This window comes from Notamacropus eugenii, chromosome 2, assembly GCF_028372415.1.
Source record: "Notamacropus eugenii isolate mMacEug1 chromosome 2, mMacEug1.pri_v2, whole genome shotgun sequence".
Classification (NCBI taxonomy): Eukaryota; Metazoa; Chordata; class Mammalia; order Diprotodontia; family Macropodidae; genus Notamacropus; species Notamacropus eugenii.
Window position 1 is genome coordinate 180,890,064 of NC_092873.1, and position 144,179 is coordinate 181,034,242.

Here is a 144,179-nt window from a genome sequence, read left to right on the forward strand (position 1 = left end):
AGTGCTTTACACTTCTCAAAACCATTTGTCATTCATTATCTCACTTGATGATTTAAAGTCCTGCTTTTGATATTTGCCATCTATGATCTTAGGCAAGTTATTCAATCTTATTGGGCCTTGGTTTTCTGATGAGTAATATGAGGAATTTAAACTAAATGACATCTGAAGTCCACATCAGCACTAATTCTAAGGTTTTTATTTCAGAAAAGCAAATTATCCAGTTTACTACAATCTGCAGTAATATGTTAATTTTAAGACAGTTGAAATGAAAATATATTGCATGTTGAATCAAATATATTTTAAAGATCATAGACACAAGGTACATTGATATAAAATGTCCCATTCTATTGTAAGTTGACTTTTAATGAAAGAGCTACACCCCAAGATAAATTTATTGACATAATCATAGGAGATGTAGGAAACTGAAATGAAGCAAGCAAAGAGTAATGCAAAAGTCATTTGGAGAGATATGCTAAAATTAGATCTAGAAGTGCAATGATGTTTAGCAATAGGTCAAGACAATTACAAACTGAGGAAATAACAAGAGCACACCAGAATGACCCCTGGTAGTGAATACAAACATACACTGGTCAGAGGCCAGATTGTAGCTTGCTACAAAAGAGTAGGGTTAAATACACTCAGTGTTCTGTGAGAAAGACTAGAGAATGATTTAAGTATGATGACAGTAGGCAACAGAAAAATGAGATTTTATTCATTGAACAAGCTATTTTAACTACTTCCATCTCATGATTTCTGTCTTTAAAAGTAGGTTAATAATAAACTATAAAGCAATAGTCACTGATCAGCCCTACCACTATGTGCTGAGGCTTAATTACATTTCTGAGGATAATTCAAGTGGTACTCCAAACAGAAAAGAGGTCTTTATTTTAAGGGTAACAAGTTATTAACCTCGGTCACTAAACTGGGTTCTCCTACTCCTCTGTTCAAATTCTAATTCTGACATGCAGTTTCCACAAATAATTTTTTTCAGATTTCATTTTTCTGAGGATTCTTTTGTGACAGAAGCAATTTAGAGCTCTGATCTATGATTTTATGATAAAAATGCTTAAACTTCCATTTCCAAGATGAAGGAAACAAAGTGAGAAGAACCCCTTTGTGCTAAGAACATTACTTCCAAAGACAGATAAATTATTCCTATTCTGTCTAATCTCAGAAGTCTACTTCAAGTGATCAAATAAGCTTATGATCCCAGAAAATTCTAACTACTCTTTTTAATATCCTGGTGTAAAGAATTAGCATTTATTTTCCTTTATCAGTAAAGATTGGATGGTTAAACAAATTTATCTAGAAACATGACTATGGCTGACTCAGAGGAAAAATAGTTCTATATCGAGTTTACTTGTGTGAGATTTAGTCCTAAAAGCGAAATTATAAATAAACATATGTATGTGCATGTATATATATATATGTACATATATATGTACATACACATATACACACAAAAAGCATCATTATTTGGATAAACATGCAGTTGAATGAAAATGAATTAAATTGTTGAGGCCACAACAATGAAAATTTCTATGATGTGAAATAAAATTAGTCAGAATTCTATGACCCTTACTCTTCATCCCTTGAAAAACCGTAATGGTAAGAGGAGTTAAATTGCAAAGCTGATTTCATAATTATCTATAGCCTATAGGGGAGAATACAGAGATCATTTGACAAAACTAAATCCTCATTTTGTTATAAAGAATTTGATGCACAGTGAGTTTAAGGGACTCATCCAAGGTTTCTCATGTATTGACAGTGTGATTTGAATCCAGGTCTCTTGCTCCTTGGGCCACTGACATTTTTTTTTCATTATACCACACTACTTTCTAGATCTTCTAAACTAAATCATGTCTTTACTTTTATTTCAACATAATAACTACAAAAATGAGTTCAATGGAAATTGCAAAGAAGATAGAATCAAATCAGAGTTCACATTTATTTAAAAACTAGAACATAGTCAATGCTAAACTATAAAACTATATTATGCTGTTAACTTTTTTCCAGGAAGAAAAGGAATGACCAGTAATGAAGATATGGTTCTTACATCTGAAGAGAGAAAAAAATGTTTAAATTCATTCTCCAAGGTGGATATGTCTTATTCCTTGATTAATATTTGAAGAATTTCCTGTTGTGATTTTTCATGAATGACATTCTGATGTTGGTTAAAATCTCAGGGTGGTCAGTCAGGTGCTACAGTTATTCGGGTATTGTCCACATTCAAGCTATATTGCTCATAAAGACATTTTAGGATATTATTGAAAGAGTTTTGGGTACTACTTGCTTATAATGGCCATGAGTCTTGGGAGTCTGCATGTCATCTCTTCTATCTACATGTCGAGGTGAACAAAGTGATGTTAAAATAAGTGCACCATTTTAGCAGATCTGAGCTGCATTTTATGACTCATTCTAAGGATGCAAATATACAAGTGAAAATATTTGAGTAAGTCATCATATCATCCCATGCAATGAAATGCTATGCCCATGTACCTAAACCAAGAAGGAATGTCATTCAATTGAATGGAGTTAGTCATACAAAATCTGAGTGAAAAAGTCATATTGATTTAAATCTCTCTGATGAGCTATTAATTAAAGTGGAACTGACAGTGTACAAGAAGAACATTGAAATGAAGAATCATTTTGTATGTAAGTGTTGTTTATAAAATATCATGCCAGCTTAAGAAAAATGAGACTGTGAACTGAGCAAGGATCTTAGAGTGGAAAGAAAACCACTCTCCCTAGCATCTTCAACTTTGGCAAGAAATGGTCTTGCAATTTCAGAGGTCCATATGATTTCTTATTCTATCATCATATTTCTAAGAGTAATGCTAAGATCAGATGGAAACAGTTATTTTCTTTGAGATTAAAGGAAATATTTGAGTGGATTTATTAACAAGAACCCATGAGAAAACTATGTCATACCTAACTGATATGTCTACCTTCCTATTAAGACACACACAAATTCTCTCTGCCCTTTTCCTAAGATTGAAAAGGCAAGACAGAAAACTCATTAAAGTATGAAATCATACCAAACATGTCTTCATTAGTTTCATAAAACAAAAAGAAAGGGAGAAAAAAGAGGAAATATGCTTAAATTTTCACTCAGACTCAGTTTTTTTTTTTTTAACTGAAGGTCGATACCTTTTTTTTTTTTTAACACTTTTTGTCTTTTTTATGGATTTTTTTGATGGTATACAAAAATGTTCATGATTTCTTTTAGTTTAAATTATATTCTTCAACTTTCCTAAAATTATTGTGTTTTAATTTTATAGTTGATTCTCTAAGTAAATGATATTATCTGCAAAAAATATAACTTTGTTTCCTTATTAACTATGCCTATTCAAATGTCCTTTCATTTCTATTGCAAACATTTGCAGTACAATACTGAACAAAAATGGTGGGAATGCTTCACCCATAATCTAATTACAGTCTAGATGATCTTCATCAGAAATAGTGTTTGAACTTGGTTGAAGTTACATTCAAATTATAGTTTTAAGGTTAATACAGTTCATTCCTGTTTTTTCTTTTACTACTAAACTGGAATGAGTGTTATGTTTTATCAGTAACCTTTTCTGAATCTATTGGAATATTAATTTTTGTTGTTCTTATAGTTGATTTTTAAAATAATTTTCCTAATATTGTACCAGCAGTGTATTTCTCCTATAAATGTAACCTGGCATAGTGCCAATATTTATGTAAAATAATTAAAGCAGTGCTCATTAAGGAAGCAGGATTGTAGATTTCTTTTTCTATTTTAAGTCTTCCAGCTTTAATTTTCAAAATCATATTTGTGACATGGAATGAATTTAGTAGTATTTCCTTTACCTCTTTACAAAATAAAATGTACAGTTGGAATTATTTTTTCTTTAAATATTTGTAAGAACTTATTTGTTGAAATATTTATAGTTGTTCTTTTTGTCACAGCAAAGAATTGACAATTGAGTGGATGCCCATCAATTGGGGAATGACTGAATAAGTTGTGGTATAGAAAGGTAATAGAACAACATTTTCCCAAAAAAAACATGATAAATGGGTGGACTTCAGAATATATTGGAAAGACTCAAGTGAATGATGCTGAGTGAAGTGAGCAGAACCAAAAGAACCCTGCACACAGTAGCAGCAATATTGTACAATGATCATCTTTGATAGACTTGGCTATTTTTAGCAATACAAGGATCAAAAGCAGCTCCAAAAGACTCATGATAGAAAAAACTATCAACATCCAAAGAAAGAAGTAGGTAGTCTGAATGTACATTGAAGCATGTTATTTTCAAATCTTTTTTGTTCTTATTTTTCCTTTCTCATCCACCTCTTTGGTTCTTATGCTGCTATGACAATATGACTAATGTGGGAATATGTTTAATATTATTATATACATATAACCTATATCAGATTGCTTGCTTTCTTGGGGAGAGGGAGGGAAAAGGGAATGGAAGAGGGAGGGAGAAAAAAGTTTGAAACTCAAAATCTTATAAAATGAACGTTGAAAACTTTCTTTACATGTAATTGTAAAAAATACTATTAAAAAAAGAATTCACTTGTGTATCCAGCTGGTACTGATTTTTTTCCTTAGGGAAATGATTTAAGGCTTTCTCAATTTCTTTTTCTAAGATAGAGTTATTTAAGTAATCTACTTCCCTTCTGTTAATTTGGAAAATTTCATATTATTAAAATGTTCATCTATTTTATTTAGATCATCACTTTTGCTGTCATAGTTCCTAATAATTTCCCTTTTAATCTGGTTGTTGATTAACCATTTACATAATTGATATTTGTAATCGGGTTTTCTTTCTCTTCTAAAGGAAATTAATTAGTTTTATCTATTTTATTCGTTAAAAAGAACTTCTAGTTTTATTTATTACTTCATTTAAAAATCAATTTTAATTACTGCTTTGGTTTCCAGTTTATATTTTAAGGTTTAATAAAGATTTTTATTTTTTTTTCTGTTTGCTTTTTAGCTGCATGCTTAATGTGTTGGTCTGCTCTTTCTTTTAATGATATAAGTGTTGAGAGATAAAAAAAAAATCCTGAAGTTCTACATTGGCTTCATACCACACGTATTTTTTCTATGGCATCTCTTAACAAATTTTATTTTCCCTATATTTGTCTTTCAATTAGATATATTTTTACTTTTGCTTTGTCTGAGAACAATAGTGCCTATGTATACTTTTTAAAAAACTTTGCCTGAATCATAATAGATTCTACTCTACTATCTTGTGTTAAGTCTATGTGATATTTTCTGTTTCAAGAGTGTTTCTGTGGGTCAGAGCCAAGACAGTGAAGAGGACAGACACGCCTTAGTTCTACCACTAATTCCTTCAGATACTTCTATAAAGAGAATATAAATAATTTTTAGAGTGGCAGAATCCACTAGAAGACAGAGTATGGCAGATTTCCAGCCCAGGACAACCCAGAAAGTTGACTGGAAGGATCTGTTAGACTGGGCTGCGGGTGTACCGACAGCATAGGCTGTACCAGCGGAGAATGCACCATAGTGGATTCGAGCAGGTTTTACCAAGGAAGACTGAAGCAGAAACAGCAGTGTGGATTCTCATACATATCAGTCCAGGATGGAAGTCCAGGGGAATTGAGTGAGAAAGAAGCATAGGACCCTAGGAAAAGCAACAGCCACTCCTGAGACTATCATCCTACATATTAAATACTTGAAAGTCACGTACTTGAACTTCGTGGAGATGAGATGGTGGAGAAAAGAGTAAGTGATGTCACTCTCCCCTTGTTGACCTTGAAAAACCCAGAGAGTATTGTCCCAGTAAAAATCCTGGAATAATGGGATCAGCCAAAGGAGCAAACAGTCTCTCAGCTCCAGAGGCTAGGAAAAATCATCAAGGAGAGTCAGGTTTTTTCAGTGACTGGAGGAGGCCAGTACAGGACCAGAGGTGGCCCAGAGAGCCCTGTCAGTGAATCAAGAGGAGATCCTGAGTCTCAGTGGGGTGGAGTTCATAATCTGGTGTGCCTCAGCACTGCCAGGGAAATTGGGCAGACACTAGGGCAGACAGGGGTTCACCACTCATTGAGTCTGCCTGTAATTTAGCTCAGGGTAGGAGGAGACCACCTGTGGCCAGACACACCTTCAGTCACACCTAACAAAGTGAGCTTCAAAGTAACTCCAGGGAAACTCAAAAAGCTTTCACTTGGCCTTAGCCTTGGCACATACCAGTCAACTCAGCACCAGGTAAGCTACAGCACTCCAGATTCTAAGTGAAAGAACCAGAGACCACAAAACACAAAGCCTGAAGTTCCACTACAAGAAACACAGAAAAGAGCCCCCATTTTCCTAGAAGCAGAGATCCATTTTAAAAGCCAGGAAAAGGATAGTCATCATGAGCAAGAAATAATCCAGAAAAGCAAAGAGCATAGAATCTTACTATGGGGACAATGAAAAAAGTATGAATTCAGAAATGTACAGCATTCAGACTATACTCACATCTGAAACGTCATAAAGGAATATGAACTTGTCTCAAGTTCAAAGAGCATTTTTGAAGAGCTCCAGAAGGATTTTAAAAGCCAAATTAGAGAAATAGAAGAAAAAATGTCCAAATATTTTAAAACTATGAAAAAATAATTCACAGAAGAATTTAAAAGGAAAATTGGACCAATGGAAAAGGAGATGTAAAAGTTAATTGAAAGGAAAAATCATTAAAAATAAGAATAGGCAAGTAGAAGTCAATGACTCCAGGAGACATAAAGAGTCATTCAAACAGAATCTAAAAAAAGAAAAGATGTAGAAGAAATTTTAAAATATATCACTGGAAAAACTACTGATCTGGAAAATAGAGCCAGGAGAGAAGATGGAAGAATTATTGCTGTACTGGAAAGACATGATGAGAAAAAAGAACCTGGACAATATCTTCCAAGAAATTATCAAGGAAAACTGCCCAGAACTGCTAGATACAGAGGGCAAAATAGACGACAAAAAATCCACTGATGACGCCTTAAAGAGATCCCAAACTGAAGACATCAAAGGATATTGTGGCCAAGGAGAAAATGCTGCAAACAGCCAGAAAGAAACAATTCAAACATGGAGGAACTATAGGCAGGATCACACAGGATATTGCAGCTTCTACATTAAAAGATAAGAGCGATTGAAACATGATATTCTGTAAGGCAAAGGGGCTTGGTTTACAACAAAAGATCAATTACCCAGCAAAGTTAAGCATAACATTTCTGGCAAAGAGATAGACATTCAATGAAATCAGGAATATTTGGACCTTCATGATGAAAAGACCAGATCTCACTTGAAAATTTGATCTTCAAATAGAAGTCTCAAGAGAGGCATAAAAAGGTAAACAAGGGAACAAAACCTTTTTATTTAATATAGACAAACTGTTTACATCCCTATAAGGGGGGATGATATTTATTAATCTTGAGAATTGTTCATTTTATGATATTTAAAAGGAATATACATAGATAGAGGCTTTGGATATGAAATAACTGATGTGATGAAAAAATGTGATTTAATGGTATAAAGGGATTGTAACAGGAGAGGAGAAAAGGAAGAGGCATAGAAAGGCAAATTAGAGTAGAGGAAGAGACAAAAAACGTATTATAGTAGAGGGAAAGAGGGGAGGGAGATGAGTATCCTTTGAGGTTAACTCTCATCTGATTTGTTTCAAAGAGGGAAGAATATGCTTCTTAAGTTAGGAATAGTAATCTAACTTGCCCTACAGGCAGTAGAAGGGGAAAGAGAAAAAAAGGGAGGGGAGGTTAAAAGGGAGGGAAGAGGAAGTAATGGAAAAAGGGAATACAAGAAAAGGGTGTTGACAGAAGGGAAGGAAGATGAAGGGAGGCAGTCATCAAACATAAAACTATTTGTTGAAGGGAAGAGAAAATGGATACCTAAAATAATAAATGGGGGAAATAGAAAGAAGAAAAAGACACAAATAGTAATCATAACTATGATGTGAATGGGATGAGCTCTCTCATGAAATGGAGGCAGACAGCAGAATGGATCAAAAACTATAATTCAAAAATATATATTTTTTACAAGCTACATGTTTGAAGTAGGGGGATACACACAGGATAAAGGTAAAAGTTTGGAGTAGAATGTGTTGTGTTTCAGCCAGTGTATAAAAATAAAAAAGCAAGGGTAGCAATCCTAATCTCAGACAAAGCAAAAGAACAAATAAATCTAATCAAAAGAGATAAGGAAGGAAAACATATCCTGGCAAAAGGCACTAAAGACAATGAAGCAATATCGTTCCTAAACATATATGCTCCAAGTGGAACACCACCCAAATTTTTGGAGAAGAACTTATGGGAGTTACAGGAAGAAACAGAAAGCAAAACTATACCAGAAGAAGATCTCAACTTGCCCTTCCCTGAACTTGATAAACTGAAAATCAACAAGACAGGAAATAATGAGGTGAATAGAACTCTGTCTAAGGTAGATATGCTAGAACCCTAGAGAAAACTGAATGGGGATAGAAAGGAATATACCTTTTTCTCAGTGGTACAGGGCACATATACAAAACTTGACCTTGTACTAGGGCATAAAAACTTTACAATCCAGTGAAGAAAGACAGAGATAGTCAATGTATCCTTTGCATATCATAATGTAATAAAAATTAAATGTAATAAAAGGGTAGGGAAAGATAGACCAAAAATTAATTGGAAACTAAATAATTTAATTCTAAAGAATGAGTGGGTTAAAACATAAATCATAGGAACAATCAATAACTTCATTCAAGAGAATGACAATAATGAGACAAGCTGCCAACATTTATGGGACACTGTAAAAGCAGTTTTTAGAGGAAGCTTTTATCTTTGAATGCCTACATGAATAAAATAGAGAAAGAGGAGATCAATGGGCACGCAGGTGATAAAGCTAGAAGAACAAATTGAAAATCCCCAAGTAAATACCAAATTAGAACTATGGAAAAATCAAAGGAGAGATTAATAGCACAGAAATTAAGAAAACTGTTGAACTGATAAATAAAACTAAGAGTTGGTTTTATGAAAAAAAACAATAAAATTTATAAACCTTTGGTCAAATTCATTTTAAAAAAAGAAGAAAACCAAATTATCAATATCAAAAATGAATAGGGTGAACTCACATCCAACGAGGAGGAAATTAAAACAGTAATTAGAAAATACTTTGCCAACTGTATGCCCAAGAATTCGACAATCTAAAAGAGATGGATGATTATTTTAAAAATATATAAATTGCACAGATTAACAGAAGAGAAAGTCGAATACTTAAATAACCCCATCTCAAAAAAAGAAACTGAAAAAGCCATCAATGAACTCTCTAGGAAAAAATCTACAGGGCCAGATGGATTTACAAGTGAATTCTATCAAGCATTTAAAGAACAGTTAATTCCAATAATTTATAGACTGTTTGGCAAAATTGGGGAAGAAATAGTCCTTTCCAATTCTTTTTATGATACAAATATGGTTTTGATACCTACAACAGGAAAAACCAAAATAGAGAAAGAAAATTATAGACCAATTTCTCTGATGAACATAGATGCAAAAATTTTAAATAAGGTTTAGTGAAAAGAATACAGCAACTTATCATGAGAATAGTACATTATGATCAAGTAGGATTTATACCAGGAACAGAGGTCTGGTTGAAGAGTAGGCAATTCAACTGGGTCAGTGTCAAGATGGCAGAGTAGAAAGATGCATATATTCCCCCACAGCCCATAAAATATCTGTAAAAAATGACTCTCAATAAATTCTAGAGCAGCAGAAGATACAAAACGACAGATTGAAAGAGATTTCCAGCCAAAGGTAACCTGGAAGGCCTACAGGAAAAGTCTATCCCACTGGATGCTGAGCAGAGTGGAGCCTAGGCCTGGCCACGTCGCACTGAAAGGAACAGGACAGGAACAGGCCTCCAGGGCAGAATCCCCAGGAGAAAAGGTTTCATATCCCTCAACACACAAGTGCCAAAGAAAGCTTCAAAGGTCAGTGAGAGGGCTTTCCTAATCAAGAAGAGAGCAAGGTCCCCCTAAATACTGACCCCATGAGAGGGCAGTAGCAGCAGCAAGCAGCAGGGGTTGCAGTAGCTGTGGCTGGCAAGCTGCAGCCAGGGCCTCTTGTTCCATTGTTGGAATGTTCAGCATAAAGCCTCTGGGGGAATTGAGCAGCTGATCTGAACGTTAGCCCTGTGCATGGTCCTGAGGTGAGAGGAACACTCGAATTTCCTCTTCACAAAGGATTCAGAAGTCAAGTAACTGGCTGAGAAAATGCCCAGAAAAGGTGAAAAAATAAGACCATAGAAAGTTACGTTCTTGGTGAACAGGTATCTCCTTCTGTCCTTTTGGATGAGGAAGAACAATGTAAACTTTAAGAGGAAATCAAGTCTTCTGCCTCCAGTACCTCCAAAATTAATATGAAATGGTGTCAGGCCATGGAAGAACTTGAAAACGAATCAGCAGCTTGCCAAAGGAGACCCAAAAAATGCTGAGGAAAATAACATCTTTAAAAATAGACTAACTCAATTGGCAAAAGAGGCCCAAAAAGCCAATGAGGAGAAGAAGGCTTTAAAAAGTAGAATTAGCCAAATGGAAAAGGAGGTTCAAAAGCTCACTGAAGAAAGTATTCTTTAAACATGAAAGTGGAGTTTTGGGAAGCTAATGACCTTATAATAAACCAAGAAGTTACAAAACAAAGCCAAAGGAATGAAAAAATAGTAGATAATGTGAAATATCTCATTGAAAAAACAAGGGACCAGGAAAATAGATCTAGAAGAGGCAATTTAAAAATTATGGGGCTGTTTGAAAGCCATAATCAGAAATAGAGCCTAGACATTTATCTTTCATGAAATTATCAGGAAAAACTGCCTTGATATTCTAGAACCAGAGGACAAAATAAATATTGAAAGAAGCCACCAATCACCTCTTGAAAGAGACCCAAAAAGAGAAACTCCTAGGAATATTGTGGACAAATTTAAGAGTTCCCAGGTCAAGGATAAAATATTTCAAGCAGCTAGAAAGAAATGATTCGAAATACAATCATGATAACAGAGGATCCAGCAGCTTCTATGTTAAGGAATCAAAGGGCTTGGAATAGGATATCCCAGAAGTCAAAGGAGGTAAGATTAAAATTAAGAATCACATATCCAACAAAACTGAGTATAATACTTTAAGGAAAAAAAAATGATCATTCAGTGACATAGAGGACTTTCAAGCATTCATGATGAAAAAATTAGAAATAAATAGAAAATCTGACTTTCAAACACAAGAATCAAGGGAAGAGTGAAAAGGTAAACAGGATGGAGTAATCATAAAGGACTTTTTTTAGATGAGAATTTTATTTTTTTTACCTTTTTTTGAAATTTTTTTATCTTTATTTTTTTTATTTTTAATGTCCTACAATCACTCTCATAAAACTTAGATTTTTTCCCTTCCTACCCCCCACCACGCCTCTCCCTTCCCAACACAGTACACAATTCTATATAGGATCTACACATACATTCCTATTGAATACATTGTCACTATAGTCATGCTGCGTAGAAGAACTAAAATAAATGGGAGAAATCATATATCAAACAAAAACATAATAGACACACACACACACACACACACACACACACAAATCATGTGCTACATGCTGTGATTGAATTCCAAAGATTTTTCTGTGAATGTGGAAGGCATTTTGCTTTAGAAGACCATTGAGGTTTTTTTTTAAATGTCCTTTCATTGCTATGAAGATCCAAGCATACCACAAATAACTCTCACACACTATGGTCATTGCTGTGCACAACGTTCTCCTGGTTCTGCTCCTTTCACTTAGCATCAGATCATATAAGTCTTTCCAGGCCTCTCTGAAGTCTTCTTGCTCATTATTTCTTATGGCACAATCGTATTCCATTACATTCATATACCATAATTTATTCAGCCATTTCCCAATTGATAGGCATTACCTTGATTTCCAATTTTTGACAACTACAAGTATCTGCTGTAAATATTTTTGTACATGTAGGATCCTTTCCCATTTATTTTTATCTCTTGGGGATACAGTTCTAGAATCGATATTGCTGGGAAAAAGAGTATGCATATTTTTGTAGCCCTTTGGGCATAGTTCCAAATCGCTCTCCAGAATGGTTGGATGAGCTCACAGCTCCACTAACAATGAATTAGTGTTTCAACTCTCCCACATCCTCTCCAACATTTATCATTTTCCTCTTCTGTCATGTTTGCCAATGTAATAGGTGTGATGTGGTACCTCAGAGTTGTTTTGATTTGCATCTCTCTAATCAAAAGTGATTTAGAGCATTTTTTCATATGGTTACCGATATCTTTAATTTCTTCCTCTGAAAATTGCCTATTCATATCATTTGACCATTTGTCAATTGGGGAATGACTTGTATTGTTGTACATTTGACTCAGTTCTCTATATATACCAGAAATGAGGCCTTTATTATGGAGGTCAGCTGTAAAAATTCTTTCCCAATTTACTACACCCCTCTGAATTTTGGTTGTATTGGGTGTGGTTGTGTAAAAGCTTTTCGGTTTAATATAATCAAAATTATCCATCTTGCACTACATGATGCTTTCTATCTCTTCTTTAGCCAAAAATTCTTCCCTTCTCCATAAATCTGAAAAATACACCATTCCTTGCTCCTCCAGCTTGCCCATGGTATCAGTCTTTATACCTAGATTATGTAATGATTTGGACTTTATTCTTGTGTACAGTATTAGGCATGGGTCTATGCCTAGTTTCCACCACACTGTTATCCAGTTTTCCTACCAATTTTTGTCAAACAGTGAATTCTTACTCCAGAAGCTGGGATCCTTGGGTTTGTGAAACAGGAGGTTGCTATATTCCTTGCCTACTGAGTCTTGAGTACTAGCTTATTCCACTTGTCTATCCTTCTGTTTCTTAGCTACTTCCAAGTGGCTTTGATAATTGCTTCTTTATAATACAATCTGATATGTGGTAGAGCTAGGCCACCTTCCCTAGCATTTCTTTTCATTAGTCCCTTTGATATTCTGGACCTTTTGTTCCTCCAGATGAATTTTGATATTATTTTATCCAGCTCTACAAAGTAATTATCTGATAATTTAATTGGTATGGCACTAAATAAGTAAGTTAAGCAGAATTGTCATTTTTATTACATTTAGTTGGCCTACCAATGAGCAACTGATGTTTTTCCACTTACTTAGATCTGACTTTATTTGCGCAAAAAGTGTCCTGTAATCGTGTTCATATAGTCCCTGGGTTTGTTTTGGCAAGCAAACTCCCAAGCATTTTATACTGTCTACCTTAGCTTTAAAAGTGATTTCTCTTTCTGTCTCTTGCTGTTGGATTTTGTTACTAATACATAAGAATGCAGAAGATTTGTGTGGGTTTATTTTGTAACTTGCAACTTTGTCAAAGTTGTTTATTATTTCAAGTAGGTTTTTACTTGAAAATCTGGGATTCTCTAAGAATATCATCATTTCATCTGCAAAGAGTGATAACTCAGTTCCTTATTTGACTATTCTTATTCCTTCAATTTATTTATCTTGTCTAATTGCTACACCTAACATTACTAGTACCATATTGAAAAAGTGGTGATAGTGGACATCATTGTTTCATCCCTTATCTTATTGGAAATTCACCTAGCTTATCTCCATTCCATACAATGTTTGCTGAAGGTTTTAGGTAGATACTGCTTATTATTTTATGGAAAGTTCCCTTTATTCTTATATTCACCAGAGTTTTTAAAAGGAATGAGTTTGTATTTTGTCAAAAGCTTTTTCTGTATATATTGAGGTAATCATGGGGTTTCTATTAGTTTTGTTGTTCATATGATCGATAACACTAATAATTTTCCTCATGTTGAACCAGCCCTGCATTCCTAGTATGAATCATAATGTATTATTCTCGTGATAAGATGCTGTATTCATTTTGCTGAAATCATATTTAATTTTTTTGTGTCTATATTCATTAGAGAAATTAGTCTATTATTTTCTTTCTCTGTCTCTTCCTAGTTTAAGTATCAAAACCATATTTGTATGATAAAAAGAATTTGGGAGGATTCCTTCTTCTCTAGTTTTCAAAAATACTCTATATAGTATTGGACTTACCTGTTCTTTAAATGATTGATAGAATTCACTTGTAAATCCATCTGGTCCTGGAGAGTTTTTCCTAGGGAGTTCATTGATGGATTGTTCAATTTCTATTTCTGAGATGGGGTAGTTTAAGTATTCATCTTCCTCTTCTGTTAATATGGGCAATTTGTATTTTTTAAAATACTCATCCATCTCATTTAGATTGTCGAATTTATGGGCATAAAAGTGGGCAAAGTAGTTTCTAATTATTGTTTTAACTTCCTCCCCATTGGAGGTGATTTCACCCCTTAGTAATCTGATTTTATGCTTTCTTTTATTTAATTAAATTGACCAAATGTTTATCAGTTTTATTAGTTTTTTCATAAAAGTAACTATTGGTTTTATTTATTAGTTCAATAGTTTTCTTAATTTCAATTTTATTAATCTCTCCTTTGGTTTTCAGTATTTCTAATTTGGTATTTACTTGGGGATTTTCAATTTGTTCTTTTCTAGCTTTTTCATCTACATGCCCAAGTCATTGATTTCCTTTTTCTCTATTTTATTTATGTAGGCATTCAAAGATATAAAATTTCACTTACGAATTGCTTTTGAATTATCCCATAAGATTTGATAAGTTCTCATTATTGTCATTCTCTTGAATGAAGTTATCGATTGTCTCTGTGATTTGTTGTTTAACCCACTCCTTCTTTAGGATTAGATTATTTAGTTTCCAATTGATCTTTGGTTTATCTTTCCATGGCCTTTTATTATGCATAATTTTATTGCATTATGATCTGAGAGGGATTCATTGATTACCTCTGCCTTTCTACACTAGATTGTGACGTTTTTATGTCCTAGTACGTTGTCAATTTTTGTTCATGTGCCATGTACTGCTGAGAAAAATGTATATTCCTTTCTATTCCCATTCACTTTTCTCCAGAGATCTATCATATCTATTGAATCCACAGTTTTATTTACCCCCCTAACCTCATTCTTGTTTGTTTTGAGGTTAGATTTATCAAGTTCAGAGAGGGGGAGTTTGAGGTCCCCAAGTAGTATAATTTTGTTGTCAATTTCTTCCTTCAACTCCCCCAACCTCTCCTCTAAGAATCTGGATGCTGTACCACTTAGAGCATAATATCATTAGTAATGATATTGCTTCATTGTCTGTGGTGCCTTTTAGCAGGATATGGTTTCCTTCATTATCTCTTTTGATTAGATCTATTTCTGCATTTGCTTTGTCTGAGATTAGGATGGGTACTCCTGCTTTTCTTACATTAGCTGAAGCACAATATATTCTGCTCCAACCTTTGACCTTCACCCTGTGTGTATCCCCCCGTTTCAAATGTGTTTCTTGTGAACAACATATTGTTGGATTATAGCTTTTAATCCATTCTGCTATCCATCTGCGTTTCATGGGAGAATTCATCCCATTCAGATTCACGGTTATGACTGCAATCTGTGTATTTCCCTCCATCCTCTTTCCCACCATTTCCACTTTTAACTCTCCTGTCTCCCTTCCCCTCCTCAATGGTATTCACTTTTCACCACCTCCTCCTGCAGCCTTCCCTTCCTTTTTTAGCCTCCCTCCTTTTTACTCCCCTTTGCCCTTATTGCTTCTGACCTCCCCTTTAGCTTCCCTCCCCTTTCTTCCACCTTCCCCTCCTACTGCCTATAGAGCTAGTTAGGATTATCTCCCTAAGTTTATTCTTCCCTCCTTGAAAGAAATCAGACGAGGGAACCTCTCAAACAATGCTCATCTCCCTCCCCTCTTTCCCTCTACTGTAATTTTGTACTTCTTCCTGTGGTGTAATTTACCATTTTCTGCTACCTCCTTTTCACACCTCCTGTTACAATCCCTTCACATGCTTAAATCATGTTTTTAACATGACATCATTTTCTTTATACCCTTTCCCTCTATGTTGATCCTTTTTATATTTCCTAATAGATGTAAAATTCTCAAGAATAACAGGCATCATCTTCCCTTATGGGAAGGTAAGCAGTTTGCCCAAATGGAGCAACAAGTTGTTTTCTTTTCCACCTGTTTACCTTTTTATGTCTCTCTTGAGAATTGCATTTGAAGATCTACTTTTCCATTACATTATGGCATTTTTGTCAGCAAGGTCTGGAAATCCCTTACTTCAATGAATGACCATCTCTTTGCCTGAAATGTTATGCTGAACTTTGCTGAGTAGTTGATCCTTGTTTGTAGTCCCAGATCCTTTCCCTTACAGAATATCAGATTCCATTTCCTTGTATCTTTTAATGTAGAACCTGCAAGGTCCTGTGTGATCCTGACTGTAGCTCCTCACTATTTGAATGGTTTCTTTCTGGCTGCCTGTAGCATTTTCTCCTTCACTTGATAGTTCTGGAATTTGACAACAATATTTCTTGGGGTTTTAAGATTGGGATCCCTTTCTGGAGATGAACGGTGGATTCTTTCGATGACTACTTTGTCCTGTGGATCTAGTACTTTTGGGCAGTTTTCCTTGATGATTTCCTGGAAGATATTGTCCAGACTCTTTTTATCATCGTGACTTTCTAGCAGGCCAATAATTCTTAAATTTTCTCTCCTGGATCTATTTTCCAGTTCAGTCATTTTTCCAATTAGATATTTTACATTTTCTTCTATCTTTTCATTCTTTAGATTTTGTTTGACTGATTCTTGCTGTCTCATAGAGTCATTAATTTCTACTTGCCCAATTCTAATTTGTATCAAATTGTTTTTTTCAGTTAATTTTTGCATCTCCTTTTCCATCGGCCCACTTGTTCCTTTTAAGGAGTGATTTTCTCCAGTTAATTTTTGTACTTCCTTTTCCATTTGTCCAATTTTCCCAGTTAGGTTTTGTGTTTACTTTTCCATTTGTTCAATTTTCCTTTCCAAAGAGGTGTTCTCATCAGTGAATTCTTTTTTTATACATTTGAAATCATTGGCCAGTTTTTCTGTTTCCTTCTTCAGCTGTTCCATGAGAGCTGACTGTGCGTGCAAGCAGTTTATAGTCCCTTCTGAAGTTTCAGATGGAAGTGCAGTCTCACTACTGACCTCTTTGGTATTTGTGTTTTTGTCTTTGTCCCTATAGAAAGATTCTATGATTTTTTCAATCTTGTTTTGCTTTTTCTTGTTCATGGTGGTGATTGTGTGTCGTGGCTTCTGGTTCTTTCAATTAGAAGCTGCAGAACTTGGTGGTGAGCTGACTGATGTGAAAAAGCTTAAAGCAGGTCTCTTTTTATCTTTTATTTTGTCTTTCCCCTATCAGCCCTGGAGTTGGCTTGTTAAGTGTGAGGGAAGGGTGGTTTGGTCATGGGAGATCTCCTCAGCTGAACTGAGGCAAAAGCAAGCTCCAGGGATGGTGTTCCCAGCTGCCCTATGGTCTTCCCATTTGCCCTGAAATGCTGAGGCACTCCTAGATCCTATTGTGAGTTTCCACCCATCCTGTGTCTTACCTGAGCTGTAGTGTGAGTTTCTACCACCCTGGTGTCCCTTTCTTTCCAGTTTGCCTCTGCCACAGTAGGAGGCATCCCCTTTAGCTATTTTCCTGTCCTCAGGTGCTATGAGACTATTTGCCCCCTCTGCTCTTCCCACTGATCCAGGATTTTTCTGGGGAAATATTTCACTGTTCTTTTGCGGTCATCAAGGGGGAAGGAGAGAGCATTTACTGATCAATGTGCCATCCTAGTTCTCAGAAGTTCAAATAGATGACATACAGACATTCAATCTGCTGGCTGAAAGTGTCAGGAGGTGCTGTGGCTGATATCTGAGGCTCAGAAGCCATCACACGCTTGGCTCTGTTGATCTCTCACCCTGGGCTGCCACTCTGCAGTTTCTACCTGCTTCTGTTTCAGGTTTACCTGGGGCTCTCCTGCTGTGCTGCCCTGGACGTGCTGGGCTGTATGCTGTGTGTTCACTCCTGTGGAACAGATCCTTCCATGGACCTTCCAGTATGTCCTGGGCTGTGAATCTGCCACAGTCTGTCTCCCATTGTATTCTCCACCTCCAGAATTTAGTCAGATTCTCTTTTTAAAGCTATCTGAAGGAGTTTGTCTAAGAGCTTAGGTGAGTGGTTGCTCTTACTCTGCAATCTTGGCTCCACCCAACATCACAATAAAGGGCTTTCTAAAGTTGAACTGTTTACATTCCTATATGGAAAATTAATATTTGTAACTCTTGTGAAATTTTTCAGTATTTGTGTAAGTGGAGGGATTATACACACACACACACACACACATACATATAGACAGAGAGTACAGGTTGGGTTGAATCAGAAGGGATGATATATATATATAAAAATTAAAATTAGGGGAAAGAGAGAAAAATATTGGGAGGAGAAAAAGAAAAATGGAATGGGGCAGACTATCACTCATAAACGAGATAAAAATTTTTTCAATAGAGGAGAAAAGGGAGGAGGTGAGAGAGAAAAAGTAAAACTTACTCTCTTCACATATGGCTTAAGGAGGGAATGACATGCTCACTAAATTTGGTATGAAAATCTGTCTCACATTACAGGAAATTAGGGGAGAAGGGGACAACTGGAGTGAGCAGGATGATAGAAGGAAGGGCAAATGAGAGAAGGAAGTAACTAGAAGTAAACACTTTTTTAAAGAGAGAAGGTCAAATGAGAGAATTGAATAATGGAGGGAAATATAGTTAGTCTTATACAACATGACTATTATGGAAGTCTTTTGCAAAATGACACATATATAGCCTGTACTGAATTGCTTGCCTTCTCAGTGGGAAAGAATGGGAAGTGAGGAAGGGAAAGAAGTTGGAATTCAAAATATTAGAAAGGAATATTGTGAATTGCTATTTCATATACATGGGAAATAAGAAATACAGGTAATGGAGTATAGAAGTTTGTCTGTCCCTACAAGAAAAGAGAGAAGATGAGGATAAGGGAAAGTGGGATGTGATGGAAGGGAGGGCATATTGAGAGAAGGGGAAACAGAATGCAAGATATTATGGGGTGAGGAGAAGGGAGAGATGGGAAAAAAATGGAACTCAAAATTTTGTGGAAATGAATGTTGAAATATAAAAATAAATACAAAAGGCTACATAAAAAGTTTTTATTATAAAAAACACTTTAAAATCTCAAGAACAAATAAATAAATAATTAAACTATTTTAGATTAAGCTCTGATAATTGGTAAAAAAAAAAATTGAACCAAAAAGAAGAAAATAATTAACAGTATTGATCATATGAACAAGAAAACTAACAGAAAATTCATGATTAACTCTATAGAAGCAGAGGAAGCTTTTGACAAAACACATCACCCATTCCTATTGAAAACACTGGAGACCATAGGAATAAATGCACTTTCCATAAAATAAAAAGCAGTGTCCACCTAAAACCTTCACTAAGCATTATATGCAATGGAGATAAGCTACATGCATTCCCAATAAGATCAGGGATGAAAAAAGTATGTCCATTATCACCACTATTATCCAATATGGTACTAGAAATGTTAGCTGTAACAATACCAGGAGAAATAGAAATTGAGGGAATTAGAAAAGGCAAAGAAGAAGCTAAGTTATCACTCTTTGCAGATGATATGGTGATATATTTAGGGAATCCCAGAGATTCAAGTATAAAACTACTCAAAATAATAAACCACTTTGCAAAGTTGCTGGTTACAAATAAACTCTCATAAATCTTCTGCATTTCTATATATTAGCAACAAAGCCCAACAGCAAGAGATAGAAAGAAAAATTCCATTTAAAGCTAGGGTAGACTCTATAAAATATTTGGGAGTGTACCTTCCAAAACAAATCCAGGGAATATATGAACACAATTACAAAACACTTTTCACACAAATAAAGTCATATATCTGTAAGTGGAAAAATATCAGTTGCTCATTGGGAGAGTTAGACAATATAATAGAAATGACAATTCTACCTAAATGAATATATTTATTCAATGCAATACCAATCAGTCCATCAGATAATTATTTTCTAGTCTTAGAAAAAATAATATAAAATTCATTTGAAGCACAAAAGTTCCAGAATATCAAGGGAACTAATGAAAAAAAAAGCTAGGGAAGGTGGTCTATCTCTACCAGGTCTGAAATTATATCATAAAGCAGCAATTATCAAAATCACTTGGTACTGGCTAAGAAACAGAAGGGCAGATCAGTGAAATATGTTAGGTACTAAAGGCACTTTAGTCAATGAACATAGCAATCTACTCTTTGATAAACACAAGGACTGCAACTTCCAGGATAAGAACTTACTGTTACACAAAAATTGCTGGGAAACCTGAATAACTTTGTTGTGGAAACTAGGCATAGACCAATGTCTGACTCTGTGGATAAGAATAAAGTCCAAATGGGTACATAATATAGGTATAAAGATTGATACTATAAACAAATTAGTGGAGCAAGAAATAGTGTATTTATCAGATTTAAAGAGAAGGGAAGAATTTTTGATGAAGAAAGAGATAGAAAGCATCAGGGAGTGCAAAATGATTAATTTTGATTACATTAAACTAAAAAGTTTTTGCAAAACCAGAGCCAATGCAACTAAGATTAGGAGGGAAGCAGAAAATTGGGAAAGAATTTTTGCATCTAGTATTCATGTTAAAGGCCTTATTTCTAAAATATATAGAGAACTGAGTCAAATGTACAAGAATACAAATCATTCCCCAATGGAGAAATGGTCAAAATATATGAATAGGCAGCTTTCAGAGGAAAAAATTAAAGATATCTATAGTCATACAAAAAAAATGCCCTAAATCACTATTCATTAGAGAGATGAAAATCAAACCAACTCTGATATACCATATCACACCTATCAGATTGTCTAACATGACAAAACACGAAGATGATAAATGCTGGAGAAGATGTGGGAGAGTTGGAACACTATTTCATTGTTGTTGGAACTGTGAGCTGATCCAACCATTCTGGAGAGCAATTAGGAACTATCCAAAAGGGGATACAAAAATGTGCCCACCTTTTAATCCAGAAATACCACTTCTAGGAATGTATCCCGAAGAGATAAAAAAAAATGGATATGGGTCCTCCAACACCTACAATAATATTTGTAGCAGTTCTCTTTGTGGTGGCCAAAAACTGGAAATCAAGGGGATGCCCATCAATTGAGAAATGACTGAATAAATTGTAATATCTGAATGTAGTGGAAGATTATTGTGCTATCAGAAAGGATGCACAGGAAGACTTCAGAGAGACCTTAAAAGATTTACATGAACTGATGCTGAGTGAAAGGAGCAGAACCAGGAGAGCTTTGTACACAGCACCAACCACAGTGTGTGAGGAATTTATCTGGTAGACTTAGTACTTCATTGCAATGCAAGGACTTAAAAAATTTTCAGTGGGCTTGAGTCAAAATGCCTTCTACATCCAGAGAAAGAACTGTGCAATTGGATAGCAGATAGAAGCAGACCATTTTGTTTTGTATTATGTTTTACTTTGTTTAGTTTTATGGTTTCTCCCATTCATTTTAATTCTTCTATGCAAAATGTATTTAATAGTAATGTGCATGTAGACCCTATATAACATTGTATGCCATCTCAGGGAGCAAGTGGGGAGTGGGGAGGGAATGAGAGGAGGAGGGGAAAAAATCTGAGATATTTGCAAGTGATTGTCAAAAGCTCAAACCAAATGAAATAATTTATTTAAAAAACAGACATTACACATACAAATCATTTCAGTAAAGAATAATATATATACATTGCAAAGTATTACATGAGATCTATAGTATAAAATAAACTAATTAGTCTAAGATAGTTTAGGATTTTCTTTTGCTTTCCCTGTATCATTTACTGTCATCCTTCAAGTGTGAATAGTTGAAACTGACAGTGACTGAATACCCAGTAGTAACTGGTTTTAAAAACCTTAAGAAGTTAAGATGGCAGAAAGACAGACTGTTTTGACTTTTTAAAAGATACAGATAACCTCTCAGATGAAAAACTAAATTGTCTATTTAAATCTAACCCTGCAGCTAATTGTTTCTACTATAGAGTTACACTATATGATTGAGAGAAGTGAAAATTATTTCCATTTCCTAAGATATCTCTAGGGAATTTAGTTTCTTGTTTCAAGTAGCTTGGTGATGCAAATGTTGTTTGTGAATAGAATTATGAGATAATTTTCAACTTGAAAGTGAAATCTAATCTTTTTCTGTGGTCCAGTCACAATATGACATCTACCTCTCTCATATCCTTTTTTGGAGGTATGGGGTAGGGAGGTGGATAACTTTTTTTAATCCTTAAAGCAATATATAGTTTTCTATTATTTTTAATGATGAAATTTCAAAATTTCTAAATATTCTGTTTCATTTCAAAAAGAAATTATAAAATACCTCTCTGTGTATAAACTCACATTAAGTCTACATAGACAAGAAGATGGATAATAATAACAATAAAACTACCATTTATGTGATATTTCAATATTTATAAAATGTTTAACACGCATATATTGTTCAATTATCACTCTAACCCTGTGAAATATATAACCCCATTGTTCAGATGAGGAAACTGAGCCTGAAATAGATTTCATAATTTCTACAGGATAATAAACAAAGCAAATGTCTGAGGATCTGAACTCATGTCTTCTTGAATCTAAATGTGGCACTTTATCAATGGAAACACCAAAGAAAAGTGATAGCTACATAGTGAAATAAGAAATTATAGGCAGAAAAATAGATAGGAAATGTTAGATAATATAGAATAGATAATACATATGAGTTAAACTGTTGGTAGAAAAAATAGATGATAGACATGATAGACATGGACAGACAGACAGACAGATAGATAGATGAATAGATGGTAGAAAAACATATAGCTTGGGCAGGCATTGCATGTTGACAATGCATTGGATTCAGAATTAAGTAGTAAGAGTAAAGCTGCTTGGATTACAACTGTGAAACTGCATTTATATTAATGATGTCTTCCTAAAGTTCCATTATTTTTATCAAAAATAATCTACTTCCAATATGATGCAGAAATGTTCAATAAAAGTCTTCATTCTCTGAATAACTGAAATTTTGATCATTCAAGGAGTATTGGGAAGGCACACTTTGGCATAAGCTGATTCTAACTCATGAATGATGAAGGAGGAGTGATGTTGTTACAGATATCATCAAAGGAAAAAAAATAAGAACCTCAAGTATGAGCACAGTAAAAATGTGCTAGTGGTGGAAATGGATGGAGAATTTTCATTCTCCATTGGTACCATGTATGTATGGATGTATGTGTATATATGCAATGAACATTCTCCTCCTACCTCACCCATCCCTGATCCCTGGAGGTCATTTGGTGAATTCCAAGTAACAGTCTTCTGTTAAGAAAGTGTAAGAACTGCTCAGGATGGGCATATATATATATATATATATATATATATATATATATATATATATATATATATATATATATATATATATATTTATGTACATATATACATATGTAGACACACACACATTTGCGTGTGAGAGAGTACATTCTTAAAAAATAGAAGCTATAAAAGTACCCAAGAAATCATACACTATCAAATATTTAGAAATGCCTAGAATCTTCCCATTAAATTAACATCTTGGGTCATTTTTGAACATAAGAGATTCTTTAATTGAACAATTACTGATTTGTTTTGATGATAGTAAGTAGTTGTTTGTAATAGACAATTTTTTTCATGCTTGTTTGGTTTGTTGTGCATTCTAGAAGAGGACTAACATGACATCACTATATCAGAGTCAAGTTGCAGTGTTACTCATTGAGGATGATCAGATTCAAATAAGGCTCAAATTGCTCTACTACAGGTCAGGTACAAATGGTTCACGTGGACATTTGGTGTGGATTATTTATATTTATGCATCCCGCATTTCTTTTGAACTACTTTAATTCTACTTTGCTTACACAACACAGCACCTTCTTTTATGAGGGTATGCCATGCTGGTCAGTCTTGTGCCAGTGTCTTCCATGTCATGCAAACAATTCCAACATTCCTCAGAGAGATCTTGAGAATATCCTTGTATTGTTGTTTCTGACCACCATGTAAGTGCTTGTCTTGTGTGAGTTCTCCATAAAATACTCTTAAAAAACAAGACAGCAAGCGCAGAACCTTGTTTCACAGTAGTGATGGGGAAATTTGAGATCATCATGTGTTATCCAGAACCCATAATGTTTCAGATTACTAAACAATGCCACATAAATCATTAACATTTCTCTATGACAACTACAGAGCATAGCAGGAAAAGATAAAACAAAAAATTCACATTTAAAGGGACTGAAGAAAATATATAATATTTGGTAGTCTTCCTGTCAAAATAAGGCAGGGACTATGAGAAAACAATTACAAAATTACTTTGCACATCAATGAAGATGAATCTAAGCAATTGTAGAAGTATTAATTAGTCTTGTTAAGCCAAAAGTGATAAAATAAAAATTACAATACTGCTGGTTAATTTAGTTATTAAATAACATTACAAGCACACAGTAATTTCACAGAACTAGAAAAAAATTACAAAATGTATTTTGAAGAGCAAAATGTCATGAATGTCCTTGGAATCAATGAAAAAATGTGACAGAAAGAGGCCTAGATTTACCATATTTCAAAATTTATTATAAAGTTGCAATCATCAAAATAATCTGGTACTGGCTAAGAAATAGAGTGGCATATCAGTAAAACAGTTAATGTACAATAGATAATACAGTACAATAAATAATACACAGTAATGTATTACCACAGTGATCTCATATTTGATAAACAGAAAAATCCAAGCTCTTGGAATCAGATCTCACTATCTAATAAAATTATTGTGAAAACTAGAAATCAGGTTGGGAGAAACTATGTATGAACCAACATCTCATACTTATATATTAAGATAAGTTCAAAATGGATAAATCATTTATGCATAAAGGGTAATACCATAAGCAAATTAGGGAAGAATGGAAAATTGTACCTGGTAGATCTATGTATAAGGGGAAAGTTCAAAGAAAAATAAGATAGCAAGAATCAGCAAAAGTAAAATGAATAATTTTGATTGAATTAAAATTTTTTATGAATTTTTTTTTTCAGAAAATAGTGTAGTCAGAATTATGAGGAATACAGAAAACTGGGAAAAATAATTACAAGAATTTCTGATAAAGGCCTCATTTCTCAAATATATAGAGAACAGAGACAAATTTACAAGGTAAGATTCATTTTCCAGCTGATAAATGATCAAAGCACATGAAGAGGCAATTTTCAGAAGAAATAAAAGCTATCAAAAGTCACATAAAATGTTTAACCTACAATTCATTAGAAAATGCAAATTAACATAAATCTCAAGTACCACTTCACACCTACAATTCTGGTTAGCATTACAGAAAAAGAAAATCACAAAAGAGGTATTATAGTAACTACCAAACTGAATGTCTGCCGAGCTAGTATGCTGACTTTATTGTTGTATCCCTGTGAAACATGGATAGCATACTAGTGCTATTCCAGGAAATTGAATCACTTCTATCTGAAGTGTGGAAAAAATATTCTGGGGCAGGGAAAGCAAAGATGGTGGAGTAACAGCAAGCACTTTCTAGACCACTGTCCTCAAGCTCAGTCAAATATCTGTAAAAAATGGCTCCAAATAAATTCTACAGTTGTAGAACCCAATAAATAATAGAATGAAGCAAATCTCCAGCTGAAAACAGCCTGGAAGGTCACTGGCAAGTGTGTATCATGCCATGCTCCTCTGCTCCCAGTGTGGGTTAGGCCAGCACAGACAGGACCTGAGTAAGCGTTGAGGAGACAGAATCTCTCACACCTATGGCAGTTTCCAGACTTCATGACCCAAAAACATCGAGGATAAATTAGAAAGTCAGTGGAAAAAACCTGTGGGCCAGTGCAGGAGAGTGGAGTGATCTGGACACAGACCCAGGACAGCTGAGGGGGGAGGGGGCAAATGACAGCAGGAGCAGCTGCAGCTACTGTTTCTGGAGCTATAGGCCCACAGATTGTGGGAGAAGCAAGCTGCTGACAATATAGTCCCCCACACTCCCAATGGAAGCAGAGAACCACCTTGACAAAGAGCGCAGAAGTCAAATAAATGGTTGGGGAACTGAGTAAAAATACAAAAAAGAATCAAACTATGCAATCTTACTCTGGTCACACAGAAGACAAAAGCATGCAAACAGAAGAAAACAAAGTCAAAGCTCCTACACTCAAAGCCTTCAAGAAAAATATGAATTGGTCTCAGGGCATGGAAGAGCTCAGAAAGGATTCTGAAAATCAAGTAAGAGAAGCAGAATGAAAATTGGGAAGAGAAATGAAAGTGATGCAAGAAAATTTTGAAAAAATGAATCAACTGCTTGCTAAAGGAGACCCCAAAAGAAGTGCTGAAGAAAATAGCACATCAAAAATAGACTAATCCAAATGGCAAAAGATATCCAAATGCCAATAAGAAGAATGCCCTAAAAAGTAGAATGAGCCAGACAGAAAAGGAGATCTAAACACTCACTGAAGAAAATAACTCCTTAAAGATTAGAATGGAACAGATGGAAACTAATGACTTTATGAAAAAATCACAAAATTATAAAACAAAACGAAAGGAGTGAAAAAGTAGCAGACAATGTGAAATATCTCATTAGAAAAACAACTGACCTGGAAAATAGATCCAGGAGAGACAATTTGAAAAATTATTGGACTACCTGAAAGCCATGATGAAAATAGGACCCTAGACATCACCTTTCATGAAATTATCAAGGAAAACTGCACTGATAATCTAGAATCAGAGGGTAAAATAAATATTGAAAGAACCCACCAATCTCCTTCTGAAAGTGATCCAAAAAGTGAAACTCCTAGGAATATTGCAGCCAAATTCCAGAGTTCCCAGGTCAAGAAGATAATATGACAAGCAGCTAGAAAGAAACAATTCAAGTACTGTGGAAATACATTCGGAATAACACAAGATCTAACAGCTTCCACATTAAGGAATCACAGGACTTGACATATGATATTCCAGAAGTCAAAGCAACTAGGATTAAAACCAGGAATCACCAACCCAGCAAAACTGAGTGTAGTACTTAAGGGTAAAAAAGTTATCCAATGAAATAGAGGACTTTTAAGGATTCTTGATCAGAGCTCAATAGAGAATTTGACTTTCAAACACAAAAATCCAGAGAATCATGAAAAAGTAATCAGGAAAGAGAAATCATAAGGGACTTACTAAAGTTGAACTGTTTACATTCCTAGGGATTATACACATATAGAAAGAGGGCAGAGGGTGAGTTGAATTGGAAGGGATGATGTCTCAAAAAATAAAATTAGAGGATGAGAGAGGAATATATTGGGAGGAGAAAGGGAATGGAGCAAATTATCTCTCATAAAAAAGGCAAGAAAAACCTTTTTCAATGAAGGGCAAAAGAGATGAGGTGAGAGGGAAAAAGTGAAACTTACTCTCATCACATTTGGCTTAAGGAGCACATTCAATTTGATATAAAAATCTGTCTTGCACTACAGGAAAGTAGGGGAGAAGGGGAGAAGTGGGGTGTGTGTGAGATCATAGAAGGGAAGGATAATGGGATGAGGGACCATTTAGAAGTAAATAGTTTTGGGGGCGGGACAAGGTCAAAAGAGAGAATAGAATAAATGGGGGACAGGAAAAGATGAAGGGAAATATAGTTAGTCTTTCACAACATGACTTTTATGGAAGTCTTTTGCCTAACTACATATCTATAACCTCTATTGAATTGCTTGCCTTCTCGATGGGAATAGGTGGAGAGGGAGAAAAAGAGAGAAGTTGGAACTGATAGTTTTAAAAATGAATGTTAAAAATTGTTTTTACATGCAACTGGGAAATAATAAGTACAGGTAATGGGGTATAAAATCTATCTTGCCCTACATGAATATAGAGGAAGTGGGGATAACGGGAGGGAGGGGTCAGATAGAAAGGAAGGCAGATTGGGGGAAGGGGTATTCAGAATGCATAGTGTCTTTGGCTGCGGTGAGGGGAGAGTTGGGAGAAAATTTGGAACTCAAAATCTTGTGGAAATGAATGCTGAAAATTAAAAATAAATAAATTACTTAAAAAAAAGAAGAGCAGGGAGAAGAACCAACATGTACAAAAATAGTTATAGCAGTTATTTTTGTGAGAATGAGGGAATGTTGAGGGAATATTTTGAGGGAATGCCCATCAGTTGGGGAGTGACTGAATGAGTTGTGGTACATGAATATAATGGAATGTTATTGTGCTATAAAAATGATAAGCAGACACACTTGAGAAAAACCTAGAATGACTTATTTGAACTGATATTGAGTGAAGTAAGCAGAAGAAGGAGAAAATTGTACAAAGTATCTGCCACAGTGTTCAGTGACTGACTTTGATAAATTTAGCTCTTCTCAGCAAAGTGAGGACCTAAAGGAATTCCAAAAGACTCATGATGAAAAGTGCCATCCACATCCAGAGAAAGAAATATGGAATCTGAATGCAAATTGAAGTCTGCTATTTGCTCTCTCTCTCTCTTTTTTTTTTTTTTTGTGATTCCTTCCCATTACTTCTAATTCTATACAACATGACTAACATGAAAATATGTTTAAGAATGTGTATGTAGAGCCTTTATTATATTGTATTCTGTTTTAGGGAGGGGGAAGGGGAGGGAGGGACAAGTTAAAACTTATGGATGTGATTGATGAAACCTATAATTAAATTAATTAATTTATTAAAACAAAAAGGAATATTCTGAAGATCACCTGGCAGGATAAGGTACTCGATGTGGGAATGTGGAAATATTGAACACTAATGCACTGTTGGTAGAATAGTGAATTACTCATCTGTGAGTGAAAAAAAATCCTGTGCCAACTATCCCTTGACCTTAGTCGTGCCTTGTAGCCTTTTCAAGTCAAATATTTTGTCATCAGTGTGGTATATGAACAGTATAATTTCAGAAAAACCTTGGAAGACTTACATGAAGTCATACAAAGCAAAGTGAATAGAACCACGAAAAAATTATTAAAAGTCAGAAATATTGTAACGATGGCAAAGTGTGAAAGACCTAGATACTCAGATCGATTCAAGGCATGAAGATAATTTCAAAAGATGCATCAGGAAAAATGTTTTCCACCTCCAGAGAAACAGAATTATGAACTAAGTGAATTTTTTAGTAAATTTCTTTTAACTCTTCTTATTTTTATCTTTTTTTGCAACATGGCCAATATGGAAATGTTTGACATGACTTTATGTATATAATTATTATCAATTACTTTTGCCTTCATAAAAAAGTGGTGAGGGACATGTGTGAGAGAATTTGGAACTGATTTTTTAAATGTTAAAATTTTACATGTATTTGGGAAATATTTAATGAAATAAAAGTATATTAAAAAGAAAAAAATAAGTCGTATTTTATTTGTTAGATTAAATAATATTTGAAGCAATTGAAAATATGTAGTGAGTTAAAAATTAAATGGCATGTCCACATACAATTTACCACCCAAATTGCTATTAATATTGATTATGCACAAGAACTTTTTAGAAATGTGAAAATATATGTCAATGAAATATTTTAGAATCTCAGTGCAGAGCAGATTTAGCAGTCGCATTGGCCCAAGGAAAAAAGCCATGCTTTTGGAAAAGAGTCTTATTTTATTTCACAGAATATTGAAATGTGCTGTATGAGAAATATACTGCCTTTAGGGACTCTTCAAACTTTGAAAAGTGAAAATTCCTCACTTTTCACACCAAAATATGCTTTTACCCAGAAAAGTTGAAGAAGGAATTTCCATTTGCATAGTGAGACTTCATATGGGGCCTGATTTACATCTGATTTGGCCGCTTGTCTTCAAATGCCACAATAAATACAAATTGTCCTTTTGGATTTTCTCAGAGATAAAAGCTATTATTAATATATTCTTCTGTGTCTTTCTGTATGGCCCTGAAGAGTTTGTATGAAAACAACACTGTAATAACTGAGAGCAGAATGTAATGAATGATTGTCAATCACCACAGAGTAGTTTAAGCTATATATACTTGTTTGTATTTAAATAAAAATTGTTGATATGCTGAATTTTAAATGAAAATATTTGATAAATGCTATGTAACCTATGCACATGAATAAAGTAATGCTTGTACTGTTTCCACTGCAACAGCATTCAATAAATTAAAGTTAAAATCATCTGTTTCCTTGATATTAAAGTAATGCTTTTTTCAAATGTGCTATTTGAAATTTTTCAATACCAACCAAAATTGTTGTAGTGTCCACTAGCACAGATAATTTTAAATAGTCCCTTTATTGACTACACAGATTATGATACATGAAGATTTTGATTAAGTTTATTATCTAGAAATAAAACTAAATACACCATTATGATATAAAATTAAGGAAAAATCTGACAAACTTTAGGAATTGATTACATAAGGCAAAAGGGTGTCATGCCTCAATGGACAAATGGACATTTGTATGGTTTATTGAATCTTGTACTTTTATGCTATTCCACTGTGGAGAAATTCACCAGCAATGCTATTCTTAGAAATGTCCTAATGGTCAAACATGATGAGAATTTGAGGAGCTTATTTTGTCAACATATTTGAACTGTGATAAAAGCTGTTTAAAAGGGCACAGTGGTTGTTAATAAATGTTTTAAAAGTCAACATGTGATAATTCTAACAAATCATTAGCTAAGTTATGTTAAAATATGCACCCATGACATCTCTGTCAAAGTGTATACAAGAAAAAATTATCTTGTTAATAGCTTTTAAATAATCTTTAATAATTTTCATGTTTCATAGTTATATAACACATGAAGTTTTAGCCTCTTCTAAAGCCCTATTGTGTTTCCTCACATAATGATGACAATCATGGTTATCTATAAAAGCAGAGTACAAGAACTAGGTTGCAACAAAAACTTCAGATCTCTTTCAATATGGATCCTTTCACTGACCATAAGTCTGTAATCAGAATATTAGCTAGAATATTCTGGGTAATGTATTTGGACAAGTACATTACCACTTTGATTCTGACTCTCATGAAATTTTAGCTGTATTCAGTTTGTTTGAACAAAATCTTCTTTAACTTTTATTTACTCAAAATTTTCTATTTTGTCAGTTTTGAATCTCTTCCTATCTTGTTTGGTGATCATGCTTGATTGTATTTTCTCATGCATAGTAACCTGCGTAACTTCACTTATTTCTGTTTACCATGTACTTAGATCAATGTGTTAATGAATTATTCACAGAATTTAGATTTATAACTTCATGCATGTGTTAATAGAATTTGTTATAAAGCAGTCACATTGCTTATTAAAATTTAAGGGTCCCTTCTGCATCCCCCATATCTTTTAAGGGATAGTAGCCAGCACAGTGGGCAGATTTTATTTTCACCTAAAATATCATAAGCCTATTCCAGAAATATTTAAGGGGATATATATATATATAAGTATTTTACACTTATACTAAGTAATTAAGGGCGCCTAGATGGCATAATAGATAGAGTGCTGAACCTGGAGTCAGGAAAACTCAACTTCCTGAGTTCAAACCTAGTCTCATACACTTGTTAGCTATTTGACTCTGGCAAAGTCGTTCAAAAATGCTTCAGTTTCTTCATCTGTAAAATGAGCTGGAGAAGTAAATGGCAAACCACTCCAGTATCTTTACCAAGAAAACCTCAAATGGAATCACAGAGTCAAACAATCAAAACAACCAAACCATAAATTTGTCTGCGTTCCTCTCAGAGGAGTAAAGAAATTCTAGCCTTGTGCCATCATTATTTTAATGTAAACATTTCAATAAATACTATTTCACTCTAATTTAGCAAAATTATATTGAAGAAAATGTTTCACATAATTATTACTTTCATTTGTTAATTAGAAGAAATAAAAAAGTCATGATACTTATTATTTTAAGGATCATATTTACTTCTGATTTAGAAAAAAACACAGAAAATTTGAAATATCAATCCATTGTGCACCAAACCTTTTATTCTTATATTTGAAATTAAATTTTATTTTATTTTTAATTCTGAGTTCTCCTATGATCTTTCTCCCCATTTTTAATCTTTTGAGAAAGAAAAAAATATACATTATCCCAGTCAAAAAAAAAAAAAGCAAAAGGAAGTGAAAAAAATGTGTTTCTATCTATGCTCTGGATTTGTCAGTTAAATATATGAGATAGATTCTATATTTTGTCATGTATCCTTTGGAATTATGTATGGTTGGTTATTATGTTAATCAGAGTAAGCAAATCTTTTAAACTTGATTATCTTTATAATATGACTTTTTTTTCATTTCATTATCCTGTTTCTACTCACTTAACTTTGCCTCAGTGCATGCCCTGCCCCCCAAAAAAGTAATATCAGCTTCCCCCACCTGGAAACCATCTCCTTCACTATTTCTTAGAGCACAATATAGTGAACTGTTCAGTCATTTTGATAGACAACTGATTTGTTTCAGCTCTTTGCCACAACAAAATGTAGGTATGAATATTTTTATATTTAAGTATGCGTGTGTGTGTGTGTGTGTGATTTTCATTTTTCTTTGATTGCTTTGGCATATAAACCTAGTAATGGTATTACACAGTCAAACAGTATCCCCTGATTTGTGCATAGTTCAATATTGCATTCCAGAATAGCTGTATTAATTCAAATTTCCACAAATATTTCATTTATATACCTATTTTATCACAAGACATTCAGCATTTCTACTTTTATATTTATTTATATTTATTATTATTACTTATATTTATTTTTTATATTTCATATTTATAACATATATTCTATATTTATATATTTTATTTGATATTAATATTTGAACATTATAGTAAGTATTCTCAGCATGAAGTGGTACCTCAAGTATGTCTAATTATTAGTGATTCAAAGCATTTTTAATGTGGCAATTGATAGATTGTATTTCTTTCTCTCAAGCTGTATATTGATATTCTTTTTCCACTAATCAAATTGGGACATCAGTCTTATTTTTGCAAATTTGATTAAGTACTTTGTAATCATAGAGACAAAACCTTTATGTAATAAATGTTTTGCAATTTTCATCCCACTTTCTACTCTTCTTCTAATTTGAGATGCATTATTTTTATTTATACAATTAAAATTATTTAATCTATTTTTTTAGTTCTTGTGAACTTCTGTCTCGTTTAGTTATAAAACTACCTTCTATTCATACATCTGATGAATGATTTCATCCATTCCAATGTTCATTATAAATGAACAACCTCCTTTTAAGAATCATACACTTATTTATTTTATAAAACAGAACTATAGAAAACAAGATGGATGGTATCAAAAATAAAGTAATTCACAATTGCAAAGAGAAATGGAGAGGTCCAAGCAATGTAAACCTAAAATGACTCAAAAATCTTCCTTCAACCTCATTCCTACAAATCAATTAATTCTGCTTAAAATGTCATACCCTTACTCTGAAGTTTCTCACATTTCTATGTTCTCATTTTCTTACTTTACTGTTTATAGATGGAGGTATTAATAGGAAGTTAAAAGAACAAAAAGCAGGAGTTAAAAAGAAATAAAAGAGGTAGTTAATATCCAAACTCAATTGTTAATCTTTAAATATTCAAGAGATAACTGTCTCTGGTATCTTGTGGCTTTCTAAAACCTGTGCATATAATTAAAAAAATGCGACCCTGTGAGTATAGCCCTGGAGTAAGGAGGACCAAAGTTCAAATCTGGCCTAAGACACTTGACACTTATTAGCTGTGTGACCTTGGACAAGTTACTTAGCCATGATTGCCTCACTTCTCCAATCAAGAAAATTGAACATGCAGGATTTGAAAAGCTGTAAATAATGCATATTAAGGACCCAAACAAGGTTTTTATTAACCAGAACATGATTGTTTCAGCTTCACCAAAATTAAAAGATGTTAGAGCAGGTCACACAATTTTTTAGGTTTTTTTCTTTTTCTTTTCATCCCTTAATTGCGTAACAAAGTTGATTTTAGCACTTATTTTCAGCCATCACTAAGAATTATTCAACAATTTCTTTCTAACATTGTTCTCTTTTATTATATATTTAGTATCTTATTACTTTCTTCTATTTTTTGTTTAAATCACCAAACTATAGAGAGGCATATCACTGTTCACATTGCAACAAATCTAATTGAAATAATTTAGTCACAGACTTTACCATGCTATATACACATGACGAAGCTGATCAATATTTTCATTTTTCAAGAGCCCTGTGCATGATTGAATGGTGTTCTCTACATTGTGCTTGTGGAGAAGCTGTTTAATTTGATCCTTTAGCCAATATTGTCCAAGCCTGTGTCTAGCTGCCATGACCTTTTCATCTTCAAGTCAATCTTTCTACTAGATAGAACTTTAACAATAGATTTTTCCATTCTTATTTTTTACCCTCTTCATCAATGATCAATTATTATAAGATAACATATTACTATCTAAGATTTTATTAATCCAGGTCTCTTAATTTTGTATTCAGCATAGTTTTGATATATGTATAAAATAGATGAGGTTTTGGAGAATTTTAATAAAGAAATATATAAATATAATTTGAAAAAAAAATTATTTGCTGGGACAATCAGCCAAAAAGTTTTAGTAGCCAAAATGTATTTATGATGTTATTACTTGCTCATAGTCTTTTGAAATAATGAACAATTGAAACCACAACTTATCTATGAATCTTATCTCCTAAACAACTGAAGAAATTATGCTTAATTTGTGCCTGATATTCTAAATAAAGTGTTGGGTAAAATGTGAGTCTAGAAGGAAGATTTGGTTGTAGCTGTCACATAGATTGTTCAATTCATATTTTTTAATGTATTTAAGAAACATCTTAAATACTTCTCCATTATTCCATAGCTGTATTCATTGCAAAATTTGTACCAAGAAAACTGCACCAACATTCCTTACAAATTCAATAAATTCCCTCTTGTTCAGTTTCCCATAGTGATTTTTCTGATTCTGATTCATCTGTGGTTGTCAAAAAAAAAAAATGTAGTAACTCTTTAGTCAGAAGATCTGTGTTCAAATGCCGCACACCACTTATGTGATCTTTGGCAATTCTCTTCAGTTTCAACTTTCAACTATCAATACACTTCCCTAATCAGAAAAATTCAGTACAAATCTCAGGACCTTTGTTTTGGCACAGAAAGGAGACATTTTAGTTAGCAAATAATAACAAGGTAACCTCTAAAAGTTTTAATTGGACTCTTATTTAAATGTGAATTATGCCATTTCTTGTACTTGAGGTTAATATCAGTTATACTCAATCCTTGTATCTCATATTGGAAACTTTCCATTCTTCATGTTCACTACATTAGACCAATTAAAAAAAAATTCACACTGCATTCAAGGTTTGCTTCAATGAAATTCTAAATTATCATATAAATTATGGGTATTTTAAAAATCATTTTGAAATTGAAATGTTTACATACATTACTCTTTTAAATGTTTATTAAGCTTCCTAAAATTTTGAAATTACATGTTGAATACATATTTATCTTGGGATTTTAATAGGCAATGTAAGAAAGTGGTAGAAGTAGAAGTTTTATAATTCATTGCCCTTCAGTGGGTCATATCCGAAAAGAGACATAGTACTAAATGTCCTCTAATTTTCATTTCAGATCTAAGCATACATTTTCTCACTTCAGGGATCATGTGAATGTATAATACTAGTTAAGGTCAATAAAAATGGTACAAATGAAGAAATCTGGGAAAAGAAGAGTATGGCCCAAGTGGAATAAGAAAAAATAGACAAGAGTAAATTGCGCTTTAAGAGTTTAAAAAAAAAACCCACTACAGTCACAGATTCAAGGAAGAAAATTTGAGACAACTGATAGTATTGTCACAGCCAAAAGATCGCTTGAAGCCTTTTCTGAATTAATGCAGTTTCTTTTTTTTTAATTTTGTAATGTTTAACAATCACTGACATACAATTGCGATTTTATCCCTCCCCACCTACTCCCCGCTACCCCCCTCCCTCCCCACGACTGCATACAATTCTGTATAGATTCTACATATACTTTCCTATTGAGTATATTTTCACTATAGTCATGCTATGTAGTCAGACTAAGATAAATGAAAGAAATCGTATAACAAATCAGAACATGATACAAAAACACATACACATACACAAACATGATCTGCTACAATATGTGAGTGACTTCCATATTTCTCTCTCTGAGTGTGGCAGGCATTTTGCCTTGAGATCCTCCATTGGGATTTTTTTTTTTTTTTCGGTAAGAAGTTCTTGTGTTATTACAAAAATTTAAGTCTACCAGAAAAAACTCTCACACACTGTGGTTGTTGCTGTGCATAAAGTTCTCCTGGTTCTGCTCCTTTCACTCAGCATCAGGTCATATAAGTCCTTCCAGGCCTCTCTGAAGTCTTCTTGTTCATCATTTCTTATGGCACAATAGTACTCCATTACATTCATATACCATAATTTATTCAGCCATTCCCCAATTGATGGACATCCCTTTGACTTCCAGTTTTTGGCAACTACATAGAGAACTGCTATAAATATTTTTGTACATGTGGGACCCTTTCCCATTTTTATGATCTCTTGGGGATATAGTCCTAGTAGCGATATTGCTGGGTCAAAGGGTATGCACATTTTTGTAGCCCTTTGGGCATAGTTCCAAATTGCTCTCCAGAATGGTGGGATGCGCTCGCAGCTCCACCAACAATGAATTAGTGTTCCAACTTTCCCACATCCTCTCCAGCATTTATCATTTTCTTGTTCTGTCATGTTTGCCAATCTTATAGGTGTGATGTGGTACCTCAGAGTTGTTTTGATTTGCATCTCTCTAACCAATAGTGATTTAGAGCATTTTTTCATATGATTATAGATAGCTTTAATTTCTTCCTCTGAAAATTGCCTGTTCATATCCTTTGACTATTTACCAATTGGGGAATGACTTGTATGTTTATACATTTGGATCAGTTCTCTATATATTCTGGAAATGAGGCCTTTATCCCCGAGCTTAGCTGTAAAAATTCTTTCCCAGTTTACTACATCCCTCCGGATTTTGGTTGCATTGGGTTTGGTTGTGCAAAAACTTCTCAGTTTAATGTAATCAAAGTTATCCATTTTGCATTTCATAATGCATTTTATCTCTCCTTTAGTAAAGAATTCTTCCCTTCTCCATAGATCTGATAAATACACTATTCCTTGCTTCTCCAGTTTATTCATGGTATCAATCTTTATACCTAAATCATGTACCCATTTGGACTTTATTGTTGTGTACAGTGTCAGGTATGGGTCTATGCCTAATTTCCGCCACACTGTTAGCCAGTTTTCCCAGCAATTTTTGTCAAACAATGAGTTCTTATCCCAGAAGCTGGGGTCCTTGGGTTTATCAAACAGAAGGTTGCTATATTCCTTGCCTACTGCATCTTGAGTGCCAAGTCTATTCCACTTGTCTACCTCTCTGTTTCTTAGCCAATACCAAGTGGTTTTGATAATTGCTGCTTTATAGTACAGTTTGAGGTCTGGTAGCGCTAGGCCACCTTCCCAAGCATTTCTTTTCATTAGTCCCTTTGATATTCTGGACCTTTTGTTTTTCCAAATGAATTTTGATATTATTTTGTCCAGCTCTAGAAAGTAATTGTCTGATAGTTTAATTGATATGGCACTAAATAAGTATATTAATTTGGGTAGAATTGTCATTTTTATTATATTAGCATGGCCTACCCATGAGCAACTAATGTTATTCCACTTACTTAAATCTGACTTTATTTGTGCAAAAAGTGTCTTGTAATTGTGTTCATATAATCCCTGGGTTTGTTTTGGCAGGTAGACTCCTAAGTATTTTATACTGTCTACCCTAACTTTAAATGGGATTTCTCTTTCTATCTCTTGCTGTTGGACTTTGTTGCTAATATATAGGAATGCAGAAGATTTGTGTGGGTTTATTTTGTACCCTGCAAATTTGCCAAAGTTGTTTATTAATTCTAGTAATTTTTTACTTGAATCTCTGGGACTCTCTAGGTAAATCATCATATCATCTGCAAAGAGTGATAACTTAGTTTCTTCTTTGGCTATTTTAATTCCTTGGATATCTTTATCTTGTCTAATTGCTACAGCTAACATTTCTAGTACCATGTTAAATAATAGTGGTGATAATGGACAACCTTGTTTCACCCCTGATCTTATTGGGAATGCATCTAGCTTATCCCCATTGCATATAATGCTTGCTGAAGGTTTTAGATAGATACTGCTTATTATTTTATGGAAAGTTCCCTTTATTCCTACATTCTCCAATGTTTTTAGTAGGAATGGATGTTGTATTTTGTCAAAAGCTTTTTCTGCATCTATTGAGATAATCATGTGGTTTTTGTTAGCTTTGTTGTTGCTGTGATCGATAATGCTAATAGTTTTCCTAATATTGAACCAGCCCTGTAGTCCTGGTATTAATCCTACCTGATCATAATGTATTAATCTCGTGATAAGATGCTGTATTCGTTATGCTAGAATCTTATTTAAAATTTTTGCATCTATATTCATTAGGGAAATTGGTCTATAATTTTCTTTCTCTCTTTTGTCTCTTCCTGGTTTGGGTATCAAAACCATATTTGTATCACAGAAAGAATTTGGGAGGACTCCTTCTTCCCCAATTTTCAAGAATAGTGTATGTAGTATTGGAATTAACTGTTCTTTAAATGTTTGATAGAATTCACTTGTGAATCCATCTGGCCCTGGAGATTTTTTCCTAGGGAGTTCATTGATGGCTTGTTCAATTTGTTTTTCTGAGATGGGATTGTTTAAGTATTCAACTTCCTCTTCTGTTAATCTGGGCAATTTGTATTTTTTTAAAATATTCATCCATCTCATTTAGATTATCGAATTTGTGGGCATAAAGTTGGGCAAAGTAGTTTCTAATTATTGTTTTAATTTCCTCCTCATTGGAGGTGAGTTCACCCCTTTCATTTTTAATATTAGTAATTTGGTTTTCTTCTTTCTTTTTTTTAATCAGATTGACCAAAGGTTTATCAGTTTTGTTAGTTTTTTCATAAAACCAACTATTGGTTTTATTTATTAATTCAATAGTTTTCTTAATTTCAATTTTATTAATCTCTCCTTTGGTTTTCAGTATTTCTAATTTGGTATTTACTTGGGGATTTTCAATTTGTTCTTTTTCTAGCTTTTTCAACTGCAAGCCTAAGTCATTGATCTCCTCTTTCTCTATTTTATTTATGTAAGCATTCAGAGATATAAAACTTCCCCCAATAACTGCTTTTGCAGTATCCCATAAGTTTTGGTATGTTGTCTCACTATTGTCATTCTCTTGAATGAAATTGTTGATTATTTCTATGATTTCTTCTTTAACCCAACCCTTCTTTAGAATTAGATTATTTAGTTTCCAATTAATTTTGGTTTCTCTTTCCATGGCCTTTTATTACATGTAATTTTTAATGCATTATGATCTGAAAAGGATGCATTGATTATCTCTACCTTTCTGCACTGGATTGTGAGATTTTTATGTCCTAGTACATGGTCAATTTTTGTAAATGTTCCATGTACCGCTGAGAAAAAAGTATATTCCTTTCTATTCCCATTTAATTTTCTCCAAAGATCTATCACATCTACCTTATCCAGAGTTTTATTTACCTCCTTAACCTCTTTCTTGTTTATTTTGAGGTTGGATTTATCGAGTTCAGAGAGGGGGAGGTTGAGGTCCCCCACTAGTATAGTTTTGCTATCAATTTCTTCCTTCAACTCCCCCAAACTCTCCTCTAAGAATCTGGATGCTATACCACTTGGAGCATACATGTTTAGTAATGATATTGCTTCATTGTCTATGGTGCCTTTTAGCAGAATATAGTTTCCATCCTTATCCCTTTTGATTAGATCTATTTCTCCTTTTGCTTTGCCTGAGATTAGGATTGCTACTCCTGCCTTTCTTACATGAGCTGAAGCACAATATATTCTGCTCCATCCTTTGACCTTTATCCTATGTGTATCCCACCGTTTCAAATGTGTTTCTTGTAAGCAGCATATTGTTGGATTATGGCTTTTAACCCATTCTGCTATCCATCTCCTTTTTATGGGAGAGTTCATTCCATTCACATTCACAGTTATGATTAAAATCTGTGTATTTCCCTCCAACCTCTTTCCCACCATTTGTGCTTTTAGCTCTCCCGTCTCCCTTCCCCTCCTCAATAGCATTCACTTTTCTCCCCCTCCTCCTGCAGCCTTCCCCTCCTTCTTTTGACCCCCCCTCCCTTTTAGTCCCCTTTACTCTTATTGCTTCTTTCCTCCCTTTTAGCCCCCCTCCTCTTTCTTCCCCCTTCCCCTCCTACTACCTATAGAGCTAGTTAGGCTTATCTACTTAAGATTATTGTTCCCTCCTTTGAACAAATCAGATGAGAGTACCTCTCAAACAATGCTCATCTCCCTCCCCTTCTTCCCTCTACTATAGTTTTGTACTTCTTCCTGTGATATAATTTGCCATTTTCTGCTTCCCCCTTTCCACACCTCCTATTACATTCCCTTCTCATACTTAAATCATATTTTTGACATGACATCATTTACTTTATGCCCGTTCCCTCTACATATATCCCTTTTATCATAATAGCTGCACAGTTCTCAAGATTAACAGGTATCATCTTCCCTTATAGGGAGGTAAACAGTTTGCCCTAATTGAGTAGCAAGTTTTTGTTTTTGTTTTTTCCCCTCTGTTTACCTTTTTATGATTCTCTGGAGACCTGCATTTGAAGATCAAATTGTCTATTGAGTTCTGGTGTTTTGGTCAGGAAGCTCTGGAAATCCCTTATTTCGTTGAATGACTTTCTCCTTGCCTGAAATGTTATGCTGAACTTTGCTGGGTAGTTGATCCTTGGTTGAAGTCCCAACTCCTTTGCCTTACAGAATATTGGGTTCCAATTCTTTCAATCTTTTAATGTAGAAGCTGCAAGGTCCTGTGTGATCCTGACTGTGTGTCCTTGATATTTGAATTGTTTCTTTCTGGCTGCTTGTAGTATTTTCTCCTTCACTTGATATCTCTGGAATTTGGGAACTATATTTCTTGGGTTTTGAGTTTGGGATCCCTTTTGAGAGGGGAACGGTGGATTCTTTCGATGACTATTTTGCCCTCTGAGTCTAGTACTTCTGGACAGTTTTCCTTGATGATTTCCTGGAAGATATTGTCCAGACTCTTTTCTTCATCATGGGTTTCTGGCAGGCCAATAATTCTCAGATTTTCTCTCCTGGATCTATTTTCCAGGTCAGTTGTTTTTCCAATTAAATATTTTACATTTTCTTCTATCTTTTCATTCTTTAGATTTTGTTTGACTGATTCTTGTTGCCTCATTGAGTCATTAGTTTCTACTTGCCCAATTCTAATCTTCATCGTAGTGTTTTCTTCAGTTAGCTTTTCCATCTGACCAATTTTTCCCTTTAAGGAGCTATTTTCTCCATTTAATTTTTGTACTTCTTTTTCCATTCGACCAATTTTCCCAATTAGGTTTTGGGTTTCCTTTTCCATCTGATCAATTTTCCCAATTAGGTTTTGGGTTTCCTTTTCCATTTGATTAGCTCTTCCTTTTAGGGAATTATTCTCTCCAGTTAATTTTTGAATTTCCTTTTCCATTTCTTCAATTTTCTTTTTCAGGGTGATGTTCTCATCAGTGAATTCTTTTTTTATAGTTTTAAAATTGTTGGCCAGTTTTTCTTTTATATCCTTCTTCAGACGATCCAGGTAATCTAGTTGTGCTTGCGAGAAATTCATAGTCCCATCTGAGGTTTCAGATGGAAGTACAGTCTCAGCCCTAACCTCTTTGGTGTTTGTGTTTTGGTCCTTATCCCCATAGAAAGATTCTATGGTTTTTTCACTTTTCGTCTGCTTTTTCCGATTCATGATGTTGGCTGAGTGTTGTAGCTTTTGGTTCTTTCAGTCAGAAGGTACAGATCTTTAAGTTGAGCTGATGTGTGTCTAGGCTAAAAGCAGGCTTTTGTTTTTTGTTTCCCCGATCAACCCTGGGGTTAGCTTGTTCAGTGTGTGGGAGGGGTGATCTGTCCTCAGGATATCTCCTCAGCTGACTTGAGGCAAAGGCAAGGTCAGGGGATGGTGATCCCAGCTTCCCTATTGTCTTCCCTTTTCCCCTGGAGGGCTGGGGCACGCCTAGAAGCTAACGCGTGTTCCCGCCCCTCCTGGGGCTTGTCTCCCGGCTCTGAGGCTTGCCTGGGTCTCAGTGCGAATTTTCTCTGCCCTGGGTCGTCTGTCCCTCCAGCTGTCTCCGCCACCGTAGGAAGAATCCCCCTTTGCCACTTTTCCAGCCTCTGGTGTTATGAGACCACCCGCCCCCTTCTGCTGTTCCCGCTGATCCAGGATTAATCTGGGGAAGAATTTTATGGTTTCCTCACTGTTATCAGGGGGGAGGAGAGAGCACTTACTGATCACTCTGCCATCCCAGTTCCTGGAAGTTCAAGTAGTGACCCACCGAAGTCCGTCTTCAGGCTGAAGATTTCAAGGACTACTGCGCTGATGTCTGGCACTCAGCAGCTCTCACAGGCTCGGCCTGGCTTATCTCCTGCTCCGCTGGTCTCACCCGCCACTCTCAGGCTCCTCTGGTCCCCTCCATTAATGCAGTTTCAAAGATAACAATAAACACTACTGTGAAGATATACACTTTTCTGCCCTGAACATTCCATGGTTGAGTTCAGAGAGGCATTATAAAGAGAAGCTCATCTTTCACTCTTATACTTGTGAAATACATCTATGGTTAGCATATCACCTCCTTTAAAATAATATTGTTTATTTGGCAGGATGAAGAATCTGGGAAGCCCCTGAAGGATTACTTCACCTTTGAAAAGCCAGATGTCAGTGCTTCCCTCTCTGGTAATTACGGTTAGAGAGTGTGACTATCTGTTGATTTATGGTCAGGCAGAAGAAGTCATGTCTGTTGATCAATAATTTCTCTATATTTTCTTTGAAGTTCAGGATGTTGACTCCGTTGAACTAGGTGAATGGTGTATGTTCTTGGTTAAAGGAATAATACATGTGCTTGATTGAAATGATTGTTAACCCCTCAAAAGTTCCTTTTCCTTTTATGAGTGCAGGTCTAAAAACCTGTGGCAGGAGGTCCCTCTGTGTATGGTTGGATGTGTATTTTTACAGTTTATTAATTCCTCAAAAATTAAAATTGGGCAAACGGAAGCTAATGACTCTATGAGATATTAGCAATCAGTCAAGCAAAATCAAAAGAATGAAAAAAATTGAAGAAAATGTAACATTTCTCATTGCAAACCTATTGACCCAGAAAATACATACAAGAAAGACAATGTAAATATTGGAGTGCATGAAAACCATGATCAAACAAAAGAACTTAGACAGCAACATTCAAGAAATTATTAAGGAAAACTGCTCTGATATTCATATTGAAAGAATATACTTACTGCCTCCAGAAAGAGATTCCAAAAGCAAAATTCCTAGGAATAGTATATCCAAACGCCAGAGTTCCCAAGTTAAGGAGAAAATAATGGAAGCAAACAGAAAGAAGCAACTCAAATATTGGAAGAAAACAATCAGGATAACAGAAGATCTAGTGACTTATACATCAAGGGATTGGATGGGTTGGAGCATGATATTCCAGATGTCAAAAGAGCTGGGATTAAGATAAAAAATCTGGGGAATGGACAGACAGACCTAAGGTGGTAATGGGAAAGCTGGGACTCACCTCTACTCTTCCACAAATTCCATCAGATACATTAAAAAGTGAATCTGAAAATATTTTACAGTTGCAGAATCCAATAGGAGACTGAGTGTGGCATATTTCCAGGTCAGAATAGCCCAAAAGGTTGATGGGAAGGATCTGTTTCACTAAGCTGGGGAAGTGCAGAGCAGGGGGTTGCACCAACTCAGACTCACCTGTCATAGAGCAAGAGTGGTCCGGGACCACTGAATCACCAGTGGCAGGGTCAATTCCCAAACCTCTCTGCACAGGATGGGAGTCTGGCAGAGCAGGGTGTAAGAAAGAAGTAAAGTGACCATGGCAGCAGCAGCAGCTACTTCTGGGGCTAACAGCCCACAGACTAAATGTGTGAAAGTCACTTAATTGGACTTCCATGAGCCGGGATGACAAACTAAATTGAATATGCTCTCATCCTTACCTCAATGACCTTGAAAATCCCAGTGAACATTGTCCCAGGAAACCCCTTGAAATTCTTCAACCAGAAGAAAGCATGCAGCAGTTGTCTTAGGTCAGGAGGGTAGAGAAATTGATGGGAAGGACTCTTATTGCTGTTCCTGAATGGGACTAGTACACGACCAGAGTTATCCCAGCAAGTCCCACCTGAGGGGACCAGCAGGAGATCCTTTGCCCTAGGGTTGTGGAGCCAGTAAATGCCAACACTAGGACCCCATGTGACTTAGCACAGCCAGAGGTATTGGGCAGAGACCAGTGAAAATAGGGGTCCACTAGCCTCTGAGCCTACTCATGTTGTAACAAAACTCAAGGTAAGGAGGAGACCTTTAGTGGCCAGACCCTCACACTTCACTCTATGAACTTCAGTGTAATTCCAGGGAAACACAGAAAGACTTCATAAGTCCTCAGTCTTGGCACACATCAGTCATCTCAATATCAGACAAACTGTAGTATTATATAGCTTCTAGCTGAAAAAACAGAGGCTGCAGCACACAAAACCAATAGCCAGACCACTAGCAAACGGCACAAGAAAAGTGGGAGAGAGATAAAATACCTGTACAGAATGACTCTCAAAAAATTCTGGAGCAGCAGAAGTCACAGAATGATGGAGTACTGTACTAGTCCCATTCCAGCCCAGCATGACCTGGAAGGCCAACAGGAAAGGTCTTTTGCACCAGATGTGGTAGGGAGCCGAACTCAGCCTTGATTGTGTGGTGCAGGGAAGAGGACTGGAGCAGGCCTCAGGAGTGGAATCCCCAGCTGCAGCAGCAGCAGTTTGCAGATCCCTCAACCCACAGGCACCAAAGGTCAGTGAGGGTACTTTTTCAGCTGGCTGAGAAAGGAGCAGGAATCCCCCCATCACTCAAGTAGCAACAGAGGCCTCAGCAGGTGGTAGCAGCAGCTCCCACAGAAGGCAGCAGGCAACATCTATTGTTGGAGCAGTCTCTGTAAAGCGCCTTGGGGAACTGAGCAGCTGAACTGAACCTCAGCCCTAAGTACTGGTGTGGTGGAACTGGAGGTGAGGCTGTTGTGGAGAGGAAATTCTACTCCTCCCAGATTCTGGGCACAAAAGTTTCTGGTTGTTCCAAGATCAGTGTGCAGGCTTGATTGTGCTACCTTGGAGGAACTGAGATTTAGAGAATATACCCTACTTTTGACAAAGAACCCAAAAGTCAAGTAATTGGTTGGGAAAATGCCCAAAAAAGGGAGAAAATATAAAACTATAGAAGATTACATGCTTGGTGAAGAGGCATCTTTCCACATCCTTTCAGGTAAGAAATAACAATGATAACCACCAGGGAAAGACATAAAAGTCAAGGCTTCTGTATCCCAAACATCCAAAGTAAATATTCAATTGTCTCAGGCCATGGAAGAGCTCAAAAAGGTTTTTGAAAATCAAGTAAGAGAGATGAAGGAAAAATTGGAAAGAGAAATGAGAGAGATACAAGGAAATCATGAAAAGCAATTCAACAACTTGCTAAAGGAGATCCAAAAAACGCTGAAGAAAATAATACTTTTAAAAATAAGCTAACAAAATTGGCAAAAGAGGTTCAAAAAGTCAATAAGGAGAATGCTTTAGAAAGCAGAATTAGTGAAATGGAAAAGGAGGTTTAAAAGCTCACTGAAGAAAATAGTTCTTTAAACATTAGAACAGAACACATGGAAGCTAATGATGTTATGAGAAACCAAGAAATCACAACCCAAAACCAAAAGAATGAAAAACTTGAAGATAATGGAAAATATCTCGTTGGAAAAACAAGTGACCTGGAAAGTAGATCCAGAAGAGACCATGTAAAAATTATGGGACTACTTGAACGCTATGATAAAAAAAGAGCCTAGACATCATCTTTCATGAAATTATCAAGGAAAACTGCCCAGATATTCTCGAGCCAGAGACAAAATAAATATTGACAGAATTCACTGGTCACCTCCCAAATAAATCCAAAAAGGAAACTACTAGGAACATTGTAGCCAAATTCCAGAGTTATCAGATCAAGGAGAAAATATTGCAAGAAGCTAGAAAGAAACAATTAAAGTATATTGGAAGTTCAAACAGGGCATGGAATATATTCCAGAAGTCAAAGAAACTAGGATTATAACCAAGAATCACCTACCCAGCAAAACTGAGTATAATATTTCAGGGGGAAAAGTGGTCTTTCTGTGAAATAGAGAACCTAGAACCATTTTTGATGAAAAGAGCGGAGCTGAAAAGAAAATTTGACTTTCAAACACAAGAATCAAGAGAAGCATGAAAAGATAAACAGGAAAGAGAAATCACAAGGGACTTACTAAATCTGAACTGTTTACATCCTTAAATGGAAAGATAATATTTGTAACTCTTGGAACTTTTCTCACTATCTGGGTAGTTGGTGGGATTATGCGCACACACATACATACATACATACATACATACATACATACATACATACATACATATATATGTATATACATAAAGAGAGACAGAGAAAGAGTCAAAGAGAGAGAGCACATGGTGAGTTGAATAGGAAGGGATCATATCTAAAAAAATAAAATTAAGGAGTAAGAGAGGAATATATTGGGAAGAGAAAGGGGAAAATGTAATGGGGCAAATTATCTCTCAAAAAAGAGGCAAGAAAAAGTCTTTTCAATGGAAGGGAAAAGGGGGGAGGAGAGAAGGAAAAAGTGAAGCTCACTTTCATCATATTTGACTGAAGGAAGGAATAACATTCACCCTCAATTTGGTATGAAAACCTATCTTGCAATATAAGAAAGTAGGGAAAAGGGGGAAAAACTGGTTGGGGAACAATGGAAGGGAGGGCAAATGGGAGGAAAGAGCAATTAGAAGCAAACACTCTTGGGGAGGGATAAGGTCGAAAGAGAGAATAGAAGAAATGGAGGGCAGGATAGGATGGAGGGAAATATAATTAGTCTTTTACAACGTGATTATTATGGAAGTCATTTGCAAAACTACATATATATATATATATATATATATATATATATATATATATATATATATATATATATATATATATCTTATATTGAATTACTTGCCTTCTCAGTGGAAATGAGTGGGGACGGAGGAAGGAAGAGAAGTTGGAACTCACAGTTTTAGGAACAAATGTTGAGTATTGTTCCTGCATACAACTGAGAAATAAGAAATACAGGTAATAGGGTGTAGAAATTTATCTTGTCCTACAGGACAAAAGGGAAGATGGGGATAAGGGAAGGAAGGGATGTTAGAAGGGAAGGTAAATTGGTGGAAGAGGTAATCAGAATGCTTGGCATTTTGGGGTGGGGGTAGGGGAGACAAAAAAAGAAAGGTAGGAGAAAGACTTCTGTGCCCCACAAGCAGAGATCCAGTTTAAAAGCAAAGAAAAGGCACTCATAATGAACAATAAGGAAATTTTAAAAGCAAGGACCATAAAATCTTATTACAGGGACATGGAGCATGAAAATATTAATTCAGAAGACTACACCATTGACAGTATACCTACATCTGAAACCTGAAAAGGAAATATGAACTGGTGTCAAGCTCAAAAAGGATTCTTAGAAGAACTCAAGAAGGATTTTGAAAGCCATACTAGAGAAGTAAAAGGAAAATTAACCAACTCTTTTAAAAATAAAATTGGAAAAGAGAATTCACAAAAGAAAATAGCTCCTTAAAAAGCAAAATTGGCTTGAAGACAGAGCCAAGATGGTGCAGTAGAAACACATAAATGCTTTAGCTCTTCCCACACAGCGCATAAAATAACCTGTAAAAATGGCTCTAAACAAATTCTAGAGCAGCAGAGAAATGTTTTAAGCGTCACAAATAATACCTTTCCATAAAGGAATATAAACAATTTACTTTAATAAGTCCTTTATGATTTCCCTTTTCTGTTTACTTTTTCATGCTCATCTTGATTCTTGTGTTTGAGTCAATTTTTTATTCAACTCTTTTCTTTTCATCAAGAATACTTGAAAGTCCTCTGTTTCAGTGAATGATCATTTTTTACCCTGAAGTATTATATTCAGTTTTGCTGGGTAGGTGATTCTTGGTTTTAATCTTAGTTCCTTTGACTTCTGGAATATCATATTCCAAGCCTTTAGATCCCTTAATGTAGAAGCTGGTAGACCTTGTGTTACCCTGATTGTATTTCCTCAATACTTGAATTACTTCTTTCTGGATGCTTGCAATACTTCCTCCTTGACCTGGGGTCTCTGGAATTTGGCTACAATATTCCTAGGAGTTTTTCTTTTGGGATCTCTTTCAGGAGGTGATCTGTGGATTCTGTCAATATTTATTTTATTCCTTGGTTCTAGAATATCAGAGCAAGTTTCCTTGACAATTTCATGAAAGATGATGTCTAGGCTCTTTTTATCATCATGGCTTCCAGGTAGCTACATGATTTTTAAATCATCTCTCCTAGATCGTTTTTCCAGGTCACTTGTTTTTCCAATGAGATATTTCACCTTGTCTTCAAATTTTTCATTCTTTTGGTTTTGCTTTGTAATTTCTTGGTTTCTCATGATGTCACTACCTTCCGTTTGCACCATTCTAATTTTTAAAGAATAACTTTCTTCAGTAAGCTTTTGAACCTTCTTTTCCATCTGGCTAATTCTGCTTTTTAAAGTATTCTTCTCCTCATTGGCTTTTTGGTCTTCTTTTTCCATTTGTGTTAGTCTATTTTAAAAGGTGTTATTTTTGTCAGCATTTTTTGGGTCTCCTTTCACAAGTTGTTGACTTGCTTTTCATGATTTTCTTGCATTGCTCTCATTTCTCTTTCTAATATTTCCTCCACCTCTCTTACTTGATTTTCAAAATCCTTTTGGAGCTCTTCCATGTTCTGAGGCCACTGCATATTTATTTTGGAGGTTTTGGATGCAGAAGCCTTGACTTTTATATCTTCCTCTATTGTTAAGCATTGTTCTTTCTCATCTGAAAGGATGGAAAAAATATCTTTTCACCAAGAAATGAATGTCATTTTCTCAGCCAGTTAGTTGACTTTTGAGACCTTTTTCAAGAGGAGGGTATACTTTAGGGACTTGTAAGTTCTCAATTCCTCCAAAATGGTACAATCATGGGAGAGGAGTTTACTCCTCTGCTTGCCTGCATTCTGCTCTCAGAGCAAGCACAAGCACTCTCCTGCCCAGGATCTGGGAGTAAGCTGCCCTTTCCAGAGCCTCCACCACCTCTACCAGGCATTTTTCCTCCTTGCCCCACGACCTGCACTCAGGACTGAGACCCAGAGCAGCTGCTCAATTCCCCCGTGGTCTTTAGACTGAGGACTCTAAAATATGGATGCAGCTACTACCTTGGGCCAGGTCTAGGGCATGACCCTGCTCTCTTCTCACCCAGGGGACAGAGCTTTCTCACTCACCTTTGAAGCTGTCTTTGGTGTCTGTGATTTGAGAAATATGGGAGTTGCAGCTGTTGCCCAGGATTCTGTGCCCTCCAGCATGCTCCTGTCTTGTCCATGACCCAGCACATGACCAATCCTGTGGGCTGCACTTTGCTCTGAGAGCGATGCTATAGATCTTTCCTGTCCACCTTCCAGGCTGTGTTGGGCTGGAAATCTCGTTCATTCTCTTGCTCTGTAGCTTTTGTTGCTCTAGAATATGTTTAGAGTCATTTTTAGATATATTTTATGAGCTGTGACAGGACAGCTTCTACAGGTCCATTTTTCTGCTCTGTCATCTTAACACTGTCCCCTAAAATTTTTTTTTCTTTACATGCAACTGGAAAATAAGACATATGGGCAATGGTGTAGAGAAATCTTTTTTTGTCCTGAAAGAAATTATAGGAGGTATAAGGTGGCAGGAGAGGGCAAGACTGTGGTAAAATGGAGGGCAGTTTGGGGGGAAAGTTAATTTACATGCACACCATCTTGAGATGGGTGTAGGAGACATATGGGGTGAACATTTTGAACTCAAAATCTTGTTGAAGTGAATGTGAAATCTAAAAATAAATAAATTAATAAAACAAAAGAAACAAAAAATGCAATTAGGCAAATAAAAAAAATCCATTGAAGAAAGCAACTCCTTACAAAGCAAAATTGGCCAAGTGGAAAAAGAGATACAAGGGCTAATTGAAGAAACTGATTCCTTAAAAATTAGAATTAGGAAAGTAGAAGCTAATGACTCTGTGAAACATCAAGTCTCATTCAAGCAAACTCCAAAGAATGAAAATAAATGAAAAAAATGTAAAATTTCTCATTATAACAACAATTTCCCTGTAAATAGATCCATGAGAAATGATTTTAGAATTATTGGACTACCTGAAATTCATAATAATAAAGGGCCTAGAAAGTACCTTTCAAGAAATTGTCAAGGAAAACTTCCCTAATATCACAAAACCAGAGGGCAAAATTATCATCTCCTGAAAAGATTCCAAAATTCAAACCCCTAGGAATATTGTAGCCAAGTTCCAAAATTATTAAGTCAAGGAGAAAATACTTGAAGTAGCCACATAGAAATAATTTAGGTATCATGGAACCACAGTCAGTATTACCTTGGAATTACCAGCTTCTACATTAAAGTATTGGAAAGCTTGAAATATGATACTCTGGAAGCCAAAGTAACTTGTATTACAGCCAAAAATCAACTATTCCAGAAAATTGAGCATAATCTTTTAGGGGAGGAGATTGACATTCATTGCAATAGGGAACTATCAGTCATTCCTGATTAAAAAAAGATAGAACTGAACAGAAAATATGAACTGCAAATACAAGACTCAAGAGAAACATTAAAAGATAATAAGAAATAAAAATGTTTTATTCAATAAGGATAAAATGTTTATATTCTGACATGGGAAGATGCTATCTAGAACTCATGAGAACTGTATCATTATCACAGTGTTTATAAGGAGTATATATAAACAGAGTATGTGGGAATGAGTTGTCTTTTATATGATGATAAAAAATAATTAAGGGGTGAAAGGAGATTTTTACTGAAAAAAGAGGAAGTGGGAAGGCAGAACGGGGTAAATCACATCACAGGAAGAGGCACAAAGACAAGGGGAGGGAAAGAAGAGAGGAGAGAAAGAATTATTTGAACCTTACTCTCAGATTTGACTCAAGGAAGCAATAATCTACACATGCAGTTGTCACCAGCCTCACTTCTCCTCTACAGTCATCTGAATCCAGTGACCAGATATTCATCTGAATGACTTGAGATGATCCACCATGTACTGCGAGACCTTGGCCCCTTTAGGCCAATGTCTTTCTGGCTGTTTTCAGATGACAAAATGAAAGATATTTTTAGGCACATGAAGAAGTGATCTAAATCACTTTAGATTAGATAAATGCAAATTAAACAATTCTGAGGTACCACCTCACATCAATCAGATTGGCTAATATGACACAAAAAGAAAATAATAAGTGGAGAAGATATGGGAAAATTGGGACACTAAGGCCCAGTTGATGGAGAGGTGAATTGATAAAGCCATTCTAAACAGCAATTTGGAACTATGCCCAAAGGGCAGCCAAATTGTACCACTTCCATATCTGTATCTGAAAGAGATCATAAAAAGGCAAAAGGATGTATCTGTAAAAATATTTACAACAGCCTTTTTTGTGGTGGCAAAATATTGGAAACTGAGGGGATGCCCATCAATTGGGGAATGGCTGAACTAACTATAGAATATAAATGTAATGAAATATTTTGGCCAATAAAAAACAAACAAGAAGATTTTGGAAAAACCTGGAAATACTTGTATAAATTAATGCAAAGTGAAATGAGAAGAACCAGGAAAGCACTGTACACAGTATCAACAACATTGTGTGACGATCAGTATGATGATCAAAAACAAGTATAATGGACTTATTAAGGAAAATGTTATTCACATCCAGATAAAGAATTGATAGGCTTTGAATACAGATCAAAGCAAATTTTTCCTTCATTATTTCTCGTTTTTTTTTCTTGTGATCATGTTTTATACAATAGCAGATGTATAAACTATGTCAAATTTGTGATCATTTTCAGAAGAAGATACAGGAGGGAGAGAAGAAGGGAGGAAGGGAGAAAACAATTAAGCTAAAAAATTCTTGCAAAAATGAATATTTTCTTGATGTATAATTGGGGAAACAATAAAATGCTATTTAAACAAAAAAGCCCACCTTCCAAAGTAAATAAATAAATAAACCTAATTAAAAGATACAATCAAAGAAAATATGTTTTTCTTAAAGGTAATATAAAAGGTAAGTTTACATATATATATACATATATATATATATACATATGTGTACATTATATATATATATAATATATATTTTATTATATATTTATGAATCTGAGAGAGTTTAAACCTTAACTACACTCACACACTGACTGATGTTTCTTCTCTGTGAAGGACTTGTAGTGTGAAGGTACACTAGGAAAGGTAAGTCAGTTCAGAATGCCCTTTTTAAGATATGTGAACTGCTGAAAACAATTGTCACCCATTACCCACATTATAAGTACCTGTGTTGAATGAATCATTGGTTAGCCAGGGACATTATCATACATAGAGCTGAACACTAGAGGTATATGAGGGGATTATTGCAAAATCATTAATTACAATAGGAAAACTTTGATGAAAATTTTATTTCAAAAACACATAAATACAGATATATGATCCAATGCCAATATAATTTCAGAAAATGATACAAAATTATGTGAAATCTTGAAAAAATCTTTTTTTTTGTAAGTTAGAGTTAAATCCCAAACATTTTTATCTTGAAATAGGACATGTTCTAAAACAAAACAAAACTTCAAGGCTGTTTCTCAATTTCAAATGTATCAAAAGAAAAATTGATGTGTAATTTAATTATAAAAATTTTAAACCACTTGCCACTACTTTCTTTGGGGAATTCAGATAATCTCCACTAACCTTCCAAGTACCTATAATAGAAAAAAAAATTTTTTTAAATATGCAAAATCTTCGTTCTATCCTTTCTGAAATTCAGGGAAAATGTTGCCTTTTAAAAACTGTTTCAATTGGTCCATCACATCTATTTTAAACTTTTCTTCGTAAAAAAAATTATTAGTGCCTTTACTTCTTTGATATAGGAAAGAGTATGATGTAATTTACCAATGTGGTGATAATTCTATTATGAAATATTTAAGCTTCTGGACTATTTTTAGCTTTTGGCTTATTTAGGTAAAATCATTCTTGGTCAATACACACCTTTCATAAATTTTAAATTGCGTATTTTAGTTTAATGGAGACTTAGGCAGTAAGTAAGGTTGTCTTAGGGCAGACTGTGACTAATAAAATGTAAATTGTCTTGCAAGTTATCTCAGAGTCCTAGATTGCTGCAAGTTTTAAACAGGCTTTTTTTCCCACATTTTTGATTGAATAATCTGACTCCATATTGAGCACTTGAAGGAGATTAAAGGAAAAAAAAAAAGCTCTTGAAAGCTGAACTAACCTTTTGCTAATTAGTTTCCATGACCTGTCTGACATCCACTGAGAGAATAAAACCAGTGTCACAAGAGGTCAAATATATTTTTTTCTTTTTGCACTAGATTTATTTATTTGTTTTTTTTTAATTTCAGTTAACATATTTAATGTATCTGAAATTGTATAAAAAGCATTTACAAACTGGAAGCAATTTAAGAAATATTACCTAGTGAGATTTTTATGATCTATTCTATTTTAATAGAATGTTGAACAATTCTGAAAGAATTAAAAAAATAATGCAATACCTTGGATATAAATTCAGTTAAAAAAAACCTTGAAAGTTACATTTGAAGTAGTTTGTCTAGCATTGTGTCCAGTAGAAAAAATGATCCTGATTTGTCAGTTCTACTAATGAATCTAAACACATTCATGTTCAGAGGTCACACTTTAGCACGTTTATCCCTTTGGTCTTTTCTCTGCCTTCAATCCAAGTTTCCCAAATCTTTTTTTTTTTTGGTTTGTTTTTGACATTTATTTGACAGTGAGAAAAAGAATTCCAAGCAGAATAATGGATCATAGATTTTTGAATTAGGAAAGACCTTAGAGGCATTCATAGAAAAGCCTATGATTTTATAGATAAGTAAATTGAAAGCCAAAAAAGGTTATACACAGATTCATGACAATTAGTATCTCATGGAAGATTCAGATCAAATCTTTCCAACTCCCAATGCAGTTTTCTGAGTACTGTGCCATCTGAAAATCAGTGTATGGATGCAGAGTGGTTGTGTAACACTGTCAAAATTGGACATGTAGTGAAGATGTGGAGCTCAATGGAAAGATGAATAGAACATAAATCAGATGACCCTGATTTAAATTCTAGTGCTTTCATTTATTCATTGTGGACCTTAGCTAAGTCAATCCTTTTGATCTGCCGTTTTCTCTTATATGCAGCTGGCTTGGCCTACTTAGGATAGTGGATAGGAAAATTAAATAAGATAACATCGTACAATATAAATAATTCTGCAGTTTTAGTTAGACGACCTCGGTTTAAAATTTCATTGTCACATATCCTACTTATATGATTTTGGGCAAGTTATTGAACTTCTCTGGGACTCACCTTTTTAATCTATAAAATAAAGTAGTGAGGCTAGATTCCACCCTCATTTGTTTCACAAAGGATTGTTTATTTGAAGATACTACAACAAAGGTAATAAAGAAAAGCACCAAAGGATTGCCTGCATTACCAATGTCTAAGAATATAATTTCCCCTCTACACTTTGGTCTCTGGAGAGAGTGGGATCAGTTTTAATGAAATTTCTATGGAACATTCTTCCCACCAAATTCATTTCCAAATGAGTGGATATGTCTCTTTATTTGTAACTCGGTTTGTTCAAGGAGGTCTATGGGGACAATATTTATTAATATTTAGCTTCTGATAAATCTCGCCATTAACTCCAGTTTCTAGACTTCTAGTGACCTTTTCTTCTTATCTTTGGAAACTCGCAGGGTCATAGTCATCTCCAATATCCTTCATATAAAACAGGAAAAAAACAATCATAAGAAAGAGAGAAGTAGCAACAGATTTATCCAATCATGATTTCAAGCCACCTTCAGATCCATGAAGTCCTTTTAAGCCCTAAATCTGATAGTTTAATAATGTATTTTAGCTGCTTTATAATCTATATAACAAGTTACACTAAACCAATCTGACTCATTCATATTTGGAGTACTTATCTTCATATTACAATTATGTATTTTTTTATTATTTGAGGAGTGCTAAGTGCCATAAGGTTTCACCTCATCTTATTTGGGATGAAGTTTCCATGCTATTTTGCTGTTATCTCTAACATGATGTACTCTTTCCAATGATTCCCTTTCCCATTCTCCTTTACATGGTATCTTTTATAATTAGAATGTGTTTCTTTGCACCTCTATCTTCAATTCTTTGTACAGTTACATAAGAGGCACTCAACATATATTTATTTATGTATTTATATGTACATATAACTATCATCACTCTGTGCTTTCTGAGATATATTCAAGAAACTTTCCTACTAGCTTTTTTGATAAGAAGGATTAGGGAGATAAGCCAACTCTATTTTATGATAGAAAGTTTTCTCTCATGACTTCTGTAAATTAGGAATGTTTTTCACATTTTATGTGAGTTAGAAATATCCTCATGAACATAAAATCATTGTTTCTGACATGTGCTAACCTTCCAGAAGAATTCTTTTCAAATAGATGTCATAACATTTTTCAAAAATTAACCAAATTTTTCATTAATATAGGACTTGAGGTTGTTTGAATGTTGAAAATAGATATAGTTCTGGGTCAAGGCAAGAGAGGACCAAATAGATGAGCTCACTCATCTGTGAAGGCAGTAAAATTCATTTGGAAAAATAAATAAAAGAAACAACCAAGAAATTTATTTTAATATCCTCTTTTTAACATTTTAAGATAACCTTTATGGCATATTTTAAAAGCCTACATAAGTTTAGATGGAGTGGTGTTATATGAATGAGGAATTCAAAAAAACAAAATCTGAGATATTCTCAAATATGCAAATCTCAGCTAAAGTGGAAATACTAGCTGGTTTCTTTGTAATGTGTTCCATTAATTTAAAAAATAGAAAAAGTCAGTTTATATCATCATTATACTCTCCTGACCATTTGTCTTAGCCTTCTATGTAGAATCTAAATTAACTAAGTAGAGAAAATTGCAGATGAAGGTTTCCGTTTTAATTTCAATGAATTACCATCCTCAGAAAGCTTGTTATACCTAAATCTTTAGTGGCTATGCATCTCACAAATTTTTCATAAGGTTTTTCTATTCAATTCAATGCAATTCTCTTTAAACAATTAGCATTCATTAAGCATCATTGTACAAGGGCTTAAGTTTAGAGATTTAAAACTGTTAATGTGCACAATTTTCTTTCCAGGAGTTAACCAACAAATAGCACAATATTCACAAAAATAGGAATATTTATCATTACAATAATTACTATAATAAAACTATCCATATATTACGTTTGAATGCAAATTATTGAATGTTTATATTATATGAAACGCTCCTAACAGATGGGGATCCAAATACAACAGTAGGAATAGATTCTGCCTAAAGGAGCTCATATTTGAAAAAAAGAGGATCATATTTATAGGGTAATGGGGGCTAAAGAGGATCATTTTAATTTGGATAGAAGATTAAATTAATATGCAACTATCTAGTTCCAAGGACATTATTGTTTACAATACAGTTCTAGAACTGAAAATATGGGAGAAGGATGTTGAAAGTTGGAAGATTTGTGGAGTAAAAATGAATGAATGATTCTCTGTTTTGTTAGCTTAGCAGTACTGTTCATTCCCATCTGTAATCATTCCAACAACTTTTAAAGAACATAACAGTTTGGAGTCAAGTCCTGGAGGGAGAAAGGAGAGGAATATAAGAAAAAACATTATGTTTGCTTCATAGGCTAGAAAAGCTTCATGAGATCTCATGCAGTGTCATACATGAATATGATGGGTATTCAATTGCACAATCATATCCAATTAAAATTGAAACTCATGGACAAACAGGTTTCAGAAGATGAAAGATTATTACAAAAATGAGGGGAATTGTTTTAAATAACTAAAAAGATGATGGCAAATTAAAATTTGTCTGATCTTTCATCTCATAATTTTCAAAGTGGCACAGGTGAGAATAATAATGATGAAACAGGGTGATTGATTATAATATTTTTGTCATGTATGCTACTTTGTATGTCCATATGGCACTTATATTTCTAGCTTAAACACACAGGAATTATATATATGTATATATATATACCAAATTTTTGCTACAAATATGTGCATTTTCATGCATATATAGTACTTATACTTGCACAAATGCATAATACTCATATGCATGTGTTCATGTGAGAATGAATACACAATATACAGAATGTGTGTGTATTCCTTTGAACATGTGTACATTTACATACATACATGTCTGTATATGCCCACAGATCATTTGTTCCTTGTTTGTTCTTCATTCTTAAAGAGGACCAATAGCATCAGGAGAGTGATGACTTGACTTGTGTATGAGTTGGATTTAAGTGAGGCAGGGTTAAATAAAGTTATCAGCCTTATTCTCTCTTCCAGAGTCATTAAAGTATAGTGGCAAGAAAAAAGACAGGACAAATGAAGGTGGCCTGGATGACCATGACCTTTTAAAATTAAGTCTTTCACAGGCCTCAGTATGTCTGAGGCAGTACCCCTTCAATGACTAAGGGCTATGCATGAATTCAAACAAAAGATGTGGTAATTTACCATCACAAGGTATTGATTTCAAAGTTTCTGACCAGAGCAGAATGAAAACATCAATTTAGACTCATTCTAAGCCACCAAAAGCTAAACAATGAGCCTTAGAAACTTGGTCTGGGGGCTGTTATTGGCCTTTCAATGAAAGTCAGAGTGATTTGGATTTAAAGGCATGGTCAAGTAACAGGACATAAAACAAAGTTAGAAAAAACATGACTTTATGCATTTTGTTAATAAAGCTCAGGAGGAGAAGATGGAGACATCTCTTTCAAAATAATGACAAAATCCATAATACATCTTGGAATTAACCTATAACACCATTTTCAGAGCTCATATTTAAAAAAAGTCATAAACTCTCTTCACAGAAACAAAGACTGAGAGATTCAATTAATTGAGGAGGGATGTGTTGTCATTGTTGGGTCAAAACAAATGATAATATTGCCTGCAATATTTTACAAATTTAGAGCATTGCCAGTCAAACTACTATGTTTTTTCTACATAAAAGTAAAAAGAAATAATTAAAATTTTCATTTAGAGAAACAGAAAGTTAAAAACTTCAAGAAAAACAAATAAATGGGTAAACTTGCAAATGAATGGTGGACTTATATGACTAGTTATAATCATGATAGGGTAACAATTGAAACTACTTAGTAGTGGTTTTAAAAATTGATAAAAAGAATAGCTCAGTGCAACAGAATAAATAAATAAGACCCAGAAACAATTGGCTATGTTTTGTAAAAACCAAGAACATAAACCAGTGGGGAAGAATTTAATATTTATAAGAATGGCTGGAATAAGCAGAAACCAATTTGGCAGAATTATGACTCCCTCAACATTTTACATCCTGTTACCAAAATAAGGGCCAAATTATTATATGTTAAAATCACATATTTTAACATATATCAGCTAATACATACATGAAGAATGGAAGAAAGTACCTTTCTTATATATGGACTGCAGAAAATTCATAAAACAAATGACAAAAACATGAACAAAATCAATGTAACTAAACTAAAAGGTCAAACAGTTTTGTGAGGAAAATTGTTTTAGATAACCTGATAAAGATTTCATATACAGGATATGTAGGGAATTGATACAGATCCACTAAACTAAGACTCATATCCAATTAAAATTGAAACTCATGGACAAACAGGTTTCAGAAGATGAAAGATTATTACAAAAATGAGGGGAATTGTTTTAAACAACTAAAAAGATGATTGCAAATTAAAATTTATCTGATCTTTCATCTCATAATTTTCAAAGTGGCACAGGTGAGAAAAAGTCATTCCATCATTTAGACTTAGTTACCTACTCTACTTTCTAGCAGTTGAGCTGATGAATAACTTCTTTTTGCAGATATAAAATTCTCTTTAGTAGCACCGACACAGAACCCATTTTCCAAGCTTAGATTCATTGATATTTGTTCCATCAAAGTATCATTTTTTAAAGTAGTCAACAACTTTTGAAACTATATTCACTGCCCATTCTCAGGTAATGATATCTGATCTATCATTTTTCTGATTTTTTAAGAAAATACCTTCTGGAAGATGGCGGAGTAGAAAGACCCACATACGCTAGGTGCTAACCCACAGTCCATAAAATATCTGTAAAAAAGATTCTGGAGCAACAAATTCTGGAGCAGCAGAAGCCACAGAACAATGGAGCAGATGAGATTTCTGTTCCAGAGAGACCTGATGAAAAAGATCCATCATGCCCTGGACCAGGAACAGAGCCCAGCCCTGCCTTGGCCACGCAGCACCCAGAGGATCTGATCTGAGCAGGCTTCAGGGATGGAATCTCCAGCAGCCACTCGGATCTTTCCACCCACGGGCCCCAAAGTTGGTGAGAGGGTCTTCTAGGCTTGCCAAGAGGGGAGTGGGGTGCCCCTATAACTCAGGCCCCCTCGGGAGGCAGCAGTGGAGGCAGGAGCAGACCAGGGCTCCCCAAGAAGCAAGGAGCCTGGATCCATTGTTGAAGGTCTCCACATAAACCCCCTGAGGGAACTGAGCCCGTGAGGTGGCCCTGCCCCCACCTGAGCACCTGAACTTAATCTCACACTGAATAGCAGACCTGCCCCCACCAAAAGCCCTGAGGCTGGGAAGCAGCATTTGAATCTCAGACCCCAAGCCCTGGTTGGGCAGATCTGGAGGCCAAGTGGGTGTGAAGAGAATATTCAGAAGTCAAGTAACTGCTGGGAAAATGCCCAGAAAAGGGGGAAAAATATAAGACTATAGAAAGTTACTCTCTTGGTGAACAGGTATTTCCTCCCTTCCTTTCTGATGAGGAAGAACAATGCTTATCATCAGGGAAAGACACAGAAGTCAAGGCTGCTGCATCCCAGCCCACTCAATGGGCTCAGGCCATGGAAGAGCTCAAAAAGGATTTTGAAAATCAAGTTAGAGAAGCAGAGGAAAAACTGGGAAGAGAAATGAGAGACATGCAAGCAAAGCATGAAAAACAAGTAAACACCCTGCTAAAGGAGACCCAAAAAATGCTGAAGAAAATCAAAAAAGAGCCTAGATATCCTCTTTTATGAAATGATCAAGGAAAACTGCCTTGATGTTCTAGAACCAGGAGGCAAAATAAGTATTCAAGGAATCCACCAATCACTTCCTGAAAGAGATCCAAAAATAGAAACTCCTAGGAACATTGTGGCCAAATTCCAGTGTTCCCTGGTCAAGGAGAAAATATTGCAAGCAGCTAGAAAGAAACAATTCAAGTATTGTGGAAATACAATCAGGATAACACAAGATCTAGCAGCTTCTGCATTAAGGGATTGAAGGGCATGGAATATGATATTCCAGAAGTCAAAGGAACTAGGACTAAAACCAAAAAATCACATACCCAGCAAAACTGATTTTAATGCTTCAGGGGTAAAATGGTCTTTCAATGAAATAGAGGATTTTCAAGCATTCTTGATGAAAATACCAGAGATGAAAAGAAAATTTGACTTTCAAACACAAGAATGAAGAGAAACATGAGAAGGTAAACAGCAAAGAGAAGTCTTAAGGGACTTACTAAAGTTGAACTGTTTACATTCCTACATGAAAAGACAATATTTTCAACTCTTGAAACTTTTTTCAGTATCTGGGTAGTTGGTGAGATTTTACACACACACACATACACACACACACAGAGAGCACAAGGTGAATTGAATAGGAAGGGATCACATCTTAAAATAATGAAATTAAGCAGTGAGAGAGAAATATGTTAGGAGGAGAAGGGGAGAAATGGAATGGGGCAAATTATCTCTCATAAAAGAGGCAAGTAAAAGACTTCAGTGGAGGGAAAAAGGGTAGAGGTGAGAGAAAAAACATGAAGCTTATTCTCATCACATTTATCTAAAGGAAGGAATAAAATGCACACTTATTTTGGTATGAAAACCTATCTTACAATACAGGATAGTGGGGGAGAAGGAGATAAGCAGGGTGGGGGGAATAGTGGAAGGGAGGGCAGTGGGAGGAGGGAGAAATTTTGGAGAGGGATAGGATCAAAAGAGAGAATAGAAGAAATGGCGAGGCAGGATAGGATAGAGGGAAATATAATTAGTCTTACACAACGCGACTACTATGGAAGTCATTTGCAAAACTTCACAGATATGGCCTATACTGAATTGTTTGCCTTCCCAAAGGGAATGGATGGGGAGGGAGGGATGAAGGGAAGCTGGAAGTCAAAGTTTTAGGAACTGTTGAGTATTGTTCTTGTTACTAGGAAATAAGAAATACAGGTAATGGGGTAGAGAAAGTTATCTTGCCCTTCAAGACAAAAGAGAAGATGGGGATAAGGGAAGGGAAGGATGTTAGAAGGGAGGACAGATTACTGATAGGAGTAATTAAAATGCTTGACTTTTTGGAGTGGGGGGGGAGGGAAGAAATGGGGGAAAAATTTGGAACTCAAAATTTTGTGGAAATGAATGTTGAAAACTTAAATAAATTTCAATAAAATAAAATAAAATAAATAATTGGGAGAAATCATAAAACAAAACAAAATAAAATACAAAAGAAATTGGTCTGCTTCAATCTGGTATTCAATTTCATAGTTCCTTCTCTGAATGTGGAAGGCATTGTGCCTCAAGAGTCCAATGGGAATTTTTTTTAAGTCCTTTCATTTCAATGAAGTACTACTAAGTCTACCAGAAAAGTTCCTCACACACTGTGGTTGCTACTGTGTACAAGGCTCTCCTGGCTCTGTTCTTTTCACTCAGAATCAGTGCATATAAGTCTTTTCAGGTCTCCCTGGAGCCTTCCTGTTCATTACATCTTTTAGCACAACAGTATTCCGTTACATTCATGTACCACAACTTATTCAGTCATTCTCCAATTGATGGTCATCCCTTTGATTTTCAGTTTTTGACCGTAACAAATAGAGCTTTTATAAATATTTTGGTTCAAATGGGACCCTTTTCAATGTCTATGATCTCTTTGGGGTACAGTCCCAGAAACAATGTTGTTGAGTCAAAAGGTATACACATTTTTTTAGCCCTTTGGGCATAGTTCCAAATTGCTCATTAGAATGGTTGGATCACCTCACAGTTCAACCAACAATGAATTAAGTGTTCCAACTCTCCCACATCTTCTCCAACATTTATCATTTTCCAGTTTTGTCATGTTAGCCAGTCTGATAGGTGTGTTGTGGTACCTCAGAGTTGCTTTGATTTCCATCTCTGTAGTCAATAGTGATTTAGAGCATTTTTATATGACTATAGATAGCATTAATTTCTTCCTCTGAAAGCTCCCTGTTGATATATTTGACCATTTATTAATAGAAGAATGACATATTCTTGTACATTTGATTCAATTTTCTATATATTTTACAAATGAGATCTTCATCACAGATACTAGTTGCGAAAATTTTCCCAGTTTTCTTCTTCCCTCCTAATTTTGTTTGCATTGGGTATTTTTGTGTAAAACTTTTCAGTTTAATATAATCAAAATTGTCCATTTTGTACTTCATAATGTTCTCTATCTCATATTTGGTCAAAAATTTCTCCATTCTCCATAAATCTGACAAATATACTATTCTTTGCTTCCCTAATTTGTTTATGGTATCAATCTTTATACCTAGAACATGTTTCCATTTGGACTTTTTTCTTGTGTATAGTGTCAGGCATTGGTATATGCCCAGTTTCTGCCATTACTCTTAAATCTTCAAATAAATAACAAATTATAAATACTGAAAGCCAGAGGAGATAGTAATAAAATTGAAATTAAGAAAACTACTGAATGAATAAGTAAAGCTAAGTGTTGGCTTTATGAAAAAAGTATAAAATTGATAAATCTTTGATCAATTTGATTTAAAAAAAGAAAAAAGAAAACTAAATTATCAATATCAGAAAGGAAAATTCTAAAATTAAGCAAGGAATAGTGTATTCCTTGTATATCCCTGTATGTATGCCCCAATTTCAAATGTGTTTCTTGAAAAAAGCATATTTTTGAATGACCCATTTTAATGTGAATTAAAGGTAATTTAAGGGTGCTAAGGGACTGTAACATGGGATGTGAAAAGCAGGAGGCATAAAAAGGCAAATTACATCACAAGAAGAGGCACAAACATACATTACAATAGAGGGAAAGAGGGGAGGGAGATGAGCATTGTTTGAGATTTACTCTCATCTGATTGGATTCAAGGAGGGAAAAACAAACTCACTTAAATATAGAAATATAATTAGTAGTATAGGCAGTAGGAGGGGAAAGGGGAAATAAAAGGCAGAGGAGGCTAAAAGAAAAGGAAAACATAATAAGAAAAAAAGGGGAGCAAAAGGGAAGGGGACTGAAAGAAGAGAGGAAAGAATTGGGGAGATAGTGGTCAAAAATTAAAACTCTGTGGTGGAGGGAAAGGCAGAAGACATAAGTATAAGTGTAAATGAAAGGAAAGGGGATGGTGGAAAAGACACAGATAATAATTATAACTGTGAATATGAGTGGCATGAACTCTCCCATAAAACAGAGACAGCAGAATAGATTAAACACAGGACTTCAAGCATGCTTGATGAAAAGACCCCAACTAAGTAGAAAATTTGACTTTCAAATACAAAATTCGAGAGGAACATGAAAAGGTACACAGCAAAGGGAAATCAGAGGGGACTTACTAAAGCTGAACTGTTTAAATTCCTACATGGAAAGACAATATTTGTAAGTCTTGCAACTTTTCTCAGTATTAGGGTAGTTGGAGGGATTTTATATATATTTTATAAAAGAGGGCACAGTATGACTTGAATATGAAGGGATGGTATCAAAAAAAGGGTGACAGAAATATACTGGAAGAAGGAGAAAGAAGGAATAGAATGGGGTAAATTATCTGTCACATAAAAGTGGGAAGCAAATGATTTCTCAATTGAGGGGATGAGGGGAAAGGTGAAAAGAAAAGAGTACACCTTACACTCCTTAAATTTGGCTTAAGGAGGGAATAATATAGCCACTCAATTTGGTATGAAAACCCATGTTACACTACAGGAATGTAGAGGGAAAGGGGTTAAGTGGGGGATGGGGAGTGATAGAAGAATGGTAAAGGAAAAGAAAAGATAATCAGAAGTAAACTCTTTTGAGGAAGTACAGGGCCAAAATACAAAATAAAGTAAATGGGGCCAGTATAGGATAGAGGGAAATACAGTCAGTCTTTTACAACATGACTGTTATGCAAGTGTCTTACATAACTACACATATATAACTTATATTGAATTACTTGCCTTTTCAATGGGTGTGGATGGGGAGGGAGGGAGACAAGCTAAGATTCACAGTTTTAAAAATAAATATTAAAAAAGGTTTTTACAGGCACCTGGGAAATAAGATATGCAGACAATATGGTATAGAAATCTGTCCTTCCCTACAAGAAAATTAAGGGGATGGTGATAAGAGAAGGTAGGGATATGATACAAGGAAGGGTATATTGGAGGAAGGGGTATTCAGAACGCACACTGTCTTGGGTAAGGCAGAAGGGAGAGATAAGGAGAAAATTTGAAACTCAAAATATTGTGGAAGTGAATGTTGAAAACTAAAAATAAATTAATGAATGAAAAATAAGAAATACAAGTGAATACAATCGCAAAAGATGATTACCTTTCTCTGTTCTGAATGATCTTCCCTTGCTGTAAATACTGTTTCTTTTGCTAGCTGATAAGATGAGTAATAGATTCTCTTAATTTTTTCCAGGAATGAACATCAGCTACCACATGTACTTAGCAAAATATGGCCTATTTCACTTCAGTTCCCTTTTAATACTTGTATGACTATGAATAAAATATAATGCACACTTTGCATATGTCTTTATAGATTTTACAATATTATTATCAAATTTTGTCTGAATGTTTCTGTGTGAGAAACATGTCTTATTTGTGAATTTTTAAAAGCGAATTTATCTTTTAGAATATGTGTGTGTTTCAGAAAATGAAATCCCAGGGGGCAGAGCCAAGATGGCGGAGTAGAAAGACGCAAATAGGCTACCTCTGAACCCACTGCCCATAAAATATCTATAAAAAAAGAACCACCGGCGAATTCTGGAGCAGCAGAAGCCACAGAACAATGGAGAGGACGAGATTTCTGCTCCAGAGAGCCTAAAAACGTCTCGCAAAAGGTCCCTCGCACCCTGGACCTGGAGCAGAGCCCAACCATGCCTTGGCGGCATGGCGCTGAAAGGAGCGGATCTGAGCAGACTTCAGGGACAGAATCTTTAGCAGCCGCATGGGTCCCCCACCCACAGGTGACAAGGGTCGGTGAGAGGGTCTCTTCGGCGGGTCGAAAGGGGTGTGGGGTGTCCCCATAACTCAGGCCCCCTTGGGAGGCAGCAGTGGAGTTGGGAGCAGACTGGGGCTCTCCAAGCAGGCAGGAGCGTGGATCCATTGCTGAAGGTCTCTGCATAAACCCCCTGAGGGAACTGAGCCCGAGAGGCAGCCTTGCCCTGACCTCAGCACCTGAACTTAATCTCACACTGAACAGCAGCCCTGTCCCTGCCCAAAGCCCTGAGGCTGGGAAGGAGCATTTGAATTTCAGACCCCAAGACCTGGCTGGGCGGATCTGGAGGCGATATGGGCGTGGAGAGGACACTCAGAAGTCACGTCACAGGCTGGGAAAATGCCTAGAAAAGGGAAAAAAAATAAGATTATAGAAGGTTACTTTCTTGGTGAACAGGCATTTCCTCCCTTCCTTTCTGATGAGGAAGAACAATGCTTACCATCAGGTAAAGACACAGAAGTCACGGCTTCTGTATCCCAGCCCACTCAATGGGCTCAGGCCATGGAAGAGGTCAAAAAGGATTTTGAAAATCAAGTTAGAGAGGTGAAGGAAAAACTGGGAAGAAAAATGAGTGACATGCAAGTAAAGCATGAAAAACAAGTAAACACCCTGCTAAAGGAGACCCCAAAAAATGCTGAAGAAAATAAGACCTTGAAAAATAGGCTAACTCAATTGGCAAAAGAGGTTCAAAAAGCCTATAAGGAGAAGAATACTTTCAAAAGCAGAATTAGCCAAATTGAAAAGGAGATTCAAAAGCTCACTGAAGAAAATAGTTCTTTCAAAATTAGAATGGAACAGATGGAGGCTAATGACTTCATGAGAGACCAAGAAATCACAAAACAAAACCAAAAGAATGAAATAATGGAAGATAATGTGAAATATCTCATTGGAAAAACAACTGACCTGGAAAATAGATCCAGCAGAGACAACTAAAAAATTATGGGCCTACCTGAAAGACATGATCAAAAAAAGAGCCTAGACATCATCTATCATGAAATTATCAAGGAAATCTGCCCTAATATTCTAGAACCAGAAGGCAAAATAAATATTGAAAGAATCCACTGATCACCACCTGAAAAAGATCGAAAAATAGAAACTCCTAGGAACATTGTGGCCAAATTCCAGAGTTCCCAGGTCAAGGAGAAAACATTGCAAGCAGCTACAAAGAAACAATTCAAGTATTGTGGAAATACAATCAGGATAACACAAGATCTAGCAGCTTCTACATTAAGGGATCAAAGGGTGTGGAATAGGATATTCCAGAAGTCAAAGGAACTAGGACTAAAAGCAAGAATCACCTACCCAGCAAAACTGAGTATAATACTTCAGGGGGAAAATTGGTCTTTCAATGAAATAGAGGACTTTCAAGCATTCTTGATGAAAAGACCAGAGCTGAAAAGAAAATTTGACTTTCAAACACAAGAATGAAGAGAAGCATGTAAAAGTAAATAGCAAAGAGAAGTCATAAGGGACTTTACAAAAGTTGAACTTTTTACATTCCTACATGGAAAGACAGTATTTGTAACTCTTGAAACTATTCAGTATCTGGGTACTGGGTGGGATTACACACACACACATGCACACGCACACGCATACACACATAGAGACAGAATGCACAGAGTGAATTGAAGAGGATGGGATCATATCTTTAAAAAATGAAATCAAGCAGTGAGAGAGAAATATATTGGGAGGAGAAAGGGAGAAATGGAATGGGCCAAATTATCTCTCAGAAAAGAGGCAAGTAAAAGACTTATTAGTGGAGGGAAAAAGAGGGGAGGTGAGAGAAAAACATGAAGTTTACTCTCCTCACATTCCACTAAAGGAAGGAATAAAATGCACACTCATTTTGGTATGAAAACCTATCTTACAATACAGGAAAGTGGGGGAGAAGAGGATAAGCAGGGTGGGGGGATGATGGAAGGGAGGGCATGGGGAGGAGGGAGCAATTTGAGGTCAACACTCATGGGGAGGGTCAGGATCAAAAGAGAGAACAGAAGTAATGGGGGTCAGGATAGGATGGAGCGAAGTATAATTAGTTCTTACACAACCCTACTATTATGGAAGTCATTTGCAAAACTACACAGATTTGGCCTACATTGAATTGCTTGCCTTCCAAAGGGAAGGGGTGGGGAGGAAGGAAGGAAGAGAAGTTGGAACTCAAAGTTTTAGGAACAACTGTTGAGTACTGTTCTTGCCACTAGGAAATAAGAAATACAAGTAAAGGGGTATAGGATGGAGACAAGGGCAGAAAGGGATGATAGAAGAGAGGGCAGATTGGCAGACAGGGGCAATTAGAATGCTCGGTGTTTTGGGGTGGAGGGAGGGGACGTAAGGGGAGAAAATTTGGAACCCAAAATGTTGTGAAAATGAATGTTAAAAGTTAAATAAATAAATAAAGAAGAAGGAAAAAAAGTAGAAAAATAAATAAATAAATGCACATAGGAAAAAAAAAAAAAGAAAATGAAATCCCACCCCAGTTAAAATAATTGTCTTTGTAGACTACTTTAATTTGAGCAGAAAAATGTACCATCAAGTGTGAGAATTATAATTTACGTTGACAGCATATAAACTATTATCTGAAAGCAATCTTAAGTAAAATTTCATTTTGAATATTTTCTACTATGCTTGTAATGTCTTCAGTACTTATATTATTTTGGCTACTCATGGATTAAAATCAATATAAACTAAAAATCTATTAACAGTTTTGGTTATTCTAGATAACTGCTGATAAACCGTCAATACACTTTATTATTTAAAATAATTATTAATGTTTATTTATTTATTTCAGTTTTTGACATTCATTTCCACAAAATTTTGAATTCCAAATTTTCTCCCCATCTCTTCCCTCCATCTTATCCTTTTCCCATTTATTCTATTCTCTCCTTTGACCTTCTCCTTTCCCAAAAGTGTTTCCTTCTCATTACTCCCTCTTCTCATTTGCCCTGCCTTCTTTCATCTCCCTCATCCCACTTGTCCTGTTCTCCTCTACTTTCCTGTAGTGTGAGATAGATTTTCATACCAAATCGAGTGAGCATATTATTCCCTCCTTAAACCAAATGTGGAGAGTAAGCTTCACTTTTCCCCTCTCATCTTCTCTCTTTTCTCCTCCATCAAAAAAGTATTTTGTTGTCTCCTTTACAAGTGATAGTTTGCCCCATTCCATTTCTTCCTTTTCCTCCCGATATATTCCTCTCTCACCCTTTAATTTATTTTTTAGATATAGTCCATTCTTATTCAACTCACCTTGTGCTTTCCATCTATATGTGTGTGTATGTGTGTGTGTCTGTGTTTGTGTGTGTGTATGTGTGTGTGTAGGTGTGTGTATAATACCTCCAACTACACAAAAATTGAAAAAAGTCTCAAGAGCTACAAATCTTATCTTTCCATGTAGGAATGTAAAGAGTTCATCTTTAGAAAGTCCTTTATGATTTCTATTTCCTCTATATCTTTTTGATGCTTCTCTTCATTCTTGTGTTTGAAAGTCAGATTTTCTATTCACTTCTGGGCTTTTCATCAAGAATGTTTGAAAGTGCTCTACATTGCTGAATGACCATTTTTTACCCTGAAGTATTATACTCAATTTCGCTGAGTAGGTAATTCTTAGTTTTAATCACAGTTCCTTTGACTTCTGGAATATCATATTCCAAGTCTTTTAATCACTTAATGTAGAAGCTGCCAGATCCTGTGTTATTCTGATTGTATTTCCAAAATACTTGAATTTTTTCTTTTCGGCTGCTTGCAATATTTTCTCTTTGACCTGGGAACTCTGAATTTTCACTAGATTATTCCTAGGAGTTTCACTTTTCAGGTCTCTTTCAGGAGGTGATCAGTGGATTCTTTCAATATTTATTTTGTTCTCCGGTTGTAGAATATCAGGGCAGTTTTCCTTGATAAATTCATGAAAGATGATGTCTAGGCTTTTTTTTTCTTTTTTGATCATGGCTTTCAGGTAGTCCCATAATTTTTAAATTGTCTCTCCTTGATCAATTTTCCAGGTCTCTTGTTTTTCCAATGAGATATTTCATATATCTTCCATTACTCATTCTTTTGGTTTTGTTTTCTAATTTATTTTCCTCCATTCCTTTACTTGAATTTCAAAATCCTTTTGGAGCTCTTCCATAGCCTGAGACCATTGTATATTTTTTTAGAGGCCTCCGATGGTAAGCATTGTTCTTCCTCATCTGAAAGGATGGAAGAAAATGCCTGTTAACCAAGAAAGTCACCTTCTATAGTATCATATTTTTTGCCTTTCTGGGACATTTTTCCTCCCACTTACTTGACTTTTGAGTCCTTTGTCAACAGGGGGTATACTCTGGGACCAGCAAGTTCTCAGTTCCTCCAAGCTGGATTAATCAAGGGAGAGGAGTTTACTACTGTCCTGATGTGCGCTCTGGTCTGGTAGCTACCAAAGCTTTTCTGCCTTGAATGTGCTGCTAGAGTTCCCTTTCCAGAGCCTCTACTAACTCCATCACACCAGCCCCAGACTGCCACTCAGGGTTGCCATTCAGATCAGTGGCTCAATTCCCCCAGGGGGTGAGGGCTCCAAAAATGGATGCTATTGTTGCTACTGCAGCTGCTGTTGTGGCCTGGGGCTGGATCTAGGAGAGGACCCTGCTCCCTTATCACCCAGGATAGAAAGCTTTTTCACTGACCTTTGAAGTGTCTTTGGCATTTGTAGATAGAGGGATCTGAGAATGACTGCTACTGCTGCTGGGGATTCTGCCCTTGAGGTCCATTCTTATCCTGTTCCTGCCAGTGTGGAGTGACGACAGCTGGTCTGGGCTCTGTGGACTGCACTATGCTCTGTGCTCCAGGCAAAAGACCTTTCCTGTTGGCCTTCCAGGCTACCTTGAGCTGGAAATCTCTTTTGTTCTGTTGTTTTGTGACTTCTGCTGCTCTAGAATTTGTTTACAATCATTGTTTTACAGGTATTTTACAGGCTATGTGGGAAGAGCTAGAGTATATGCATCTTTCTACTCCACCACCTTGCCTCCACCCCCAATAATATAATTTTGTATAAATTGTCTAATTTGTATATTACTTTAATTTGTCAAGTATATATCATAATGTTAAATAATCACCTGAAGAAATCAAATCTTAGAGGTGTAACATAATCTAAATATGATTTTTTTTTGGAAAAATCATGACTTTTTTTCCTTTGGTTTCATGTATACATGCATATTATATTACTATCTAGCCTCAAATTCAGGAAAAATTTTTATTAAGTCTTATCTTAGTCACATACAAGATAGGTGACCGTAGACAAAATACTTTTCCTTCCAATGCCCTGACATCTTTGAGCAACATAGTTGTAGAACACGTGTTGATATACCCAGGAAATAAGGTTTCTAATACCAATGAAATAACAAAGCAAATTTAAAAACAAAAACATACTATACTTCACAGGGTAGTTTTTCCTTCAACATTTAGCTTCCTAGAATTTTAAGTTTCTTATTTATCTTTTAATATTCTATATTTCCACATTGCCAGAACCAAAATTCATGGATGATAATATGTTAGAGAAAGAAAAATTTGAACTCCTCAAGGCCTTTCTCCTTATTAATAGAAAAATGAATTGAGTATCAGAGTGTTGCAGAGTTCTGGCCACTAATACAGCTCCCTGTACAGATCTGAAGAGCAATATATTGCTCCCACCTCAATCTTCAACTAATAAATGCAGTGGAGTTGTAATAGAGGATCATATATACCTAGATAATACAAAGAGCAGGAGAGCTATACATCAGACAAAAACGTTCAGATATTTAAGAACCTGAAGCAAGTGAATGAGAACACAAGTCTGTGGTCAGGCAATACAGCATCCTTGTTACGATCAACACCCAAGATCATATATACTGCTGCACTAGAGATTGTGGGAACTGAATTTTGGGGATAACAGGATCTGCTGAAAAATAATAATAATTTTTATTGTTGTCATTATTAGCAGCAACTGCTACCTTTTATATAGTGTTTACAATGTACCAGGAACATTGTAATTGCTTAACAATTAATAATACAGTAAGTACAATTAATAAGAGCTTTGCAAGTGTTACCTCATTTGATTCTCACCACAATCAGAGGAAGTATTATTATTATTATTATTATTATTATTATCTTCATTTTGCTATTTAGAGAACTGAAGTAAACAAAGGTGAAGTGACTTTTCAGGGTCACATATAACGATTGTCTGAGACTAGATTTAATCTCAGGTCTTCCAGAAACCAGGTCCAATATTCTATCCATGGTTCAATCCAGCTACGAGTAGAAATTAAATCTGAGATATAATCATGTTAAGGAGAGCAAATCAAACAAATGAGAATAAATCAAACAAATGAAGAGAAGATTGACAAATGAATAAAGTTTTCTATGGGTTCAATGAACACTCTGACCTTATGTACTTTTATAAAGAAGTATATCTCACAACCAAATCCAATGCAACCAAAATTCAGAGGGATGTAGTAAATTGGGAAAGAAAGTTTACACCTAATTTCGGAGATAAAGGCCTCATTTCTAGAATACATAGAGAACTGACTCAAATGTACAACTATACAAGTCATTCCCCAATTGATAAATGGTCAAAGGATATGAACAGGCAATTTTCAGAGAAATAAATTAAAGATATCTGTAATCATATGAAAAAATACTCTAAATCACTTTTGATTAAAGAAATGCAAATCAAAACAACTCTGAGGTACCACATCACACCTATTACATTGGCAAGCATGACAGAACAGGAAAATGATAAATGTTGGAGAGGATGTGGGAGAGTTGGAACACTAATTCATTGTTGGTGGAGCTGTGAGCTCATTCAACCATTCTGTAGAGCAATTTGGAACTATACCCAAAGGGCTACAAAAATGTGCATGCCCTTTGACCCAGCAATATCACTACTAGGACTGCATCCCCAAGGGATCTTAAAAATGGGAAAGGGTCCCACATGTACCACATTTATAGCAGCACTCTTTGTAGTTGCCAAACACTGGAAATCAAGGGGATGCCCATCAATTGGGGAATGGTTGAATAAATTATGGTATATGAATGTAATGGAGTACTATTGTGCCATAAGAAATGATGAACAAGAAGACTTCAGAGAGGGCTGGAAGGACTTATATGATCTCATGCCGAGTGAAAGGAGCAGAACCAGGAGAACTTTGTGCACAGCAATGACCACAGTGTGTGAGAGTTTTTTCTGGTAGACTTAGAACTTCATAATAATGCCAGAATTAAAAAAAAAAAATTCCCAATGGTTTTCTAAGGCAAAATGCCTTCCACACTCAGAGAAAGAACTATGGAATTCATTTGCAGAAAGTAGCAGATCATGTTTATGTATGTGCATGTGTGTGTGTGTGTGTGTGTGTGTGTGTGTGTGTTGATTTGTTTGTTTTTGATTTGAGTAAGGAGAAGTTGAAATATCTGGGAATTTTGCAATATTATAGTTCTACGTGGGCATGTTCTACTTGCATTACTAGAAAGTAAACTATTTGATGTAAGACGAGTGACAAATGTCCTAATTTTTCAGTAGTAATACATTCTGTGTATAGTAGATCCTTATTAACTATTTCATGAATAAATGAAAAGCCATGAGATTAAACCCTTTTTGTATGGAATAATGAATTCTTTACCTTTTCAAGATTCTTTAGGTTTTCAGTACCTGCTACACTTCTAACAATGCCTTTGACAACCAATTATTCATGTTTAGCTAGTTGAATAATTTTGTTGCATAATCAAAAATAGAGATATCAGTAACAAACTACTATCCATTATCATTCAGAATTCTTATAATATATATTTTCCATTTCCTTGTTTAAACTTGTACATTGTCATAAAAATAATCCTTGATATCATTTGTTTGATCCCACACTCATTCATTCCTTGGAATTTGTATAACACGTTTCTACTTTTGAATTTTTGATGAGAGAATGAACCACAATTAAAACTCAGCAAATGACTTAATGAATCAACTTCCTCAAAGAAACAAAAAACTTAAAAAAAAAAACAAAACAGTGATTTTTGTTCCAAAGAAGTAAACTAATGACATGAGTGGGATGATCTTTCTTTCTTGTAGATATAGAGAAATAAAAAAGAATCCCAAGGTTGTACATTAATAGAAGAAAGTCAAAATCATGTAGAGACTTGGACAAATTTTATATCCTAATATTTCAGTTTCCTCATTGAAAAAAAATGAGAAAGTAATCTGAATTACAGCTAGGTCTTTATTAGTGAGAATAATAAATTCCCTAAAATGACATCATTATTCAAACATGCATTGTATATTTTCATTGATCTGAAACCAATTGGCATATTCTACATAATGATAACTGCAAATGGTGAGAATTTAAACACATGCAATTGCTTTAGGAGATTCACAATTTGCATTGATCTGGATCTCTGTACATTATCTTTGACTATAATTTTGTACTATTGTTTTATTCGTTTACTTATTTTAGTCTTCAACATTCATTTCCACAAGATTTTGACTTTCACATTTTCTTCCCATTGCTCCTCCCCCACAGCAAGATGGCATGATTTTTGATTGCTCCTTCCTTCAGTCTGCCCTCCCCTCTATCATCCCACCTCCTTCTAAGCCCATGCCCCTCACTTTATTGTAGGGATAGATAGATTTTTATACTCCATTGCCTCTACATCTTATTTCCCAGTTGCAAAAACAATCTTTAGCATTTGTTTTAAAACTTTGAGTTCCAAATTCTCTCCCTTCTTCCCTCACCACCTCCCCTCATTGAGAGGGCAAGCAATTCAATATAGATTATACATGTGCAGTTATGTAAAACACTTCGATAATAGCCATGCTATGAAAGACTATATTTCACTCCATTCTATTACACCCCCAATTTATTCTATTCTCTCCTTTGACCCTGTTCCTTTTCAAAAGTGTTTGTTTCCAAATACTCCCTTCCCCAAATTTCCCTCCCTTCTATAACCCCCTTCTTGTCCCCTTCCCTCTACTTTCCTGTAAGGTAAGATACCCAATTGAGTATGTATGTTATTCCCTACTTAACCCAAATCTGATGAGAGTACGTTCCATTCATTCCCTTTCACCTCTGCTCTCTTCATCTCCATTATAAACCTATTTCTTGCCTCTTTTATGAGATAATTTTCTCAATTCAATCTCTGCCTTTCTCCTCTCTCAATATATTCCAGTCCTGAGTGGTGGTTCTAAGGCAAGGAGGAGTGCTGGCATGGTATATCTTGTAGCAACTGTGGGGTGATAATCCTGATAATTCCAAGGCAGACAAGAGTACTTGAGGTCACTCACAGAAAAAAACACAGACCAGGAGAGAGTGAACACCTCTCCTTGGACCATACTACATTGGGAAAGCTGAAAATGTGCAAGTCCCTGGAAATATTTCTGAAAACAACTGTACAAAACTCCTGAAGTTTGAGACAGTACACCTATTCTCCACCACTAGCAGTAGAGAACTACCTTGGCAAAGAGCTCAAAAGTGAAGTGGTTGGCTGGGGAAATGGTCAGTGGTGTTTTCCAATAAGATATTTCATGCATTGTATTTTTTCATTCTTTTGGTTCTCTTTTATACCTCCTTGATTCCTCATAAACTCAATAGGTTCTCTCTGTTTCATTCTAATTTTGAAGGAATTATTTTCTTCAATCACCTTTTGGATCTCCTTTTCCATGTGACCAATTCTGTTTTTTAAGGCATTCTTCTCCTCACTGGGTTTTTGGAATTCTTGTCATTTGGGTTAGTCTACTTTTAAGGTGTTATTTTCTTCAGTATTTTTTGGGTCTTCTTTACCAGGCTGTTGACTTGTTTTTCATGATTTGATTGCATCACTCTCATTTCTCTCCCCAATTTTTCCTCTAAATCTCTTACTTGATTTTCTGAATCTTTTTTGAGCTCTTCCATGGCCTGTGACAAATTCCTTTTGTTTTTTGTTGAGGCTTTGGATTACGAGTTTTGACTTTGTTGTCTTCTTCCATGTGTATATTTTGGTCTTTCTTGTAACCAAAGTAAGGTTCTATAATAGGAGGGTTTTTTTGTTTATTTGTTTGTTTTTGTGCTGTTTGCTCTTTTGTCAGACAATTACTTGGCTTTAGAACTCTTCGTTTAGGTAGGAAACTGGTTGTATTGTGGAAGATATCCTGTCCCCAATGTCATGTATTTTGTGCAGCTGTTCTCAGAGCTACTTCTAGGGGCTGTTAAATTTCCAGTTCTCCTAACATGATAGGATCAAATGAAAGGTGTTTATTCCTTTCTTGTGCTTTTGTCTGTGAGTGACCACAAGCATTCTTTTCTGCCTTGGAACTGTGAGGAGGATTCCCTCTCTACTGCACCACAAGCTCCACCACATCAGAGCTCATCCTCACTCCAGAACCACCACCCAGGACTGTAACTCAGATCCAAGAAGGGCAAAGCAAGGAAATAATGCCTTGGCACCAGCAAAGAGATTTGTATAATCCCCCTCTGATCATCAGTTTGATCTCCACACTACCTGTGGGCCAGGACCACTATAAGCAGCTATCACTGCTGCTGCTGCTGCTGATGCCACAGCCACCTTCAATGCCCTGGAGTGGGGAAAGGACTATGTTCCTCTCACCCAGGTCCAGCAAGGTTTTCTCACTGAGCTTCAATGCTCTCTTTGGCATTTGTGCGTTGAAAAGTCTGGAAACTGTCACAGTTGCCAGTGATTCAGTCAGCTGAGATTTGCTCCAGAACTATCTATGTCATCATGGTCCATGCTTGACTGTATACCACTCCCAGACTTGCATGAGAGACACTTCCTGTTGACCTTCCAGGCTGTCTTGGGCTGGAAACTTGTTTCACTCTGTAATTTTGTGGGGTTTATACCTCTAGAATTTGTTTAGAGTGATTTTTATAGATATTTGTAATAGTTTTTTGGGCAAAGAGCTTAAGCAAGTCCCTGCTTTTGCTTTGTCATCTTGGCTCCCATACACCATTTTGTACAGTTTTTTTTTTTTTTTTAAGAAAATTTGATGAAAAAATCTGAGAGAAATTAAACCCACTTTTATAAGAAGTTTACTAAAGAATTCAAATCCTAAACTCATTGGGACCTGGTTTCCTCAGATATCAAATCATGGTAAGTGTATTGAAAGTAGTAATTTTGTTGGTGCCATTGCTATTCTTTTTGTTTTGTAAGTGTGGTTATTCTACATGTTTTCATTGGTATAGGAATTTTCGCTCTTAAAATTTAAGATTCTTGTGAGAAAGAATTATTTTTTTCTATCCATGCCTATCAGTCTTTCAAACATAAGGGACGAATAATAGATACTTGTTTGGTGAATTTGATTGTGTGACATGGGAGACACTGGCACAGGACCACTCAGCATGGTGTGCCCACACCAGAAAGGGTGACCACATCAGAAAGGGTACTGTACTCTAGGAGCAAAGCAGAATTGAAACAACACAAGGTAAATGCAGGATGCACAAATTTGGGATATCTACATGAAATATTTACAAGGACTATCTGTGCCCAACCTGTGGTAGAGCATTCAGAGCTCGTATTGGTCTGATCATCCATAGTCAGACACACTGAAAATTCACTTTTTGATAGTGATGTCATTTTGGTCCTTTTCGAAGATGAAGAACAACAACCAACCATCCTCATGAAAAGTGGATGTAATGTCTTTGCTAATATTTTGTTTAAAAATTGTGCATCTACATTTATTCTGGAAATTGGCTTATAATTCTCTTTCTCTGGTTTGGGTCTTCCTGTGTGAAGTATCTGTACCATATGTGTAACACAGAAAGAATTCAGTAGGACTCCTTCCTTGCCTGTTTTTGAAGTACTTTATTTACTGTTGGAATTAATCATTTTTTAAATGCTTGTTAGAATTCATTTATGAATCCATCTGACCCTGGAGATTTTTTCTTAAGGAGTTCATTGAGGGCCTGTTCAATTTCTCTTTCTGAAATATGGTTAAATAATTTACTCCCATTTCTGTTAATCTGGGTAATTTATATTTTTGTAAATATCCATCTATTTCACTTAGATTATCAGATTTATTGACATACAATTCATCAAAATAGCTTCCAATTATTGTTATAATTTCCTCTTCTTTTCTGTTGATTCACCCTTTTCATTTGTTATACTGGTAATTAAGTTTTCTTTATTCTTTTTAATCAAATTGATCAAAGTTTATCTACTTTTTCATAAAACCATCTCTCAATTTTATTTATTAGTTCAATAGTTTTCTTACTTGCAATTCTATTGATTTTTCTTTTGATTTTTCACAATTTCTAATTTGATGTTTAATTGGGGATTTTTAATTTGTTGTTTATCTAGCTTTTTTAGTTGTATGCCAAATTCAATGCCAAATTGAAACTCTTTTTTCTATTTTTTTATGTAAGCATTTAGAGGTATAAAATTTCAACAGAGAACTACTTTGACAGCATTCCATGAGGTTTTCTATGTTGTGTCATGATCAGAATTGGCTTTGATGAAGATATTGATTGTTTCTATGATTTGTTACTTGACCTATTCATTCTTCAGGATTAGTTCATTAGTTTCCAATTAATTTTTAGTCTATCTTCCCATAGTTCTTCATTACATGTAATTTTTTTTTGCATAGTGATATGAAAAGGATTCATTTAATATTGATGCTTTCTGAAATGAAATATGAGATTTTTATGCCTGAATCACCAGTGGAAACCTGAGGCCACAAGGTCACATGTGGCCCTCTAGGTCCTCAAATGTAGCCATGAGAGTAATTCCAAACTTCACAGAACAAATTCCATTAATGAAAGCATGTGTTTTGTAAAAACTTGGACTCTGTCAAAATGTTGCATCCAAGAAGCTACAAAACCACATGTGGCCTCAAAGCCACAGGTCCCCCATCTCTGTGCACAGTACATGGTCAATTTTTGTGTAAGTGCCATGTGCCACTAAGAAAAAAAAGTTATATTCCTTTCTATCACTAAACAATTTTCTCCAGAAGTCTACATAACTAACTTTTCTAAAATCCTTTTTACTTCCTTGCCTTTTTTCTTATTTATTTTGTTAGTAGATTTATATAATTCTGAGAGGGAAAAGTTGAGGTCCCATGTTAATATACTTTTGCTGTCTATTTCTTCCTGTCTATCACTTAATATCTCCTTTAAGAATTTGGATGCAATATCACTTGGCATATATTTGCTTAGTATTGATATTAATTAGTTGTCTTTGGTAAATTTAGCAAGATGTAGTTTCCTTCCATATCTCTTTTAATTACATCTTTTTTTCTTTTTCTTTGTCTGAGATTAGGATTGCTATCCCTGCTTTTTTTTTTAATTCAGCTGAAGCATAATATATTTTACTCTGTCCTTTTACTTTTACTTTGTGTGTATCTCTCTGCTTCAGATGTGTTTCTTGTACACAACATATTGTAGGATTAAGGTTATTAATTCACTCTACTATCCACTTCGATTTTATGGAAGAGTTCATCCAATTTTCATTCACAATTATGATTCACAGTGTTTTTCTCTCCATCCTATTCTTCCTATCCTTTATACTTTTCTCTCTCTTTTACCCTTTCCTTCCTCATCTGTGTTTAATTTCTGAGGACTACCTCCTATAATCTCCTCTTCTTTCTATCAGCCCAGCTCCTTTTTCTTTCTCCTTTCTCCTCCCACATCTCTAAAGAGTAAGATAGATATCTATAACCAATTGAGTTTGTATTTTATTCCCTCTTTGAGTCAAATCTGATGAAAGTAAAATTCAAACAATGTTTGCTTCTTTCCCTTCTTTCCTCTGCTCTAAAAAGTCTTTGTGTTTTCCTGTGATGCAATTTATTCTATTCTGCATCCCTCTTTCTTCTTATCTAAGTATAATACTTTGTATCCCCAAATAATTATTTTTATCTTCATATCAAATTCAACATCTACATCCTGTGTCTATGTATGCCCTTCAAAATGTTATAATAAAGATACAGCTCTTAAGCGCTATAAGCATCATCTTCCCAAGTAGGGATGTAAACAATTTAAGCTTATTGAATGATATCTTTATTCCTTTCCTATTTACCTTTTTTGATTCTCTTGAGTCTTGTATTTGAATATCAAATTTTCTGTTTAACTGTATTTCTTTTCATATAGAATGATTAACAGTCCCCTATTTCATTGAATGTTCACCTTTTCCTCCAAAAGATTATACTCAATTTTGCTGAATAGTTGATTCTTTGTTGTAATCCAAGGTACTTTGTCTACCAGAATATTGTATTCCAGACCCTGAGATGTTTTATTATAGTGAATTTTTATCCTAAGTAAAGTGATCTAGGGCACCCCTTTAGACTCCTTAGAAAAGAAAAATATTGCAGATTTTTAAAAGAGCTTCATTGCCCCAGGGGAAACTATTGGATGATTGGTGACTGCTTTGACCTTCTTGCTGGCAGTTGTCTCTCTCTCTCCCTCTCTCTCTCTCTCTCTCTCTCTCTCTCTCTCTCTCTCTCTCTCTCTCTCTCTCTCTCTCTCTTCCTCTCTCTCTCTCTTTTTGTTTCTCTCTCTCTCCATATACATATGTAGTCATATATATATATATGTATATATATACACACACACACACATAGACATACATTTTGTACTTATATATTGTTATCTATAATCTGTCTAAATAGATAGATATGTGCATAAAGATAAATGAATATAAGTAAATTTAATCTTCTTTAAATTATTTTAACAGCCTTGGGTACTTCTGGTGGGGAGAGGTAAGGCTTTACTAAAATGACCATTTGTTTTAATCTCTGTGATTTCAATGACCAATTGCACTAGAAGTGGAAAATTAATTGCTCTGAGAATGAGAATTGCAATTTATCCATGCTTTCACATCCTAGTGTTTTCATTTTCCATATCCTGTCATCAATGTTCCATTGATCATCCACTTAATATACTCAGTATCATCTTCTCAATGTCTTGATATTTTATGGATACCAGGAGAAGAAACCTATTAGTTATCTACAACTCCCTAAGAAATACAACATGACTAGTTCATCTTTTTTCAGAACATACTTATTTTTGATGACTCTTTCACAAGCTTCTGTATAATTTATTTATTATGTTGCAGCCTTATCACATTTACCAGGTACATCTTTTTTGTGCTTTGGTTAAACTGCAAATTTAAATCATCATAAGTAATTATATTCATCCATATGTTTTCACTGAAAAAAAACGCTATTATTAAAATAGAGATTTCTCTTCAGGAAGAAATTTAAGGTCATTAAAAATATCCTTAATGTAATTCAATCAACCTTCTTTTTATTCAATCCTGGGCCCAATTTATACATCATATATTTAGAGTTAGGGCAGCTTGGTGGCTCAGTATATAGAATATCTGACATGGAGTCAGGAAGATTCATCTTCCTGAGTTCAAATCTGGTCTTAGACACCATTTGTCTGATGCTCAGCAAGTAAACTAACTCTGTTTGCCTCAGTGTCTTCATTTGTAAAATAAGCTGAAGAAGAATGTGGCAAACCAGCACAGCATCTTTGCCAAGAAAATACCAAATATGATCACATAGAGTCTTTTATTCCTGGAATTATTGAATAGCAACAACAACAACATTTAGGGCTAAATGAAAATTTAAAATCCATCTAGTACACACTCTTCATGGAATATGAAGAAGCTGAGGATAAATTTGTTAAATGACACAATTACATTGTGTTCTTAAAAGAATAGACATCTCATTTGAACATATGTATCCTGCTTCTCAATTGAATATTATAGCAATATCTAGTCAAAATACATATAAATGGATCAACACAGTGGCTACTTATTTAAACAATTTCAAATTACCACTAAACATATTCTTTATTTATTTAGTTCTTCCTGTGTAGAGTTAAGTCTAGCTTTCTTCAGGGATTATGAATCTCATTTAAGGTATCAACATTCCAGAGTTAGATATAATCAGCACAATATCATATGCAAACAAGAACATCTTGAACATTCTGTATTCATTCTGTATTTTGTAAGGGTTTTCTTTTCCACTTGGACTCTGCACTGGTCTCTGCAACATTGTAAACACTTTTGTATGTGTAGTGACATTAGTCTCTCATGAGACCACTTAATTAACTCTTCTCCAAATTTTATAGCTCACTTAGCAGAGATAGCTGGCTACTATTACTCTAGCGGTTCTTGGGGTAATCTTTAAAGGTTGCTATATAAAACTGTAGTTCTTGAATCCCATTCTGGTAACAAACACGGATTTATTAAAATCAGTTTTATATATGCATATAAACACACATAATCATGTATTATATACATGTGTTATGATATACATGCATCTTATATGTGTGCTACATACATGTATATGTATTTATAATCTGTCTGCATGTGTATATGTAATATGTATTGTGTGTGTGTGAGTGTAATTTACTAACATGTCAGGGCAGGCATTTCCCTTATACGTGCAAGGCACCTGGGAGTAATGGGTTCAGACATGAAGCATAAAAAAGTCATAAATATACTCAGAGAGACAGAGAGACAGGCAGACAGACAGACAGACAGAGAGATAACATATGGATCTGAAAGGTATTTTAAGATACCTGATTCTGATACTCCCTTTCTCCTTTCATGTATACAGCTTAATTTAAATGTTTAGAACCTTTCTAGAGTCCAGAACTGACAGGTATCTTCATCATCAAGATTAATGATCTTTGAATTTATTTCAATTCTCCATTCTTTACACATACCTTTTCAGGTATTTCTTCTGTTGTCATCTTAGGGTTTCTAGTAGTAAGACTCTGATGTTGACTTCAGTTTCCAGAGAAGCATCTACTGCATCTTCGTTTTTTTGTTGTCCACAAGATTGTAAATCCTTCAATTTTATCCTTGAAAATCAATTTACTAAGATTAGAGAAGAATAGACCCAAATAAGCTGTGATACAATATGCATGTTGGCATATATGCCCTCCTCCCCGCCTCCATAAGTTAACTCTTGAAATGTTTCATGTTACCTTTCATCAGTTTGGAAAAGCCCACAAGATCGTTGTCTATCCCTTTTATATATAAATGTGCTTATAGATCTGCTTCTCCTGAGTAAAAGTCTTCATATTCCATATGGAAAACTCATGCTGCATACCTAAACATGTTGTGCAAAAAAGGCTATTTCTTCCATTATTTTTTCAAGTAACCATACATGTTTTAATAATAGTTTATTTTCCTCCAATTTCATGTAATGATGAATTTTAACATTCATTTTGAAAAAAAAAGTGTGAATTCCAAATATTATCTCTTTCTCCCTAATCCCTCCTCTCCCTGAGATAGCAAGCAATTGGATATAAGTTATACATGTTCAATCATACAAAATATATTATCATATTAGTAATGTTGTAAAAGAAGACAGACCCAATGGAAAACAACAAGAATGCAGAAAGAAAAAAAATACCCAATGTACTTCAACCACTATTCAGATTGCATCAGTTCTTTCTCTAGAAGTAGACAGCATTTTTTCATCATGAACTCTTTGGAATTGTTTTGGATAATTGCATTGGTGTGAATAGCTAAGTCATTCACAGCAGATCATGGCAAAATACTACAGTTACTGTGTACAACGTTCCCCTGATTCCATTCAGTCCACTTTGCATTGTTTCATATGAATGTTTCCTGTATTTTTTTCATTTTTTCTGAAATTTACTTGCTAATCATTTCTTATATCATAGTAATATTCTATTACAACCATGTACCACAACTTTTTAATCATTCCCAACTGATGGGAATTCCCTTAGTTTCTTATTCTTTGCCACTACACAAAAAGCAGACAGCATACATAGTTTCTTAAAAAAAAATAGGTGTTTTCCACTTTTTAATGCTCACTTTGGGATATAGACCTAGTAGTTGTATTTCTGTATCAAGGGGTAAACACAATTTGACTGCTTTTTAGTCATAGTTTTGAACTGCTCTCTAGAATGGTTAAATCATTCATAATTACACCAATAGTGCATGTACTCAATTTTCCCACATTCTCTCCAACATTTGTCATTTTTCTTTTTTCCCCATCATGTTAGCCAATCAGATGTGTTTGAAGTGGTACCTCAGGGATTATTTAATTTATGTATCTCTAACCATAAGTGATTTAGACCATTTTTTCATCTGACTATAGATAATTTTGATTTCTTCATCTGAAAACTGCCTATTTGCATCATTTAACCATTAATCAATTAGGGAATGACTTGTATCCTTATAAGCTTGACTCAATTCTCCACATATTTTAGAAAGTAGGCCTTTGTTAGAGACATTACAGTTAGAGACTATAAAACTTGTTTCCAAGCTTTCTGCTTCCCCTCTAATCTTGGCTGCATTAATTTTGTTTATGGAGAACCTTTTTAATTAATATGATCAAAATTTTACATTTTACATCTCATTATGTTTTTTATCTTGGATTTGGTAATAAATTCTTCTCTTCTCCCTATATATGGCAGGAAAACTATTGCTTGTACTCCCAATTTGCTTATGTCATCACCCTTTGTGTTTAAATCATATATTCATGCTTATCTCTTAAGATTTATTCTTTGACTTAATCATTGTTGGTGATTAGATTATCTAGATTTCAATTAATTTAAACCTTTTCAATGCCACTTTATTAAATGTGACTTTTATTGCATCATTATCTGAAAAGCATACAATAAATATTTCTACCTTTCTGCATTTGATTATAAGACTTTTATGCCTTCATACATGGTCATTTTTTGTGCAGATGTAATGTACTGCCAAGAAATTTATATTCCTAGCTCTGTGAGGTAAGATGGAAGAGTAAGCAATAAGTTGCTTTCTCCTTTACTGACCTTGAAAAACCCAGAAATACTGCCCCATGAAAAGTCCTGAACTGTGGAGCCAGTAGAAAGATGGGGTGCAGCAGTTTTTTTTTTTTTAACTTATGAAGATAGGGTGATTACAGGAATGGTCCTTCTTCCTATGTCTGTAGGGAAATATCACAGGACAGGAGTCATCTAGGGAAGCCAGCAGTAAGCCCCACCTCAGGAAACCAATAGAAGATCCTGAGCCCAGGGGTAGTGGAGCAGGCAAATACCAACACCAGGATCCCCCATTTGTCTTAGCTCAGCCAGGAGAATCAGCAGACACCCGTGCAGAGAAACAGCACTTTCACCAAGTATGGACATCTACCAGTGGCTGAATGTACACTTACTCTAGTGCAGCCCCTGGGAATGAGGAGACTTCCAGAAGTCAAATCACCCCTAACCTCACCTCACCCCATGAGCCTCAGTGTAACTCAGAGGAAATGTAGAAAAACCTTGCCTGATCTCAGCATACCACCAGCTTCAACTCAACAACAGGCAAGTTACAACATTATACAAATTTCAGCCCTCAACCCAAGGGCCCAGGATACAAAGTCAATAATCAAGCCCCTAAGCCACAGGATAAGAAGTGGGGGACAGAGGCCTGTGCGCACAGAAGTAGAGATAAACCTTAAATTCCAGGAAAAGGGCCAACACAATGAGCCAAAAGCAGTTTAGAAAAGCAACAACAATTGATTCTTACTAAGGGGACAGAAAAGATCAAAACACAAATTCAGAAAAGGACAACATGGTCATTATACTCACATCTGAAAACTCAAAGGGGAAGAGGACTGATCTCAAGCCCAAAAAGCATTCTTGCCATGTCTCAAGAAGGATTTTAAAAGTCAAATTAGAGGGGTGGAAGAAAAACTGAACAATTCCTTTAAAAATACAATTGACAAAATGGGAAAAAAAAACATCACTGAAGAAAACAATTCCTCAAAAAGTAAAACTGGCCAAATGGAAAAGAGGATAAAAACAACTGACTGAAAAAAAAGTTCATTAAAAGTTAGAATAGAGTGAGAAGAATCTAATGATTCTACAAAGCATCAAGAATCAGTCAAACAAAATCAAAGGAATAAAAAAGAAGAAATCATAAAATACCTCATTGGAGAAAAACAACTTACATGGAGAAACTGATCCAGAAGAGATAATTTAAGAATAATTGGAGGGGGCGGAGCCAAGATGGTGGAGTAGAAAGACGCACATACACATAGCTCCGAACCCACAAACCACAGAACGGCAGAGGGGACTAACCCAGGGCGAATTCTGCACCCAGAGACCACGGAATATTGGAGCGAGGGAGATTTCTGTTCCAGAGAGACCTGCAAACCTCTCCCGGGGGGACCTTCGCGCCGGGGACTGGGCGCGGGGGTGGGAAGAGGAGAGCAGCCCTGCCGCGGCAGCGACACCGTGGGAAAGAGATCCGAGAGGGCTGCGGAATGGAGACTTCAGCGGCCACACGGGTCCCCCCACCCACAGAGGGACCTGCAAACCTCTCGCAAAAGGTCCGTCGCGCTGCAGACACGGTGCCCAGCCCGGACCTGCGGTGGTGGCCGCAGCTCCGAGAGACAAAGTTCTGAGAGGGATCAGGAGGCGGGATCTTCAGCAGCTGCATGGGCCCCCCAGCAACAGGTGATTGACGGGGGTAGGTGAGAGAGTCTCTTTGGTTGGTTGAGAGGGGAGCGAGGTGCCCCCATAGCTCCGGCCCTCCCGGGAGGTGGGGGCTGAGAGGCGGCTGCGGACGGGGACTCCCCAAATGAGCGGGAGCCTGGATCCATTGTGGAAGGTGTGTGCATAAACCCCCCGAGGGAATTGAGCCAGAGAGGAGGCCCTGCCCCTGACTTCAGCACCTGAGCCTAATTTAACACTGAATAACAGCCCTGCCCCCGACAAAAATCCTAAGGCAGGAAGCAGCATTTGAATCTCAGTCCCCAAACGCTGGCTGGGAGGACCAGGAGGCGAGGTGGGTATGAGGAGAACATTCAGAGGTCAGGCCACTAGGGGGAGACAATGCCAAGAAAAGGGAAAAGAAATAAAACTATTGAAGGGTACATTATCGGAGAAAAATCACTTCCTCCCTTCCTTTCTGATGGGGAAGAACAAGGCTTGCCATCAGGCAAAGACACAGAAATCGAGGACTCTGTGCCCCAGCCCACCCAATGGGCTCGGGCCATGGAAGAGCTCAAGAGGAATTTTGAAAATCAAGTTAGAGAGGTGGAGGAAAGACTGGGAGGGGAAATGAGAGGGATAAGGGAGAAGCATGAAAAACAGATCAGCTCCCTGCTAAAGGAGAACCAAAAAAATCTTGAAGAAATTCGCACCTTGAGAACTAGCCTAACTCAGCTGGCAAGGGAGGTGCAAGGGGCCAATGAGGAGAAGAATGCTTTCAAAAGCAGAATCAACCAAATGGAAAAGGAGATTCAAAAGCTTACTGAAGAAAATAGATCTCTCAAATCTGGAATGGTACAGATGGAAGCTTTGGACTTTTCGAGAAAGACAGATATCTCAGAACATACCGCGCAGATTCGAAAAATGGAAGATAATGTGAAATATCTTATTGGAAAAACAACTGACCTGGAAAATAGAATCAGGAGAGACAATGTAAAAATTCTGGGTCTACCTGAAAGCCATGATCAAAAGAAGAGGCTAGACATCATCCTCCACGAAATTATCAAGGAAAACTGCCCTGAGATTCTAGAACCAGAAGGCAAAATAAATATTCAAGAAATCCGCAGAACACCGCATGAAAGAGATCCAAAAAGAGAAACTCCTAGGAGCATTGTGGCCAAGTTCCAGAATTCCCAGTTGAAGGAGAAAATATTGCAAGCAGCTAGAAAGAAACAATTCAAGTATTGTGGAAATACAATCAGGATAGTACAAGATCTGGCACCTTCTACATTGAGGGATAGAAGGGAATGGAATAGGATATTCCAGAAGTCAAAGGAACTAGGACTGAAGCCAAGAATCACCTACCCAGAAAACTGAGTATAATACTTCAGGAGAAAAAATGGGCTTTCAATGAAATAGAAAACTTTCAAATTTTCCTGATGAAAAGACCAGAGCTGGAAAGAAAATTTGACTTTCTAACACAAGAATGAAGAGAACCATAAAAAGGTGAACAGCAAAGGGAAATCATAAGGGACTTACTAAAGTTGAACTGTTTACATTTCTACATGGAAAGACAATATTTATAACTCTTGAAACATTTCAGTATCTGAGCACTGGGTGGGAGTACACACACACACACATGCACACACGCACACATACATAGAGACAGAGTGCACAGAGTGAATTGAAGAGGATGGGATCATATACTAAAAAAAAAAATGAAATCAAGCAGTGAGAAAGAAATATTGGGAGGAGAAAGGGAGAAGTTATATGGGGCAAATTATCTCTCATAAAAGAGGCAAGCAAAAGACTTATTAGTGGTGGGATAAAGAGGGGAGGCAAGAGAAAAACATGAGATCTACTCTCATCACATTCCACTAAAGGAAAGAATGTAATGCACACTCATTCTAATAGGAAAACCTATCTCATAATACAGGAGAGTGGGCGACAGGGGCACAAGCAGGATGGGGGGGAGGATAGAGGGGAGGGCATGGGGAGGAGAATGCAATACGAGGTCGACACTCATGGGGAGGGAAAGGACCATAAGAAAATAGAAGTAATGCGGGACAGGACAGGATGGAGGGAAATATAGTTAGTCTTATACAACACAACTAGTATGGAAATCATTTGCAAAACTAAACAGATATGGCCTATATTGAAATGCCTGTCTTCCAAGGGGAAGGGGTAGAGAGGGAGGGAGCTAAAGAAGTTGGAACTCAAAGTGTTAGGACCAAATGTAATGTTCTTACCACTGGGTAACAAGAAACACAGGTTAAGGGGCCAAGAAAGCTATCCGGCCCTACAGGACAAAAGAGAAGATGGAGACAAGGGCAGGGAGGGAGGATAGAGGAGAGAGCAGATAGGTCACAGGGGCAATTACAAAACTTGGGTCTGGGGGGGGAGGGGAAAAAAGGGGAGAAAATTTGTAACCCAAAATTAAAAGTTTAATAAAAAAAAAAAAGAATTATTAGTCTATTGGAAAGATGAACAAAGAGCCTGATGAGTATCTTCCAAGAAATCATCAAGCAAAACTTCCCCAAGGCCCTAGAAGTAAAGGGTAAAATAGTCATCAGAAGAATGTCCCAATCACTTCGTGAAAGAGATCCCAAGTTGAAAAGCCCAGGAATGTTTTAGCCAAATTTCAGAATTTTCAGGTCAGGAAGAGAGTACTGCAAGAAGTCAAAAAGAAACAATTCAAATATCATTGAACAATTGTCAGGATCACATAGGACTTTGCAGCTTCTACACTAAAAGATCAGGGGCTTGGAATACAAAATTATGTAAGACAAAGGTGCTTAGATTACAATCAAGTATCTACCCAGCAAAATTGAGCATAATCTTTCAGGAAAGGAGATGGACATTCAATGAAGTAGGAGACTTCCAGACCTTCCCCACGATAAGACCAGAGTTCAATGGAAAATTTGATATTCAAACACAAGACTCAAGAAAGGTAAAAAAGATAAATAGGTAATAAAAAAGTTACTAAATAAGTCAAACAGTTTATATCCCTGCATGGGAAGATGATACTTGCAAATCTTGAGAATTACATCTTTATTATGATATTTAAAAGTGATATACATAGACAGAGGATGCAGGTATAAATGAACTGATATGATTCTGAAAAAAAAATCTAATTAAGGGGTTAAAAGAGATTTTAATGCCAAAAAAAAGGAAACAAGGAGGCATAAATGAGTAAATGACATCACATGAAGAGTCACAGAAACATATTACAGTAGAGTGAAAGAAAGGAGGGAGATGAGCATAGTTGGAACTTTAATTGAATTTCAGTCAAAGAAGGATTAACACACTCAGGTATAGAAATCTAACTTGCCCTAGAGAGAGTAGGAGGATAAACAGGAAAGAACAAAAGAGGATGAATAGAAGAGAGGGAAGAAGCATTAAGGAAATAGGGAAAGAAAAGGGAGGGGGGCTGATAGAAGGGAGAGAAGATTGAGGAAGGGAGTGGTCAAAAGTAAAATTTTTTGGGGAGGGAAAAGGAGAAGTAAAAAATAAAAACTAATATCTTAATAATAAAAAATAAATGGGGGGAAATACAATGGAGAGAAAGACACAGATAGTAATCATAACTGTGAATGTGAATGAGATGAACTCTTCCATAAAACAGAAGCAGATAACAGATTAGATATGGATTAAAAATCATTACCCTACAAGAAACACATTTAAAACAGGGGGATACACATAGAATAAAGGTAAAAGGGGGTAGAATATATTATGCTTTAGCTGAAGTTAAAAAAATAAAAGGAGGGGTAGCAATCCTGATCTCAGACAAATCAAAAACAAAAAGTTACTGTAGACATAATAAAACATTTGTAAGTCTATCTACCAAAACATGCCCAGGAACTATACGAACACAATTACAAAACTCTTTTCATACAAATAAAGTCAAATCTAAATAATTGGAAAAACAACAGTTGCTTATGGGTATGCTGAGCTAGTATCATAAAATGTCATAAAAATGACAATTTTCCCTAAAATAATTCATTTATTCATTGCCATTCCCATCAAACTACCAAAAATTTATTTCATACAGCTAAAAAAAAATCAAGTTTCATTTGAAAAAAGAAAAGGTTCAGAGTATCAAGGTAATTAATGAAAATAAATGCTAGGGAATGGGGCCTAGCCATATCAGATATTAAATTGGATTATAAAGTGGCAATCATCCAAACTGGTTGATACAGGCTAAAAAACAGAGTGATAGATCAGTGGAATATGTTAGTTACATAAGACACAGTAGTCAATGACTTCAATATTCTTTTAGTTGATAAACCCAAAGACTCCAGATTCTGGGATAACAATTAACTATTTGACAAATAATGCTGGGAAAACTGGAAAATAGTATAGCAGAAGCTGAGCATAGACCAATATTTTACACAGTATAGCAAAATAATGTCAAAAAGACCACATGATTTACATATAAAGGCTGATATCATAAGCAAACTGGGAAAGTAAGGAATAGTTTCCCTGTCATATTTATGGAGAATGAAAGAATTTAAAACTAACAAAGAGATAGAGAATATCATGAAATGCACAATGAATAATTTCTATTATATTAATTTGAAGAGTGTTTGTACAAACAAAGCCAATGCAAACAATATTAGGAGGGAAGCAGAAAACTGGGAAATATTTTTTTTACAACCAGTGTCTCTGATAAAGGCTTCATTTCTAAAATATGTAAATAATTCAATGAAATTTATAAGAATACAAGTCGTTCTCCAAATGATAAATGGTCAGTGGGTATGAGCAACCAGTTTCCAGAGGAAGAAATTAAAGATATCTATAATCATACAAAAAAAAACCCTCTAAATCACTATTGATTAGAGAGACACAAATCAAAACAGCTCTTTGGTACCACATAACACTTGTTAGATTAGCTAATATGAAAAAAAAAACCAGTAAAATTATAAATGCTAGAGAAGATGTGGGAAAATTGGAACACTAATGCATTGTTGGTGGAGCTGTGAACTTGTCCAATCATTTTAGAGTGCAATTTTTGACTAAGCCCAAATGGCTATTAAAAATGTGCACACCCTTTAGCCCAGCAATACCACTTTTAGGGCTGTATCTCAAAGAGAGCATCAAATGGGAAAAGGGCACACATGTACAAACATATTTATAGCAGCTCTTTTTGTGATGGCCAAGAATTGGAAACTGAGGGGATGCCGATCAATTGCTGAATGACTGAAGAAGTCGTGGTATATAAATGCAGTGGAATACTATTTTGCTATAATGACTGAGGAGCAGGCAGATTTCAGAAAAACGTGGAAAGACTTATATGAACTGATGCTGAGTAGAGAGAGCAGAACCAAGAGAATGTTGTACACAGTTACAACCTCATTGTGCCATGACTAATCTGGATAGACTTGGTTCTTCTCAGCAATGCAAGGTTCTATGACAACTCCAAAAGGCTCATGATGAAAAATGCTATTCACATGCAGAGAAAGAATTATGGAGTCTGAACGCTGGTTGAAGTCTACTGTTGCTGTCTTTTGTTGTTTTGTTATGCTGTCTTTTTCTTCTTTCTCATTGTTCATTCCATTGGTTATAACTCTTCTTTACAGCATGACTAACATGAAAATATGTTTAATATGAATGTATATATAGGGCCTATATCAGACTGTGCATCATGTTGGGGAGAGGGAGAAAATTTAACACTCAAAAGTTTGTGAAAATGAATGCTGTAAACTAAAAATAATTAAAAAGATAAATATGTGTGTGTTTGTATACATGTATATATTCCTTCTATCTCCATTCAGTTTTCTACAGAGGTCTCTCATATATAATTTTTCTAAAACACTTTTCACCTCCTCAATTTTTTCCTATTTATTTTTTCATATATTTACCTAGTTTTGAAAAGGGAAAGTTGTGGTCCCTCTCTAGTATAGATTTGCTGTCAATTTCTTCCCATATCTCATTCAACTTGCCCCTTAGAAATCTGAGTACTGTATCATTTGGTGAATGTATGCTTAATATTGATATTCCTTCATTATCTATGACACCTTTTAGCAGGATGGAGTTTCCTGTCTTGTCTCTCTTAATTAGATCTATTTTTTTGCTTTCATTTTGTCTGAAATCATGGTTGCTCTGCATGGTTTTGCTTTTAAATTACTTCAGGTGAAGCTAATATATTCTACTCTAGCCTTTTACATTTACTTTGTATATGCCTTTGCTTCAAATGTACTTCTTGTTTACAACATATCGTAGGATCCTGGTTTTTAATACACTCTGCTCCATTTTATGTGTTGTTCTCTAATTTCACTGAAAATATGAGGTAAGAACAGCTCTTTTTTTTCCATTATTTGCATCACACAGGTACCTTTGGACCTTAAGTGTTCTTTCACCTCTTTTCAACGTGAAGTGGTGGCCTTTCTCTTTTCCTCTTCTGAGTTTATATTTTTGTCTTGACTATTGCTATAGCAATCTTGTGTGGTCAGGGGCTTTATTTTTTTCTTTGCTCATTTGACAGCTTATTTCATAACTTTTAAAATTGAGCTCTGATCCTGAGTTACAGAAGGCACTGTCCCATGCTTCTTACACTGAGGAACCAGGGAACTTGTCACTGCCTTGTTAGTAGGGGCTTTTGTCTGCAACACTTGGGCCTGGAGGCCTTAAAACTGGACCATTGTGCTGTTGGCCTGCTGTTTGGGACCTTGAGTGCTGATCTGTGCCAAAGCTAGGGGCCTCTTCCTGGCTTTCCCAGACAGGGTGAATTTCCCTTTTATCCAGGCAAGACAGACTTTTCCAGCAGTCCTTCAAAGTTATCTTAGGTAGGAAACTTGTTTCACTCAATCATTTTATTTTGAGGTATGACTTAAAATTGTTTAGAGGATAATTGTGGAAAGTTCAGCCAACCTCCTGTGTTTTCTCTGTCACTTTCTCTCCACTTCCGATGTTGTTTTAAGATATTCTTGTTATTCCTTGTTGGAAGATAGTCTTGAAGGGAATATTTTGAACTATTTAAATATTTGTTATGATCAGTTAAAAATAAGTTTTCTGTTTTCCTATATAACCTACATATTTAGATAACATAACTTGGCAACAATGAAAAAAATGATCACCTCAGGGAGAAGAAAATAACAATGAAAACAGAAAAACCAACCATGTCAATGACTGTAGTCTACCTACAAGTCAGGAAGGATAAGCATTGAGAAAAAACCTTTGCATGTGGTAATTAAGTTACCATTACTAACTTTGAAGAGACCCATATTTAGTTGAATGATGAGGCTGGAATCCAAATTGCCAAGAGTTAAGAAAATATTGAGAGGAAGGGAAATGGGAACATCTATTTTAAATGAATTTATCAAGGAATTTAGTATCCAAAGAGAGGAGATCTAGGATGATAACTCTTGGCAATGAAGAGATTAACTGAGGCCTTTCGAGGATAGGAGAGATATGTGAATTTTTGTAGGTAGTAGGGAAGCAGTCAGTATATAAGGACTGAATTAAGATTAGTGAGTAGGGTTGAGAGAGGTGTAATATACTTAGAAAGATCGTCTGGATTAGAAATAACTTTATAGGTAGAGGGTTTTGCCTTGACAAGGAGAGAGACCACCTCTGCACATTAAAAAGAGGTGAAGGAAGACATTGTAAGAAGGCACCTACCTGTGTGATACAGATAATGAAAAAAGAGGGAGCTGTTCTCACTTTATACTTTCAGTTAAATATGAGGTAACTTTCCTAAATGAGAGCGTGTGGAGAATTTGGATCTGTGCGATATTTTGGTAGTGAAGAAAATATTTGGAAAAGTCATTGTGGTGAATGAGGCAGTGAATCTATGTGGGGGATGGGTGGGTAGGGCAATCAAGGATTACTTTCTCTCAGTCAGAGTCTCTTTGTTATTATGTAACATAAACGTATAGTGTACACCGTAGAGTTTTGTGATTTCCTCTAGAATGTGAGTAAGAGTGAAGGAAGAAGATTGTGGGAGCAGTGCAATGCTGGGGTTTAGAAGGACACGATCTTCAATAAGATAAGCATGCATGGTACTAGAAAGAAGAGAATAGTTTGACTCACCAGGAAGTCAAGATGAGGAAGCAAAGAAAGTATAGCCAGTTCCAGGGTGATGACCTGAGGAAGAACAGAAGAGTGGAAACACTGTAGGTAACTGTGAGGAAAAAAAAGAACAAGGTATGGAGTTTTAGGACAGAGGGGGAGATGGAATGATAACAGATTATGATCACATAAAATAATGTCAGAGTTCATGTACATAGAAGTGGAACACTTGTGGCAAGATCAAGGATTTCAGTGCTTCTGTGTAGTTGGAGTAGAGTGGAGAAGTAGGTTATAGAAAATGAGCATGTTGAGAAAAATAACTAGGATAACGGTTATATTCTGTTTTTTGATTTTAGCAAGGATGATTTTTGTGATAAAAACACAGTAAGTTCACCAGTTAGGATCATCTTATGTATCTATCCTACTTAAGTTTTAGAATAATTTTTCTTATTATGTATACTCTAAGTCAGTTGAAGTATGTGTTACTGCTCATTGTATTCTTTTATAACTTTTCAATTTATATATCAAATAAACCACCACAGGAAAATTTCTATGAATATCCCAGTTTCTGACAGATGATGTATTTCCCAACATTCATGCTTACTTGTTTATTCACCAAAACTTCAGTGCAAATAGCTACCTTAAGTACTTCAATAAAAAAGGTTATGCATTTAAACATTGAAATAGTAATTCTCTGCCTTCACTGGAAATAGATGAAGTGAAATATTAAATGAAAGGTATGCTTTAAAAATAAAAAGCAGGTCTGTGTGCAATACAAAATACCTAAGCTTGTGGTGTCTGCAGAGAAAATGTTTTTTACTATGACAGCAAGAACAAAAGCATAAAACAACAGTCTTCTGCTACTTGTGCAGTCTCAGGTATTTATAGCTATGCAATCAACAAGTCTTGTATATTTAAACCACAGAAAAATGACAGGATACTATTCTGAATGGTAACAGATTATTCTTACAAGCTTTTTCTATCAAACAATTTCTATCATCACTCTAAAGAATTGGGAAAATTAGATAAATATGTGTGCATACATATGCATGCATATGCACATGCATAGACACATATAAAATAATAAAAGTATTATTTTCCCAAAATTAAAAACAATGTGAGTTAAATTAAAAAAAATACTTTAGAAAACTATTTTTATTAATTTTCACTTTGATGCATTCCTTTTTATTTCTATACCTCTCCATGAAAAGAAGGCAGAATATGAAATTGACAATTTATATATTCATTCTTAGTAAAATGAAAGTAAGAAATTGTTCCAACCTAAAAAATCAATTAATTTTAGCTTCTTGACCATTTTTAGCAATATAAGGATCAAGAAGTAGAAAACCTCTATATTATATTTAGAAAAAAAGACTCAAAAGTCTGCACTCAGTGTAAATGAAGTTCAAATTGTGCAAATTTGGGGGAAAATATTACAAAAAGTTGTAAAAGGAGGTACATCTTGAGGATCCAGGAAGAGGTTATTTGATTATCACTCTCATGGCCCCATTTTGCTTCAAACTACACTCCACCAGAAAATTGAACTCTACCCTTACTCTTTCTTTTCTGGATCTATCTTCATCCTATAGATAAACTTTTTTCTCTATCTAACCTTGTACCAAACCATTATGTCACTAGCACTATCCACAAGCTCTTTTCAGCCAATCAGAAACTTGACCCCACCTTTGGCTTTTCACAGTTCTTATAGATGAGAATTTTGAATTCTGTCATGTCAAGAACCAACCTGTGATGGCATTCTTGCAGGAGACTTACCATACATCCATAGAGGCATCATTTTCCCCACCTTTCTAAAATCAGTCTTTGCATTGTCTTCTCCCACTAGAGTGTAAGCTCTTTGAGGACAAGGACTGTGTTTTTCATGTGTATTATTTCTCAAGCTCTTAACAATGTCTGGCACATAGTAGTACTTAATAAATGCCTTCTTTATAATGTAACTATAGGGAAACCGTTTATACTAAGACTCACATTATAGAAAAGGAACTAATTTTTCCACAGTACTTCTTCCTATGCAAGAACGTTACTGGATCAATGGAAAGATTACCCTGCTGGGAAATGGGGTCAAAAAATAGCTCAAAGAGTTGGAGTTCTGAATTTATATAATTGATCAACCAGTCCACAAGTACTTATGAACCATATATTATAAAGTAGGCACTGGATTAGATACTTGGGATTCAAAGAAGAAACAATCTCTATTCATGAGGAACTTACATGTATACATGTATGAATAGCTGCACACTATAATTTAAGATGTATATAAATAGTTATACATACAAAATATATTCAATAGATAAGAACTGATGTGAGGAAATGGGAAGGCAACAAGAACCAATGGAATAGGGATAGAAATCATGTAAAGAGAATACTTGGGCTGAGTCTTGAAGGAGGCTAGAGATTCTGAGGGTGGATATGAGCGCATTCTTGGGAGTGTAGAAAGCCATCGCAAAAGCTCAGATGTGAGTAACTGAATGTCATATGTGGAGGATAACCTAGATCATAGAGTGTGTGAAGTATTACCTGCTCTAAGGGCTGATTTTTTTAATCTTTCAATTAAATATCATACATGCACACTATATACACATTATATAAATTCCATCATTAATCATGCATTTTCAAATGGCTAACCAGAAAGTTTATTGGCATTGATCTTAGAAAATTGTGGCTAATTTTGTTTTCCAAACAATCACAATGCTTCTTCAGAGGCTAAGGATAAATCATGGTGCCAGTTATGACCAAGAAAATGAGCATAATTCATTGAACCTAATGACAAGGTATTTTTTTTTCATGTTTCATATAGGCATTGTTTGTTATCACTTAATTAGAGGTTATAATAGATAGTACAGAGTTATATTTTTTGGGAAAATATATTTTAAACTAAAAACATCTTTGTGCATAGTTTCTTTTGTAAAGGATTTGAAAAAACAAACAAAAATATTATTTTAAAATATTTTTGATCTATGCTTATTTTGACCATGGAACATTTTAAGCACATATGCCAGGGGAAAAAAGAAAAAAAAATTGAAAAAAATAAAATCATTTTATATTACTTAATGTGAAAGTAGATAAAAGGATATTTCCTTCCAGGAAATTGTAAAGTACCCATGATTTCCAAATATAATATCAAAGAAAAAATCCTGTAATTATGTGCTTGGAAGAATTTTCCATAACATTTGATATGGGCCAATTGTTATAATGTAAATTCATTGTGGATCTTTTAAAGGGATCCTTCTCTATTCTGGTCCTTTTTTCTTATAAAAATGTAGGCTTCTTGTCATCATAAACTTATGATCATCACAGTTCCCCACACATAGTAGGCCTTCAGAGTATTTAATTACTCTTGACAAAAAAAAATGATCTTGAACTTCTCTCATGCTTCCCTTGAGAATAGATAAAAAATTGCTGAATTAGTTGTAGCAAAATTTTAAGTGGCTTCACGCAACCTGAGAGGAGAAAAGTGGTGGGCTCTCCAAACCATAGCTAAGAAGATTTGATAGATGTCCAGGGATGACTGATGTATTTTAGAGACTTAGAATCTTGCCTATATTCTATCAACTTTGGGTGGAAATAGCAGAATCATAAGAAAAAAAAGATATATCCCTTTTAATACTATCATTCTTTTACTAGGGACATTTCCAAATCCTGTGCACAACTGTACCAGCATCTATATGGAAGTTGAGCACAATTACACCAGCACCTATGTGGAAGCCAAAATAAATTCAGAAAATTTATCTCACACATTTAATATTAAAATATAGGAGGGACTGGTAATAATTCCATAGTCTCTAGTGATTTAGCTTAATTGAAGAGGATATAAATGCATAGGCATCAGTTATCACTCTCCTTCATTTTCAAAGAGGACCAATAGCACCAGGTCATTGTGATCAGGGTACAGTGCATTCAGCTGTGGGTGACCAGTCCAGTATGAGTTCATAAAACGTAACATAAAACAAGTCAGGCACAACTGGTATGGTAGAACATTTGGGACAGAGATAGCAATGGAATCGTACAGCTAACACGTCCTTTGTGCTGCTCTGAAATTACTTTGATCATGGAGTATAGCACCTTTTTTTTGATGTGAGCATGCCATGCTGGACCATCCTGTGCCACTTTCTGTCATGTCTTACACCCCATACTAAATTTCTTTTGATAGACATTGAGAGTGCCCTTGTATTACTTCTTTCTACCACCATGCGAATATTCACTTTGTTCAAGTTTTCTGTAAAATAGACTTTTAGGCAAGTATATTTTTGGCCTTAAAATTATGTGGTCAGCCCATCAGAGTTGCACTTTTTGTGGTGAAGTTTGAATGTTTGGCAGTTCAGCTCAAAAAAAGATCTTAGTGTATAGTGTCTTATCTTGGCATGTAATTTTCAGAATCTTCCTAGGAAAAGTACAGCATCAAATAGAAGCAGTTTTCTGGCATGCTACCGATAGACTGTTTCAGTTTTACAGACATTTATATAGAACTTTATTTATAATCACATGACTTTGAAGGATATACAGTTTGGTATGCAGCCTAATTTCTTTTTTCGTCCACATTTTCTTTCAGAATTTCCAAATGTTGAGTTAGCTCTGAACTTCGTCATCTATGTAGACATCCTGGGAAAGTATACTGCCAAGGTAAATGAACTTATCTAGAGCATTTAAAATTTCTACTTTCACTGTGACTAGTGGTTTCATGTATAGATGGTGCAATGTTAAGTAGTGGGAGACTTCTGTTTACTTCATGTTGATTTTCAATCCAATATTATCTCAAGAAGCAGAGAATTGATCCCTACTCTGCTGCCCTTTGGCCTCAGAGCCTGCATTAAGTGAACAGGTATCTTCAAATAAACTTACAAATCAACTCTCCCTCCACTTTGGTCTTAATCTTGGGGTGCATGGGCTATTCAGGGCATACAAGCACTTCTGATGTGAGGGCTTGCTGAATGCTTTTCAGGCCTGTTCATCCACCTTTAATGTCCACCTATTACCCAACTTTCACATGTGACTTCAAGAAAGCTAAAGTATGCAGAATGCCCACACCCTGTCAGATGGGATGAACCAGGTTGAGGATAACTGCCAGGCTTCAATCCTCTTTCATCCTAAGCATGTGAAGACATTTCCAAGAAGAATGGAAAGATGATAACAATTTGTTTCAATAGCCATGATGAAATAAGCACTGTGGAATAAGCACTTAGAGCTTGGTCAGAAGTGGAAGATACCAAGGTCATCCACCACATACCAGAATATCACCATTCATCTTGACCTTTGTCTCATCATTGGATTTTAATGACTCTGAAAGAGATAGACATCTCAGAATAAAAAAAAAAATCTTCACAGTGCAGATAAAGATGTAGTTGGAGAAAGTTCTCTCGTGGGGGAACTAGAGAAAATAGAAATTTTCCTGGATACTTTGGTAAAAGTAATGTATGTCAATAGCCTTCACTGTTTGGTAAATTGTAATCAATTTGAATTTTCACAAGTTGGTTCATCTTTGAAAAATATCCATGTCCTGAAAGTATTCCATGGAGTTATAAATATTGCTCTAGAAGACAGGGACACTCAAAAGTGTCAGTCAATTGCATTTTGAGATAGGTTTTCATCAATGGTTATTGATTTGGGAATAATCTCCTCAAAAATCATGCCATTGAATTAATTTTCTTAAAAAAAATAGGTCTTTGGCCACATTTGATAGAATTTTATTTTTATAACTCTTATCTTTGAGCTGCATTTTCTTCCCTGAAGCATAGTACTTTTCCCATTAAGTCCACTATTAGACTGATCTTTATTTCAGTTTTTCTTGTCTCCCTTATTGTATTGCAAGTAAATTGAAGCAGTCTGTAATGAGCTGCATGGGGTTTGATGGCGTAAAGCACCTCTGCTATCTCGTTTTACTGCTTCTTTTAAAAAATTTTACATTTCATTATTTCCAAATTACATATAGATAAATTTGATCATTTAAAAATTGAGTTCTAAGTTCTCTTCCCCCACCCTTCTACTCTTCTTAAAAAAGCAAGCAATTGAATATCAATTAAACATGTGAAATTACGCAAAATGTTCCCATATAACCATCTTACAAACAAAAAATACAAACAAAATAAAGCAATAAAAATAAAATAAAAAAAAACTTCAATTTGGATTCAGAGTTCAATAATTCTCTGTCTAGTGGTGGATAGCAGTTTTCATTATGGTTCATTTAGAATTGTCTTAATCAGAGGAACTAAGTCTTTCACATTTGATCATTCATATTTTCTTGCTATTGTTTACAACGTTCTCCTGTTTCTGCTCACTTCACTTTGCATGCATTCATATAAATCTTCTGATTTTTTCTTAATCTTCTAAGATTCTAAACCTTCTGAGCTTTTTCTGAAACCATCCTGCTCATCATTTTTTGTAGGATAATAGTATTCCCTCAAAATCACATACCACATCTTGTTCAACCACTCCCCAAATGATGAGAATACCCTCCATTTCCAATTCTTTGCCACCACAAAAGGAATGCTAAAGTATTTTCATACATATGAGTCCATTTCCATTTTCTTTTATTTCTTTAGGATACAGACCTCGGAGTGATATTGCTAGGGAAAAAGGAAAGCACAGTTTTATACCTTTTTGTCTTAGTTCCATATTATTCTCCAAAGTAATTGTAATAGTTCATAACTTCACCACCACACCATCATTGTCCCAATTTTTTCACATCTCTTTTACCATTTGTAATCCACCCCTCTCCCCAGGAACAGCAGCTAATAAGAGAGGAGTCATGTAATATCTCAGAATTGTTTTGATTTATGGTTTTCTGATCAGTGGTGACTTAGACCACTTTTTTTCTTATGACTGTAGAAAGCTTAGATTTCTTCTTATAAAATCATCTGTTTTTATCCATTGACCATGTATCAACAAGGGAATGGCTCTTATTTTTATAAATAGTTTAATTTATAAACATAGTTCAACATATATGAGAAATGAGGATTTAATAGAGGAACTTACTGTTAATGTTTCCCCATTTACCTGTTTTCATTCTAATTTTGGCTTTCATTAGTTTGGTTTGTTCAAAAATTTTTAATTAAATGTAAATAAAATTTTCTTCTTTTTGTTTTGCTGCTCATGATCATCAATATTGGTGATAGCTAAGTGGTACAGTGAATAGATCATCAGGCCTAGAGTCATGAAGACCTGAGTTCAAATTTGGCCTCACACATTTAGTAGCTATGTTACTCTTAGCAAATTACTTGCCCTGTCTACTTCAGTTTTATGATCTGTGAAATGAGCTGGAGAAAGGAACGGCAAACCACACCAGTGTCTTGGCTAAGAAAAAAACAGCTGGAATCATCAAGAGTAAGATATGACTGAAACAATTGAGCAACAACAACAGTCATCTCTATCTACTGTTTCTTCATAAACTCTTCATTATCCATAGATCTGACAGATACAATTTTGCATAGTTCCCTAATTGTGATATCACACTTTATGTCTAAAACATTGATTCATTTTCACCTTATATTGGCATACTGTGAGATATTGGTATATTCCTAGTTTCTGCCAAATAACTTTCCAGATTTCCCAATAAATTCTTTAAATACTAAAATGTTACCTGAAAATCTTGGATCTTTGGATTTATTGAACACTAGATCATTATTTTCATTTACTACTGTACATTGTATACCTAATCTAATTCATTCATCCACTCTAGTTCTTAGCAAGTACCAGATATTTTTGAATGATAACCATTCTACAATATATTGTGAAATCTAGGATTGCTGGGCTACCTTCCTTCAGATTTTTTCACTGATTCTCTTGATATTCTTGACCCTTAATTCATCCAGATAAACTTTGTTACTATTTATTTCTAGCTCTATGAAATATTTTTGGTAGTTTGGTATGACATGGAATACATAAGTTAACTTAGGTAGATTTATAATTGTTTTATATTGGCTCAGATAACTCTTGAGAAATTTAAATTTCTCCACTTTTTTAGATCTGACTGTATAAAAAGTATTTTGCAATTGTGTTCATATGGTGTCTGTATTTGCTTGGGCAGGTAGATCACAAGTATTTCATACTTTCTGGAAATATTTTAAATAGAAATTCTCTATCTTCTGGACCTTGTGTGTAATATAGAAGAATGCTGATGATTTAGTGGGTTTATTATATATCCTGTTACTTTGATAAAGCTGTTAATGGTTTCAACCATTTTAGTTGATTCTTTAGGATTCTCTAAATATCCCATCATATCCACTGCAAAGAATAATAGCTTATTTTTCTTTGTAGCCTATTCTATATTCTTCCATTTTTTTCTTCTCTTTTTGCTATAGGTATAATTTCTATTATGGCAATGAATATTAGTTGAGATAATTGATATCGTTGCTTCTTCCCTGATTTTATTTGGAAGGCAGGTAGCTTATTTCTGTTATAGACGATATCTGCTAAAGGTTTTAGATGGATATTCCCTATCATTTTAGTGAAAGATAGAACTATCTCTGTTCTCTCTAGAGTTTTAAATACAAATTAGTTTTGAATTTTGTCAGAAAACATTTTATCATCTATTGAGATATTCACATAATTTTTGTAAGTTTTGTTATTGATGTGGTCAATTATGTAATTAATTTTCCTAAATTTAACCAGCCAGTCATTATATTTCTGTAATAATTTGGTAGTATTTCATTTTAAAATGTCACATCACTATACCTTAGGGATATAAGTTTATAATTTTTTTCTTGGTTTTGGATCATTCGAGTATAGATATCTGCACCATATTTTTGTCATAAAAGGTATTTGACAAGAATTCTTCTTTGCGTATTTTTTCTGAGTTCATATTATATTGGAATTAATTGTTGTTTAAATGTTTGGTAGAATTCACTTCTGAATTCAACTGATTCTAGGGATATTTTCTTATGAATCTCATTGACCACTTGTTTAATTTCTCTTTTCATAAAACTGTCCAAGTATTCTATTTCTACTTTTGCTAACCTGGGGAGTTTATATTACTTGCAAATATTCATAAATTTTGATAAGATTTTTAGATATTTTTGGCATATAATTGGGCATAATCACTGCTAATACTTGCTTAAATGTCTTATTCATTGGTGATGCATTTACTCTTCTCATTTTTGATACTGGTAATTTGGCTTTCTTTGTCTTGCCTTTTAAAATCAGACTAACCAATAGTTTATGCACTTTCTCCCATAAAACTAGTTCTTAGTTTTATTTATTAGTTCAATGCTTTCATATTATAATTTCACTAACTTTGCATTTGATTTTCAGAATTTTCAATTTTGTAGTTATAGAAGATTTTAAATTTGCTCCTTTTTTAGTTAAATGTTGAATGCATTGATTTGTTCTTTCTATATTTCATTTCATATAGAGGTATAATTATCCCGTATATACTACTGTGATTGCATCATATACATTTTGGAAAGTTTTCTTACTGTTGACATTCTTGCTAATGCAATTAAAATCTATGATTTTTATTTGACAAAATTAATTTAAGATTAAATTGTTTTGGTTATCAATTAGTTTTATTGGATGTATTTTATTGCATTGCTATATGTAAATGATGTATTTGATATTTTGACTTTTCTGTGTTTGTGAAGTTTTCATGCCCTATTCATGATCATTTTTTGAAGGTGCCAAGTATGGTTGAGAAAATAGTTGTGGTCCTTTCTATTCCCATTCAATTTTCTCCCATGGGCGATCATATCTAAATTTATAAAATTCTGTTCATCCCCTTTAACTTCTTTTTTGGTTATTTATTGTTATTATTGTTATTATTATTATTATTATTATTATTATTATTATTATTATTATTATTATTATTATTATTAGTGTGTTAAATTTATCTAGTTCTGCAAATAGAAAGTTGATGTCCCCTACTGGGATAGTTTTACTAATACCTCCTGTATCTCATTTAATATTTTCTTTAAGAACTTGGATGCTACAGCATTTGATTCATATATGTTTAGTATTGTTATTACTTCATTTTCTATGGTACTTTTTGGCAACATGAAGTTTTCCTGCTTATCTCTTTAATTACATCAATTTTTGCTATTGTTTTGTCTATGATTATGAATACTACTGCTATGTAGTTTACTGTATATCAATTTTTACTACATAATTTATTTTTCTCCAGAACTCTAATTTTACTCTACATGTGTCCCTCTTTTTCAAAAATCTTTCTTATAAGGAACATATTGTCAATTTCTGGTTTTTAATCCATTTTATCTTCTCATTCTGTTTAATGAGTGAGTTCATTATGATTACTAACTCTGTTTTTTTTCTTCCATCTCACTTTTCCCCTGTTACTCTCTCTCTTTTTTCCTGTCCCTCCTCAAAAGTGTATTTTGCTTCTGAACACTGCCTCTCAACCCATCCTCTCTTCTATCGTCCCTCACCTTCACTTCTCCCTTTCCCATTAACAGCTTGCAAGGTAAGATAGATTTATACACCCAAGTGAATATGCATGGTATTCCTTCTTTGAACCAGTTCTGATGAGAGTAAGGTTGAAGCATTGTTCACCACCCTCAGTCTTTCCTTCACTGTAAAATTCCTTCATTTCATGCCTCTCTGAGTTGAGATAATTGTCCCCAACCTAAGCTCAATCTTTCAGTAGAGTATTATTTTTACACTTACAACTCCTACTCTCTCCCTCTCAAAACATAATAAGTCCCTGATGAAGATTTCAACTTAACCATGGACAATAAAAAAGGAAAATAAATCTTTTCACACATATTTATAAAATTAACTTGGTAAAAGTATATATGACTGGGAGAAAAGGTTTCTTGAAATTTGAAGAATATATCTTTCTGAGAATGTTTCTTTCCTAAGATCTGTACTATCTCTTGCACTCTGCATACTAGAATCAACTGAAAATGTGACTTTAACTATAGGAAAAACCTTTATTATACCCCTGATTGTAGAATGGTAGTAAAAATGACAGCTATAACACCTCCCTCCCACACACAAAGGATCCCCATGTCCATATACAAAGTGAAGCTCAGAAATTGAAGTGATTTTTACTATGATTTCTGTGCATGGGCACACGTGTGCATGCATATGTACACACACACACTCAATGACATTCCCAATGAAGAAAATTTTGGGGAAATGTCTGCTTCTAAACTGACATGTGTCTTATATTTTGATATCTGTAGTCAATCCACCATTAACCTATATCTAAATTCTCATTTCAAAATACCAAGGTTGATTTATTTAGGTAATAGTAATATGGTGATTAAGTAAAATAATTTCTGTCTCTTTCTGAATTTTAAATCAGGATCTCTTTTACCATCACTCTGCCATTCATTTTAAAGTTTGCTTTCCAACACTTTATGGAGACTGAAACAAAAGTGTCACTTGTTGCAAAATGAAATCTGAAAACTACTACTTGTACAAATCAGAAAAGTAATATTTAAACATGCTCATAACAAATGTAGTGAAATTTCATTTTGAGAAGTGCAACAAGAAGTGTAGTGAAAAGTTCATCTTTTTGGATTGGTTACAGACAAGAATAGTATCTTTTCACTCAATGTTGAACTTTTCTAGGGCATTAAGTGAACTGTGATATAGGTCAATATTATTATTCTCATTTTTCAGAAATGCCAGCTGGCTTATGGAGAATCATCAAGCAATTCAGTGGAAAGTACAGAAACTGACTTTAATAAGTAAAAAAAAAATAATCACAAAAGGAAAATACCAAGAAATAATTTTGGAAGGAGGAGGGAATTAAAACAATATAGTGGGTACTTGCACTCTAGGGTATGCTCAGGTGTCTAAATACCAATAAAAGTCTTATTTTTTATTTTCTAAAAGAAGACGAGACTGGGAGAGTCAGTGTGAAGGAATAGACTAGTTAGGAAGATATTTAGATATCTTTACTAAATTATTATACTTTCATATATATCTTTTGACATTATTTTTACAACACATTTTCCCTTATATACTCCCTTTATCCAGAATATGGTGCTTTTAACAAATAGAAAAAAATCAGCAGACCAATCCACATATCCAGAAAGTTTGAAATTATTGTAGTGTTCCATACAGGTGGAACTCTAATTCTCCAAAGGAGCAGATGAAGGTGTCATCATACTTCTCTTCTTTGAGAAAACGTAGTCATTATAATTTTGCAACACTCATTTTCAGGTGTGTGGTTATTACTGTTTATTTTTCATTTATATTAACATAATTGACATAGGTGTGTTGGTTTCATGGCTCTGCTTACTCCATATTACATAAACTCATATAAGTTTTTCCATGAATCTATGAATTCATCATATTTGTCAATTACTATGGTACAGTGATACTTCATTACATTAAATTATCATAATTTGATTTTTTTCCTATTGCACAATCGATGGACATCTATTTTGTTTCTAATTCTTTGCTTCTACAAAAAATATGATACTCTGAAAACTTTGAAGTCTATGGAGTCTTTCATACATCTTTTTGCTGGTACATTTTTTTAGGTCTAAGGGATTGAGTTCTAGTGCAAATGATCAACTGTAAGGTGACTCTTTAGGACAGACCTGCACAACATCATGGGTAGCTTATAGTCAGTGCACCAAAAAAGTTTTCAGGCAGCCCACAGAAATGCAAACCCCTCAGCAAAACTGATCATGCAAAGTTCCTTTAAAACAAGGGAACTTCACAGCATAAGGCTGCTTGTGCCTGCCAAACGATTTTGAGTGGACCACAACAAAAAAAATGTAAAGAATGTAGAAGAGTCCTTCACAACATCCAGCCAGCTTTTGGACATTTTTACTTAGATCCTTTTTTAATGCATATTTTTCCTCTTTATTGATTTTATTGGACAATAGACTTGGTAGTGATATCATTCAGTCAAGAAGAAAAGTGAAGTTATCCAACTACGGTTGAGATTAAAATATGTGCATAGTTTAAAATTATTTTGGAAAAAAGGTTCAATCAATTCACAACTCCACAAATAGTGCATTAATGTGTCTGTTTTTCCACAGCTTCTGTCGTATTTGTCAGTTTTCTTTTTTGTCAGTTTTGGCAAACATTGATAGGAGATGAAAAGATTAAATTCCTTTAATTTGAAATTCTGTAATATAGTTATTTGTGGCATTTAAAAATATGCAACAATGGAAAGTTAGAATTTCTTCCTCTGAAAACTATTCATATCTTTTGACCATTGTTTTCTGTTGGAGAATGGCTCTTATTCTTGTAAAGTTTAATTAGTTTCCTGTGAATGTAAGGAAGGATACCTGTTTCCTATATTTTCTAGTGTCTTCCTGCATTTGGATGATTTTGGCTATATTTTTAGGAGTTCACTATATCTCATCATGTGCCAAGTTAGAACATCTTTGAACACAGCAAGTGAGGCAGTATTACACAATACATCCCAATACAAATGGGATATCTCAATAGAAACTAGGTTCTTTCTCATTACTTTTCTTTGTCTTTGCATAAATTTATTATTTAACACTTTTTAAAAATAGGTCTCGAGTTTTAAGTTCCAGACCACCTTTCCATCATTGCCCAATCCACTGAGAAGGTAAGAAATGTGACAGAAATTACATATGCAAAATAGTGAAAAATATATTTCCATATTATGCTATAAAGAAGAACAAGAACAATGAAGAAAGTAAAAAGAAATTATGCTTCAATAAGCATTCAGATTTCATCTGTTCTCTTTCTGGAGATAGATAAAATTATTTATCAGAAGTCCTTCAAAATTTTCTTGGACCAGTGTGTTTAATTAGAATAGTCAAGTAATTCAGAGATGATCATTGTACTATATTCTTGTTACCATGTACAGTGCTCTGGCTTTGCTCACTTCAATTGCATCAGGTCATTTAAGATTTCTCTGTTTTTTTTTTTTCTTTCTGAAAGGATCTTCTTTGTTATTTTGTATAGCACAATACCTTTTTGTTAAAATCATATACTACAATGTGTTCAGTCATTCCTCAATTGGTTGAACCACTTTGATTTCCAATTTTTGACTCCACAAAAATTTTTAAAAAATGCATCTAGCTTCCTGTCCAATTTCTTTGATCTGCTTAAGATACAGACCTAGTAGTGGCAGTGCTGGGTTAAAAGGTCTGGACAATTCTATACCCCTTTGGGGATAGTTACATATTATTCTTCAGAATGGTTAGACCAGTTCAATTTACCAACAGGGTATTAGTGTACCTACTTTTTTTTCCATATCCCTTACAGCTTTTGTCATTGCTATTTTCTGTCATGTAGTTCAATTTGATAAGTGTGAGGTGGTATCTCAAATTTGTTTTAATTTGCATCTCTAATCAATAATGATTTAAAGGATTTTCTTTTTCTTATGACTATAGAGTTTTGATTTCCTCTAAAAACTGATTTTATATATATATATGTATATATATATATATGTATATATATATATATATACATATATATATATATATGACTTATCAGTTTATCAGTTAAGGGATGCCTCTTATTTTTTATAAATTTGAATCAGTTCCCTACGTATTTGAGAAAGGGAGTCACTATCAGATAAGTTTGCTGGAAAGAAAAAGTTTCCTGCTTTCTTTCTTATCTTGGCAGCTTTGGTTTGGATTGTACACAACCTTTTTAATTTAATGGAACTGGAATTATCCATTTTACTTTCCGTGACCCTCTCTATCTATTCTCTGGTCAAAAATTATTCACTTATCCATAGATGCATAGGTAAAATTTTCCATGCTATCCTAATTTGTGGTATCACCATTTGTGTCTAAAGCATATACCCATTTTGAACTTATCTTTGTACATGGTGTGGAGTGTTGGTCTATTCATAGTTTTAGCAGCATAATAATCCTTAAATTATCTGCCCTTGATCTATTTTCAAGGACATTCATTGTTTCCAATGACATTTTTCACATGTTCATTTTTTTTATTCTTCTGAATTTGTGTTAGTGTTTCTTGATATTTTTATTATTTTAATATTTGCAAAAAAGTACATATTTATAAATTTATCAATTTTAATAGCAATAAATATTAATTATTTTAATATTCACCAACATATTTGTCATACATTTCTAATTCAATGTTATAATTATATGCATGTGTATATATGATTAAATTCACACATGCATAAATATATATGTGCATAAATACATACATACATATATCTTCTTCAAAACTTAGAATAATCCTGTCAGATAAAATTAAAATTATTACTACTCCCACTTATCGGATGATTATATTGACACTCAGAGAACTTAAACGGACTTTTTTGGGGACCATATGAGTTGAATCAGATGATTCATGTGGTAATCATTCCTAAGTAAAACTGACTGATTCATGAAAAGTGGTTACATGATCACCAGTTTGGTCAGTAGTTTCTTTTCTGTTCACCTTGATAATTAAGCTTAATTTCCTTTTCTGTTGTACCTTAGGATTATGAGATCTGGACCTTTGAGCAATCATTAGAGAACCATCTCTTTCATCATACCAGTGACATCATGTTTTTAGCCTCTAGTTTTGAAATGATGAAGTAGGCCCTGAAATGTGGAACTCCACTGAATAGTTGATGCACATGGAATTCATGAAGAATAAAAGAGAGGCAACCTGTGAAGGTATGAATGATCTTGATTTTTAAAATCTATAAAAAAATGGAAATCTTTCTCTTGTTATGCCTTTGTGGGATTTTATTTTTTTTGGTAACAGTCTGTGGTACCTCCCTGATGTGACCAGGAAGAAAGTCACACAGACTCACAGAAGAGGAAGAAGAGAACCTCAGGAGCCATGGACTCTACCTCATATATTACAAAGAATCTCTAGGTCCAATGAAATTTCATTAATTCAAAATTCATCCCATTGGAATTTGTCATATTTTGAACCAGGGTTGTACTGAATCTTAGCTCTGTTCTACTTTGGAGGAGAAGAAATATTTGTTAACCAAATCAGCATTGTAAACAAGATGCAAGAAAGATGCTTAACCTACTTAGAACAAATGTCTCTCAAGATATTTATGCATTTGTGTATAATGATGTGCTAATTTAAATCATTTTATATATTCATGAAAGTAGGTCCTACAGGACCTCTATGTGGCAACAATTTATTAGCGTAATTTCAATGACTGCTTATACTTGAAAATATGATGCACTACCTAAAAAGAGCGTGGAGTCGAAGAAATAAGAAATTACAATTGGAACTTCCTCTGCTGTCTAAATTCTGTATTTGTTTTAGTGGTGCTACCATGCTTAGAATCTCTCAGACACCACTTCCCTTGTGAAATCATCGTCACAACAATCAAACAATCAACGAAAGTGTTATATGCTGTACCTTGAGACTTTTTGCAGCTTGTTGTAACTATGGGTGGAAGAGACAAGATAGCTGAGGAGAAGCAGAGACATTCTAGAGCTTTCCCCTAAATCACTCAAAAACCTGCAAGAAATGACTTTAAATAAATTCTAGAGCAGCAGAAGCCACAAAATGACAGACTGAAGCAAATTTTCAGCCCAAGACAATCTGGAAAGTTGAAAGGAAAAGTCTATCACACTGGGCTTGGGCTATAGTACAGTTTGATGTGGGCTGTGCCAGCATGGACAGAGCTGGAGAAGGCATGAAGGGAATGATTCCCTGGCAGTGTCTACAGTTTCCAGACTTTTCAACACACAAACACAAGATAGCTTTGAAGAGTCTTTCACCTGGCTGAGAGAGGGGTTTGGTACGTCCTCAGCCTCAGACACAGCCCTGGCCTCAGCTCATGTCCCAGACTTAGGGCAGCAGCAGCCACTGCTGAAGCAGAAAACAACAAAAAAAAAAGATCAGTGTAATTAAAATAACACAAGATTTAGCAGACAGACCAGAAAAACCTGGAAAAGTTTATATGAACTGATGCTGAGTGAAGTGAGATAAACCATGAGAACACTATACACAGTAACAACCACAATATGCAATGACTGAGTTTCATAGACTTAACCCTTCTCAGCAACGCAAGGACATAAAACATTTCCAAAGGATTAATGCTGCAAAATGCCATACGCATTTAGAGAAGGAACTAAGAAGCCAAAACACAGAAAGAAGCAGACAATTTTCTCTTTTATGTTTTGCTTTGTTTTGTTTCTCCCATGGTTTCTCCTATTTCTTTTAATTCTTCTATGCAACATAACTAATGTGAAAATGTCTTTAATATGAATGTATGTGTAGAGGCCACATACGATTGCATGCTGTCTTGGGAAGAAATGGGGAGAAAATTTAAAACTTATGAAAATGAATGTTGAAAACTGAAAGAAAATAAATTAATAAATTTTGGGGAAAAATCTTGTCTTCCCAACCTCAAGGAGAGACTTAAATTCAAGTAGCCTACGTTCACAGAGCTTCTCACTTCCCTTGTAAAATCACCAAGATTGTTCTTCCACAGGCAAGAGGATAACTATTCAACTTCTCTCTCCAAGTTTCTTTCATGGATCCAGGAGAGAGTCATTTATTGAGAAAATGTTAATTCAGTAAGCTCTATAAGGTTTAGTGCCTCTGACTCTGGTCTTTATACATTCAAGACGAAGAAATGACTCCATCAGTGTTAAAACCCTGAGAGAATGTTAAGATTCTCTGACTCTAGTTAGGGTAAGAAAGCAGCAATTTTGGAAAAACCTGAGTTTGACAGCTTCGGATACATATTAGCTCTGACCCTAGGCAGTCCTTAACTTATCTCAGTAATAAGACCTATTTTACAGGTTTGCTTAGAGAATAAAATATGTAAAGTGCTTTCTACATTTTGAAGTTCATTATCCAATTTAGCTGTTGTTTACATATATATTATAATAGGGCTTTTATTCTGAGACCCAAAAAATATACAATTCCAGAATTTAGAAAAACTAATATGTAACAAACTTTTCCTACAATATAAAGCCAGATGAAGTGGAGAAAAGGGACTTTTCTTATTATATCCCAATATGTTGCATTCTCTTTGTCTCACCTACAAGTTAGTTATTGAGAAAGAGTGTTTTGAAGTTATACTCATAAAATGTTTCAAAAATCAAAGTATTTTTCCATATACTCACAGAAATTTAGAAGGCATGATTTAAACACTGGGACATACAAGATAAATTTTATCTAACAGCAAACAAAATTGAGTTATATTGAAGGGATTCTGGGTAAAATAAGCAAGAGGTAGCATTTCTCTCACCTAAGAGATCAGTTTCATTTCATGGAATAAGGGATCAGTTAGGATTCTGTAGTAGTTAAGACAGAAAATTATCTTCTTAAACGAAATCTACATTTACCCATTGTCCTGTATCTCTGAGTTATCTTGGTCATTTTATATTAGAATTCAATCCTTCCTCTCCTACCACATGACACTACTTGATTTGGCATTTCTAATAGCATAGGATTATCTGGGTTCTAATCTTAGTTTCAGAAATTATTAACTTTGTGACCATGAGCTTCTCACTTAACCATTCTGAATTTTAGGTTCCATATCTGTGAAATGAGAGCAATGATACTAGACTACCTACCTGCATGGTCTTTTGCATGAACTATACATTATAATGCTTAAAATGCTAATTAAATATGATATTGTTAAATTTATATTCGCATAAAGACATAGTAATTCACCTGAATCTTTCTTTTCTAACAATAGTAGCCAGTATAGACCATGTAGCTCCCTACTGTGTGTCTTGATTACCTAACTTTATTGAGCATTTAGTTAGATTATACTATACATCTGCTATAAATGTTCATGTATTGCCTGCCTTTGATGAAATGGAGGATTACTGAATCTTAGGACAAGTGGTCTCCTTTTGTTTCTTGTGTGGTGTCCTTGCTCTGATGGTTTCATATTTGGGCAGCTAGAGGTTGGAGTACTGGGCCAGCATTCATAAAAACCTGAATTCAAATACAGTTTCTGATGGTGATTAGCCAGTCCTCCTTGGGATAACCAACTTACCTAGGTTAATGTGAAGATCAAACACTAAATAACAATTTTAAATCACTTAGCACAGTGCCTGGCATATAGCAGGATCTACATAAGTGTTAGTTATTATTATTAATATTACATGCCACAAGACTGAGTTCCCAGCAGCAACAGTTTTCTGAACAAGAAAAATAGCAATGATGATGATGAGATAAACTATTACCATACCAAAATTTGAACAGCACTTTTAACTTTCCAATGTACTTTCAAGACTTTCATATAGTCTACTTAAACCAATCCAGTAAATTATACAGGGAAAATGTTGGATTCTCTATTTTCCATTAATTACCCAAGAAAAAACATACAGAGATCTGGTTTTCTTAGTTGTCTTTACTTAATTATCTGACTAAAGATGTAGGCTGTGGAGAATAAAATTCACAAAAGGCTTCATGTTCATATTGATGATTTCACAATGGAATTGGTGTCTGAGAGATTCTAACAATGATAGCACTGCCAACTCAAATACAGAAGCTAGGCACCAGAGAAAGTTCTAATCATAATTTCTTCCTTCTTCAACTGGCTCTCTTTTTAGGTATTGCTTCATGTTCAGTCTCATACTTTCCCAAATGACAGAGTATAAAAGTATAGTGGTATTACTTTGAGAAAGTTAAGTGGAAATTCAGCTATGGAGGAAAAATCAAACTCTTAAATCCATTCACTTTTTCCCTTGTATGTACCATTGTTCCTTCCTCTCCTCATTTTATTTATAACTAAAGGCACATTAGAATACAGTAAAATTACATGAAATAAGCATTATTATCCCCTGCCTCTCACTTATCATTTCCCAAAATTGACATATTCATTGTCAGTACTGTATAAACATGGTTTCTTCCGTAAACACAATAGATTTTCAAGGACATTGGTTGATCGTGATAAGATATTCTTATAAAAATGATATTGTGTGTATCAAGCTAATATATAATTGTATTTCTAAAGTGACTATTTCCATGTCTTTCAACCTATCATCAGCTATAAAATGGCATAGTGTGGTAAAAAGAGTCAGAAGACCTCAATGTGAGTCCCATCTGATACAACTAATTGTATAAACATGGGCACATCACCAACTAACTAACCTAATTGATTCTTTTTTCTTCATATTTAGAATGGGAATGATAATATGTAGGCTACCTATTTCATAATACTTGAAGAATCTGCAACTTCATAGATACAGGTAGTCTCTACACTGATTCAGATGGTAAACTCTTCATGAAAGCTCAGCAATAGTCTGAATTATTATATTCCTCTTTGTCCTCCTCCCATAAAAAGTAGCCATGCTATTATCATGACAATTGCATATATGTGTATACTTGAATATATATGTACATATATACATATGTGTCTATATATGTATATGTATAGATATTAAATCCTTTACAATTCTGTCACTGATCTTCAAGTAAAATGTATCAATCTTAATCATATCTGAAGCAATTTGAATAATACTTTGGCTATTGCACTAAAGTAGAAGTCTATTTTGTGTGTGTGTACTGCAGCTTCTCCTTAGTAAATGAGCATATGTAATGTGATATCATCTGAATTCAAAATTCATATACTGAAAGGATTAAGGTGGCTTTCTTTTTTTCTTCTTTATATATTTTATATGTAACTTCTCTCTGTGTGTCATATTTATTAAAAACATTCAACTTCATATTCATTTAATTCTCAATGAAGGCTTAGTGTACTTCGGTCATCATCTTCCTTTTGACCATCCATTTTTTTATCCGATGTTCTCATTCAATTGAGCCTGTAATCTTTTAAATATCCATCAGTACAAGGTCTTTTTTAATCTTCTCTTGATAATCTTGATCTTTTGCTAGAGATTCCTACTTTCAGGAATGATTCACAGTGCGGAATTTTTTTATACTCTGAAATGAAACATTTTCTGTTTAAAATTTAAAAACTTTTTCTCCTACTGCAAACAAACAGAAACTTTCAGAGTACCCCTCTCAAAATGACTGAAGTAACAATTTAACCAGAGGTTTCAAATACCTATGATATTTTTTAGTTGAAAAATTTTTCTGATTTACTAACTTCTACTTTTAACAATTAAATATCATTGATAAAATATTACTGAGACATCTTTAGCTCAAAAGTACTTAAGGGAGCAAGAGTAAAAATGTTATTATTTATCTATAATGTGAATGGAAAAGTATAGGATTCATTTTCCTTCTTTTATCCTGCTAAACATTTTTCCTCTCAAACATTTTGCCCAAATGGTCATATAAAAACAGCTCACTGTCATAGAATCATATCTTCAGAATCATTATAAATTGTCTTATAAACCATTAGCAACATCACTACTTCATAGTGGGATAGTATTATTTGAAATGGCATATTATTTTGTTCTGTTAAGATTTATAAAATTTCTAAAACCTAAGTTTATTCTGGAAGGACATCAGTTGAAAATTTTGAATCCTTAATACATATACTTCCTAAAGCATTTTAGGACAGTTCAAAAACATTTAATTATTTTCTAAAATACAGAAAGATTATAGTGGACAGACTTCCTTATGTTTAAACTCACATTTATACTCTATGAAATCTGCAGTATGGCATGATTAGCAAGTATGTGTAATGCTATGAAGCCATTTTGGATAGAAATCATGGTTATTCATTCACCAATATCATCATATTCAAATATTATGATTCTAGATATTAGAAAACAAATTTCTTCTAGCAACATTCCTGTTCTATATTAGGCTCTATGAAGAAGTATTTAGCCTATGCCCATGACTTGTTACTAGAAAGACAGATTAGGGAGGGGAAGTTGTCAGTTTCAAAAAGAAAGGAAACTTGTAGGTCAAACAAACCATCTGAAACAGGATGTAAAGCTTATTTTTGTTAAGAGAAGTATTTGGGAGTCTGATTTGGTCTTTGAGCAGCTTACTCAGCAGATGATGATTTTGATGGTGGTGGTGGTGATGATGATGAAGAATAAATCACCTTTTAAAGAACGTCTACTATGTGAAAGGCACTATGGTAGTGCTGTTGATATATTATTTCAGTTAATCCTCACAATAACCATGGAAGGTAGGTGTTATAATATACCCCATTTTACAGATAAAAAGAGGAGGCAAAAAGAAGCTAAATGACTTTCCTAGGGTAGTTTGAATACAAATCTTCCTGAGTCTAGGTTCAACATTCTAATCATTGAATCACTTAATTGCCTTTAAGTTACAGAAGAAAGGACCAGGTGCCTAGACTGCTTTGTTATTTAGGATATCCGTAACTTGTTCCCCTTGTGAAATTTTTCGTACATAAGAGATTTAAAAAAAAAAAAAAGAAAATAAATACATTAAAATAAAAGCAAATATTTTAAAAGGAGTAGTAGGTACTTTTTTGCTCAAATGAGGTAAATTAATATTGATTCTGACCATATAAGCAGAATAGCTAGAATTTGATTCTTACCTGGTAGAATGGTCAAAGGTAAGTCTGACATGACTGTTACTGACTTAATTATTTACATAAAGTCAGAGATTCAAGCATAATTTTGGTAAGTATGTATGAATATTTTGTAGAGGAATGGAAAGTGAGAATGGAGTATCATTAGAATAACAAAAGGAAAGCAAGAATGAGGGCTTGAACTCATGGGATAGTAGAATGAATAGATAATAGAAATCCTAGTAATAGAATTAATAAGACTTGGTAATACATTGGATAAGATTGAGAGAGGAAAATTCCAGAGATCAACCCAAGAGTTTTGGTCTGAGATGATGTTGGTGTCACTCTCTCCAAATCTGCATAAACTGGAAAGAAGAACATTTTTTGAGAAACAATATAAGTTAAATTTGGTATAGGTCATGTTTAAAGTGTTTGAAGCATAAAAGAGATGTGTAGGGGACAACTGGACATATACACACATACCATGTGCCTCTCCAGGGCAATATACATGATAACTTTGAATTTTTGTGAAGATTAGGGTGGTTTATAACACATACCCATAGAAAAACAGTATACTTTAATGTATCTACATCAGTTCTGGATGAATTTAATAGAAAAATACTTAACAACTTCATAGATAAATTAACATTTAATAGATGCATCTTCTAAACGAAATTGTCACATATGTATTTCTTAGCATTATATAAAATTTTGGAAATCACTGTGCATTAGAACACAGATACATTGCAAATAAATAGTAAAAGACATGAGAGTGAACATCTTTTTAGAGAACATAATTAAGTAAAAATATTAATCTCTTGAATGGAACTTCTGGGAGCTAAGATGGCAGAGTGATCAGTAAATGCTCTCTCTTCCCCCCTGATGACCGTGAAAGAACCATAAAATTCTTCCCCAGATAAATCCTGGATCAGCGGGAACAGCAGAGGGGGGCAAGTAGTCTCATAACACCAGAGGCTGGAGAAATAGCAAAGGGGGATTCTTCCCATTGTGGCAGAGGCGATCTGGAAGGACAGACGACCCAGGGCAGAGAAAATTCGCACTGAGACCCAGGCAAGCCTCAGCACCTGGAGACGAGCCCCAGGAGGGGCGGGAACACGCATTAATTTCTAGGGGTGCCCCAGCCCTCCAGGGGAAAAGGAAGACAATAGGGAAGCTGGGATCACCATCCCCTGACCTTGCCTTTGCCTCAGGTTAGCTGAGGAGATCTCCTGAGACCAGACTACCCCTTCCACACACCTAACAAGCTAACCCCAGGGTTGATAAGGGAAACAAAAAACAAAAGCCTGCTTTTAGCCTAGACACATCAGCTCAACTTAAAGATTTGTACCTTCTGACTGAAAGAACCAGAAGCTACAACACTCAGTCAACATCAAGAATCAGAAAAAGCAGACGAAAAGTGAAAAAACCATAGAATCTTTCTATGGGGATAAGGACCAAAACACAAACACCAAAGAGGTCAGAGCTGAGACTGTACTTCCATCTGAAACCTCAGATGGGACTATGAATTTCTGACAAGCACAACTAGATTACCTGGAACATCTGAAGAAGGATATAAAAGAAAAACTGGCCAATGATTTTAAAATTATAAAAAAAGAATTCACTGATGAGAACATCACTCTGAAAAGAAAAATTGAACAAATGGAAAAGGAAGTTCAAAAATTAACTGGAGAGAATAATTCCCTAAAAGGAAGAGTTAATCAAATGGAAAAGGAAACCCAAAGCCTAATTGGGAAAAGTGATCAGATGGAAAAGGAAACCCAAAAGCTAACTGTGAAAATTGGTCGAATCGAAAAAGAAGTACAAAAATTAAATGGAGAAAATAGCTCCTTAAAGGGAAAAATTAGTTAGATGGAAAAGGAGATGCAAAAGCCAACTGAAGAAAACAATATGATGAAGATTAGAATTGGGCAAGTAGAAACTAATGACTCAATGAGGCAACAAGAATCAGTCAAGCAAAATCTAAAGAATGAAAAGATAGAAGAAAATGTAACATATTTAATTGGAAAAAAAAAAACTGACCTGGAAAATAGATCCAGGAGAGAAAATTTAAGAATTATTGGCCTGCCAGAAACCCATGATGAAGAAAAGAGTCTGGACAATATATTCCAGGAAATCATCAAGGAAAACTGTCCAGAAGTACTAGACTCAGAGGGCAAAATGGTCATCGAAAGAATCCACCGTTCCCCTCCCGAAAGGGATCCCAAACTCAAAACCCCAAGAAGTATCGTTGCCAAATTCCAGAGCTATCAAGTGAAGGAGAAAATACTACAAGCAGCCAGAAAGAAACAATTCAAATATCAAGGACACACAGTCAGGATCACACAGGACCTTTCCACTTCTACATTAAAAGATCGAAAGAATTGGAACCCAATATTCCATAAGGCAAAGGAGTTGGGACTTCAACCAAGGATCAACTACCCAGCAAAGTTCAGCATAACATTTCAGGCAAGGAGAAAGTCATTCAACGAAATAAGGGATTTCCAGAGCTTCCTGACCAAAACACCAGAACTCAATAGACAATTTGATCTTCAAATGCAGGTCTCCAGAGAATCATAAAAAGGTAAACGGGGGGAAAAAACAAAAACAAAAACATGCTACTCAATTAGGGCAAACTGTTTACCTCCCTATAAGGGAAGATGATACCTGTTAATCTTGAGAACTGTGCAGCTATTATGAGAAAAGGGATATATGTAGAGGGAACGGGCATAAAGTAAATGATGTCATGTCAAAAATATGATTTAAATATGAGAAGGGATTGTAATAGGAGGTGTGAAAAGAGGGAAGCAGAAAATGGCAAATTATATCACAGGAAGAAGTACAAAACTATAGTAGAAGGAAGGAGGGGAGGGAGATGAGCATTGTTTGAGAGGTACTCTCATCTGATTTGTTCAAAGGAGGGAACAATAATCTTAAGTAGGTAATCCTAATTAGCTCTATAGGTAGTAGGAGGGGAAGGAGGAAGAAAGGGGAGGGTGGCTAAAAGGGAGGAAAGAAGCAATAAGAGTAAAGGGGAGTAAAAGGGAGGGGGGCTAAAAGAAGGAGGGGAAGGCTGCAGTAGGAGGGGGATAAAAGTAAAAACTATTGAGGAGGGGAAGGGAGACGGAAGAGCTAAAAGCACAAATGGTGGGAAAGAGGTTGGAGGGAAATACACAGATTGTAATCATAACTGTGAATGTGAATGGAATGAATTTTCCCATAAAACGGAGATGGATAGCAGAATGGATTAAAAGCCATAATCCAACAATATGCTGCTTACAAGAAACACATTTGAAACGGGGGGATACACATAGGATAAAGGTCAAAGGATGGAGCAGAATATACTCTGCTTCAGCTCACATAAGAAAGGCAGGATTAGCAATCCTAATCTCAGACAAAGTGAAAGCAGAAATAGATCTAATCAAAAGGGATAGGGATGGAAACTATATCCTGCTAAAAGGCACCATAGAAAATGAAGCAATATCATTACTAAGCATGTATGCTCCAAGTGGTATAGCATCCAGATTCTTAGAGGAGAGGTTGGGGGAGTTGAAGGAAGAAATTGATAGCAAAACTATACTAGTGGGGGACCTCAACCTCCCCCTCTCTGAACTCGATAAATCCAACCTCAAAATAAACAAGAAAGAGGTTAAGGAGGTAAATAAAACTCTGGATAAGGTAGATATGATAGATCTTTGGAGAAAATTAAATGGGAATAGAAAGGAATATATCTTTTTCTCAGCGGTACATGGAACATTTACAAAAATTGACCATGTACTAGGACATAAAAATCTCACAATCCAGTGCAGAAAGTTAGAGATAATCAATGCATTCTTTTCAGATCATAATGCATTAAAAATTACATGTAAGAAAAGGCCATGGAAAGATAAACCAAACATCAATTGGAAACTAAATAATCTAATTCTAAAGAAGGGTTGGGTTAAAGAAGAAATCATAGAAACAATCAACAATTTCATTCAAGAGAATGACAATAGTGAGACACCATACCAAAACTTATGGGATACTGCAAAAGCACTTATTAGGGGAAGTTTTATATCTTTGAATGCTTACATAAATAAAATAGAGAAAGAGGAGATCAATGACTTAGGCTTGCAGTTGAAAAAGCTAGAAAAAGAATAAACTGAAAATCCCCAAGTAAATACCAAATTAGAAATACTGAAAACCAAAGGAGAGATTAATAAAATTGAAATGAAGAAAACTATTGAATTAATAAATAAAACCAATAGTTGGTTTCATGAAAAAACTAATAAAATTGATAAACCTTTGGTCAATCTGATTAAAAAAGAGAAAGAAGAAAACCAAATTACTAATATTAAAAATGAAAGGGGTGAACTCACCTCCAATGAGGAGGAAATTAAAACAATAATTAGAAACTACTTTGCCCAACTTTATGCCCACAAATTCGATAATCTAAACGAGATGGATGAATATTTTAAAAAATACAAATTGCCCAGATTAACAGAAGAGGAAGTTGAATACTTAAACAACCCCATCTCAGCAAAAGAAATTGAACAAGACATCAATGAACTCCCTAGGAAAAAATCTCCAGGGTCAGATGGATTCACAAGTGAATTCTATCAAACATTTAAAGAACAGTTAATTCCAATACTACCTACACTATTTTTGAAAATTGTGGAAGAAGGAGTCCTCCCAAATTCTTTCTATGATACAAATATGGTTTTGATACCCAAACTAGGAAGAGACAAAAGAGAGAAAGAAAATTATAGACCAATTTCCCTAATGAATATAGATACAAAAATGTTAAATAAGATTTTAGCAAAACGAATACAGCATCTTCTCACGAGATTAACACATTATGATCAGGTAGGATTCATACCAGGACTACAGGGCTGGTTCAATATTAGGAAAACTACTAGCATTATCGATCACATCAACAACAAAGCTAACAAAAACCACATGATTATCTCAATAGATGGAGAAAAAGCTTTTGACACAATACAACAGCCATTCCTACTAAAAACACTGGAGAAGGTAGGAATAAAGGGAACTTTCCATAAAATAATAAGCAGTATCTATCTAAAACCTTCAGCAAGCATTATATGCAATGGGGACAAGCTAGATGCATTCCCAATAAGATCAGGGGTGAAACAAGGTTGTCCATATTCACCACTATTATTCAATATGGTACTAGAAACATTAGCTGTAGCAATTAGACAAGATAAAGATATTCAAGGAATAAGAATAGCCAAAGAAGAAAATAAGTTATCACTCTTTGTAGATGCTATAATGATTTACCTAGAGAATCCCAGAGATTCAAGCAAAAAAATACTTGAATTAATAAACAACTTTGGCAAAGTTGCAGGTTACAAAATAAACCCACACTAATCTTCTGCGTTCCTATATATTAGCAACAAAGTCCAACAGCAAGAGACAGAAAGAGAAATCCCATTTAAAGCTAGGGTAGACAGTATAAAATACTTAGGAGTCTACCTGCCAAAACAAACCCAGGGATTATATGAACACAATTACAAGACACTTTTTGCACAAATAAAGTCAGATTTAAGTAAGTGGAAAAACATTAGTTGCTCATGGGTAGGCTGTGCTAATATAATAAAAATGACAATTCTACCCAAATTAATATACTTATTTAGTGCCATACCAATTAAACTATCAGACAATTACTTTCTAGAGCTGGATAAAATAATATCAAAATTCATTTGGAAAAACAAAAGGTCCAGAATATCAAAGGGACTAATGAAAAGAAATGCTTGGGAAGGTGGCCCAGCGCTACCAGACCTCAAACTCTACTATAAAGCAGCAATTATCAAAACCACTTTGTATTGGCTAAGAAACAGAGAGGTAGACAAGTGGAATAGACTTGGCACTCAAGATGCAGTAGGCAAGGAATATAGCAACCTTCTGTTTGATAAACCCAAGGACCCCAGCTTCTGGGATAAGAACTCACTGTTTGACAAAAATTGCTGGGAAAACTGGATAACAGTGTGGCAGAAATTAGGCATAGACCCATACCTGACACCGTACACAAGAATAAAGTCCAAGTGGGTACATGATTTAGATATAAAGATTGATACCATGAATAAACTGGAGAAGCAAGGAATAGTGTATTTATCAGATTTATGGAGAAGGGAAGAATTCTTTACTAAAGGAGAGATAGAAAGCATTATGAAATGCAAAATGGATAACTTTGATTACATTAAACTGAGAAGTTTTTGCACAACCAAACCCAATGCAACCAAAATCCGGAGGGATGTAGTAAATTGGGAAAGAATTTTTACAGCTAAGCTCGGGGATAAAGGCCTCATTTCTAGAATATATAGAGAACTGACTCAAATGTATAATCATACAAGTCATTCCCCAATTGATAAATGGTCAAAGGATATGAACAGGCAATTTTCAGAGGAAGAAATTAAAGCTATCTATAATCATATGAAAAAATGCTCTAAATCACTAGTGATTAGAGAGATGCAAATCAAAACAACTCTGAGGTACCACATCACACCTATAAGATTGGCAAACATGACAGAACAAGAAAATGATAAATGCTGCGATCCCATCCAACCATTCTGGAGAGCAATTTGGAACTATGCCCAAACGGCTACAAAAATGTGCATACCCTTTGACCCAGCAATATCGCTACTAGGACTATATCCCCAAGAGATCATAAAAATGGGAAAGGGTCCCAAATGTACAAAAATATTTATAGCAGCACTGTATGTAGTTGCCAAAAACTGGAAGTCAAGGGGATGTCCATCAATTGGGGAATGGCTGAATAAATTATGGTATATGAATGTAATGGAGTACTATTGTGCCATAAGAAATGATGAACAAGAAGACTTCAGAGAGGCCTGGAAGGACTTATATGACCTGATGCTGAGTGAAAGGAGCAGAACCAGGAGAACTTTGTGCACAGCAACGACCACAGTGTGCGAGAGTTTTTTCTGGTAGACTTGGAATTTTGTAATAACGCAAGAACTACTTATAAAAAAAAAAAAAAATCCCAGTGGTGGTTCTCAAGGCAAAATGCCTTCCACACTCAGAGAAAGAAATATGGAAGTCATTCACAAAATGTAGCAGATCATGTTTGTGTATGTGTATGTGTTTGTGTATCATGTTTTGATTTGTTATATGATTTCTTTCCTTTATTTTAGTCTGACTACATAGCATGACTATAGTGAAAATATACTCAATAGGAAAGTATATGTAGAATCTATACAGAATTGTATGCAGTCGTGGGGAGGGAGGGGGGTAGTGGGGGGCAGGTGGGGGGGGGATAAAATCTCAATTGTATGGCAGTGATTGTTAAACATCAAAAAAGAAAAAAAGAAAAAAAAAGAAAAAATATTAATCTCTTCATAGACAACAAAGAAAAAACCTTGATATAAATGGATAATTAATAATGAAAAGATACGTATTAAGTATATCAAAAAACTGAAAGAAATAATTAATAATTTTGTAAAAACATATGATAATGATGAAATAACATACTAAAATTTCTAATACAGTGCTAATTTAGTTCTCAGGGAAGTAGTTTTTATCACTAAAACATGCATGTACTTTTTTAATAGAGAACAATAAAAGATGGAAAATATAATTCAAAATGGAAAGCAAACATATCTAATATAAGTTCAGAAATGAGATATGAAAATAAAAAACAAATAAAATGAGAACTAAAAAGACTAAAACTGATAAATAAAAATTTCTTCTTTGAAAAACACTAGAAGTGGTATAAAGTGACCAACTTGAATAGAGTGCAGAAAATCAAATCTACAAAAAATAAAATAATCAATATGAAATCTTATCAAAATCACAATAATTTTTATAATCAATACAAACTACTATGTACAGTCATATAATAAGAAATTTGTGATTTGAAAACGAAAAAAGAATATCTTCAAAAACCTAATTTAATAAAATTGACAAGACAAAATACAAATCTTAGAGAATCCAATCTCAATATTCTTATTTTGCCATGGATTCACTGTCTCTGCTAATATAATTTTGAAACTTCCACAGCAATAGATGTGGACATCTAAGGTGCAATTAATTTTATCACAGTAATTTTGTGAGTTTTTAGTATAAGGGTTATTTATAAAATGATAAAATGACAATTTCTTCCATTAAATAATGTTTATTAATTTGCTTTGAATACATAATAAAATCATCTCTGGTTATATCTTTGTCTCTCCATGGAGAACCTATGGACTGTCCTATTTGGTGGCAATTTCCTTCTTTTTTGTGGTTCCACTTATAATTAGGTCGTTAATAATTCACTTCTTTCATGGTGAGAATGATTAAATATTTTATTAGGATGTCCATTCAATCATTGCACAAGTTTACTTCCTAAGTTAATTTTTATAGATGTCATATATACATACATACATACATATGTATGTATGTACATATGTATATATGTAAACCATTAATACAGAGGAAAGGAGATTCTGAAAGATAAATTTTTGTTTTTGTTGTTTGCTTCACTTGTTTCAAGAAGAAATAATTCATCAAGTGGCCAACTTACTCGAAGTTAGGGAGGGGAGGAAAAGAATAGAATAATGCCAAAGTAGTGAAAGTATCCCCCACCCCCCAAAAAGTAATTGATATATACTGTTAAGTGATATAGAGATATCAAGTAGTGTGTTAAATGAGGAAAATATCATTTATATTTTTTAATTAAGACATTACTAGTCCTGTAGAGAATTAGTTTTAGGGGAATTGTGAAGAGAGAAACAGGGGGGTGAAGCTTTATATTTTGAATGTGTGTGTGTGTGTGTGTGTGTGTGTGTGTGTGTGTGTGTGTGTGTGTGTGTGTAGTTTAGCAGTGAACAAAAGATAAACAACAAAAACCAACCTGAAATAGGGTTGAACTAATGGAAGTTTCCCTTAAGACATAGAAGAGCTAACCATGTTAGTCATTGTAAGGGAAGGAGAAAATAGAAAGCGAAACAAAGAGGAAGAATAGTAAATGCAGACAAAAAGGGGCTAAGATCAAGGAAATAAATCCAGAGCTTGTTTTTGTGAAAAAGACGGCATTTAATAATGGGAGCAAAGAAAAAGTCATAGGCATAGACTTTCCAACTATCTAAAAGCAAGCTCAATTATTCAATCTCCGCAGTAAATTTGGAAGTAGATGCATATTATAAGGAAGATGAATATGAGGTAGTGTTAAGGCAGTGAGGGCAGAAGAAAAGGTTTGGAACAGCTTCCGTGGATAAATTCATGAGGAGTCTAACAAAAATCAAGAGAAAGACCCTCATCATCTTTTGACTGGACTGCTATAGCATCCTGATTGGTCTCCCTGCCTGAAACTTTTCCCTTCTCTAATCAATTCTCTGCATATTTCTCAATGTAATACTCTTTAAAGAGGCAGCTAGGTGGTGCACTGGATAGAATGGTTGGCCTATAGCCAGAAAGGCACCTCTTTAGAAGTGCAAATCTGGCCTCCAACACTTACTTGCTCTGTACTCTATGTCATGTCACTCTATTTGCCTCAATGACTCATCTGCAAAATGAGCTGAAGAAGGCAATGGTTAAACCACTCCAGTACATTTGCAAAAGAAAAAACAATCAAACAACACTGGAATCTATGAGTAAACATAAACCTATACATATAAATGTATATGCATATACACAAAAATATGTTCATACATACATAAATGTATGTATGTTTTTATCATGTGGTAGAATGGGCACATGAGAGTAATTTGTTCCAATAGCCATAAAGGCAGCTGAAGCAGATGCTGTGGAGCACTTTGAAGTTAGTCAGGTGTCAAGGAAGACAAGGAATCCACTGCACCCTGGATCATTGACATTCATTTTAACTTTTGTCTTGCTACTGAACTTCAATGACTTAGTAAGAGAGAGTGAGACTGATGAATTTGCACAACTCTGCCTCACCTAAATCCACTTCAAGCACAAAGTCATCACCCTTTATGGAACTGATCCTCTTGGCAAGTAAAGGACAAAAACAATACTAGTACTGCTGTCACTTTGCTGCTATTACTATTCACTAATGACGAGTATGATATACAGGGCTTTAAGGTTGTCAAAGTGCTTAACAACTTTTATCTCAATTTATCCTTACAGCCCCAGGATGTATTTTACTTTATACATTTTACAAATGAATGAAGCAAAAAAAAGTATAAAGATTAACTGACATTTTCAGGACCACATTGGTGGTAAATCTGAGACTGAAATTGACTTCAGGATTTCCTGACTACAATTCTAGTTCTGTGTCCACTGGGCCACATAATCTAAGATATAATGAAGGGTCAAAAGTGTTCTTTGCCCTCAATGAGATTCCATTCTAATACAAGGTGTCAATATATAAGATATATATGCAGAATAAATAGCAGAAAGGCATTAGTAACTGGGGGAACAAAGAAAGGTTCTCATTTTCTATGGAATTTGAGGCATCTTGAAGAAGACCAGGGAAATTAGAAGATGTGAGGAAGGAGAACATTCAAATACACAGTAGAGAAAATATAAATATGAAGGTTCAGTAGACTGAGTGTCCTGTATGAGGAATAGGAAGTAGTCCAGTGTAGCTGGGTCTTAGAGAATATTGAAAGAATTAAAGTATAAGACTCGAAAAATAGAAAGGGAGCAGACTGTAAACAGTATAGTAAGAAAAAAATATGATTTAATTTTACATTTTTTATTTTAGGTAAATATTAAAACAAATAAATAATAAGAAAAGAAAAGAAACATTATAAACTTGTTTTATTATTTAGAAATTATTTTATACTGAAACATCAGTATACCAATACAGAATAGAGAAAAAGAAAAAAAATATACAAAGAAAAAAAAAACTGTCTGTGTGTGTATGTGTATGTATATATCATGTCCACAGCATAACCTAAGAGAGGATTCAAAATATGTAATGATGCATTTTCATTTCAAGAAAGCCTGTATGATAAATACTGCATGTGTTGAAATCTGTCCTTCATTACTTCCCTATAAGGTTTCTTTTGTTCTATGTTGTGCACTTTTTACCTTGTTCCTTTTTCACCCTCCATGTTCTCACCAGAAGACTACAATTAAGTGTGGATACACTACTACATAAATATAGTAATGTATATTATATACATATACATACACAAATAGACATTATATACATATACATACACACCTAGACATATACATACACACACACATATAGAAATATACTTACCCTAGCAAATTCTACTCCTGATCTTTGTTTTTATGTTTGTGCATATCTCTTGTTTCTGACCTTGCTTGACTCCCCTACTTTACTTCTACCCACTACCTTATCCTTCTATTACTTAGCTTACCCCCCTCCAAGGATCATTCCCCTATTCTCCCATTCCCATAAATCTAAATATCCTTATGTACCCCCTATAACCTATTCCCTAACCCTCTCTCTTAGAGATATTTCTCTTGTTCTCTTCCCCTCCCTATATCCCTACTGTTTTATTTCTTCTGAATTTAGAAGACATATATATATATATGTATGTATGTATGTATGTATGTGTGTATGTATGTATGTATTTCCCTCATAAATCCATTCCTGATGAAAGTAGGTTACCAGAACTACCAACTCTCCTCCCTCAGCTAATTCTTCTGTATCAGTTCTTTCTCTTACACCTCATTTATATAAAAAACAATTGCTCTTTTTAGCTTTTCCTAGATGGTTTTACTTTTAAAAGTCATATTATACTCAGGTCTACCCAAATAGAAGGGGTGGTATCATAAAGAGTTTTAAGGAAATTACTTTGGCAAATGAGTAGATAATGGATTGGAGTAAATACGATGGGAAGTATGGGATAGGAGAAATAAGACAAGGAAACCAATTAAAAGTCCACTGTAATCTTCTAGGTGTGGGGTGATGAGGGCTTATATTATGGAAGTAACTGTATGAATAGAGAGGACACATGTGTGAGGAATGTTATTAATGTAGAAACAGTAAATTATATATATACATATAAATGTATATATAATTAAAAATAAATTAGAAATTAAATTAACACATTTATTCAAAAAGGAAAAAATAAATTAAATTAAATAAGTAAACAAATATATATTATATATGTGGAATCAGTATGAGAGAAATGTCAAAATGACATTGTGGGTGTAATCTTTGGTAAGTGGAAAGTGACCTCAAAAGTGATAAGGAGGGGTGGAAGAGATGACAGTTCAGGTAGGAAAAAACTTTGGTTTCAAACCTATTAAATTTGAGATGCCTTTAAAGCATTTTATTCCAGATGTCCTAAAGGCAATTAATGCCACACTACTTGGTCAGATATAAGACGTTAGCTCTGAATGTATATATCTGAAAAGCAACTCATTAGAGATGGCAATTCAATTCCTGGGAGCTTATGAGATCACCAAATGGGAAAATATAGAAAGAAAAGAGAATGCCTAGGACAGATGATCTTTATATTTAGTGGAAGAAAATCTAGCAAAGAAGACTGAGGAAGAACACTCAGAGAAAAACAGAAAGAACTGGAATAGAAGTGTCATAAAAACTTTGAGAACACAGTCCAAGAAATGCAGATAACAGGACATATTAACAATACTGTAGAGAATAAAACAGTATGAATATTAAACTGATATGCTTCAAATAACAGTGCAGATTTCTGATAGAATTAATGCTTATGGAAAGGCCAAGGAAGGGAGGCCTTAGTAAAGCTCCTAACTTATCCTATTTGGCATTGAAAAAATCACTGATAATTTTGAAGAGAGCAACTTTAGTTGACTGATGAGGTTTAAGAAAAACAGATTTCCAAGAGGTTAGAATTGAGTGATAGGACACAATTTAAATAAAAGCACTTAAAATAGGTGCCTCTCTCAAAAAATTGAACCACAAAGGGGAGAAGAGATATTTCAATATCTAGCAGGAGGAGAAGGGTTCAGTTTATAACAGAGTGATTTTTATGGATGGGGGAGGCACGAGAAATGAAATGAAAGACAGTATGGAAGTAATCTTTAGAAACAAGAGGATTAAGAATTGCTAAGGGAGGGGGCAATAAAAGTGAAATCTGTTGGAAAAGACAGGGTGAGAAGAAATTAAAGATTCATTTTAAGGAAAAAGAAAGCAAGATGGGAAATAATTAGCAGGAAGAAGTTTGAGAGATGGGTGAAGAAAGAAAAAGTTGTGGAAGACATCTGAGGCATATGAGATGAACACTAGGAGAGAAACTGGATCTCTCAGCAAATAGCTTCAAAGTTTTCACTGACATGGAATAATATACTTAGTTAAGAGAATAGGAGGAGCTAGTGCTTGAGAAGGCATGAGAAGAAATGAAAGTTTCTAGAATACAAGACATGGTGATTGGAATTGTCAATCAGTTAAGAACGTATAATAGTAACATTTTGTTGAAGTGAGTATCCAAATGGTACTGTTACTTCAGTTTGTGGTATGTTCATTAATCATGGTTTTATGGTTTTTTAAATGCTTGTTTTTTCTTCTTCTAGTTTTGTTCAATATCACATGAAAAGGAACAAAGGATTATACTAATATTTATTCAAAGCTAGAGTTGGTGAAGACATGATCAATGAAAGTATTGGGACATGTATATGCTAAAAAATTTTAAAAGAAAGGATAATATAGAATTGCACTGATTCCATAAAATGTCAAGATATAGAAGTAAATAAAGTTTGGATAATGCATGATTTTTAGCCAGAAAAAAGAAAGGAGGAGAGGAAGGATTGTAGGCAATAGTACGAATGAAGAACAAAGTGACTAATCATAAAGCATAGAAACTGATACATTTTATTTAAATATGAGAAAATAAAGTAATTTCAGTTTTATAAACATAGAATTTCAGTTACAGGGTGGATAGAAAACCCTGAATATTCTAATGAAGGGTAAATGACAAAGTCCAAAGGTCCCTGGGTCTGACTCACTGGGTCAGATAAAAGTGTCAGTTATACATAGAGAGCATAGAGTCTGCATAGACAATAGGGTCATGAGAGCTTTAAGACATAATGAAAAGATCCATTGCCATTCTCCATCTCACTGGAAGTAATAGGTAGTTGCTCCCACATGATCCAAATTGGGTGAGGCAAACTTGATTGGTTCTTGGTTCTCAATAGTATTCAGAGAAGGACAAATAAATAAGGGAGGGATGGAGGAAGGTTGCCCTCAGGTGGTAACAGATAATTTACTCTAATTTTCCAGATCATGAGGGAATACTTTCATTTTCATAGTGAGCATAGATTTCAACTATTCCTGTGATATACTTACTATTTGAACACTTTTAATAACAAAGATTTCTTTTCATTATCTATGAGAACACCATGACAAAAATATACTCATGGATGCTTTGATTTTATATTAGATGTTTCTAATCCTTTCACCATTTACTCTCTGAGAGAATGAAAATTAAACAAAAGAGATGCTTGTTTTAACTTCATATGTAAAATCAATATCATAAGTATAAAATGCATCTGAAGTATTGCTAATTTTAAAATATTATAAGGTCAATAGAATTTAAAATTTCTATGGGGTTAAGACTTTTATTTTAATAAATTTATTGTATTTTTGCCAATAGACAGAAGAAAAAATTATCAGATCTTATAATGAATATGTCAAAACTGTCTTGATCATTAAACACCTTAACTAAGGAAGCAAATTAGTATAACTTAGAAAAGAGGCCATTTATCTAAATAGAAGAATTATAAATGTAGCTAACTTTATCATCATGATATTAATATTACTATGCTGCATGAAAAGGTATTTTCATATGTTAAAATAATCCAATTGCTTCAGTAAAGCAGTGTTTCAATGATGTTTTTTGCACAGTCCAAAGAGAATAAATGTTACTTGTATGTGCAGTATTTAGCAGAACTGTCTTATAAATAATGGACAAAATGAAATGTGAGGTGACCCATTAAAAGAAATAAGATAAGTGCAACTAAGCTACAGAAGAGTTACAAAGGTATCCATCAAAATATGCCTTCCTTATTTTCTCTTAACATCATTAAGATCTGGTTGAAAAAATGGATTGTCCAAAGGTTGTATGTTTTTTAGGAGAAGCCTGATTAAAAACTGAGATGAGCGCTTAAACCAAAAAGTATAGCAAAGACTTAGAATATTACTAAGATTAATCCTGAGTTTAACCTTATGGAAAGCTATCACCCCTTTGTATGTAATGAAAATATCAATTACAATAGCAAAACAATTTGGAAAAATAGGAAAAATTAAAGTTTTATTTCTTCCTGTGTTATCTAGTTTATCTCAGTCTTTTAGCACATATTACTTTATAATACAATTAAGATAATGGTGAACATGTTTTTTTTTTTTGCTATTAAATCCATCTATCTATTCTATGGTGATAATATGTATAAATACTACAAGTACTAAAATATTTTGCAAACATAGAAGCTATTGAATTTGACTTGTTTTTTCTTATATGTTAGTATTATAATGGCAACCTAAGAATATGTGTTATTTACTTAGCAAGTCCAATTTCTGAGCATTAGTATGGGGACTTAATCACCTCAGTTCTGTGTAAAGAAATTAGCCTGTAATTCTCTCTCTGTCTCTGTCTCTCTCCCTTTCTCTCACTCACACACACACACACACACACACACACACACACACACAAACAGGTAAACTTACATATATTTAACATATATGTGTGACAACTGTATATAGAAGGTTTATCTTAAAAATTATTTTCCCCCTGTTGGAGTCTGTTGATGATTTTTATGTCAATTAACTAAATTCAGAAAACAAATAATTTAGCTTTCCAATTAATATGGAGTCTTTTGCAATGCATTTCAATTGATATTTCTTTAAAATGTTCATCTGCTCAGTGGAGCACTACATTAACTTCTAGTAACTTGATGTCTCAATGGGTAGAATTTTGTGTCTGGACTCTGTGTTATATCCACTCCATGATGGAGTGGATACCTTTGGAGAACATGGTCCTCTCTTTTATTCCTCTCTCGATATTATTTAAGAAGGGTTCATAGAACAAGACCATCTCTTTTTTCAGCTTCCAAATAATCAGGTGTAATTTTTATGGATGGAATTGGAATGAAAGATATCTTGGAAGAGAGCCTTAAGGAATAGTTTACTTTATTAAATTAGATTTTTAAAAATGAGTATAATTGCATCTTTTGCTTTCTACATCTTTTAGTCAATAATAAGATGATAAAAATATGGTTTCACTTAGAATATCATGTGTGAAAACTTGGATGTTTAATACTAAGATACCATCAATGCTATTCTATGATTTTTGTAGAAATTATTTTCACTTAAGTACAAAATTAAAGGTGATATATGAAAGTGGACATATAAATTGATGCTTGTTTATATTACCTTAGTCATGATTTTCAGGATTAATGAAATTAGAAATTTTCCTCTTATGTCTCTTGTATGTATTCTTACACACAGTATTGTATATGTATAGTATATACCGAAAGACAGAGATACACACACATAGAGACAAAGACACACAAACACTGAGACAGACACAGAGTGAAGTTTTGTTTTTTTCTTTCTCATGGTTCCTCCATTCATTCTAATTCTTCTATACAGTGTGACTAATGTGAAAATGTTTAATAGGGAATGTATATGTAGAGCCTATTTCAGATTGCATGTTGTCTTGTGGAGAGGAGAGGGAAAAGAGGGGGAGAAAATGTAAAAGTTATGGAAGTGAATGCCGAAAACTAAAAATAAATTAACTTATTGAAAAAAATCTTTGTCTTGGCAAACACTAATTGTGTCATTTAAATCCATTCACTGGGGATAAAAATTGTTATATTTTCACACTTATTTCAATCCTGTGATTCCTTGATCCAAAGTATGTTCATCCTTTCAGTAGCCAAGTATAATTTTCTTATAAGTATGATTTGAAACTGCTAAATATAAGACAATATAGTCATAGTATTTCTTCTAATTCAGAAATTTTACCCTGTCAACCTGATATTTCATGTCAACCTATGAGAGTTGGAACACTTAATGGTATATTTCTCAAATTAATTTCAAACTTACTGCCTGTAGAACAGTGTGAAAGAAAGGAATTTGAAAATAAGAACTTTTAGAATTAAAGTTAAACAAATGGTAAGAAAATATTTTTAAAAATCTAATAATAAAACCTGAAGAACAAAGATTATTTTTATCTTACAATGAACTGAGGGTTGACATAATTATTTCACTTGAGTTTCTTTGTATCTGTATATATGTGTTAATGTTAAAAGGCTGAAAGCTAGGCTTCAATCCTTATGCAAATCCTTCCTTTTCAAAATTTCTTCCATATTCTAACAAGGAGGCTAACAGCATGTGTAAAAGTTCAAAGTAAGTATGTGAAATCAGACATTTTCTGACTTTCTTTTCCCACCCTCTGCCACATAAAATATACTGTTGCCCAAGGGAAAAAAAAAATCATTCACAACTTACTAAACTTATCTTTTTAAAATCCTTGTAATGACTTCTGTCCATCTATGTGAAGACTCTTCTTCATTGTTCCTTATTCCAGAAATGTGACCCAAGCTATTTTATTAGATGGTAATTTTACAATGGAACCAAGATAAGTGCAACAGGAGTGATTGACTTGTAGTCCCCATGTTAGTCAGAGCATGACTGATTAAACTTTGACTGCAGGTGGAATGCCAGTAGACCGTGATTCTCAAGGGAGGAACTCACGTTCCTATACTGTTTTAAATAACACTGAGATAATCTCCACTTTCTTTCTTCTTCCCTCTCTACATAAACAATAAATTCTATAAGTTGTGGTAGGAAACCACAGATACAAACAGAAGTATACAATTAATGTATCAGAGCACCACATCACATGACCTATGGACATAAAGCATCTGTCTTGCTTGCCATTTAACCACTTTGGTCTGTCAGAGTTAGCAGATGGTGGTCAAGAAATCAATCAGTCTCATCACTAATGGTGAATTAGATTGTTTCAGTAAAGAAGATCTAGGATCAGATATGTAGGAAAGGCTCTATTTTATTTAGGCCCAGTGGGGATTTCAGTCATTCTTAAAGTTTAGTCATTGATTACTTTGCTTTTTTTTTCATTCTCCCCCAAATCTGGGATCACTACTGCCATCTTGTAATCAGATCATGGATAAACTTCTTCAAAGGGTAAGTGGTTGACATGTCTTTTAACGGAAAAAAAGAAAGCAAAACATTGCTTCAGACTGATTTCTTTGCAGTAAATATTTATTTTGTGACTCATTTCACTTTCAAGGCTGACAATGTGAAGGACATAGACTATTACTATAACAAAAAAGTAGTAGAAAGAGAGATAATAGCGAGAAGTGTACATGATAAGTATCCTGCATCATGGCCCAAGAATTTTAGAGCATATGGCATTTTACTTTGTAGGATTGTCAGATTGGGGGTCAAATGTGGAATAGGGATGATTCTGCTAGATGGTAGTAGTACCTATCTAAGGACATAGTTTTCCTCCATTTCAGTTATAAAAGACATTAGAAAATTTTGAGAGAAAAAATTGATAATGTTAGAAAGACTAGCTCTTGTCTGTATTCTACAAAATTATTAATCTAAGAACACAAAAAAGCATTACAGTTTGAAGAAGACGGCTCTGTGCACTATCACCTACTTACTAGAAAGGGACAAATTGAAATTCTCTGCATAGAAGGCTTTTTAGTCTGGTTAGGAACCTGAACTATATTTTTTACTTTGTTCTAACTGCTCTCTTCCTTTTTGTAAAAGGGACAATTACTTATTCTTTGAAATTTTTATACGGGTAAGAGTAACAACCTCAGTGGCAACATGACTTTAATAAGAGCATTAGGAGAAAGTTCTTGACTTCTTTTGTGTCATGGATCCACTTTGTTAGTGAGGTGAAAACTAAGGAAGAGCCCCCCCATTCAAAAATTAAAGTTTTAAAATGCATATAACAAAATTGGATTTTGAGGAAAACAATTCGTATTAAATAAAGATGTATTTTTCCCTAATCAAGTTTCTGGACTCCTTGAAATTTATTCATGAAAGCCTTGAGAATATGGGTACCACAAGTTAAGTAGTTCTGTTTTTTTTAATATTAATTTATTTTTAGTTTTTAGCATTAACTTCTATAGGATTTTGAGTTCCAAATTTTGGATTGCCATGCAAGGTGGCATGCAATCTTATGTGAGCTCTACATATATTCGTATTAAACATATTTTCACATTAGCCATGTTGTGAAGAAGAATTAGAATCAACAGGAGGAATGATGAGAAAGAAGCAAAAAAAGTTAGGAATAAATAGAATGCTTTGCTCTGCCTTCAGACTCCATATTTTTTTGTCTGTGTATGGATAACATTTCCCATCATGAGTTTCTTGGAGTTGTCTTAGATCCTTGCATGGCTAAGAAGAAATAAGTACATTAAAGTTATTCATTGCATAGTGTTGCTGTTACTATATTCAATGTTCTCCCAGTTCTGCTCACTTCATTCAGAATCAGCTCATATAAATTTTTCCAGGTTCTTCTGAAGTTCACCTGCTCATCATTTCTTATGCAATAATACTATTCCATTATATTTATATACAAAAACTTGTTCAGTCATTCCCCAATATAGGGGCACACCATCAATTTCCAGTTCTTTGCCAGCACAAAAAGAGCTGCTATAAATATATTTGTACATGTGCGTTCTTTTCCCATTTTTATGAATTCTTTGGGATGCAGACTTCGAAGTGCTGTTGCTTGGTTAAAGGATATGCATAGTTTTATAGCCTTTTGGGAATAGTTCCAAATTGCTCTCCAGAATGATTCCACAAGTCCAGCACCAATACATTACTGTTCCAATTCTCTCACATCTTCACCAACACTTATAATTTTCCGGCTTTGTCATGTTAGCCAATTTAGCAAGTGTGATGTGGTCCCTAAGAGTTGTTTTGATTTACATTTATCTAATCAATAGTGATTCAGAGCACTTTTTCATACAGCTATGGAGAGCTTTAATTTCTTCAACTGAAAAACCTGCCTGCTCATATCCTTTGACTATCTATCAACTGAAGAATGATTTGCATTCTTATAAATTTGACTCAATTCTCTCTAAATTTTAGAAATGAGGCATTTATCAGAGACACCGTTTTAAAAATTATTTCCCAAGTTTCTGCTTCCCTTCTAATCTTTGTTGCATTGACTTTGTTCATGCAAAAACTTTTCAATTTAATGTAACCAAAATTATCCATTTTATATTTCATAATATTCTCTATCTCTCGTTTGGTCACAGATTCTTTCCTTCTCCAAAAATCTAACAGGTAAACTCCTCCTTACTCTCCTAGCTTGCACATAGTCTCAGCTTTAATATATAAGTTGGGTACTCATTTAGACCTTATCTCAGTATATAGTATAAGATGTTGCTCTATGCCTAGTTCTTGCCAAATTATTTTCCAATTTTTCCCCAGAAATTTTTGTCAAATAGTGAGTTCTTATCCCAGAAGCTGAAATCTTAGGGTTTATCAAAAAGCATATATACTGTTGTCATTGAGTACTGTGTCTTGTGTACATAGCTTATTCCACTGATTTACCACTCTATTTCTTAGCCAGTGCCAAGTAGTTTTGTTGCCCACTGCTTTATCATGCAATTTAAAATCTAGTATGACTAGACTACCTTCACTTGCATTTCTTTTCATTAATTCCCATGACATTCTGGACCTTTTGTACTTGCAAATTTTTTAAAATTTTTTTGTTCTCATTTTTTTCTTATTTTTATGGCTATTTTTACTTACATTTCCTAGCTCTATAAAATAATTTGGGTATTTTGATTGGTATGGTACTGAATAAGCAAATTTATTTAGGTAGAAATGCCATTTATTTTTATATCAGCTTGGTCTACCCATGAGTCACTGAAGTTTTTCCAAATATTGAGATCTTACTTGATGCATGTGAAAAGTATTTTGTAATTGTGTTCATATGGTTCCTGGGTTGGTGTCAGCAGATAAACTCTCAAAGATGTTATAGTTTTTACAGTAATTTTAAATGCAGTTTCTATTTCTATCTCTTGCTGTTGGGCTTTGTTAGTAATATAGAGAAATGCCAATGATTTATGTGGGTTTGTTACATATTCTGCAACTTTGCTAAAGTATATATATATATTTTTTATTATTTCATGCAGTCCTTGTACTTGATTCTCTAAGAAGAAGGCTTGTTCTAAAATGAAGTCTAAATGAGTTCTCAGTTTGAGTTCTTGGGTTATGTTTGAGAGAATTCAGAGATCATTGTTAAAAAAAATCCAAATGTCTGGAAAATGACATCATCTTAGATCACATGTTTGTGTGTGTGTGTGTGTGTGTGTGTGTGTGTGTGTGTGTGTGTGTGTGTGTTTTACCAAGTATTAGTTTTGGGCCATGTGTATATGTGTGGGTAATGTGGACTGGGAAAACCTGTGGACCTTTTTCTTAGAAGAGTATTACTAAATGTATAAATGAAGTTATGTCACATTGCAAAGCAAATCAATTATATTGAAATATATGTAACAAAACAAACTAAAACAAAAAAAAGTTAACAGATCCCAGAACAATAACTCCTAGCCTATATTGAAAAGCTTATTTGACGTTATCTATACTCCATTATTTCTTGAAATGGTAAGTGTATTTCAAAACACAGATGGTTTTTTCATATGTTATACAATGTAAAGTTTTTTGGTCAAACAGTTAAAACAGGACTTGTTTTTATGCTTGAATCAGTAAATACAAGCTATTGAAAGTATAAAATTCAGTACCAATATATCTTGCCTACTCAGAGGGAGGGGGAACATGTCCAGACAACTTCTATTTCTTTTTCTTAATGTATTTGTTTTTAGTTTTTGACATTCATTTCCACAAGATTTTGAGTTTCAAATTTTCTCCCCACCTCTCCCTCCTCCACCCCAAAACAGCATGCTTTCTGATTACTCCTTCCCCCAATCTGCCCTCACTTTTATCACACCCCTCCCTTTCTTACTTCCCATCTCTTTTTTCTTGTAGGGCAAGATAGGTTGTTATACCCCATTACCTGTATTTCTTATTTCCTAGTTGCATGCAAAAACAATTCGCAATATTCATTCCTTAATCTTTGAGTTCCATCTCCTCTCCCTTCCTCCCTCCTCACCCATCCCCACTGAGAAGGCAAGCAATTAAATACAGGTTATATATGTTTCATTTTGCTAAAGATTTCCATAATAGTCATGTTGTGAAAGACTAACTATATTTCTCTCCATCCTATCCTGCCCTTTATTTATTCTGTTCTCTCTTTAGACCTTGTACCTCCCCAAAGTGATTATTTATTACTCACTCTTCCCATTTACCCTCCCTTCTATCGTTCCCCCACCCTACTTATCCCCTGCTCCCATACTTTCTTTTGGTGTAGGACAGATTTACATACCAAATTGAACATGCATGTTTTTCCCTCCTTAAAGCAAATGAGATGAAAGTAAGCTTCATTTTTTTTTCTCTCACCTCCTCCCTTTTCCTCTCCAATGAAAAAGCTTTGTCTCACCCCTTTTATGGAAGATAATTTGTCCCATTCCATTTCTCCCTTTCTCCTCCCAATATATTCCTCTCTCAACCCTTAATTTTATTTTTTATATAGCATCCCTTCTTTTTCAACTGAACCTGTGTTCTCTCTCTCTCTCTCTCTCTCTCTCTCTCTCTCTCTCTCTCTCTCTCTCTCTATATATATATATATATATATATATATATATATATATATATATATATATATATATATATATATATATATATACACACACACACACACACACACACACATATGTAATGTGTGTGTGTCTGTGTGTGCGTGTGTGTATGTGTGTATAATCCTCTCAACTACCCAAACACTAAGAAAAGTTTCAAGAGTTGAAAATATTATCTTTCCATGTAGGCACGTAGGAATGAAAGCAGTTCAGCTTTAGAAAGTCCTTTATGATTTCTCTTTCCTCTTTACTTTTTCATGCTTCTTTTGATTCTTGTGTTTGAAAGTCAAATTCCCTATTCAACTCTGGTCTTTTCATCAAGAATGTTTGAAAGTCCTCTTTATTGTTGAATGACCACTTTTCCCCCTGAAGAGTTATACTCAGCTTTTCTGGGTAGGTGATTCTTGGTTTTAATCCTAGTTCCTTTGATTTCTGGAATATCATATTCCAAGCAATGGGATACCTTAATGTAGAAGCAGCCAGATCTTGTGTTATCCTGATTGTATTTCCACAATATTCAAATTGTTTCTTTCTCTATACTTGCAGTATTTTCTCCTTGACCTTGGAACTCTGGAATTTGACTACCGTATTCCTGGAGCTTTTTATTAATTTTTGGATGGCTTTCAGGAGGTGATCAGTGGATTCTTTCAATATTTCTTTTACCTTCTGGTTCTAAAATATCAGGACAGTTTTACTTGATAATTTCATGAAAGATGATATCTATACTCTATTTTGTTTATGGCTTTCAGGTAGTCCCATAATTTTTAAATTGTCTCTCCTGGACCTATTTGCTAGCTCAGTTGTTCTTCCAATGAGATATTTCACATTGTCTCCTCTTTTTTTCATTCTTTTGGTTTTGTTTTGTAATTTCTTGGTTTCTCATGAAGTCATTAGCTTCCATTTGACCCATTCTAATTTTTAAAGAACTATTTTCTTTAGTGAGCTTTTGAACCTCCTTTTCCATTCAGCTAATTCTGCTTTTTAAAACATTCTTCTCCTCATTGGCTTTATAAGCTTCTTTTGCCATTTGAATTAATGTATTTTTAAAGGTGTTACATTCTTCAGCATTTTTTTGGGTCTCCTTTAGCAAACTGTTGACTCACTTTTCATGAATTTCTTTCATCACTCTCATTTCTCTTCCTAATTTTTCCTCCACCTCTCTTACTTGATTTTCAAAATCCTTTTTGAACTCTTTCATGGCCTGAGACCATTGCATATTTATTTTGTAGGTTTTGGATGCAGAAGCCTTGACTTTTATGTGTTACTCTGATGGTATGCATTGTTCTTCCTCATCTGAAAGAATGAAAGAAAATACCTGCTTACCAAGAAAATAACCTTCTATAGTCTTACTTTTTCCCTTTTTTGAGCATTTTTCCAGCCAGTTACTTGACTTTTGAGCCCTTTGTCAAGATGAGGTTTTACTCTGGGGACATGTAAGTTCTCAGTTCATCCAAGGTGGCACAATCTAGGGAGAGGAGCTTACTCCTCGCCTGCCCTGTACTCTGGTCAGAAAGTTACTACAAGCTTTTCTGTCCAGGATCTGTGAGTAGAATTCCCTCTCCAGAGTCTCCACCAGCTCAACCAGTCAGTGCTCCTCCTCACCCCAGATCTGCCACTCAGGGCTGAGACCTAGATCAGCAGCTGGATTTCCCTAGGTTCTTTAGGCTGAGGGCTCCTGAAATAGATGCTGCTGCCACCTTGGGCCACATAGGGTTGGGGCTAGGGCAGAAGCACCCTGCTCCCTTCTCATCCACATGAAAGAGCATTTGTGGGTTGAGGGATCTGGGAACTGCAGCTACTGTTGGTCACACCCTGAAACCTGCTCAGACCCTGTCCCTGCCAAGAACCCAGACTGGTCTCTGCTCTAAGCCCAGTGAGACAGACCTTTCTTGTTGACCTTCCAGGCTGCCTTGGGCTGGAAATCTCTTTCATTTTGTGGCTTCTGCAGCTCAAGAATTTGTTTAACATCATATTTTATAAATATTGTATGGGCTGTGGGAGGAGAGTTCCTACAGGTCATGCTTCTGCAGTCACCTTTGCTCTGCCCCCCACAATTTCTTTTTCAAAGAGACACTAAAACAAGGCTACAAACCACAGAGTTGTAAAGTCAAAAGAGATTTAAATTTGTTATATTAAGATCATGGATAAAATCTTAAGTCTGCCAGGTGTGTGTGATCAGGATAAATCATTTTATTTATGAAGGAAAGGGGTTTGATAAATTACTTTTAAAATTCTACAGTATCATGCTTCTGAGTTTGCATTCTTGTGTTTGTTCTCAGTGATCTTGCACTTTAATGATGTGGTGTCACTGGAATGATATATTAATATTTTACCATTATCTCACTTAAAAAATCTTTGGGGGTGTAAGCTAACAGGATTCATAAATCACAGTATTCAGAGCTGAATACACTTTAGAAATCACCCACTTACTCCCTTTCATTTCACAGATGAATAAAAGCTAGGTATAATTGTTTGTTATTGTTGAGTCATTTTAAGTTGTGTGCAAATCTTCATGACTCCATTTGGGGTTTTCTTGGCAAAAAATGCCAAAGTGGTTTGCCATTTCTTTTTCCAGCTCTTTCTATTGATGAGGAAAATGATGCAATTAGATTTAAGTTATTTGCCCAAGGTCACAAAGCTAGTACATGTTTGAAGTCAGAATTGAACAGGGAACTTCCTAATTCTGAGATTCTCAGAGATATATCCACTGTGCCACCTAGCTCTATGTTAATGTAATTATTACTTCTATTTCTTTAACCCTCCATAGATTAAGCCATTTAATTTTATGATGATCAACTTATGTATTTGGAAAATAACATTCAGAGAGTTAAAGTCATTTGTGTAATGTAACATAGAGATGGTAAAATAATTTATAGAACTAATATACAGAAATAAAGACTAGTTAAAATAGCAAAAGAAAAAATCTATTATCTAATCCAATAAAATGAAATGAAAATAAATTATTGAGATAATAATGCACATGATGAATTCACACAAGAAAAAATTTAAAAAAATTATCAGGAATTCTACAATATAAAGTGCAAGAAAAACTGAGAATTCAAAGGAAGTACAGCATATATGAAAATATAAAATTCTTAAACTAACAAATCAAAAAGTAGATATCTTAAACAACATTATATTAGAAAAGGAAATGAAGCAAGGAATAACTAAATTGTTAAAAGAGGAAGTGGAGAACTTCCCCATACCTAGCATAACCACTCTAATTAAAGCTCCCATTTCTTGTCATTGAGATCATTATTACAACTAGTCTTTCTGATTTCAGTCTACCTTTTCCCCAGGCCTTCATTCATATCTCATTTTCTGAGAAATTTGTTGTCTCTTCTATTCAATTCAATACATATCAAGCACCTTGTTGGTGCAAAACACTTTCCTAGGCACAGAGAAAAAAAATAACTTGGAAATAACTAAAACAGATTCTGTGCTCATGGAGTTTACATTCTGTTTGGAGAAAACACATTTTCTTCAATGACTTCCCACTCTCTACCAAATGAAAGTGGAAACTTTTGTGCCAAGGAATCAAGAAGTTGCACAAATAATTCCAATCAATCTTTCCAGTCTTATCTCATACTATTTCCCTTTAAGTATTCTATTATCCAGGCAAATATGACTACTCTTCTTATTTTTTCAACCTTTCTCTATGCTTATGTTCACAAGATAGGGGATATAGTGATTTAATAGGAAGAACAAAAGGTTTAGAATTAGGGGACCTGAGTTGAGATCCTCATTTCTGCACTTATCACCAGTGCAACAATGAGAAAGTGTGCGAGTCTCTCTGGATCTCAGGTTCTTCATTTATTAAACGAGGGGACTGAATGAGATGTTTTTTTTGTTTTTTTGTTTTGGTTCCTTCTAGCTCTATACTTAAGAATTGGTTTTATTTCCTGTCTAAATGTAACACTCTCAAGGGTTTAATTGATATGCATCATTATAACACGGAATATAACTTCCTTACTGAAAAGCATTATTTTTTGCATTTCATTGTACGCCCAGTCTAAGGACACAGGGCCTGGCACTAGAATGTAATTGATAAATGCTTAAGGATTGATTGAAGATGCAAATGAAATATTGTTCTTCCTTTATTCTTTAAAGAGGACCTGTGACATCACAGAGTAATGTCTTAGCTTGTAAATGAATTGAACTTAAGTGAGACAGAGTTGTACAAATTCATCAGCTTTAGTCTCTCTTCCAGAGTCATTAAAATCCAGTGGCAAGACAAAAGTTTGGATGACTCATAATGTCCTAGTATTCAGTGAATGGCCTTCGCATCTTTGATGTCTGACCAGCCTTTAATCACTCTATAGCACCTGCTTCAGCCACCTTCCTGACTGTTGGAACAAATTGTTCTCAACTGGAAAAGACTTGTCAAGCCCTCATATCAGAGGTACTAGTTTTCACTGCGTAGCCTATATACCCCATACAAATAAAATATATCAAACATTTAAAGAGAAATTTGCATTTGTACTACAAAATTTAACTGAAAAGTAGAAAAGGAATTTTTCTAAACTATTTTTATGAGACAAATATGACCCGAATATGCAAACCTTGGAGAGATAAAAGCAGAGAAAGTATAGACAAACTTAATAATCAGTTTTGGAATAAAAATACTAAAATATTTTCAATGAGACTACAGCAATATATACAGCAAACAATTTCTTATGACCAAGGCATATTCATGCCAGGGATGCAAGAATAGTTCAATTTTAATAAAAGAATTAGCATATTGTGTAAATGAGAAAACTGGCAAACATGGTAAGAACATTGCAGGAGATTCAGGGAAAATGTTTTTATGAAAATATGGCCCTTGGGGCATGGCAAGGCAGAGTAAAAGCAGAGACTTGCCAGAGCACTCCCCCAAACTCCTCAAAATACCTATAAAAATAACTCTAAACAAATTCTAGAGCAGCAAAGCAAACAGAAAGAATGAATCTCCAAACCAAGACAACCTGGAAGGTCAACAGGAAAGGTCTGTTGTGCCATACTGAAAGAAGAGTACAGTTGAGCCCAGGTCATGGCAGCACAGGCAAGGCCCACAGTAAACCCAGAGCAGGCCTCAGTGGACTAAATCACTGGAAGCTATGTTGCTTTCCAGAATGTCAGTAAGAAAGGGCTGTCACACCTGGGTGAGAGAGGAGCACAGTCCAGCCCTATCCCCAGAAAACCAAGAAAAGGCCTTGGGAGTGACTGAATCAGCAGCTGAGGTGGAAATAACAGCTGTTTTCAGTGCTCTCGGTCCACAGATGGTAATGGGATCAAGCAACTGATCAGAAGGAGATTACAGGACTCTCCTTGATAACATTGAAGTAAGACTGTTTCTTTGCCAATAGTTGGATCTGGGTCACAGCTCTAGGTGGTATTTCTGTGGCTAGGAGGAGCATTAGCATAGCAGAGTTTGTGGCACCAGTGGAGAGCGAACAGTCCTCACAGTTCAAAGGCAGAAAAGAATGCTTGTGGTCATTCACAAACAAAAGCACAGATGAGGAGAGGAGTAAGCAT